Source organism: Strix aluco, chromosome W, assembly GCF_031877795.1.
Source record: "Strix aluco isolate bStrAlu1 chromosome W, bStrAlu1.hap1, whole genome shotgun sequence".
Classification (NCBI taxonomy): domain Eukaryota; kingdom Metazoa; phylum Chordata; class Aves; order Strigiformes; family Strigidae; genus Strix; species Strix aluco.
The window spans coordinates 44726296-44847626 of record NC_133970.1 but is presented as its reverse complement, the minus strand read 5'-3'; the positions used below and the strand labels follow the sequence as shown (position 1 = coordinate 44847626).

The window sequence follows — 121331 nt, the reverse complement described above, 5'->3', positions numbered from 1 at the left end:
GGAAAAGCTTCTGGCCATCCTGTAAAAGTATCAACCCCCACCAGGATGTATCGATACCCATTTTGTCTAGGTAATTCTGAAAAATCTACTTGCCAATAATCTCCAGGTTCCGTACCAGATTTTAACCTACCCATTTGAACTCTTCTCTTGATCACTGGATTATTTTTCAAACATACTTCTCATTTTGCAGTTATTAATTTAGCCATGTCCATCATCTTCACTGATATAACTTGTTTTTGTAAAGATGTTACTAGAGCCTCTGCTCCCCAATGACATTCTTGATGTTTGGTTTGCATTATTTCTCTCATTAATAAAGGTGGAACTACTACTCGTCCATGAGGAGTTATCCACCATCCAGCTAAATTTTTCTTGGCATTCAGAAATTGACCTAGTTTCTCATCTTCCACCGAGTATTTTGGCTTTTCTCTAGGAAGGGTTACTGTCTTGGAGGGAATTAATGCCATTTGGAATGCTCGTTCCTTTGCTATTTTCTTTGCCATTCGGTCAGCCAAATTATTTCCAACAATTTCTTTTGTGTTCCCAATTTGATGTGCTTTACAGTGCATGATTGCTACTTGATCTGGTTTTTGAACTGCTTGTAATAATTGCAAAATTTCATTTTGATGTTTATTATTTGATCCCTGGGAGGACAATAATCCTCTTTCTTTCCACAAAGCTCCATGGACATGTACTACCCCAAAAGCATACTTTGAGTCTGTCCAAATATTTACTTTCTTCCTTTCACTTAGTTCTAAGGCTCGAATTAAAGCAATAAGTTCTGCTTTCTGAGCTGATGTGGTACCCGTCAATGCCTTTGCTTCTCTAACTGTGGTGTCTGTTGTTACCGCATATCCAGCGTATCGGACCCCTTGCTCCATAAAGCTGCTGCCATCTGTATACAGTTCCCAGTCTGGTCGCTCCAATGGTACGTCCTTCAAATCGTCTCGACTGGAATAAACGTACTCAATGGTAGCCAAGCAGTCATGCTCCAGTTGTCCTTCTTCCTGTGTGGAACTTAAAAATACTGCAGGATTTACCAGGTTAGTTGTTTTTAGAATCACATCATCTTGTTCAGTCAGTATTACCTGGTACTTCATCATTCGGCTCGGAGACAGCCAATGTCCCCCCTTTTGTTCTAAAACAGTTATCACCATGTGTGGGACATGGACCGTTATTGTTCTTCCCAAAGTCAATTTCCGAGCTTCTTGTATGAGCATCACTGTTGCAGCCACTGCTCGAAGGCAGTTTGGCCACCCTTTACTCACTGTGTCCAGTTGTTTGGAAAAGTATCCGACCGGTCGTTTCCAGCTTCCTATCCGCTGAGTCAGCACACCCAACGCCAGACGTTGTTTCTCATGGACAAACAACTGAAAATCTTTGGTTAAATCCGGAAGTCCTAAAGCAGGTGCAGACATTAAGGCGCGTTTTAATTCCATAAAAGCCTTTTGCTGTTGTGGGCCCCATACGAAAGGAAAGTTTTCCTGGGCTCATACAACGGCTTAGCTATCAGACCGTAGTTCATGATCCAAAGGCGACACCACCCTGCCATTCCCAAGAACGCTCTGAGTTCATGAATATTTTTCGGCTCAGGTATACTACAAATAGTTTCTTTGCGATCTTTTCCTAATTGTCGCTGCCCTTTTGAAATTTCAAAGCCCAGATAAATCACAGTCTGGCAGGCTATTTGGGCTTTCTTCCGAGATACCTTGTACCCATTCAGTCCCAGAAAATTTAAAAGGTCTGTTGTTACCTGTATGCAGGTAAATCTTTCTTCTGTGGCAATCAGTATGTCATCCACATATTGTAAAAGTAAATGTCCAGGCCTTGGTTTATCCCGTTTCCAGATTTCAAGCTCTTTTGCCAGCTGATTTCCAAAAATCGTTGGGCTATTTTTAAATCCTTGGGGTAGTCTTGTCCATGTCAACTGCATTTTTCGTCCTGTTTGTGGATTTTCCCACTCAAAAGCAAACAATTTTCTGCTTTCCTTTTCCAAAGGTATACCAAAGAAAGCATCTTTTAAATCAAGCACTGTAAACCACTGATGAGTCTCCTTTAACGCTGTTAACAATGTATAAGGATTTGCCACCACAGGATATATGTCCTTGACTATTTGATTTACTGCTCTCAAGTCTCGCACCAATCTATATTCACCTGAGGGTTTTCTAACTGGTAAAATAGGAGTATTATACTCAGATTCACATTCTTCTAAAATTTTGTACTCCAAAAATTTATCAATCAATTTCTTCAGCTCCTGTCTGACTTCTGGTTTGATTGGATATTGCTTAATTTTTACTGTCCCTGCACCTTCTTTTAAATCTATTTTCACAGGCTCTGCCAATTTTGATTTGCCAGGAATACCTGTTTCCCATACTGTAGGAATCACTGCAGAATCCACCTCTGGTGGAATTTCCTGCTCTTTCACTTTTTCCTGTATCATCAGGATTTCTCCTGTTTTTGATTCAGGTATTTTCAAGAAAAGTTCTCCTTCTTCAAAAACAATCTGTGCATTTAATTTGGATAACAAATCCCTTCCTAACAAGGGTATCGGACATTCTGGTACATACAAAAATTCATGTGTAATTATTTTATTTCCAAATTTTAAATCCAGGGGTTGCAGGAATGGCCTATTTTCCTCCTTCCCTGTTGCTCCTATTATGTTTGCTGGTTTTGTTCCAATTTTTCCTTTACAAGTATTCAATACCGAAAATGTTGCTCCCGTATCCACTAAAAATTCAACTTCTTTATCTCCCAGCTTAATTACAACCAGAGGCTCAGCTGGGTTCCCCTCCGGTCCCCTTCAGTCATCTAAAACCATCAATTTGGCTATTTCTTGCTGAGCATTCCCGTTTCTTGGGCAGTCTCTCTTCCAATGTCCTTCTTGTTTACAAAAGGCACACTGATTCACTCCTAAGGGGGTATTAAAGTTTTGATTACCATAATTCATAAATCCTCCCCTTCCACCAATTCCTCATCCTCTTCCTCTGCCCCTTCCTCTGCCTGCTGTCTCTGTCATTACAGTTAACAATCTACTTTCTCTGGTCTTCCTTTTCCTCTTTTTCCCTGTTGTTATATACTTTCCATGCTGCTTCTAGCATTTTATTCAAACTCCTTGAATCCTCTCCTTCAAGTTTCTGGAGTTTCTTTCTTATATCTGGTGCCGATTGTCCCATAAAAATCAAAGCCGATTGTATCTGAGCCGCCTCCGTTTCTACTCTTAAATCAGTATATTTTCAGGCAGCTTCCTTCAATCTCTCCAGAAACGCTGAGGGAGATTCATTCTTATCTTGTCTCACCTCATATAATTTAGACCAATTCAGAGACTTAGGCATGGCATGTTTAACTCCATGCAAAATCCATTTCTGGTATCGATGCAGTCTTTCTCTGTGCTCTACATTATTTGGATCCCACTGCGGATCCCCAGATGGAAAATTCTGCTCTACTGTTCCACCTGTTGTCCCACTCAATACAGCCACTTCTACCTGTGCTTTGCCAGCCTTTAATACCATCTGCTTTTCTGGATCATCCAGTAAATTATCCAAGATCACCTGTAAATCACTCCAATCCGGATTCTGCGTTCTGATTATAGTATCTACCACTCTGCCTACTCTTTCAGGATCTTCTATCTATATATCCCTGCTGCCTGCTTCTAAGCCATCAAATCCGTAACTGAAAAAGGCACTTTCACATCCACTGGCCCATCATTACCAACGCCCTGCCGAAGAGGAGCCATTGTTTGCACCTGCTGCCGAGTTCTTCGGGAGACAGGAGTATGAATTACAATCTCAGACGGCCCTTCCTCCACATCCTCTCTTCCACTACTCTCTGGTTCCTCTACCTGTTCCCTATATTCTCGCCCCCGATGCCTTTCTCTCCATGGAGGGGATATATCTAATTCTGGCCCTTCATCCTTTTCAATAAAAGCAATTCTTTTCTTTAAACAATCTTTTCCCAACTCACATGTTGAACAACACTTTTCACATTTTTATCGTCAGAAGTCATAGCCATTACTAAATTATCCCTACTAATCAACTTACATTCTTTCTGCCAATCTTTCCTCTGTCTTAAATAGAAAAATAAATCAACATATGGCACTTCACTCCATTTCCCTTCCCTCCTACAGAACAGCATTAACTGCAGAATGGTGTTATAATTCAGTGTCCCATTCACAGGCCATTTTTCCTGATCTTCCAAAATATACAGAGGCCACCACTGATTGCAATATTCAATTATCTGACTCTTTCGCAAATCATCATGCAAATCTCCCCAATGTGCTAACAAACATCCTAACGGAGAAGTTTTCGGAACTTTGTCATTTGCAGTCAGATTACCCATACTTTTACTTTTAAACAAATGAGTCAGCTTAGATGCCATAATAAATCACTTTGCAGTACAATACACAATCAATCACTCAAATCTGTCGCTTTGTTCTTCTCCGGCTGCACCCCTCGCAGAGTAACAGAAACACGGATCCGAGCTCCGCACTCGCTTCGTGCTCAATTGCACGTCTCACACTTACAAGCACACTCACACCTTTCCACAACTGTTACTATATACAAAGGTATATAACACAATATTATACAATTCTTAAATTCTTATACAATACTCTCCAAAACAGTTTTACAACATAACACATGTAAAACTTCTAACTTCTTGTTAGAGACACTTCCTTTGAGAACGCTATAGCATATAGGTTCTCTTGTTTCCCAATCCACAATTGTCCAACCCTGCAATAGCTTTCGCTTATGTCTTACGGGCAGACGCCTAGGCTTCCAATACACGAGGATCCTCTAGCCCAACCCTGCGCAGCTTTCGCCGCGTCTGACAGGCAGGCTTATACAGTGGGACTCTAACCCACTGTGTGGGACTCTAACCCACTTTCCAAGGGTGGGACTCTGACCCACTCCTGAGTGGGACTCTAACCCACTTTCCAAGGGTGGGACTCTAACCCACTCCTAAGTGGGACTCTAACCCACTCTCCAAGGGTGGGACTCTAACCCACTCCTAATACAAAAAGAAGTGTCTTACCAAAATCCAGGGAACGTCGCGAGGAGCCTTACGGATCGGGGATTGATGGGTATCCCCGAGAAATCCTCGGTGCCGGCTGGAACCGATCAGGTCCCCGATTCCTCCGGTCTCTCTCAGCGAGGTCCCACCTGGGTCGCCAGAAACTGTTACCGAAAATCCGGAATAAAGAACTTATCAACACCAATTTGATGCAGATAAGCAGACACTTCTTTATTGACGGCCGGGCGCGCAGGGGAGTGTTCTCACCAACAACGCGCGCCAAGCACTAAAATCACTCATCTTATATAGAACTTTTCATATACAATTCCCAAGGACACAGTTTCATACACAAACACAATTCCCAAGGACACAGCTTCATACACAAACACAGTTTCCTTGGCAAGTACTTGTAAGCTGTTACGGTTGTTTCCCCAAGTTTCTATTAATCCTAGACTTTGACAACTACTTGTAATCTCCTGGTCCTATCTATATATTATAAATCAACTTACAGATCAGTTTGTATTTGGTTACCTAGGTTCCAAACGTTTCTACTAAATGATTATGACCAATCTCTTTGGCCTTGGTATGGGACTGTATAGGTGACTCTAAAGCAGCAATCGGTTGCCAACACAAACCACAACAAACAAAAAATTTTACTAAATATTTCTTATGATTTTATATTTCTATTAAATCAAACACAATTTCTTCTACTTATTGGTAAATCAATAACACAGGAACATCTTTTAACATGCCTCTGATATGCTAGCACAAAATGAGCTTTTTAATATATAATCTAAAGTGGCATTCAAGTTTTCATCTTCATAACCTCAGTAATACAAGCAAACTGCTTTCTGGTTAAATGTTTTCCATATATTATAGTATCATATATAACTTTATACACAATCTAAAATTTGGTTAAAAGGTAAAATGTTTTAAATAAGTTTCTCCAAAGCACTGAAAGTTAAAATTAACTACAAGTCAGGATTTTTCCTCATAATTTTTAATACTTTCCACTTTTAAAATTTGTGATTGTAACATGGAAGAGCAAACTTCTTTTAATTTTTTTAAACTTATCATTAGGATCATAAAGCTATTATAGAACAAACAGTTACACTCTATACACTCAAGGTACTCAAAAATATGATTCATGTTTCGAGTGTAGATGAACAGTGGCAATTCAAATACAGCATTATCTGCACAACTTGATAAAAATACAGGTGGACAATCTGATTAAGTAAAAGGCAATTCCCCCCCCCCCCCCCCCGAAGTGCATCACATTTTTCACAGATAAATTTGTCAAAATAAGATGTTCAAGTTCTCAGACAGGATAACAATGACCATCTCTCATCCTCATTCCTAATACAAGTTCTACCGAGTCATTTCCTTCAGATCTAGTTCAGCAACATCCAAATTCTCCAAATGGACACATATTCAGAGAATGATACCTGATGGAGAAGAGCACTGTGTTCTCAGCCCTTCAAATTGGTTCAGCTTATAAAACCAGCCATTCTAGAGTCATGGGCTGCTTCTGCAAAGATCACAGCTGTATAAATACTACAGATCCATTAACAGGAAGAAGAGAACTCAGAGTGCACAGATGTGTGGCAGTGACTGGAAAGAGGGGTGAGCTCAAGAGGCAGGAAATTTTATAAAACCATAAAAGGAAGATCCCTTCTGGAAGAAAAGACCTAACAGCTACTTGCACGTGGACAGTCTGAGAGGCCAACAGAGAGTTGCCTTTTTTCATTTGTTTTTAAAGAGGTCAATTAATACCTATTTCTCAACCTTGCAACTCCTTCCATATTCTTTAAGAAGCCTCTTACAAGTCTGATTGGGCAGGGCTAGCTGTAGGGAAGTACCAGTACCTTTACCTAAAAGTAAAATATTCTTTACAAATAGTATCTGTAGTTTAATTTCATTTACAGAATAAATTTTGCATTTAGTGCATATGCAACTGATGAGATAAGATTTATATACTGCTTTGTAAACTTTCCATACCTTTGTAAAATAAAGCCTTCAGATTAATAAACAGTTACTTGCCTGTGTTCAACAATTAGAAGAAACAGCAAATAAGGAGTTAAACTCTTTTTTTTTTTTTACATTCCTATCAGTGGCTATGGTGGAATAAACCAGTGCTTGGTTGATTGTAAAATGATGAAGTACATTTGAGATAAGATTTTTTTTATTTAACATCACTATACAAAATGTTCACTAGTGATATAGTAAACATGTACAAATTTTCATCTTATTTGCCTTACTAGCATTAACATATGGGCACTTTTCTACATATTCAAATTAATGGAATAACTCTGTAATAAGGCATATTCCATGCACACCATTAGAAAAAGACAAATAGAGAGGGAAGAGTTATGGAGTGTGAAATCTGTGCGCATGTGTAATCATGTGTTATGTATGATCTAATCTCTATAGAGAACATGAACAGATAAAGTAGTTTTTTCAGTACTGTGCAGATCACATTTAATCATTCACCAAATCTTCATTAAGTTACTATATCTTTTATTTATTTTCAGGCACTATATCAAATAAGATTTTCAGTTTTCTTTTGAAAAAAGATACACAGGTCAGTGAAACACCCAGCAGTCTCTGAAGAGTTTCCAACTACAGGACATGGATAAAAGACCTCAAGGTCAGTACCAGTCTGCCAGAGTCCTCTCTTAATGAGCATCTCCAGAATCAAAGGCAGGCAAATATCTGACATTTAAATTCCCACAGCAACGAGAAGAAATTTTCCAATAAGAACTACACATCCTTATAGTTCTGATGGGTTTTTGATCAAGAGGCAAATATCAGTGCAAGTCTCTTGCTACACAAACCTCATAGCATGGCTTTATTAAGATGAGGAAAACACATGCAGGATCTGAAAATAATGTACTCATCCTCATTCTAGGCAGTGAATGTTGTCCTATGTAGTCCAAATTACTTCAATAAATATTACAGTGTATCTTCTCACAGCTTTGCGAAAGCCCCAGATATCATGCAAGAAAACAGTCCACATATACCATGGACAGATGACTTCTAGCTTTCAGGCACTCTCTTGCCCTCTCATACAGAATCTTCCTAGAAATTTCTGGATCATGTTTAATAACAAAAATTCTGTAGCACATATTACATAACTAAAAAATACAATAGAAATATAAAGATATCTGGAAAAAATAAAGCTTTTCACACTCTTACTCCTTCAGAGCCAAAGATCTTCATAAGAGTAAGAGAATAGAAAAGGCAAAGTCATAAGGATATTGACAGCCCTCAATTATTAAATGACGTTTTATGTAACAAGATGATTCATTATAGAAACAAGCAGCAATGAACTATGATTATACAAAGCGAAACAAAACATGCCAATAAGTGACCTAAGCTTTACTGAACTCCCTCCCTCCCCCCCTAAAATGCCACATAGATTTTTGTCCATATAAAGCACATACAGTATGCTATATGTGCATTTGTCTTTTGTGCTTTTTAGACATGCACAAAAACTGCACGAGTATCTTAGGAATGCTGACAGTTGTTTAAAATTAAAGCAGTAACCCATGTTGGTGATTCAAAGTTGTACATGTTCTTCCTCTTCTAAAGCAAGCAAATAAAATAGCCATATACATGTTATCAATACATCTATTTATAATTACACACTGATTCAGCAAGAAAATTTAGGAGAGCGCTAGTGTTAAATATTCAGCCTCATGGTGTTGCAACACTTCTTCACTTCAGTATACAAAGCCTAGAACTTCAGCCATAAAAAGACTGTAGATCCTTTGTTCCAGCATGGAGTGCTCTATGCATGGTCACTGCAACGTGGAATGCTCACTCAGTCTTGTTCTGATCACTGCAGGTAAGCAAAGACAAAATACAGTACTGAAAATTTTGAACACTAATAGGAAAACAAGAACTTGTTAAACCCCTTAAATAGTATCAGTACTGCTATTATCACGTTTGAACTGTTGGCTCATGACAACCACGTTTTAAATAGTTTGTCTACACTAGTTCTCTAACATACAATTAAAAATGTGAATCATTACAGGGCTACCTGTTACAGAAGGATCAAATTACTAAGACTTTTGGAGTCTGATATAATAGAACCTAAACAGAGATAGCCTATGTCATGCATAGAAAAGTAATAAAAACTCATTTTCAGATCATGCTCTAATAAGTCAAGCTACCAAATGCTACTTTGTAGCTGGAATTTGGTGGTTTGACACTACAGTTATATGTAATGAAGTATATGGCAAGAACCTACACTAACAAAAATTAAGCAAAGCCTTACTTAGCACAAAGGCTTACGTCTGACAGATTCAGACATCCCCAAAAGTGATCAAGAAATTCTTTTGTAATGTCACATCATCATTTAAGCATTAAAGTAATTTTAGATTAGACCAATGACATATACCATTGAAATACATCCATTAACTTCAAAAAAGCATCTGTAAATGCCTTTTCTTTCTTAGGCTCATCAGAGAGACTAAAAATTTATGTCACAGTCTTTTAAATACTCCAGTAATTGACACTGGTTTGTCAGAAAAGTTCCATTAATAAAAATCCTAGATTTAAACTATTCTGTCAATATAAAAGAATACTTTGATCTTCATAATATTCTATCAGATATACAATTATAACTAAAATTTAAGATATCAAAATCTCATGAGGCTCTAGAGAAACTTCAGTATGTATCCTTTTCAGAACAAGTGTAAAATGGCTGTGATAGCTGAGAAAATACTTCATCCTTTTATACTTCTACATAAATTAAACATGCATGCAAAAACTTGCAAGATGAATGAGAAAAAGTTTACAAAATCTAATGCTTAATAACTTGTGCAGCCCTTATTTTTCATGCTAATACACACAAATTGCATACATATATTAAAACTAAGCACTGAATTCATGCTAAGACATTTCTAGATTGCATACTTCTGTTTGGCCTTAAACATTTACAACAGTGAATCAAGAATAAAAAAAATGAATGTATACTTGCTAATACTAGAATAAAATAGTCTTTCCTGCCGTTTTCTCTTGCACGTATGATGTAAAACGCTTTAAGAATTTTGGATATTCTCGTTTTGCCACTGCCCGTAACACTGATGCTGGTGCCCATCCTCCTGGGTTCACTAGAAGTAGACAGTAAGCCAGACATTGAAATACAGCATATCTGCTAAAAGCTAGAAAAGAAAATTTAAGTTTGTATTCCGGCAACTCTTTCTGAAGTAACAGGAAAGAATAATCAGCAGAATTTATGCCCTTACAGCTTGTATTGCAGCACTTTCTACTCTTAATAATCTAATTCAGTCCAGTTCTATGATGTCAGTATTTAGAAAACATTAAACATGATGTGTTGTTTTTGGGGAATGCCCAAATGAAAGATGATATTCTTTAAGTACTTCCAAGAAACAACAGAAAAAGAGACTCAAGTTACTTCTTATTTCAAAGAAAATAGAGGTCAGTCAACTTTTCAATAACTGCTGCATTTGCCTGCAGAATTGCTACATAGCCAATGTCTTACAAAATAATTTTAAAGCACTGTAAACAAAATTTGAACTGATTCTAATATGCTTAAATTCACAGGTCAAGTATTTTGCTGAAAAGGCCGCCAACTTCCCCTGTAATCACAGTTCAGAATTTGTGAATGAAAATGCATTTTTTAAATAATTGGGAAACATCATATAGTATTATTAGTATTATTTGTACAGGATTTAATACAAGCTGCATCATTCCTATATGGCATAGATTTACAGAACCCATTTGTCCTGGTTTCAGCTGGGATAGAGTTAATTTTCTTCCTAGTACAGTGCTGTGTTTTGGATTTAATGCTGATAACACACCGATGTTTTAGTTGTTGCTAAGTAGTGCTTATCCTAAATTAAGGATTTTTCAGTTTCCCATGCTCTGTCAGCAAGCAGGTGCACAAGAAGCTGGGAGGGAGCATGGCCAGGACAGCAGACCCGAACTATATTCCATACCATAGAACATCATGCTCAGTATATAAAGGGGGGGGGGGAGTTGTTCATGAGGGGTAGATTGCTGCTCAGGCATCAGTCAGCAGGTGGTAGGTGATTGCACTGTGCATCACTTGTCTTTTCTTGGGTTTTATTTCTCTCTTTTTGCTATATTCCTTTTCATTACTACTATTATTATTATTATAATATTTTATTATTGTTGTTGTTATTATATTTTAAACTCTTATCTCAACTGGCGAGTTTGTTGGTGGTGGGGTTTTGTTTGTTTGTTGTTTTGTTGGTGGTTTTTTTTTTTTCTGATTCTCCTCCCCATCCCACTGGGAGGGGGGAGGAGTGAGGGAACAGTTGCATGGTGCTTAGCTGCTGGCTGGGGTTAAAACACAACACCATTTTTCAGACTTTGATTCTTTAGTAAGCAATGTAATAGGTGGTCAAAAATAATAAGCAGGTGAGATACTCAAAGTGTTTTGCAGCTGCAGGAGAGGAGCTAATAGGTATGCGGTTCCAATACTATAATACACTGCTAAATACTGGGTACAGTAACAATACAGTTTGTCGGCTTTGCTAACTTTGCAGTCAATACCAAAGATTCTCCAAGTTAAAAAAAAAAATTAAAAAATATATAGACTAGATTATACAGATTGCAAACATCCTCATACAAAATTTATTTGTCCCTTAATACTGAGGGTAAGAACTGTATCTTTAATATCAGCAGCTTTTCAGCCTAACAATATGAATTGAGGAAAAAGAAATTGACAGCAATACATGAATAAAACCCCAGACTATTACTGAAACTAAAAGCTTATGCCAAGCCATCCCAGTTGCAGACATTTCTTCTGCCCATCTCCCTTCACCCCAAGGTTCTGTACTTCGGACTGAGCTACATATTACTTCCATTTATTCCTCCCAGAATGCCACACAATGAAAGATACCATTCACTGATTGACATAGCACATTAATTCAAGTCTTTTTGACCACGAAGACCACAAGTGTGATCCTATATATATAAATTTAACAGAAAACTGCATCAACCTTTTTTTTTGCCAGTATTCAGCTGAAATGCTAAGGCTTGGACAATAGGCCCAAGTCAGAGCTGACCTATAGATGAATCCTGTACGTTTTATAACTGATAAGCATTGTACTAATAGGTATTATACTAAGTTATAGCAAACCACCTATCCTGATGTAAAAGGTGGGAATATTGAAGCCTGAGCAACAGGCCCTGAACCGAAATTGCTAACTCAGTATGTAGTCATTAATGAAATATGTATAGAAAATGTAGCTTAAACATCATAAAACATGTATCCTTCTTTGTGTGTGTAAACAAGATAACAGGGCCACAAAGACAGTTGTCTGGCCCTGTGACCTGGTGTGTGACCTTGCTCATAAATCACCTAGATAAGCTGGGAAAACTCCCTTAGTTTTTTCCCTGAGCCCCGGCCAGGCTCTGGGAAAATCTAACGTGAGACTGACTCCAGATATTTCCGCTTAAAACAAAAGGTGCCAGCTATTCTGGCGTACTGATTTCAGGTGTATAAGGCTGGACCCGCTCACAGCGACTTTGGGTGCCTCACCTACGGGTGGACGCACCGCGTAGGATTTCCCACTTGCCGGGACAGGCTCTCCAAATCCTCGCTGTAACCGGGGCTGCCCAGCGCCTGCGGGTCTGGATGATGGTAACGTATGCAAGTGGTGATGGATCTTTCTTGATCACTCTTCTCTCTCTCATGTAGTAATGATTTGATGCATTACCCTGTATTTTCCTGTTTGTTGCTTTAAGTGCACTATTCTGCCTTTTCTTCCTGCATGTTTTCTGTATTACGCTGTTACGTTATTTGGTTATCACCAGTAAAATACGCCTGCGCTTTTCACTCTGGTGTCTGAGTTTCATTGATATCCCTGATCAGCAAAACATCAGCTCCCCAGAATTAGCATATATCATGAATGTCATATTGAAAAATTTTAGACTTACCATTAGCTACATATGTAATCTTGCATAGGATATTGTCCCTGCTTATTTCCTTGTTCCCCTCTGGTGGGCTTACTAACGTCTGACAAATCATAGCAATATTTATTTTAGCACGGACACAGCGATTGTTCAGCTGCCAAAAAAAGGAAAGAAACATTTGTAAACTCCAAACTAAGTTTATTTCAGCATACTTAACTGCTAACATTTTAATTTACTGTAAAGTCTAAGACACTCCAAAAGTTGTGTTTCTGGGAATTTGTGTTCTAGCACTACATGGATGTAACATGAATGTGAATGAAAGGTACATGGTGAATAGGGAAAGAGTTAAACTGAAATGCCTGAATCTCAGGTTTCTGTTTGCTTAATACAGTGAATTATTTCAATTATTGTGAAAAGTAAGGAAACTTCTAAAGAATAATGCATCAGCATTTACAAGTATCAGTTAGTAACTTTCCCCTTGTAAGCAGGCAATGGCATAGCAATCAGCACAGAAACACTCAAAGAAAACAATCATTGCTACTAGCTGACAGAACCAAGGCAGAACTGGGTAAGCTTGAGGTTTAACAGATTCCATATCTACAGTTATGCAAGCCTATTCCCATGTCTGACAATACTGAAGAGTTATTGATTTGATTCCATACAAAGTAACCTTCTTTAAAATGTTTTCACATCTCCAGAAATTTTGCTTTCATTTTTTCTGCAACACCTTAGATCTGCCAACTCTTGAGATAAGGTAAGAAAGTTTTTGGCTCAGAATGCCTTCATCAGGTCATTGTATCATCTGGTTTAAACAAAACTGTATTTTTGCATACCTCCTCCCCCCCTTACACTAGTATTGCAAGACCATAACCACATAATAGAAAAATGGTATCTTAAAAGCAGAACTTGATAGAATTAAAACAACACTTACAGGAGCACTGTCATGTTCCACAGAGAAATTGCATACAATCCATGTTTCAGGATCATTTTCACTGAATGCTGGTATCTTTCTGATGGCAGACAAATACAGCACATCCCTTTGAGAAGCCGGCCACACCCTCTGCAGAGAAACACCCGAATATAAGCTTTTCCAGTTTTGCAAATTAAGTACTTACTATCCTTGGATAAAGGAAAAAAACAAACAAGGCAAAACAGGTCAGTCACGTTCACGTTATTTAAGTAAAAAAGTTTCTTCAAGTTAGTAATTTCATGCAATTTTCAAAACCAAAACAGAACATAGGTGTTGTACAGATGTGTATCAGATTATATGGCTACACTTCATTTAAAAAAATTAAGGTAAAAGCTTAAGGCCTTTGAAAGGCAAGGAACCAAGCTGCAATGACTTTTTCAGTAGACAACCAGGAAAAGGCACTTCCCCTCCTGTTCTCTCAACCTCAGGTTTACATTTTAGTGAATACTTGTAAGCTACAAATTGAACTAGTGGTTAAGTATAAATAGATGCATCTACAGTTATTTATGTCTCCATAAATATGGAGAGAGAGAAAAAAAAGAGAGCAAGAAATATTTATAACAAATATTATTTCAAGAAGCTACTACTTCAGTGAGACAGATATGGTAAACTGGTATTATCCAAGAGAAAGTTTCAGAAGCAAAGTGTCTGATAAAATAAAGTAAAACTATACAGAAGCTATTTTCCTGACACTCAATAGGGGGAAAAAGTCTAGCTTTCACCACAGTGCTATACAGTTCACACAATTGCCTTATTCAAAAATTGGAGTCTGCTGTTATGGCAGTTTTAAAGCAACCATGTTACTAGTAAAACTGTAAAAAAAAAAAGATTTATTTTAATATTTGAGTACACTAATACTTGGAATCATGCAAGATTAAAAATGAATTTGTACACTTCAGTCCCAATTTTTTTGAACCTGTTAGGTTACAGTCATTGGGTTATAAGTCAAATGAACATTTTAGTAAAGCTACATCAGAACTGGTTGGGGTGAAAAACTATAATAAAGTTAAGAGAACAAATGTTGTACCAGCAATTACACCACCTCATAATGCAAATGTATATGTCAACTAATGGTGGTCAACAATAGCTTGCATTATTTCAGCAGAACATATGATACAGTGGTATGGGTTTCTTCCTTGAAGTCAGTGTCAATTTATTGCTTCAGTTTGCTTTAGATGACCCTTGCTTTGCTGGCAACGATATACTTGAAATTAAAAACAGTCCTTATTTGTTATTAACAAGCTCTATCAGACACATACACAACCAATTATGGTATCAAGCCAAGTTTGAAAAATTTACAGTTACAGTTTAATAGAGAACTTGTTCTGAACTGTTGTTTTGAATAGTATTTTAAGTTGTTAAGACATTAAAATATTTCAGAATAGTTTAGAATACATATGCCCCAGACTGTCTCACTAAGGTGTGTATACAGGTTAAGTGTTATTATTACCTTATGCATCTGGTAAATGATGATTGCATTATCAGCTAAATTTTCCACAACATGGAAATTTTCAATTGTTGCTAAAAGAGGGGGGGGGGGGGGGGAAAAATCCATCAGTAAACAAGCACGGATATTAGGTCAATATTATAAATAACATGCTTGCTGATAAACATGCAAAGAACGGATTCCTTACTTTCCCAGTCATTACGAACGTCAACATTCCAGAAGTAGTGACAAACTTCATGCCCCGTTACCCCTTTAACAGCATGTGTTGCTTTCAAAGGATCTAAAACTATTCCATTCTCTTCCACCTCTCTTCTGTACACCTATGGCCAAATACAACGAAAGAAATGCAGAACAGAAATTATCAAAACGGTTCATGATTTAATTGTTTAAAGCTTCATCAGCTTTGATAAAAACTTACCTAGAAGATTAACACATAAATAATTTGCCACGTCAGTGTTCTCTGGTAACTACCAATGCAGACATTCTTGCATGGCAATTCACATTCATATACCAGTATTTTAAGAATCTCTATTTCAAAAATGATTAAGCTACCTTATTTATCACTATGCACAAGGATGCATACAAGCACAGTGGAGTAGCCGACAGTAACTTGCTACCATATAACATTTTCATACATTAAATTTAAACACCATTTTAACACCAAGTTTTAAGTAGGAGAAAATGTGAAAGGAATCTGCAAAGACTTTGTTTGTTGCTATTGCAAGAGTTGCATAAGGTTTTGCATGAATAAATATATTAGAAGCTGCAGCTCTTGTGGACTCCAGTCCTAACAAACAATGCTATTCTCAGAGAGAAATTTTAACAGCATAACTTGCTGAGTGACAGTATTCAAGAGAATAAAAATACCTGTCTTCACAGCATATCTTATATCAATTAAGCAAAACCCAAAATCCTTACCTTCATTTCTCCTTCTTCTACCACTAGCTGCCAATTGGCATCTCCTCCTACATCTTGCAAGGAATATGTCATATGGTTCTGTACCATTTCTTCCACCTTTAAAGAAAAAAAATACACATTTTTAAATCACTCCTTCCATCATCTTGGGCAGGGGACTGTACAGTATTGGAGGCCACAAGTCAATACTGCAAATCCTGTGCAGGAGTTGAACTTGGACAACAGAGCCTTCTATCACAGGTTAAGAACAAGCAGATACTTCTAGCCTTCAGAAACAAAAGCCAAAATCTTGATTCAGCTTCCAACTTCATTCTTTATGGGTACTTCCCCATCCTTCCTTTGCACCTCTAAACTGTCAAAACTTACTATTTCTACCTAAGACAGTTTTATTTCAGCATGTAGAAAGTTACTTCAGGTCTCTCCAAATACAATTACAATGCATTGTAAGACTTCAAAGCCAATATTCACTGAAGAGCATTTAAAAAGCTGAACAGGGGGAGGGGGGGGAAGAGACAGACAAGCTCTAAAAAAGTGAATGCATATCAAGTCATAATGAAACAGCAGTGAAGGAAACAGTCATGAGCAAAGCATGTCTATTCTGTTTCATTGACATCTTTGCACAGTTGCCAGCTAGAAAAACAGAACAGAAATGCTTATATTCCAAAAAATTATGATGATGCAGAGACTCCACTATTATAAAATACTCAATTAAAAATTACTTAGACAGTTGCATGCTTTTCTTAAAGGCCAAATATTTGATACATTTTTACCAAGCTATGTGAATACCTAATTTTTTTTGGTTCCAAATAACATGCATGAAAATGGGTGGTAGGACAGGAAATGGATTTTTATTTTAAATCTACAGTCTTATTCTACGTTTCTTTTGTGTCTGTCCCCTCTGTTTCCAAATCCCACTCTGCCCCAAATAAAAAGAGAGACAAAAATATAAAGCATCCATTGCTGTGTAATGTTTAAAAGTGCTGGAAACAATTTAATATCTTTTTCCACCTAAAATGTAGGCGACTACTAAAACTCATCACAGCAAATAAGTCCACGTAATTGACACTATTTTCCTGAATTACTAGAAATACCTAGGAAAAGCACTGCAAACAAAGGTTAGTCAATTGACCAGCATACAGATTAGTCTAAGTGTACAATCACAAGATTAATACTGAACCTATAAGTGGTTTTTGCACAACTTACAAAACCAACAATAATAAAGAACCTTAGCATCTAGTATCTTAATGCCACTACAAGTGACAAACAAATTTTAAAGACAAAATTAAGCCTCTGATTTAAAAGCAAGAAAAACTATTTCATTTGAAGCAAAGACCATCTCCAGCCCACACAAAACATTATTTTATTACTTTTATTATAATTAGAAATGTAAAATTTTTAAGCTGTAGGCACTTTTATTAAAGTTACTGAAATCAATCCAACAGTTTCACAAGATTTGGGCCTCTGCACAAGTGATGCATGCAAACAGAATGTAAAAAGACAACCATTTAGTACAGGAATAGAGAATTTTTTTTTTTTTTTTTTTGACCTCAACATACTAGTTTAAAGCAAGCAGTGATTTATGTAACAAAAACCCCAGGTTCTAGAGAAGAGGATGAAATACAAAGATATGCAACCCCCACTCTACACATTAACACAGTACCTGGGTGCTGAATCTGTGAACATCAGAGGCACTGACTAGATCAATGGAAGACATGGAAGAGTGACTACAGGGCTACCAGAGACAGACAAGGAAAAAAAAAAAAAAAAGTAATCAGAACAAAGGCACAACAGAGCATTCAGTACCAACTTGCAAGCACAAGATAATGAAGAAAAGGAAAACAAAAGCACCATAAGCAGCAAGCACAGCAGTGAATACCGATTTCATGCACTTATGTATTATGCTCCCAGTGTAGCCCTAAGAAGAGCACAGTGTTTCCAGGAAGACTAAAAAACAGTCAACTGATCCTAATGCAAGAGACTGGATTTTTAATTTATTTTTTTTTTAAATCAATTAAATGAATTTTGGTGAAGGTATCTTAAAAACAGTGAAGTTAGCAAGTTGGGATATTTTTTCCTTTAGTATAATCTCTAACTGACAAGCTTGAAACAAGTCAGGAGTATTCTAAATGGATACTGAAATCAGCATTTTTTTAGCCAAGACAAAAACCAGTCCTTCTCCAATTCCAGCTACTTCAATGGAAAATGAGTAAATCATTGAAAGTTATACTAGAAACGCCTAAATAAAATTTAAAAAAATAAATCAATCTTACCTATCCATATAAAATATTATAAAGAAATATAAGTTGGCCTATTATTCAGAGGACGTCATGAGAAATATCTTACCTTTTGAACAAATCTATGAGTCCCCACAGCAGAATATGCATCACCAGAAGGTAAGGATGCTGGCCAGTGTAATCTGACCTTTTCACTCTGGGACTGCAACAAAACAGGTTCAATTATTGGTAACTAGCTACTACTGGGTAGACTATGAAACAAGAGTGAGGCATCCTCAATCTATATAGTGGCTACAACAACTAATACTGTCCATGACAGACATGAAGTTGTCATCCTGCTGGAGTTCTCAGTAAGTGAATGGGCCTGGAGACTGAATTGCCCATTCATCTATATTTCAAGATGTATTTCCAGGTTAAGCAAAATAGACTGGCAGCATTACAGATGTTGCATCCATGTAGTAGTACAACCGTCACTTAAAACTTGTACTTTCCGCTAAGAGACCCCAACATAGATAAACTCTGTTGGGTACTATATGTCCACTAGACATTGTATTCACTATATCCATAAGCCTAAAACCTTTTAAGACAAAGGAGGCACCACACTTTGTTATTCCCTCTCATTTTATACACTACTATATGTTCTCATATTCTATATATTTCATCACATGCATCTTATCCCTTTTTGATCCTTGTCACTGAAGTGTATTCAAGAAATGAGTTAGAGAAATAGCCAGAGCCTACACATTTTTTTTTAAATAAAAAACAAACACCAACAGAACTATGTCCTTCCTATTTCACATACTGCTACAGTCAAAAGAAACTTCAGAGCAATGATTAGGTTTTGAAAAATAGCTGCAGTATTTGATATTCTTATTTGCACAAGGCATCGGTTACGTATAAAGATAAGTTTTATACAGGACTAATACACTTATTTAGGAATTAGAAACCAGAGACATTCAATTAGCTTAACACTTATACAATCCTTTTCTATGCAAGCTGTGAAGTCACTCTCTCAAAATTAGTGTTAAGCAATGATATTTAACTTTACAAATATTAAGTAGTGAATTCTACTTATAAGCATCAGTATAAAATATCTAGAGTTTCAGGAGATGCACCGCAGGACTAAGTCACAGAAGTCTTCCACGAAGTGCCCATCATTAACACACTTTTCAAGTAACAATACCTGTTCTTCCATTTTATCCTGTCTGTCAAGAGCAGCTTCAACAGCATCAAAGAATTCTTCTTCATTAATCAGACTATTAGGACCCTCCTAGAGCATAAAAACCAAAAGTAGTTCAAAATTTGAGACACAAGAGCTCCACTTAAGTTTACTATTAGAAATAAATATTTATATATTATGCATATAACTGACAGAAGGAAATTTCTTCCACAGACCTAAAATATTTTCACCAATATTCTTAGATTACAATTCATCTGAAAACCCTGCTTGTTAAAGGAAGCGTTGAGGTTTGAACTCAGCCGGCAGCCAGACACCACGTGGCCAGCTGTTCACCTCCCCCCTCCCTGGTGAAATAGGGGAGGGACAAAAAGAAGAGAACTCGTAGGTTGAATAAAAAGAAAGCATTTACTAAATATACCAAGAGAACAACAGTAACAATAGCAAGTCCAAAAAGAAACGGGTAAAATGCAGCAGTGGCTTACCGAGCGCGGCGACCGCCCCCCCAGCAACACGCGACTGGAAACGGTGCCCACCTGTATCCCTGGGCATGGCATCACATGGTATGAAATACTCCAGTGACTGATAGGGACCGGCCCTCCAGCTGTGCTCCCTCTCAACCCAGGGAACGTTAACTCCATCCTGGTCGAAACCAGGACAGTCTCCAGCCCTTATTCCATACCACTGACGTCATGCTCAGGTTCCAAATCCATCCTAAGGAATCACCACCCCTTTTTCCCAGGTCTCACAGATACCATTCCCTCAGTCTATGGGCCATCCTTCCACAATGTCTGCTGAGTTCATTTAGTCCATAACTTCGGGTTCCATCTGTCATGACAGTCTATAAGGCTGAGGAATGAGGTGGAGTTGGCTCAGTCGGTGGAGCAGGAGGCTTTGGATGTGGCACAGGGATGTTGCAAGGCACTAATTGCAATAACAGGGTTATTTGACAGTCTGGTTCATTGGCTGTTCTCACCTAAAATCAAATCTCCCTGAGGCACACATCGGACCTCTCCATCCTTCTGCACTACCCACCAAGTGCACCCAGGTCCTTGGGCAAAAGTAATCCCACGCATGGGTTTACCTTTGCCCACTGCAGGAGTAACCCAGACGGTCTTCCCCAACATATTCCTAATGCGCACTACGGGGGCTTTATCCCCATCCACGGTATGTAGGAGGTTTGATTGAGCAGGGCCAGCTTGCTTGGCAGATCCTCTGGGATTGACTAACCAGGTGGCTTTTGCTAAATGCACGTCCCAGTGTTTGAAAGTCCCACCCCCCATTGCTCTCAGTGCAGTTTTCAGCAACCCACTGTATCGCTCAATTTTCCCAGAGGCTGGTGCATGGTAGGGAATGTGATATATCCACTCAATGCCATGTTCTTTGGCCCAGGCCTCTATGAGGTTGTTTCGGAAATGTGTCCCATTATCTGACTCAATCCCTTCTGGCGTGCCATGCCGCCGTAAGACTTTCTCCTCAAGGCCTAAAATGGTGTTCCGGGCAGTGGCATGGGGCACGGCCTAAGTTTCCAACCAACCAGTGGCTGCTTCCACCACTGTAAGCACAGAGTGTTTGCCATGCCGAGTTTGTGGGAGCGTGATATAATCAATGTGCCAGGCCTCCCCATATTTACATTTGACCATCGTCCTCCATACCAAATGGGCTTTAACTGTGGGAGGCATTGGCCTGTCAGCCCTGTGCAGCCCCTGAGAAGCAGCCAGGCTTTGATGAAAAACAGGCCTTGGGAGAAAGATAAGAGGCTGTTGAGTTATGCCAAGGTGGCAGGGAAAAACAACGGCCAGCTGCAACACTGAGCTGTGGGAAAGTCCTGAACTGTGAGAAGTTACCGCCGCGTGAACAGCGCGTGAACGAGAGGGTGATTGGTCTGCACAGCGCGTGTTAGAGTGGTCTGATGCTGGTAGGAGAAAAGATATATAGCTGTCTAATTGCTGATTTGTTAACTATGAAGTAAAAGCTTTACTGACAGCATCCGAGAGCATGAGTATGTACCGTTGTAACAATAAACTCTCCTTCTTTCTGGATTTCATCGGGAGTCCGTGCCTCAGTTGCCACAAATGGTGCCCCATGTGTGCGGGAAATAAGCGTGACCAGCTTGGATTACTCCCGTGGCAAACCCCTCAGAATTTAAGTAGCTGCTGAAAGGAAGCAGGAGCCGGCATCAATCACCATTGCAGGGTGAGCAAGGTGAGCTGTGGGGAAGCGATGGGTAGTTTAATATCCTCGGAAGAAAAGTCAGTGCTTGCACTGATGGAAAGACTGTTAGCTAAATATGACACCCATATTAACCCGCACGCCTTGAAGAGACTTTTAAAGTGGGTATCAGAGAAATACTGGGAGTTGACCCGGTTACTATATTCACTGTTCCGATGTGGGATGAAGCAGGAGTAAAATTGTGGGACTATGCAACCCGAGGGAATGAGGTTGCAGCAGAACTCTTGCACGCGTGGAGAACTCTTTTTGAGATAATAAAAAGACACAATAATGAACACGGCCAGGCTGTTAATACAGAGAATGAGGACACAGAGAGCGAGGACGCATATGTTGAACCCCGGCAGCAAGATTTATATGCTGACTCTGTAGACTGTGATAATCTTTTAGACCCTGACACTGTAAATCCTAAAAGAGACCCTGGCCTGTGTCCTCCCTTAGCTGGGGATGATCCGTGGGGAAAAGTGAGGCAAGAAGCCTTGGCGCAAGGGGATATGGACATGGCGAGAAGGATTGTTGCTCCTGGAATTTATGAGCCGGGATGTCACCCACGTTGGGAAGGACTGCAATTTTCTGTTATTAAAGAACTTAGAAAAGCAGCGATTAACTTCGGGATTACATCTCCTTATACTACTAACTTGCTGGGCTCGGTAATGGCTAGTTACACCTTGACTCCTCGAGACTGCAAAACCTTAATGCAATTAATATTGACAGGAACTCAATATGATATGTGGCAGTCAGCGTGGCATAGGTTTGTAGAAGAAAAACATCTACGATATCTAAACTTGCCGCCTGCTGATCCTGCAGCACTTCTCCCTTTCGATGCCTTGGTGGGTAAAGGGCAGTGGCATGATCCTGCTTGACAAGCAAGGGAGACGCTGCGGCATGTGTTGGATGATATAAAAGATCTGGCATATCGAGCATTTTTACAGGTACCTAAAGCTGGCAAACCTATGAAATCATTTACTGACATTAAGCAAGGTGCAAAGGAGCCATATATGCAGTTTATTGATAGACTGGGAGAAAGTTTGAACAAACAGATCCCTAATGAGGACGCTCGTCAAATGTTGTTATTGAAACTAGCAGTTACTAATGCCAATGCTGACTGTCAGAAAGTGTTGTTGCCATTGCACAATCCGAATCTTATTCAAATGATAGAAACATGTAATAGAATTGGCACTGTTGATCATAAATATGAGGCAACAGCTGCTGCTTTTGCTTCTCTTAATAATATGAGACAACAGACCTGTTTTGGGTGTGGACAAGCAGAACATCTCAAAAAACAATGTCTAAATCAGCAAAAGCAGGTCAAAGCTCCTAATGTCTGCCCGCGGTGTAAGAAGGGTAAACATTTTGCAAAGGAGTGTCAGTCCAAATTTGATAAAGATGGGAGGCCGATTTCGGGAAACCAATCAATCAGCGTGGGCCGGAATTGCGCCAAGACACAAATCATTCCGGTAAATCCCCAAATGCATCAGAATTATGTGCAGCCACTCGAGGCAGTGCCGGCGTGGACCTGGCAGCCTCCAAGTCAGTAACATCATTAGATACCACGGTTTCCTTGATACCAACAGGAGTATATGGGCCGTTGAGAAATGGAAAAAGTGCATTATTACAGGGAAGATCAGGGGTTGTTCGTTTTACCAGGGGTCATAGATGCCGATTATGAAGGGGAAATCAGAATTATGGCCTGGACCCCTGGACCCCCGTGTTCAGTAACAAAAGGGTCAAAAATTGCTCAGCTGGTTTATTTGACTGCAGCTCCCCCTAATAGTATGCCGAGAAGCCGGGGTGACTCAGGATTTGGATCAGCAGGTACTCCTCAAATATTTTGGGCTCAGACAGTGACACAAGGTCGACCTCTGGTAAAATGTGCCCTCACCAAAGCAGAAGAATCTGTTGCACTGACAGGCATATTACATACTGGCGCGGATGTGACCGTAATATCTGTGAGCAGGTTGGCTGTTAGCTCGGGTAACGCGAGTGCTTTTCAGGGTTGGTGGTCATGCTGTAACGTTTCAAAGCAAATAACTCATTCATGTAAGGGGCCCAGAAAACCAGGTAGCAAATATTCCTCCATTTATATCGGAAACCCCTCTTACATCATGGGGTCGTGACTGTATGGCTCAATGGGGAACTCAAATTGGATCAAATTTGTCTTAATTGCCACTGCAGCACAGCCCACCCCTAAACCCACCCTGAGATAACCTGGAAAACAGAATCACCTGTGTGGGTGGGTCAGTGGCCCTCACCAATGGAACAGTTGTGCCACCTTAATGATTTAGTTCAGGAACAATTAAGTGCAGGACATCTCGTACCCACCACCAGTCCTTGGAACTCCCCGGTGTTTGTTATTTTAAAGAAAAGTGGTAAATGGTGACTTTTACATGATCTCCGACACATTAATGATGCCATGGAGGGTATGGGTACGTTACAGCCAGGCATGCCCTCCCCAACAGTGATTCCCTGAAACTGGCATCTTGTAATAACTGATCTAAAGGATTGTTTCTTTACCATTCCCTTGCACCCGGATGATGCACCTAAATTTGCCTTCTCTGTTCCCAGTATTAATGTCAGTGAACCTGCAAGATGGTACCACTGGGTTGTTTTGCCACAAGGCATGAAAAACAGCCCCACGATGTGTCAGTGGTTTGTTGCAAAGGCTTTGAGCCCTGTTAGAACGCAGGTCCCCCAGGCTGTTATCTATCATTATATGGATGACATCCTTAGAGCAGCAGAAACACAGGAGATCATGGAAAAGGCTCTTGCTTTACCCAAAGACTCAGTATCTCAAATGGGGTGACAAATAGCACCTGAAAAGGTACAGAGGTCATCACCGTGGCAGTACCTGGGGTGGAGAATTTGTGAACAGACTAATGTCCCACAACAGGTTGAACTTAAAACTGATGTTAAGACTTTAAATGATTGACAGAAACTGTTGGGAGCCATAAATTGGATACGGCCGTTGTTGGGCCTAACTAACGATGATCTGCATAGCTTGTTTGATATTTTGTGAGGAGATCCTTCACTGACATCACCCAGAGTACTTACAGAGACAGTGAAACAAGATCTCCACCGTGTGGCTAACGCCATCTCAGAAAGACAGACATCGCGATGTGTGCCCGGCCATCCGTATCAACTGATATTATTTAACTCTCCAGGGCAGCCCTATGCTCTGCTGTTTCAATGGGATGAAACACTTAGTGACCCTCTTGTTATTGTTAAATGGATTGTTTTGTTTTGTTTTGTTTTTTGTTTTGTCACACCAAATGCACAAGACGGTCACTACTCGTCCAGAAATGTTTGCCAGACTGATCATGAAAGGTAGGCAGCGCCTACTATTACTTGCTGGTCAGGAACCTGTGTGTATCATTGTTCCGGTTACTATGCACATGTTACAGTGGCTAATACAAATGTCTTTAGCATTTCAGACAGTGATCTGTGACTACCCCGGACAGCTTTTAGTACACAGCCCGTCACATAAATTATTGCAGCAAAATTTGTTATTATATGCCATGCCAAAGTGCAGCGATGTACCGTTGCAAGCCTTGACTGTGTTTGCTGATGGATCTGGAAAAACGGGAAAGTCAGTCGTAGTATGGCAAGACCCAATCAGACATTACTCGATCCCCGGGATCGCCACAGATCGTTGAGCTAGCTGCAGTAGTCCGTGTATTTCAACGCTGGGACACCCCAATGAACATTGTTACTGATTCTGCTTATGTTGCCAATCTTGTACAGCGTATAGAGAATTCATGTCCGAAGGACGTTAATAATCCACTGTTATATTCATTAACGCACACCGTTTTACGAGTATTAAATAATTGCAAGACTTCTTATTTTATTGTACATATCCGAGCGCATACTGCACTACCTGGACCTTTGGTTGAAGGCAATCGACGAGCGGATGCGTTGACTCTGGCGGCTCAGGTGGTACCTGATGTCTTTGAGCAAGCTCGGCTTTCACATGCATTTTTCCACCAAAACGCCAGGGCAATACAAAACCAGTTTTCTTTATCAAGGCGTCAGGCTAAAGACGTCATTGCCACTTGCCCTGAATACCAGAGGACTCCCTCTCTTCAACAGCTAGTGGTGTCAACCCTCGGGGACTCACCTCCTCAGAATTATGGCAATCTGACGTCACTCACTTCGCTGCACTTGGAACGTTAAAATGTGTACATGTGTCTGTTGATACCTTTTCTGGAGCAGTGTCTGCATCCTGCCATGGAGTGGGGAGTCAAGCATTGCCCAGCATTCCCCACTCACTGACCGGACAGGCCATTGTGGAGCGTACGCATGGCACGCTAAAGCGTCTGTTACAACAACAAAAAGGGGGAGATGGAGGGGATCAATCTACACCTCACGAAAGGCTAAATAAGGCATTATAGGTCATGAACTTTTTAAACATTTCCCCTGCCTCACAGGTGCCACCAATATTGCGTCACTTCTCATCAGATACCAGATCAAGAAGAAGTCGAGGGCAAGGCTCAAGTGTTAGCAAAAACCTGGAGAGTGGTAACTGGGCAGGACCAGATCCTTTAATAACCTGGGGAAGAGGTTATGCTTGTGTCTCCACAGGTCACGGTCCCCGGTGGTTACCGGCAAGGTGTGTGCGACCATACCTGAGGCGTGAGAGGCAGCTTTTGGTGGACACTCAGGAGCCGGCTGTGGGTGCTGTGGATGCCCCTGTGCCAGCAGTTCGCCATCTCTTCGACTGATCATTTAAGCAGAATGGATGGGCAATGCTTGCTGCTGCAATAGGACAAAATACACTATCTCTGTCCTTAATCACACTACAGTTGCCAACTCTTTTAAGAGAAAATGCTGACAGTAATTGCAACTCCTTGATGACATATATAGGCTTACTAGTCACTAGTGAAAGATGTAACTTAGACAAAATGTAGTTATTAATAAGGATGAAATGCTATAAGATGTGTGTATTCAACTTCCTTTGTTTAGCAATATTAAGAAGCAAGACCTCAAGTGTTTAACCTTATTAGAAACTCCCTTGGTTTTCCCCCTTGAGTGGTGGCCAGGCTCTGGGTGGAACCCAAGGGGAGGATGAAATCAGATGCTTCCGCTCAAAGAAAATTGCCAGTTATTTTGGCCTGCTGAATTAGATGTATGAGGCTGGACCTGCTTGCAACGATGTTGGATGCCTCACCTACGGATGGACGCATCGCGTAGGATTTCCGGTTTGCGAGGAAGGGCACTCTAAATTCTCGCTGCATCCAGGGTTCCCCAGCAATTGCGGATCTGAATGTTAGTACCCCATTAAGTAAGTGTGCTATTCCGTATTTTCCTTACTGTTTATTTTTGTAGTATCTAGTCATATCCCTTAAAGTAGTGAAAATTAATAGTGAAATTAGCCTACTCTTTTTAACTAGTAACTGTAACTGCTGTATTGTTTCTAGCCTTCTGTGGAACTGTTAAGTATGCTGTGTTTATTGAAGTTTGCCTAACCCTTAATTGATAAAGCCTTGAAACAAGTCTTGCAGGCGCAGCTGCAAAACAAAGAAAGGGGAGATGTGGGAGGCATTGGCCTGTCAGCCTTGCACAGCCTCTGAGAAAGTGCCAGGCTTTGATGAAAAACAGGCCTTGGAAGAAAGATAAGAGGCTGTTGAGTTATGCCAAGGTGGCAGGGAAAAACAACGGCCAGCTGCAACACTGAACTGTGGGAAAGTGCTGAACTGCGAGAAGTTGCTACTGCGAGAACAGCGCGTGAACGAGAGGGTGATTGGTCTGCACAGTGCGTGTTAGAGTGGTCTGATGCTGATAGGAGAAAAGGTTGATAGCTGTCTAATTGCTGATTTGCTAATTATGAAGTAAGAGCTTTACCGACAGCATCCGAGAGCATAAGTATGTGCCATTGTAACAATAAACTTTCTTTTCTTTCTGGATTTCATCGGGAGTCCGTGCCTCAGTTGCCACACTTTAACCGTTTGGCTTGCTTGATTATAGCACGTCTCACATTCATGGATAACCTGTGCAATAGCATCCATGGTTAAGTCCACCCCTCGGTCACGAGCTGTCACAGTCCACTCGGTGGACTCGTGATGGTTCATTTACTACGATCTTGAAAGTGCAAAATTAAGGCGACCAACACCAAAGGGGATCGTATCAATCAAACTGTCAAACTTTATTCTGTTGCCCGTGAAGCGGCACGCGATAGTTAGAGATGGGTGAAAGGAAGGAGAAAAGTAAAGTTAAGTTTAGAGAGAGGAGGGAGAGAGGTTATAGCTACCACCGCTGATCTCAAGACGTCTTAACGGTCCCGGGTCCAGCTGATGCTGCGTCGTCAATCGTCGTGATCCTTGGTGGGGAAGCTTCCAATTCTCCTTGTCCAGAAGTCATCTTTTATGCTCAGTAACACACCTTGCTCCTCCTCTGCCTCAGGGGTCTCCGCCCTTCTCACAATTCAATTATCATATCTCCACCCTTGTCGAGCGAGGCTACCACGCATGCACGGGGGGGGGGGGGGGGGGGGGGGGGAAGTCTCCGAGGCGTGGTCAGTCTTAGAGGCGGGTAACCTTCAACCAGGAGGTGTGTTTTAGTATTATAATGAAGCAAAGTTCGTCTAAAGTTTATGATTTCTTCATCGATGTTATGGCAACAGTCGCGATCCATCTTTTTTGACAGTGGCTATGCAATTATCTCTAACAGCTCCGGCTAGGCCCAGGTACCGAACAATAGCACAGCACTCTTTGTGCTACACGGGTCAGTACTCAGGAGAATAGCACAGCACTCTTTGTACCACACAGTTCTGTATTCAGGAGCCTTTGCATCACATTCCACTCTTGGGATCGGCAACTGTGTTCCAAACAGGCCGTTGTCAGGTACCTTCCTGTCCATGTCCCTGAGGACAATGTTGAGACAATGCTGATCTTCTGACCGACTCTTACACGAGCCCATCTATATGTTGCATCTCTTCCCTGATGGCCTGAGGAGTCATGGGCCCAGCGAGCCATAAATTGTTCACCCTTATGTTGCCAGTCCAGATCTACTTGAGCCACCTTGATCTTGGCAGCCTGATCCGCCTGTTGGTTGTTCTGATGTTCTTCAGTGGCCCCGCTCTTGGGTACGTGAGCGTCTACATGGCGTACTTTCACAGCCAGATTCTCTACTCGAGCAGCAATATCTTGCCATAATCCATCAGCCCAGATGGGTTTGCCTCTGCGCTGCCAGTTGCTCCGTTTCCATTGCTGTAACCACCCCCACAGGGCATTGGCCACCATCCATGAGTCAGTGTAGAGACAGAGCACCAGCCACTTTTCATGCTCAGCAATATCCAAGGCCAGCTGGACAGCTTTCACCTCTGCGAACTGACTCGATTCACCTTCTCCTTCAGCAGCTTCAGCAACCCGTCGTGTGGGGCTCCATACAGCTGCTTTCCACCTTCGATGTTTCCCCACAATACGACAGGACCCGTCGGTAAACAGGGCACATCGCTTCTCGTTATCTAGTAGTTTATTATATGGTGGGGCCTCTTCAGCACGTGCTACCTCTTCCTCTGGTGCCATTCCAAAATCTTTGCCTTCTGGCCAGTTTGTGATCACTTCCAATATTCCCGGATGGCTGGGGCTCCCTATTCGAGCCCCTTGTGTGATTAATGCGACCCATTTACTCCACGTGGCATCGGCTGCATGGTGTGTAGAGGGGACCCTCCCTTTGAACATCCAGCCCAGCACTGGCAGTCGGGGAGCCAGGAGGAGCTGTGCTTCAGTCCCGATCACCTCTGAAGCAGCTCGGACCCCTTCATATGCTGCCAGTATCTCCTTTTCGGTTGGAGTATAGCGGTCTTCTGATCCTCTGTATCCCCGACTCCAAAACCCCAGGGGTCGACCCCGAGTCTCCCCTGGTGCTCTCTGCCAGAGACTCCAGGTAGGGCCATTCTTCCCGGCTGCAGTGTAGAGCACATTTTTAACATCTTGTCCTGTCCGAACTGGCCCGAGGGCTACTGCATGAACCATTTCCTGCTTAATTTGCTCAAAAGCCTGTCGCTGCTCCGGGCCCCATATAAAATCATTCTTTTTCCGAGTCACTTGATAGAGAGGGCTGACAATCTGACTGTAATTTGGAATGTGCAGTCTCCAGAAACCCACAACACCCAAGAAAGCTCGTGTTTCCTCTCTGTTAGTCGGTGGGGACATAGCTGTTATTTTATTAATCACCTCCATTGGCATCTGACGACGTCCATCTTGCCATTTTATTCCTAAAAAATGAATCTCCTGTGCAGGTCCCTTGACCTTTCTTTGCTTTATGGCAAACCCAGCTCTCAGAAGGATTTGGATTATTTTCTCCCCTTTCTCAAAAACTTCTTCTGCTGTATTACCCCATATAACGATGTCATCGATGTAGTGTAAATGTTCTGGGGCTTCCCCCTGTTCCAGTGCAGCATGGATCAGTCCATGGCAGATGGTGGGGCTGTGTTTCCACCCCTGGGGCAGCCGATTCCAGGTGTATTGGACACCCCTCCAGGTAAAAGCAAACTGTGGCCTGCATTCTGCTGCCAGAGGGATGGAGAAAAATGCGTTGGCAATATCAATCGTGGCGTACCACTTGGCTGCCTTCGACTCTAGTTCATATTGCAGTTCCAACATGTCTGGCACGGCAGCACTCAGCGGTGGCGTGACTTCATTCAGGCCACGCTAGTCCACTGTCGATCTCCACTCTCCATTAGACTTTCGCACTGGCCATATGGGGCTGTTAAAGGGGGAGTGCCTCTTGCTGATGACTCCTTGGCTCTCTAGCTGACGAATCAGTCTATGGATAGGGATTACAGCGTCTCGATTGATGCGGTATTGCCGTCGGTGCACGGTTGTAGTGGCAGTTGGCACCCGTTGTTCTTTGATGCCCAGCAATCCCACAACAGAAGGATCCTCTGAGAGACCAGGTAACACAGACAGCTGTTTAATTCCTTCTGTTTCCAAGGCAGCTATACCAAAAGCCCACCGATACCCTTTTGGGTCCTTAAAATACCCTCTCCTGAGATAATCTATGCCAAGAATACATGGAGCGTCTGGGCCACTCACAATGGGGTGGTTTTCCCACTCTTCTCCACTTAGGCTCACCTCGGCCTCCAATACAGTCAACTGTTGAGACCCCCCTGTCACTCCTGAAATACAAATGGGTTCTGCCCCTTAAAAATTTGATGGCATTAGGGTGCATTGCGCACCAGTGTCCACTAGAGCCTTATACTGCTGAGGGTCAGATGTGCCAGGCCATCGAATCCACACGGTCCAGTAAACTCGGTTGTCCCTGTCCTCTGCCTGGCTGGAGGCAGGGCCCCTCTAATGTTGGTCATAATACTCGCTAACGACAAATGGGTTAGTGTGGTGTGCACGGGTTTCAGCCTCATCTTGGTCACCCACTTCTTGTGAATACAAGTCAGGAGTTCTTCTCATAGGATCATGAGCAAAGTCGACCTTTGTGCTCCGTTTGGGCACTTGATTACTGGAAACTGGAGCAGCATTTCTCCTAAAAGAACCCCGTTTTGTACTTGTTCTTCCTTCCAGCTCACATACCCGCTCTTCTAGGAGGTAGGTCAGTTTTCCATCCCATTTCTTCATGTCTTCTCCATGGTCACGCAGGCAATGCCACAGCTCCCCCCGTGGTGTGTACCGGTTCTCTCGAGTAGGGAAACGACTGCTCCTAATAGCCGAGATTCTGGTCCGTGCAGGTGGGGAGTAGGACATGTTCTCGTTAAATTGCTGGAATTCATGAAATAATTTCTCCACAGCTGCAACGAGGGGGTAAGAGAGACTTTCTTCATATTGTCGTAGTCGGCGAGCCAGTTCATCCACTGCTGGTCCCTCTTCGTCTCTCCAGTCCGTTACTGCTGATGCACTGGTATATGATGAGGGTGTGCTCCGTACAAACTTCCTCCACACGGGCCGGGTGCATCGGACTTCATCTGGATCTGTGGGTAGCCGTGCATTATCTGGGTCATAGTAAACTGCCTCCCGCACAGCTAGCTCCCTCAGGTATTGAATGCCTCTCTCCATAGTGGTCCGCTTACTTGGTCGACATGCAAAGTCTTCCTTGAAGGGATACCTCTCCCTCACACTTGACAGAAGTCGCTTCCAGAGACTGAGATTTTGTGTCTCCTTTCCAATGGCCTTGTCAATGCCCCCTTCCCTACACAGGGATCCCAGCTGCCTCACCTCCCTGCCCTCTAGTTCCATGCCACTGGCCTCGCTATCCCAGCACCGCAGCAGCCAGGTAACGAGTTGCTCACCTGGATGGCGGCTGGAATCTTTTCTTATGTCTCACAACTCACTCAGGGATAAGGATCGGGTGACTATCACTGGCTCTGCCTCCTCCTGTTCTCGTGATGGGCCTGGTTCATCCTCACCCTGTACACTGCGAGGGGATTTTCTTGTGTATTTCTTCTTCTGTCTGGGAGCAACTGACACTGTCGTGGGTTGGTTCTCTGGTTCAGCTGCAGCGCCTGTCCTCGGGCTTGTAGTGGCTGCAGCTTCTGTTACTTGGTTACCAGGTGCAGAGCCCTTCTCTTCCTCTTGAGGGTGCTGAACAGTGTTTAATAGCACTCGGTAGGGGATGGGCCAGGCCCCAGCATGTTGCAGTGAGCTGTGCCTCCCTGGAATTACCCGGGTGACAACATACTTTTCCCAAATATTTCACTAGTTCTTCAGGATTCTGCACCTGTGCAGGAGTGAAGTTCCAATACACTGGAGGTGCTCACTGTCCTAGGTACTTGCCCAGGCTACCCCACACCCCCAGCCACTCATAATTCTCCAACCTTGGAGTAGATTTCCTTGTGATACTCTTAAATAGTTGCTTAACCCTGAACAAAACTTGAACCACATGCAGGAACACACTAGCTCCTAGCACGAAGATGACCATGTAAATGTCAACATTCCAAGGATATTTGAAATTCCTCAATTTCTCAAACACAGCTGTAAATAGCCCCAGGGCTGATGACAGCACCCCATCATAGATAAGCATCACATAGTACAACAGAAACAAAACCTTAACCCACCTCTCACGGAAGGTGAGCAACAGCATGGGAAACACGTATTGCAAATGAGGTGGTAAGATCTTAAGGAGCCAAGCAATCCACATTTTACCCGTTTTGTTGTCATCTCAAAAGAAAAATCAAACCTCAGTGCCCCACGTTGGGCGCCAAAACCTGTTGAGGTTTGAGCTCAGCCGGCAGCCAGAGGCCACGTGGCCGGCCATTCACCTCCCCCCTCTGGTGAAATAGGGGAGGGACAAAAAGAAGAGAATTCGTGGGTTGAATAAAAAGAAAGCATTTACTAAATATACCAAGAGAACAACAGTAACAATAGCGAGTCCAAAAAAGGAACGGGTAAGATGCAGCAGTGACTTACCGAGCGTGGCGACCGCCCCCCCCCCCCCCAGCAACACGCGACCGCACCGGAACCTGAAAACGGCGCCCGCCCGAGAGAGCCCGCGCCCACCTGTATCCCTGGGCATGGCATCACATGGTATGAAATACTCCAATGACTGGTCCGGACCGGCCCTCCAGCTGTGCTCCCTCTCAACCCAGGGAAAGTTAACTCCATCCTGGTCGAAACCAGGACAGGAAGTTATTTCCTTTAACTACAATTTAGGGGTAGTTCTATAAACAAGCAAAACACCAGGAAACCGAAGACTGAGTAACAGTGTCAATATGCTTTGACATCAGATTTAGGTTTTAATTAACATATATCTTCTCTTAAAAATGTTTACAGCATGTCAGTAAATTAAACATATTAACATAATTGTGTAGTTAAGACTCCTTCCAAGTATTCCAGTGCCTTAGGGTGGATTGCGGATATGTGCTCAAAGCACAAGACAAAATTCTGGAGATCACTATTGAAAACTCTTGTAAAGAACAGTTTATCAATAAACAGCAGGTAGAGTTGAGTCAACTATTAAAAACTTGTGTCTGCTTGGTAAAATGGTAATTTAAGAAAACAAGGTTTACTGCTTTTATTGTATTGTAAAACAAACTGTTCCAGCAAATTTTAAAAACCCACTTTACAACAGGGATATCTGGGTTTGTAACCAGGTAGACAAAGTCCAACTTCCTATCAACCTTTTTCTTTTACAATGCCTCAGTCACAATGGAGAAACTCAGTGTACTGGGTGTGGTTGAGCCGGAATTGGTTTTCCCCTCTAGCAGCCCCCATGGTGCTGTGTTTGATGCTGGGAGCTGGCAGGGTGTTGATAGCACCCTGGTGGTGTGGCTACTGCTGAGTGGTGCTTACACAGCACCAAGGCTCTTTCCGACATTTCCCCCCCTCCCACAGTGGGACGGGGTGGGCAAGATCTTGGGAGGGGACACAACCAGGACAGCTGACCCCAACTGACCAAAGGGATATTCCAGACCATCTGACGGCTGCTCAGTATAAAGCTGGGAGAAAGGAGGAAGGGGGTGGGGTCACCCTTGGTCCTCCGAGGCAACCCCTCCGCGTATGGGAGCCCTGCTTCCTGAGAAGGCCCGACATCGCCTGTTCATGGGAAGGAGAGAATAAATCTGTTTGCTTTTTTTTTGCTTCCGCGCGCGGACCTTTGCTTCGCTTTGCTTATATTAAAACTGCTGTTGTTTTACCCACAAGGGTTGGTTGGTTTTTTTTTCCTATCTTATTTTCTTTCCCCTCTTTGCCCTGTTGAGAAAAAAAAAGGGGAAGGGGGGGGGAAGTGATAGAGCGACTTGGTGGGTACCTGGCATTTAGCCAAGGTCAAACCACCACAGTATCTTTTAAATATCCCAACATATTAGTACTATTTCTCAGGCTATGATTTGTAAGTAGAAACTTGCTTGATTAACGTAAATGAAAGGCTCAAGCTTTTAAAAATTATTCAAACTGCATTATAGGTGCATTAGCTGACATTATTCTTCAGAAGGCAGTTTAAGAGACTTAGAACTTGACTAAATAACCAAACTGAGGAGGAAGCTGCTAAAACATGCAATTTAACAGATGAAACGGAACCTAAAATCATTGAATTTATCAACACATTTCAAGTGGTGGTGACAAGTTAAAAATCAATTCAGATTAAACTTCAGATTCTAGGACTGCCTCTGAAGTCAGGGCTTTCATATTTGCATGACGTATCTATACAAGCGAGTCATTAAAAAGTACAAAACTTGCATATGTACAGTAGCAAACGTACAATAAAAAAAGTCAAATATCTGTAAGCAAAATGCTTTAGACAAAAGCAGAATAAGTAAACCTGAGGTGAAGACAGACTTCTATTCTCAAAAAATTAAGGATTTAGATTCTTCATTCAGTTTCAGTTTCCAAGGCAGAAAAGGGAAAGTGGCATGAATACGCTTGCACAGCCAAAGACCTTGATTTGCACACACACACTCCTTTGAGAAACAAACCAATTTTTAAAATCTTGTACCTCATAGTCTGGCCCTCCAAAGTGGGACTTTTTCTTCAGTTCTGTCACAGCATTTTTGTATGCTTCTTCAATTCTTCTCCTTTTCTCTATCTCCTGCAAAATTACATGATCATTTGATGCAGCAAGAATGAACTGGCTGATAATAGTCAGCATGCCAGTAAATGGAATGACCAGTATAGGGGTTTTTCCCAAGTAACAATTGCAAAGCTGCTGATTTTCTGATTTTAATTGAATGCATGCATTTAACGGTTGGACTAGATGATCTTCAAGGTCCTTTCCAACCTAGAAGATTCTGTGATTCTATGTGTGCCCATACACATGCATATATAATACAAAGCTTGGGGAGCTAGCTACCTTGAGCATACCTTCTTTAAGTCATGTGGAAGAAACTAGATCAGCAAGCAAAATCTGGTATCTAGTTTAAGCACAGCTATTATTCATGGTTTGTTGAGGGTCAGACTTGGTATCTGACAGTTTATATAAACTCCTTGACACAGATGCATGAGCAGCAATAACAAAGGGTGAAAAGTAAGACTGGTAGAAAGCTAACTTCTTGAACAGGGTGATATACTAGTGAATCACAGCACGTAGGCTTGTATCTATAACTCGCTGGCATAGGATCCACATGAATCATTTTGTAAACTCCATGCAGAGACTAACAACTCAACATCATTCTCCCATAATAGGTGTGTGACTGTACTAGAGCCACTAATGATGTCTATGTCATAGTATATTTTGAATAAAGTGGTAGTAGTGACGGAATCAGATTAAGCCTTGTATTTCCTCTGCAAGTTCTATATACTGCCAGATATTCCCAGAGAAACGTATAAACGTTTCTGAAATTCTTGCAGAACTCAGCTTTAGTACATAAGATGTTTCTTTGTTCCCTTTTGGCAACTGGACACCACACACTACTACTTGCAGATATAATTATTCAGCAACCCAATCTGAACGTTAATGATTCAGTGCAAAACCCTTAAAATTACTGAAAGGCTGAGTTTACCAACTGGGAATTTGGTGGCAAATGTTCACTGTGGAACACATACTTTCCAATTTCTAAAGAAAAGTTTGAAAAAATAAACCAACAGTTTTCATGCAAAACAAAGTAGTAGTTTTCCACAGAAAAATTCTGAGTAAAAAAGCAGCACTTACAGAATCACAAAATCATCAAGGTTGGAAAAGACCTTGAAGATCACCTAGTCCAACCGTGAACCTCACACTGAACGTTCTCAACCCCACCAGATCCCTCAGCACTATGTCAACGCGACTCTTCAACACCTCCCGGGATGGGGACTCCCCCCCTGCCCTGGGCAGCCCATTCCAACGCCCAACAACCCTTTCTGGAAAGAAATACTTCCTAAGAGCCAGTCTGACCCTGCCCTGGCGCAACTTGAGGCCATTCCCTCTGTCCTATCGCTTGTTCCTTGGTTCAAGAGACTCATCCCCCCTCTCTGCACCCTCCTTTCAGGGAGTTGTAGAGGGCCATGAGGTCTCCCCTCAGCCTCCTCTTCTCCAGACTAAACCCCCCCAGTTCCCTCAGCCGCTCCCCATCAGACCTGTGCTCCAGACCCTGCACCAGCTTCGTTGCCCTTCTCTGGACACGCTCGAGTCATTCAATGGCCTTTTTGGAGTGAGGGGCCCAAAACTGAACCCACTCATCGAGGTGCGGCCTCACCAGTGCCAAGTACAGGGGTCAGATCCCTTCCCTGTCCCTGCTGGCCATGCTATTGCTGATACAAGCCAGGATACCATTGGCCTTCTTGGCCACCTGGGCACACTGCTTGGCTCATGTTCAGCCGGCTGTCAATCAACACCCCCAGGTCCCTCTCTGACTGGCAGCTCTCCAGCCACTCCTCCCCAAGCCTGTAGCGCTGCTGGGGGTTGTTGTGGCCCAAGGGCAGCACCCGGCATTTGGCCTTATTGAAACTCCTCCAGTTGGCCTCAGCCCATGGCTCCAGCCTGGCCAGGTCTCTCTGCAGAGCCTCCCTACCCTCGAGCAGATCAACACTCCCACCCAACTTGGTGTCGTCTGCAAACTTACTGAGGGTGCACTCGATCCCCTCGTCTAGGTCATCAATAAAGATGTTAAACAGGAGTGGCCCCAAAACCGAGCCCTGGGGGACACCACTCGTGACCGGCCGCCAACCGGATTTAACTCCATTCACCACAACTCTTTGGGCCCGGCCATCCAGCCAGTTTTTTACCCAGCAAAGCGTGTGCCCATCCAAGCCTCGAGCAGCCAGTTTCGCCAGGAGAATGCTGTGGGAAACGGTGTCAAAGGCCTTACTGAAGTCGAGGTAAACTACCTCCACAGCCTTTCCCTCATCCAATAAGCAGGTCGCCCTGTCATAGAAGGAGATCAGGTTTGTCAAGCAGGACCTGCCTTTCATAAACCCATGCTGACTGGGCCTGATCCCCTGGTTGTCCCGCCTGTGTTGTGTGATGGTACTCAGGATGAGCTGCTCCATCAGCTTCCCGGGCACCGACGTCAAGCTGACAGGCCTGTAATTTCCCAGATCATCCTTCCGACCCTTCTTATAGATGGGCGTCACATTGGCCAGTTTCCAATCTGTCGGGACCTCCCCGGTCAGCCAGGACTGCTGGGAAATGATGGAAAGCGGCTTGGCGAGCACCCCAGCCAGCTCCTTCAGCACCCTCGGGTGTATCCCATCCGGTCCCATAGACTTGTGTGTGTCCATGTGATGCAGTAGGTCACTGACACTGTGGGGGGATCGTTCTCCCAGTCTCTGTCTTCTGGCTGAGGAGGCTGGATTCCCTCAGTACAACTGGTCTTGTTATTAAAGACTGAGGCAAAGAAGGCATTAAGCACCTCAGCCTTCTCCTCATCACTTGTTACCCTGTTTCCTCCTGCATCTAGCAGGGGATGGAGGCTCTCCCTGGTCTTTCTTTTGCTGTTGATGTACTTATAGAAACATTTCTTGTTATCCTTGACTACTGAAGCCAGATTAATTTCCAGCTGGGCTTTAGACCTCCTGATTTCCACCCTGCATAGCCTCACAGCCTCTTTGTAATCACTGTGAGTGGCTAGCCCCTTCTTCCAAAAGCGGTAAACTCTCCTTTTCTCCCTGAGTTCCAGCCAAAGCTCCCTGTTCAGCCAGGGTGGCCCTCTCTGGCGCCGGCTTCTCTTACAGCACCTGGGCACCGCCTGCTCCTGAGCCATTAACACTTCCTTCTTAAAGAGTGCCCAGCCTTCCTGGACCCCTATACCCTTCAGGACTGTCTCCCAAGGGATCCTGTCAAGCAGTTGCCTAGACAAGTCAAAGTCAGCCCTTGGGAAGTCCAAGATGTCAGTTCTGCTGCCCCCTCTCCTGGCCTCTCTAAGAATAGAGAACTCTATTATTTCATGATCACTGTGTCCTAGTCGGCCTCCAACCACCACATCCTCCACCAGTCCTTCTCTGTTTACTTAGATGAAGACAGTGTTGTCTTTATCTGTGAATGTAGGCTTTTCCCTTCCTGAAACTATCACAAACAGGTGATAACTGCTAACACTTACGTTTCAGAAAATTTTGCAAGTTTACCTATTTTGAAAGCAACCAGAGAGTCCTGAAGATGCATAAAGCATGACTTGAGTATAAGTCACTGAGAGAAAGCAGTTTTACCAGAACACTTGGAATGAAAAACAAAACAAAAAACCCCCCAAAACCGAATTTTCCCCCTCCCCAATCCCTATGCTTTCTGCACTTCAATCTGCAAATTAGTGGTAATTCACGTGTCAGAAGACAACTCTCCAACATTAAATACGGCAACAACATTAAATAAGGCAGAAATTGGGAAATTGTATGACTGCACAGCAGAAAAATTACTGGTGTATTAAAACTCTAAAATTTAATGAAACATTTAAGTTACAGTTGTGAAAGGTGAACAAAATAAACTACCCAAACACGTTAAAGTAAAATTTAACATTCAGAAGATAAGTTTGCACATTAATACCAATTAAGACCAAAGGAAACAAGGATGGAAAAATGTTGCTGTAGTCAAGACAACAAGAAAAGCATCACCACAAGGATTTTGTTGCAAATGAAACAATGGACCAAATACTAGAGATTAAATCCTTTCCCTGTTTATTTAAAAAAGTCTGTTTTAAAAATACATTCAAGAGGCTCATACTGAAAAATATACTGCACTGGAAAAATAGAGTCAAGCTCAAGATCTTAACAGCTAAGAATAAAAGGTCAAAAGCAAAGTTGTAACTACAGTTACCTTTAGATAACACTACATGCTTTTGTATTAATTTTATTCTGGCCATCTGACTGTTTTGGTAACAGAAAGAAAACTAAGTATAGAATTCTAAAATTGCAGTCACCGAGTGCACTATTTTAGCAGTCTCCTTCAAAATTAAAAGATGTTTTTATAATGATTTCTTGCTTTCAAAGGTTTAAAAATAAAGGTTTCCAACCTTCAGAATGTAACTTAAAAACCTTTCATTTATTTAAAAAACAGGGTTTCTAGAGGAAAATACTCACTCCATAACACTGTACTCATCTCAAGTCAAATTGTAGTCAGCTCTGGATTCAACAATTTCTAATCAGCTTGAGCTTTTTAGCATTAGAAATATTTTAGGACAGCTATATTTTTGAAATATATTTGCTTCAAGCTCAGCAGACATAAATCTCTCTTGCATCTTTAGGCTAAACTGGCCCTCTACAAGATGGAGGCTGTATAGTTTTGTGAAGTAGCAGAACTGTCACTAATCATATTTGTGTTTTGCTGTCAAGTAAAATGTGATTCTCAAGCTAGTGGAGTGAGGAGGCTGGAGAGGGAAGAGCAGCAAGCTGGATTACAACAGTACTTAAACTACTTGTAAAACACTCATTGCTTTTAGCCACTGACAGAGATCCTGTTCTTATGACAAACCTGCACAGCACAGAGCCTGCAGAGTGAATCTGCTGATATACAAAGGACAAACTTGATGCTGCACCTTTCAATTCTTCTAGCTTTAAAACCCTCCCAGCTAGAACACACACAAACAGCTGCCCAATTTCACATAACTTTCCCCTCTAATCTCTTAAAGAAGATATTCTGAACTTTATCATCTCCCAATATTTACTTCCTTTTCAGAGCAGCATAAGCATCTATCCAAGAAAACCAAGAGTACAGAGATCAACATTATTCTCCTCCTACAACAATTTATCAGAGAACAGTGTTTTTTTTGCTCAGGCCCATAGTTATAGAAGAGACTTTTACAGAGCCACGTTTAGCCACTAAAACAAGGTAAACCCCAAACAACACAAAAGAAGCCCTACAACTGAAGTGGAATAAATAGTGTTAGCAAAGGTCTGAATACAGTGGACTGCTGTCTTTAAATTCTTGTGCAGGGTGTAGGCGTCAAGGTGTTGGTTGTGGGGGGCTGCAGGAGTGGGCTCTGTGGGAGGAGGCCAGGGGCTGCCCATGTCAGACACAGCTGGTTCCAGACAGCTCCGGAACAGACCCACCACAGGACACAGCTAAGCCCATCTGTCACATGTGTGGCACCTCTGTGAAAATGTATTTAAGAGCAAAAAAAACCACCCAGGGAGAGAGGAGGGGGAACAGAAAGTGAGAAACAGAGGGAATACCAAGGAGGAGTTCTAGAGCAGAGAACATATCCACACTACAGTCCATGGAGGACCCCCACACTGGAGCAGAGGGACATTTCCTGAAGGAACCATGTTCCATGGAGGACCCCCCACTGGAGCAGATTTTTCCCAGAGGACTGCAGCCCTGGAAAGGACCCATGCTGGAGCAGGGGAAAAGTGTGAGGGGGAAGGAGTGGCAGAGACTAAATCTTTTGGACTGACCTCCAACCACCCATTCCCTGCCCCACACTGCTTGGGGCTAGACAAGCAGGGGGTAGAGAGGCTTGCAGTGAAAGAGTGAAGTTGAGACTGGGAAATGGGGGAAGAAAGCCATTTCAGTGTTTGTCTTTTTGTTTCCCACTAACTGTACCTATTCTAATCATCAACAAATTGATTTTCCCCAAGTCGAGACTGTTCTGCCATGACAAGAACTGGTAAGCAATCTCCCTGGCTTTCTCTTGACCCATGAGCTTTCTCATCCTATTTTTTCCCCCTGGTCCTGCTGGATGGGGTGGTAAGTGAGCAGCTGGGTGGGCATTTGGCTATTAGCCAAGACTAACCCACTATGATTCCATATTATTTAATTCAATCGAAATCTCCTCTTCTAAAAGGCTAGCAATTAGAGGAATCCAAATAAAAAAGGTTATTTTATATTAGAATTACAGTACTTCACCATGAGTGTGCTGTAAAGTCCAGAAAATTTCACTGACAAGCGTGACAAAGTTGCAGGTCTACCAAAGCAGAGAAACTTAAAATCTCCAAGTTTTTAGAAGCTTTTGCTATTTTAATTTCTGGGAAACCAAGTCCAAATAAGCTTGTGACCCCCTTTAAAATGTATTTACTCATGCTGTATGAGGTGATATGTTGCTGTATGAGGTATCAGTCACAGGAGACTCAAAGTGAAATTTAGGTTTGAATTTGTTAACTGCTTGCAGCTAAAATCAAGTGCTTTAAAGTTAGTCCACAGAAGAAAAACATGACGAATAACTAATCTAAACCAATTCAAATTCTATATTAACATATTATTCTGTAAATAGCATATACTAACATACTGACAAGAAAAAATTCACTTCATCCATGCTTTAAGCAAAGTCTGATCAGCAAGAGTGAACTGCATTTGCTCAGCCCAGAGAAGAGAAGGCTTTTGTGGGGGGACTTAATAATAGCCTTCCAATACCTCCGAGCAGGTCATCAAGAAATTGAGCCAGGCTCTTCGCAGCAGTCTATAGTAGGAAGATGAAAAACAATAGGCAGATACTGGAATAAGAGCTACTCCAACTGGATATAATAAAAAACTTTTTCACTATAACAGTTGAGCAGCAGAACAGGCTGCCCAGAAAGGCTGTGCCATCTCCAGCCTTGGAGACTTAAAACCAGACTTGATAAAGCCTTGAGCGACCTGGTCTGATCTCAAACTGTACTTCCTTTAAGCAGGTTGGACTAGAGACCTCTTGAGGTCTCTTCCAACCTGAATTACCCTATGATCCTATGAACAAGCTTCAAGTCTTGGGTCTACTATAATTCCTCCAACCACCTAGATGAAGCAATAATAAATTAAGTGTTGACAGAAGTCACAATATAGTTAGATAGGACCAGGCCTCTGACATACAGACAAAGAAGAGCCAGGAGACAGGGGCAAGAATTCAAACGTGGATGTATTCTGTCTGAATGACTTAATTCTTTGAATTGTGTACCACTAACACATATGGAGTAAGATTTGAAGTGTGATATACACCATATGGAAACACATTAAAAATGAGACTGTACAGGACACCAGCCAGTGATAGCAGGATTCTAGAAATCAAAGCCTGAAGTACAACCCTAGCCATGCTTCTATAGTACATCTCATCTGAAGAGAGAAGATACTGCTCCTTTCGAGTTGCTATACTGGTTGAGCAGGCTTATCATGAACTATCATTGCCATAATAACAACAGATATTATGACAACACAGACCCCTAAAAAATTAACCAATTGGTATACAGCATGACTTAAATTAATCTCTTCAATCTCCTAAAGTGAAATAATTGTATCTTAGACCTTTAATGTTAGAACTGGTTGTTATCCTCAGTACTGTCACTATCTCTTATCACAATTAAAACATTTCAGAGATTTGCACATCATTTTGCAAGCATGGATAATTAGGTGTCTTTTAGAGGGCTGCAAGCAATACACTTAGTACTACAGAATACTATCAGATTCTTTATAGATATTAAAAAAAATATAGGAATACTACCTGAACAAGGGCTGGGAAAAGAAAAAATATGATGAATAATATTACTGCATCACCAACAGTCAGGATGAGTTTTTAACATTTTATAGGAGTAATAAATAATGAAAGCACCTAAAATTAATAAATGCTGTACATAAAATTAAAAGCAATACCTGGAATAAAAAAAAGTTAAAACCAGCTAATTTGAAATTTCAGTTTAAAGCTAGAGAAACATTTTTTTCAACAAAAGTAAAAAGGAAAGTGATCTTACCTTATCTAGTCTTTTTTGCCAGCTTTCTTCACGTTTTACCATGAGTTCAATACAATGGGAGAGTGTAGCAAGGATTCCAGCAGTAGTTGCCTTGAAAGTTATAGCTTCTCCTTTAAAGTCTATGCCATTAATTCCTTTGGGTGTCACATGTGGAAACACTAAGAACAAACATGAATCATTCACTGATAGCTGCCTTTAACTCAAACAAGTTTTTTACATGTATGCTTTATATTACAGCTGTTTGAAGAAAACAGACTGGCTAGAAAGTTAATTTAAAAATAAAAATCAGAAGTGCTAATAATTTTCAGCTATCCACAGGATAAGGAAAGAGATTCAAAAGGAGGAATGCATCCCTTAAGCTTCATCTTGCTATACTGTATTTCAAGTCTGCTTGTAATGCTGTATTACTCTGCACTCTACAAATCATGTGGGTGGAAGGAGTGGGAATACTTTGCAACAATAGCAGTTTGACAGCTTGAAGTGGGGCCTAATTAACACAAAGCAACCATAAAACATATCCAATACAGCACTAAGAAAGGAACAATTTCAAAATGCAATCAAACTCAAAAGGTAACATTTCAAGGTTGCTTTAAGCAGGTAACTATAGATTTAAAAACCTCAACATAAAAAGGTATCAAATGTGTTGAATTATCCAAGTACTGTGGGATTTTGCAGTTCCAACAACTACTTCATGCTGTCAACCAGGCCATCTGTTGCTAAGGCTATTTAAACAAGTCACTTAATGTGTGACAAAAAAGTACCTATTCTATGTCAAACTTGTATGTAGGTTGACAGAATAACAAATCAAACACTACACACTGATGTCAGAAAATATTAGAAAGCAGAAGTAACACCCATGTTGAAGCTGACTGAGCCCAGCAAGTTAAAGTAACTCCTGCTATGCCATGGGGCAAGCTAATGACTTATCACCCAGTTGGATATTGCTTTCTTTTCCCTGTCTGTCAGTTTGTCAATGTGCCACTGTTATGGTTTAAAGAACACAAATAAATATTTGTGTAAGTTTATCCAATATCTGTCTGCAAGGGTGTCCTGGTTTAGCCAGGATAGGGTTAAGTTTCCCCAGCAGTGGGGGGAAGCTCTAGCCGGGTTATTCAGATACCATGCGGACGTCACATCCTGGCACGGGAGCGCGGGGCGCGTGGTTTTGTACATCTGCTCCTCTCACTCCTGTATTGGTAGATATACTTTGCTCTGTTCATTGTTATCACTGCTATTCTTATTGTTGCTGTTTGTTGTGTTGCTGTTGCTCTGTTGTATTAAACCTCTCCTTATCTCAGCCCCGGGGCTTTGTATTTCACTCCCTTTGTGGGGGAGGGGCAGCGGCCGCGTGGTCTCAGACCCCGGCAGGGGCTAAACCATTACAAAGGGTAAAGCATAGCTTTCTAGCAGCTCAGTTCTTGTAGGGAAAAGACATGCAATTGCTGTTCTCTAATGGTAGAGCACAATATCTACACTTAAGGAACAGAAAGCAAGCACCACATGGTCTTAAGCAGTGGTTTAAGTCTCCAGAGGTTTTATATGCCCTCCTTTCAGAAGGAATCAAACTTTTTCAAACAGATGTTTACACACCGCAGACTACTTCAAATACCTTAATAAGCATACATACTATGGTAGAACACAGCTTATTTTTTTGTTTCATGTTAATCAAGAATGCTCCCTAAAAGGTAAAGATGATGGGAGCAAAAGAAAGAAAGATCAATCTGTTTCAGAAGCAATAATGAACTCTCCCTCCCCCTACCAGCTGCAGAGGGAACACAGAAGAGGCTAAGACTGAAAGTGGTATAATCTGGCAAGGAGGCGATGCAGTGGATTCACTGAACAATGAAAATTAGACAACAAGAGCTTTTACCAATAACACACTTCACTAATGAAAAAAATACAGTTTATACTAATAGTATGTCCTGCTAGCATAGACCATGTTCATGTGCAGGTTTACCAGGCACAGCTATGCTGCTTATAGATGTGATTTTTCTCTGAAATATGCAACATGCTAGACACACTGAAGAAATTACCACTGGCTGCAACAGTATAAAATAATTTCAGAAATCTATGGTAGATTGTAAGGGAGATGCAGCAATGTAGCCTCGTTTCCTGGAAAAAAGCCAGCTTTTGTTCCTGGATATCTTTAGGTCTCAGCTACAACTCATTAATACTTCCATAACATTTCAGTCATCATATATTTTAAGTCATTCTTTAATGATTAGTCTCAAAGCAGCAGTGATACATACAGAGCTTGCAGTTTCAAAGTCAGTGTCCATAGTTCCTTTCAGCCATAATTCTGGACAAAACCAAACTTGTTTCAGAAAGGTACAAGGCCTATTTCTTTGAAGAGAAGATGACTCAAGATATTCCTTACTGTGGATGGGAGTATTTTGATTCACTCCTAATCAGAGGAGATATTTGTCTTCACAGAACATATCAGAAGACAGCCTCAAGCCCCATCTCTGCAACAGCTGAACTTCAGCTCATTAGAAGTACTTGTCAGGATATTTTTTTTTCTATTTGGAGAGCCTGAACATCTTTCCTATTCCTTTTTTACACGTGTTTTTCATGTCAGCTACAAGACTGAGTGTTTCAAAATGAAATCTTGCATCAGGAGATCTGCAGGTTCAAGTTAAAGGCTAATAGGAAAGTGTTCTTTATCATTTCAACTGCTCTTCTAGCCTGGTAATCAAACTGTATGTAGCCAATTGAAAGAAGCAGCAGTATGATTTTTCTTCTACTTTAACTTCAATTTCAAGATCTTCCAAGTGGTTCCTTTTTAATTATCCCGTCTTTTAAGCATTTTGCTTTATTTGTGAACTGCTTTCTCTTGCCTTTCTTATAATGCGTTTTTCATACCATGCTTTAGCCTTCTTCAATAGCTCTTCATCCCTTCTCTCCTATATACCTCTGTGTCTGTTAGGATAGATCAGTTTTCCCTTCTTGTTCCTAAGATGCTGTGGGAATATAACAGAAGATTGGTGAGGAGGATTGTAAACACGCTCAAGTGACTTGCAGCTGGGGTGTTGAAAACCACATATATCATACTAATTGTTGTTTAGTCTTGTGTACTTGATAAGTACAACATCTGTGTTTAGATAACACAGGCCTGTGAGACTCAAGAGGCACCTTATTGAACATCCTTGAGATTCCTGCCCTGCTGTGGGAAAGATCAAAGCACAGTGGAAAAGTACGCCTGCGAAAATCCCTGATATACAGGGAAAAGCAGCAAGTTCAAAATCTCTCTCTCTCTAGCAAGGACTGAGATCCACAGTGCCTGCATTCCCACTTGTGTGCCTCTGCCTGGGTCTTCAGAGACCCCCCCTAGTTCGTGAGGTAACAAGAATAAATTTCCTCTTTGCATTTCATCTGTGGTTTTGTGGTTGTTCTTGCATCCTGCCTGTGTCAGCCCACACATTTTGGTGTAGTTGGCAGGATCCAGGAACAGCCATGCTATGGCTAAAAAAGAAGTCAGGGACTGGGGAGGCCACGATGGTGACTCCCCTTATTCTGGGATGGCCCAGTACTGAGGACCGGACCCCCGTGGCTGCTTTCCTGGCTAAACTGGCTCCGCCAGAAGCATGGCCTGAAATAGATGATGCGGCAGTGGTTACCCCCCCAGACAACTGAGACGGCTACGCGCGGGTTGCCATGGAAAGTGGCATCGGATTCTTCTCACAAATTAGTGGGGAGATTGGGATGGTTGTTAGCTACCGGTCTTAGAGCTCTTCACCATGAAGTTGTTGCATTATGGAGTAAAATAAGAGAATTGGAAATGGAAGTCAGGACTTCATGAGATGCAAAGGCAATCATGCAAGAAGTAATTACTGTTCAAGCAGAGCTGTGCTATGGGCTGCAAGATAACGTAGAGCAGTTGGTAGCATGCATCACTAATAAACAAAGGGACAAATATGGAAAAATTAAGGTTTTGATTTCCCAAGTTCATGCTCTCACCACAAAATGGTCATGGGATCCCAAGGAATGGAATGGAAATATTTAAGATTGAATCCTCGGACTCTGATGTGGGAGAGAGGCAAGTCGACATCGGCCTGTCAGCCCTGTGCAGCCCCTGAGAAGCAGCAAGGCTTTGATGAGAAACAGGCCTTGGGAAAAAGATCAGAAACTGCCGAGTTGTGCCAAGGTGGCAGGGAAAAACAACGGCCAGCTGCAACACTGAGCTGTGGGAAAGCGCTGAGCTGTGAGAAATTACCGCTGCGTGAACAGCAGCATTTAACCAACAGAATGTAACCTTTAGGGGTGTGATAAGGCATGAAGAGTATATAAACCGCTTAGGGTGAGATTAATAAACGGCTTTGCTTGATAACTCTCATAGAGTTGTGCAAGTCCATTATTCTCCCGCACTCTGAGACTGAGTTTGAATTTGGTCCGGACTTAAAAGACAGGGAGGTGGTGGAAGCACGACCCCTCATACAAATGATGGGGCAGCAGGAACAAGAGGATGAGGGAGTGCAGATCACGCATACTTACACTCCAAAAGAGTTAAAGGAATTTTTAGACAACTATCAGCAAAAAGAGCAAGGAAGGCATACTGGCATGGATTTTGTGAGCTTGGGACAGGGAAGCTGCATCTATTAATTTATTAGCAGGTGAAAAAGATTTATTAAGCCCTATAGCCAATGCTGATCAGATACAACGAGGATATGCTCAGTTGCAAAATATCAGAGGTCCTGATGGGCGAGACATTATTACACCTACATTATATATCAATGGTTTTGTGCAGCAGTTTTAACAGCATATGCAGAACCTGCCAAATTAGTGTCATCCCTTGGGAACTGGTGTACAATGGAAGAAGGTATTAATTTGGTGTGGCAGATGGGGATGGCTCATGCATTGGTTGCAGGATCCAATCCGGACAGGGTAGCAGTAACAAGAAGTATTGACATGCAGCTTTTGAGAGAAGTGCCTACCCCACTAAAACCATTAACTATACCAGCAGTGACAAATGCTATAGGTAATGTAGGTGCCCTAGCAGATACCTTGAGGGAAACCGGGGCTGTGATTTCAGGGCCATCTGTTCGGGTGATGAATAAAGGAAAGTCGGTAAAACTGAAAGGAGCCACGGCATGGGTGACGAGGAAACAAATGTGGAATGATCTTGTACGAGCCAGTATCCCACGATCAGAAATAGATGGGATCATGACATCGGAAATGTTTCACCGATGGCAAAAGGTAGCGCCTACACAAAGAAGCTGACCACCCCTAGCCCCACCACTAACTCCACACCCACCCTTCACCCCACCTGCCACCTCAAGGCAAGACACTACCTGGCAAATGCCAAAACAGCAGAAATTAAGGTTTGGCAGGTCCCCCAAAATTGCCACCACTGTAGCCTCTTACCGTGAGGAGGACCGATGCCCTTATGCTCCTTTAACTATACAGTGGTTGTCCGCAGGGATTTTACATGTATTAGCTCTGGTGAATACGGGAGCTGAGATTACTGTATTACATAGTAATATTGGTAATAAAGAAGCCACATCACAGATCTGGGGATTGGGGAGGAATCCGACCCCTGCCCTCCAAGCCAAGGTTACCTTAACAGTAGGAAATGCCATGCCATTTACCGCGACAGTGTTAATTGCCCCAATTAAAGAATATATCTTGGGTTTTGCTGTGTTGGCAGGACAAACAGTTGAAACTTTAAATAGTCACTCCTGCTTCGGAACTTCTCAAGCAGGATTTGCTATTTGATTTATAAGTCTTGCATGGATTCCCAAAGTGGGATCCTGTTGTGCTGCCCGTGCCTGACAAAGTACTGTTTACCATTATATAGTGATGATCTATTGATTATGTCAGAGTCACAACAAGAAATTGAAGGAGCTGCCGAATCACTGAAAGCACAATTACAGGACTGAGGCTAGGCAATTAATCCAAAGAAAATACAGGGACCTAGTACTGCTGTACACACACCCATACCTATTCATGTGTGGGTTACTGATGATTCCGTTAGGGCCCATGCAGGGGTAGCTCAGGCAGCCACACACTGGAAATGGAAACATTTACAGCAACAATTTCTACCAGGAAAACCACATGTAACCACTCCACACACACCACTCTTCTAGGAACTATCATTTAAACATATGCCCACACTAGGGAAAACTCCTCCCCTTGGAGATATCCCTATATCTCCTGTGGAGTTGGATCCCCCTTATGACGAGTTAATAGAAGAGCACAAGAAAGATGCCTGGTTTACCGATGGAACACCAGAAGAACGTAGATATGAAGAAATGTTCTAAAGGTAAATTAAGCTGAAACTCCTACATCATTCTACAAAAATTAAGTTTGACAAAGACATCTTTTTCAAAATGAATCATGAAGTGAAATTAAATTCTCACTTAACATTTTTTAAAGAAGGCTTTTACAGTTTTCTGAAGTTTGTTCTGACTTAACAGTCCTCAAAAATGTAGACTTTTATATATAAAAATAGGGTTATTGGAACTGTGGACTTGCTTACAGGTGAGTGTTGCAAGCTTGCTTATCTTTGCTCATAAGAGGCAAGAAAGATTTATTCAAAACTTCAGAGTTACACACTCCTTAACCTCTGAAATCAGCACTACAATTAATCCTTAGCAGAGCAAGCACTTTATATAATTGAAAAAAATCTACTCATATGATCAATTCTCTGGAAGTATAGTGTGAAAGCTCCTTCCATTTCCTTTCCTCATAACAGTTCTGGCAATAATCTAGAAAGAGTACTTAAATACAGCAAGGAAACATGCAACACAGGGAACTAGAGCCAGTTAAAAAGAAAACAGAAGAGGCTTATTTTGCCCATATATTTTCCAGGTTCTTGAAGAAAGTGTCTACGTTTTTAAAAATGTTTTTGGCAAGTACTACCTTCTGGAGATTCCATCAGATTTAAAAATGTACCGACCGCTTCAAAGTTGTGTGAACTAAAGTCTAACAAATACTGAATTGTCAACAACTAGAGAATGTAAATACTGAAGTAATTTCAGTCAGGAAACAAGTATAAGAATGCAAACAGATTTTTAAATGCATACACAACTTCTGGCAGGCCAGAAGTATGAGATTTCTAAAACAGTAAGACTTGCACGAGTTCTTCATATTTACTGCATGGATGCAGTGAGCACAATGACTATAACCAGATCATTTAAGGTAAGACAAAAAAAAAAATCAGAATTCTGTTCATCATAATATTGGAATATACAGTTTAAAAAGTGCTAAAATGACAGTGAGTGAGAATCAGTAACAATGTTGACTTAACCATTACATAGCCAGAGAACTTAGAAAAAACAGAATGGGGCACACCTAACTGGAAAAGCGTTGTGCTTCATCAGACTGCTAAAGTACATAACACTTGCAAGAAAAACGGCAATCGCCTGTTACAAATCCCAGTTCCCAATATCCGAATGATGCAGCTGTTTCAACAGAATTTTGTAGTGGAAATGGCTTTGGACACAGAATAGGAAATTCCAATTTGACAGGCTTGCATTAATATTTGTGTGAATTAAGAATAACTCAGATAATCATGAAAAGCAGCTAAGGAATGATAATCTTAACACAAATAAGAACTTCCTGTCACATACATTCAAATAACTATTCTTGTAGTTTTCTACTCAGAAAAGAGCATAAATACCCATCTTGTATCAGGCTTATCATATCATTCATGAAATTTTTCAGTGAAAAAGTTGACACACTTACATTTTTCTTTACTGCTGTTACTGTTATGTAAAAAATCCCCATCAGAACGCATTGTAGGAAAATCATCTTCATCATCTTCTACCACTAAATGAAAGACAGAGAGAGAGAGAGAGAGAGGAGGGAGAATGGAAGGGGAGCAGGGAGAGCGTGGAGGGAGCAGGAAGAGGTTAATATTTAATATTAAAGTTAAGCAGATTTTTATGGGAACCCAACTTCTGAAATGAAAATAGCTAACACTGTTTATGCAGAAATATCTATGATTGATCCCATTACTAAAGAGCAAATTTAAGATACATATTTATTTATATGGTATCAAATGCTAGTAACTATTTCAAGAGAGATAAGAGTTTTCAATTACAGTTTTACCTTTATCCCTCTGGAGTTCATCTTTGGAAACTGCATCTGCACAGGCATCAAAGTATTTCTGTAAAGTATCAACTTGTCTACACAAGATGTCTCTAAAGGTTTCCATTTCTGCAAGCTTCTCACGTAAGCTATGGCCCTTCTGAAAATACAAGAGAAAAAAGGCTCAAATGCTTCTACGCACTCAGCAATAGTTCAATGCCAAACAAAAGAAAAAGAAAAAAAATTTCTGCAATTATGAAGAACAAATTCTTCAAGTACACTAAAGACATTTCAGATATCAGCAGCTATGAAATACTGTTAATGTTTAAACAACATAAGAATCTGTATAAAAGTGTTTCTTACTCATTTTGTCCACTAGTCTCAGTTTTTCCTCTTGACTGCATCTGCTACTTTAGAGCATTCAATAAAAGCTTATTAAAAACATGATCTCACATACTACCAGGTTTATTCCTATTTGCCTGAAAACAGTCAGTTCTAGGTTAAGATCTTTGTTCTAATCTTTACTCCCCCCTTTTTTGTGCTGCTCCTCTTCTGCTCTCCCAGAAGTACAGCCCACCAAAGTTCAAATGTTAAATATTTATATACATGAAACAAGGAAAGACATCATTTGTCAGTCAGTATTAATCAAATTTATTAACTCACAGAGTCAGTATTTCCTTTCATTTAGAAGCCCTGATATTCTCAGAAGGTTAGGAAAGGTTAACAAATTCTCCCACAGGTTTGATTTTCTTGCCGTTCGAAAATGACACCATAGTTTAAGAGGAACAACTGCATAGGGGCATGAAAAAGCTTCCTATACTATCTGTTCATCACATGTTGAATTACTAACACAATAAACCAGATTTAGGTTTTTTCCTATAATTGTGTGATTAAGTCTTCACACAGCTTATTTCATTTCCAGTTGTGTCATTTACACACCAATACTAAGAAAATGTTATTCACTAACCTTGAATGAAGAGGTGGATGTTGCAGAGTATCCACTTGCTCCAGAAACAAGAGACACCATGGAGCCATGGCGTCGTAAACTAGACTCTGATCCATAGCCAGATTCAGTCTAAAAACCAAACCACACACAAAACTAGAGTGCTGAGGCTTTTAACAAAAGAAGAAATCATAAAAGCAAGTTTAATGTCACTCCTCTAAAACCAGCCTATTCGTTTCTTGTCAGGAAGCAGTAGGAGCTTAGTAACTCAGATTGTGTCTACAAGTTTAAGATGTTGATGCAGCATCTGTAAAGTTACTATGAATCTATTTTTTGTTATCATAATGATCTGGGAAAAAGTAGTTACCTGCAACTTATTATGTGCCCCCAAGAGAGCAAGACAACATATATTTAAGGGTTCAAAAAAGGGGCAATGTTTCCATTATTTTGGTATATGTAATCCCTACCAAGCAATTTTCACACAGCATTCAAAAAACCTACCGAACTCTACAATTAATCAAGGGATTAACATGGTTCAGTTTGAAGACAATCAACAGCCTCAGTTAATTATTCCAATCATTCAAATACTGCCATTTCAGTTTTACAAAGCAACAAAATAAGTAGAGATCAGAAAAACCAGATAATTAGCGCTATCTTTTTTTTTTGCTTGCTCCAGACTTCTTTAGCAATATTCTTTATACTAGACTGAAATTAGTTTTTACAAAGAACAAACGTCTACATAAAACAAAGTAAGATACTGAAAGCAAGAGGGAAAATATGATAATAGTAACTAATTAAATAATGCAAAAAGTGATAAACATCTCTTGATTAAAATAATATTTTTAGATCTTTTTCGTGTTAAGTTCAACAAACGTCCTCAACAAGTGAAACTGATACTGAGGAACTGGAAGAAAAACATTTCCCTAAAGGTTAATGTAAAATAGCCTGTACATGGCAAAGGAGAAGAAAAACCCTGAAAGAGAACGTAAGATACTGTTGAAAAGTCTTATTCCCTAACTACTGTAACAATTAGTCTTTATATTATGAAATTGTATGAACTTTCTTAGGATATATAGTTTACATTGTATACTGTATAGTCATGGTTAAGTAAGCATGACTAAAGGACCCCAGCTCATTACAAGGAGGACAGTCCTCACCCTGAAGAATAAAGGATACCCCTGGACTATCAAGATAACACTGGCATCCCAGCCCCTCTAACACCTGTGTGAAACCCTCCCATTAACTGGGATCATAGACAAGTAACTGTAGCAGGACTGACTCCAGGGACATCTAGATCAAGAAAAAAAAAAGCATATGGATGATGATGCCATAGAATTACAGTTGCTTTGCAAAACAGTAGTATGCATCTGTTCAGTAGTGATTGGTCAAATCATGTTGTATCTGAACGCTTGAAAGATATAAGAACCATGCGTAAAAATCGCATTTGGGGTGCCCCAATTTGAATGGGACACCTCATGAGCATGAATAAAGAATTACGCTTGTAATTCTACTTTGCATCTTAGCCTCTCTGTCAGCACGGGCCAGTTGCAAAATTTTTGTAACAAAAGAAACGGATAGTTCAGAGTAATATCTGAAATACTATTAATAGATTAATTTGATCACGTAGACAGAGAATATTGTGAAGGATCTTTGATAGAAATAAGAAATTCTGCTGTGGCAGAGAAATTCAGATGGGGCAGGGAGAAGGGGAGACAGAACAAATGATATGGAACAAGCAAGAAGCAATGATGAAATTCTAGCTGTTGTACTTTTGTGGAAAAAATGAAAATGGCATAGGCTTTGGGAAGGCAGGAAAGTGCTGATAAATTAAGATGCTGTGGTGGTTTGACCTTGGCTAAATGCCAGGTACCCACCAAGTCGCTCTATCACTTCCCCCCCCCTTCCCCTTTTTTTTTCTCAACAGGGCAAAGAGGGGAAAGAAAATAAGATAGGAAAAAAAAACCAACCAACCCTTGTGGGTAAAACAAAAGCAGTTTTAATATAAGCAAAGCGAAGCAAAGGTCCGCGCGCGGAAGCAAAAAAAAGCAAACAGATTTATTCTCTCCTTCCCATGAACAGGCGATGTCGGGCCTTCTCAGGAAGCAGGGCTCCCATACGCGGAGGGGTTGCCTCGGAGGACCAAGGGTGACCCCACCCCCCCCCTTCCTCCTTTCTCCCAGCTTTATACTGAGCAGCCGTCAGATGGTCTGGAATATCCCTTTGGTCAGTTGGGGTCAGCTGTCCTGGTTGTGTCCCCTCCCAAGATCTTGCCCACCCCGTCCCACTGTGGGGGGGAAATGTCGGAAAGAGCCTTGGTGCTGTGTAAGCACCACTCAGCAGTAGCCACACCACCAGGGTGCTATCAACACCCTGCCAGCTCCCAGCATCAAACACAGCACCATGGGGGCTGCTACAGGGGAAAACCAATTCCGGCTCAGCCAGACCCGGTACAGATGCAAATGAACTTGGACTATTAAAAGCAAGGAGAAAGGACAAGAAGTTGAAGTTGGTTGAAACAATAGAATTTGGACAATACTGCAAGTGTGCAGGACAAAGTATGTATGTTTGGGCTACAAAGGAACAGTGGCAGAGAAACACAGTTTTGGAGAAATGAAGGTATGACTGAAAAGAAAAATGTGAGTTCCAGAGTTGTTAACATAATTCCTGAATGAGATTACCCAGCAAAAACAAGTAAGAAGGAACCAAGAGTCAGTTTGTATCTGGCTCATTTAAAGAATAAGGTAGAAGAAAACAAAGCATTGAGGAAACAGGAGAAACAGGATGAGTATCAAAAGTAGAAGCAAAATAGAAAAATGAATATGACCAAAAAAAAAATAAATGCAAGTGTAGTTAGAAAAAGGTACTCTAAGTCTTGGTGGAAGATGGTAAGTGATCACGAACTTAAAATCAATAAAAAAAGGCACTCATAAGTTCAAAAGATAAGACACATCTTAAAGTTCATTGCTTAAATTAGCAAAAAAGTAGAAATATTGTAACTTATCTGAAATAGCAAAAATTTCTAGATGTGTCTTGCCTTCTATCATTTCACTCTAACCTGGCATTAAAACTTCTATTTCTGCTATAAATCATGCATTTAAAGCTATTTTATATAGAGCAAGAGTCCTAGAAAAATAGCTACATAGGTGTAGCAACAGAAGCGCTAAAAGCTCAATTTTTAAAGAATTAGTTCTACTATTTGTTTTAAAGCATAGCTTTACAATATCTATTGGAATAGGCTTTTTATTAAAAACATTCACATTGGATACACAGGGCTCTCCTAGAATACTAGTTCAAGTGTTAAGCAGCATACCTGGCTTTGGTAACATATTTGGTATACTAGACCATGTTTTGAATTGCATTGCACTTGTGTTACAGTGCAAAGATTATACCTTAATTCACTGGATTTTAAGTATAACAAATCAAATAATGAAGCTTTGATTATTTTTTTTTTGCAAATACTCAAGTGCTTTTGGCTCTTTATATGGACTTTAAGACCTCCAAAGGCTTGACAGGTAAGAACAAAGCAGGTAAGGAAATAATTGTTCTTTTAAAAATCCTTTTAAAAATTTTAAGCATACAAATACTATAATTTAATTTTAGAAGTGTTTAATAAACATAAACCTCAAGAGAGCATTTTATGAGTCACACAACACCTCGCAGCATCCTAAAAAACATTTCTGTTTAGATTTCCTCTAAATGCAAATCTAAACCAAGCTTCACTGTTTTCCTGGTAACTTCAATGTTTACTTAATCATGCACTACAAATATTAAGATGACTTTGAATGTGCTTTTACTACAGTCAGTTTGACAGTGAGGACTCATTCTATTTTCTAAATTGTACACACTAGAAAGAAGGTAAAATTACATTTCAGTGGGATATGAATTAATGAACAGATCAGTTTTAAAATGTAGCCAAAATATCCATTGCATTGAAGTCAAAGCATTTTAACTAAGGACATCAAATGTTTTCCGATTTTCTCCTTTAAACGAGCAAGACATATCTATGCAAAACCTGGATTAAAGCTTAGAAAGTGACATTTCTGATTAAATCTTCAAATAGAGACATTCAATGTCACATCTTAATAGCACTACTCTAATACTTACAAGAATAGATGTAATCTTCAAAGTAGAAAAATCTCGTTACTTATATTCTGCATTTGAATTAAATTTTCTTCCGACATTACCCTTACAGTCAATGCTCAGTTAATTTAGTTCACAAAATAAAAGCTGAGGGGTGAAAGAAGAAAAAAGCTTTCTGTCCATATCAATATGTAAAGCTTGATTTTTAAAGGTACCTTTTCAGCAGTATGTTTATTTGACTGTCATTTATGCTTGTGATTAATAGTTCCACTAAACAGTTTATCCATGCTTCTGATTGTATACAAGACAGCTATATACAACTATCAGCTTGCAAACCCTACCAATAAAAATGTGCTACCTAAAAAGCATTTAGGCAGTTTTAGCTATTTGCAACCAAGGAGCAAATACAGCAGATTAAACAGCAGACCAAACAGCACACAACACGAATCCAAAGTGTGTGCATTTACAGATCACGTTCACAAAACTGTCTCAGACAATTATGGTTTAGTAGCCAAAGGGAAAAAAATTAAAATCACATCAAGAACACTTATTCGTCAGAAGAATCAGAAAACAAGTACTGCTTTATAACTGATGCAGGGACAAGTCATCCAGGTCACAGCAGGTACATGCAAGCAGCTTAACACAAACAATGAAAGCATGCATCATGCAAAGCCCCACCATTCTACCACCACAGAGAGCAGGTCACAACCGCATTTGTCTTGCAAAGCAGATTATCGTTAATTATTCACTGCAGAAATACTCAAGTATATTGAGAAGAGGAATGTTGACAAAAACTTCTGTTTACGCAATTCTTAATTTCCCAAGATAAAAATTGGAAAAACAGGTACAGTCCACGTGATAGAAGTCAACAGTCCCTGTTTGAAAAAAAAATAACTTGGAGAGGTTGTATCAATTCATAGCATCAAACACTAATGCTAAATTACCATGCTCAGTATATAGATGCAGTTCTTTGAAATTCCATTTACATATCTGTACTGGGTGTGGCTGAGCCGGAATTGGTTTTCCCCTGTAGCAGCCCCCATGGTGCTGTGTTTGATGCTGGGAGCTGGCAGGGTGTTGATAGCACCCTGGTGGTGTGGCTACTGCTGAGTGGTGCTTACACAGCACCAAGGCTCTTTCCGACATTTCCCCCCCACAGTGGGACGGGGTGGGCAAGATCTTGGGAGGGGACACAACCAGGACAGCTGACCCCAACTGACCAAAGGGATATTCCAGACCATCTGACGGCTGCTCAGTATAAAGCTGGGAGAAAGGAGGAAGGGGGTGGGGTCACCCTTGGTCCTCCGAGGCAACCCCTCCGCGTATGGGAGCCCTGCTTCCTGAGAAGGCCCGACATCGCCTGTTCATGGGAAGGAGAGAATAAATCTGTTTGCTTTTTTTTGCTTCCGCGCGCGGACCTTTGCTTCGCTTTGCTTATATTAAAACTGCTGTTGTTTTACCCACAAGGGTTGGTTGGTTTTTTTTTCCTATCTTATTTTCTTTCCCCTCTTTGCCCTGTTGAGAAAAAAAAAGGGGAAGGGGGGGGAAGTGATAGAGCGACTTGGTGGGTACCTGGCATTTAGCCAAGGTCAAACCACCACAGTCTATTTTGGCGCCCAACGTGGGGCGGGACAACGGCAGTTTTATATTAATTGTGCTATAGCTATAGCAGTTAGTAAGCGACAAGCTCTTGTGCTGGTCACGGGTTTGTTGATTGCTCTGCTTATCTTGATTTTGCTAAGCTCGGGAACATGCTGGAAGAAATTGGGAACATCATGAGTGGTTTTATTCTGCAGGCTCCCGAGGTACTTATTCACCCTTATGTTAGCTCTTTGATACTGTTCATTAATGCTGTTCGCCTGTTGTGGGCTGTGTGGAGCTCGGTAGGTTTTTGGTGTAAGAGAAGGCAAATTTTGGGTGAGCCAATACCAAAATGTGCCCTGAGGCGGCCTGTCCCTGGGTGGCAGGGGGAGTGGAAGGATTTGGGCAGATTCCTAGGACGGTTATCACCTCCTGTAGCCTGGGATCTTACCCCTGAACAGGCAAGCAACCCCGCAAAATTGACACAACACCTGATAGAAGGGTGCCTTGCCTATCCCAGTGAAAATCAGCAACTCCCAGCGCTGTACTGGGGCCTGGCCTGTGCTTATCGAGCTGCAGTTCAGTGCTCTCAAAGGACAAAGAGTAATTGAGATTCTTCTGAAAGCTGGGTTTGCCATAAAGAAAAGCAAGGTCAAGGGACCAGCACAGGAGATTCAGTTCTTGGGAATAAAATGGCAAGATGGACGCCGCCATGTGCCTATGGATGTCGTCAACAAGATAGCAACTATGTCTCCACCGACCAACAAGAAGGAAACACAAGCTTTCTTAGGACTTGTGGGATTTTGGAGGATGCACATTCCAGGTTACAGTCAGCTGGTGAGCCCTCTCTATCAAGTAACCCGAAAGAAGAACCATTTTGAGTGGGGTCTTGAGCAACAACAAGCCTTTGAGCACATCAAACAGGAGATAGCTCGGGCGGTAGCTCTTGGGCCTGTTCGGCCAGGACCAGCTGTGCAAAATGTACTTTACACATCAACTGGGGAGCATGGCCTCACATGGAGCCTCTGGCAGAAGATACCAGGTGAAACTCGGGGTCGACCATTAGGATTTTGGAGCCGGGGATATCGAGGATCAGAAGCCCACTACACTCCGACTGAAAAGGAGATTCTGGCAGCATATGAGGGGATTCGAGCCGCTTCCGAAGTTGTTGGTACAGAAGCACAGCTCCTCTTGGCACCGCGAGTGCCTGTGTTACATTGGATGTTCAAAGGAAACATCCCTTCTACGCACCATGCAGCCAGTGCTACCTGGAGTAAATGGGTGGCGTTAATCACGCAACGAGCTCGACTGGGAAAACCCAACCGTCCAGGGATCCTGGAAGAGATCCTGGACTGGCCAGAAGGTAGAGATTTTGGAGCACTGCCTGAGGAGGTGGCTCGTGCCCAAGAGGCACCGCCATATAACGAGTTACCAGAAGATGAAAGGCGGTATGCTCTGTTTACTGATGGATCCTGTCGTGTGGTAGGAAACCATCGGAAGTGGAAAGCTGCTGTGTGGCGTCCCACAAGACAAGTCATTGAGGCCACTGAAGGAGAGGGCGAGTCAAGTCAGTTTGCAGAAGTAAAAGCGATCCAACTAGCCCTAAAGATTGCTGAACGAGAAAAGTGGCCAGTACTGTATCTCTACACTGACTCCTGGATGGTGGCTAACGCCCTGTGGGGGTGGCTACAGGAGTGGAAGAAGACCAATTGGCAGCGCAGAGGTAAACCCATCTGGGCTGCTGCACTGTGGCAGGACATCGCTGCCCGAGTGGAAAACGTGGCTCTAAAGGTACGTCATGTAGATGCCCACGTGCCCAAAAGCCGTGCCACCAAAGAACATCAGAACAACGAGCAAGTAGACAAGGCTGCCAAAATGGAAGTAGCTCGGCTGGACCTGGACTGGGAGCGCAAGGGTGAGCTATTTGTAGCTCGATGGGCCCATGAAACATCCGGGCATCTCGGGAGAGATGCAACGTACAGATGGGCTCGTGATCGAGGGGTGGACCTGACCATGGAGGCCATCTCACAGGTCACTCGTGAATGCGAAACATGTGCTGCAATCAAGCGAGCCACACGAGTAAAGTCTCCCTGGAACAGAGGGCGATGGCTGAGTTTTCGATATGGCGAGGCCTGGCAAATTGACTATATTGGACCATTGCCACGAACACGCCAAGGCAAGCGCTACATACTCACCATGGTGGAAGCAACTACTGGTTGGCTCGAGACGTACCCTGTAAATCATGCCACTGCCCGAAATACCATCTTAGGTCTTGAAAGGCAAATTTTATGGCGACATGGTACTCCTGAAAGAATCGAATCAGACAATGGGACCCATTTTCGAAATAATCTCATAAACTCCTGGGCAAAGAAACACGGCATTGAGTGGGTGTATCACATCCCTTATTACCCACACGTGTCTGGAAAGATTGAAAGATACAATGGACTGTTGAAGACTATGTTGAGAGCATTGGACAATGGGGGATGGAAGCACTGGGATATAAATTTAGCAGAAGCCACTTGGCTAATTAACACCAGAGGATCTGTTAACCGTCCTGGTCCTGCCCAAACCAAACCCCTTCATACGGTGGGAGGAGATAAGGTCCCTGTAGTACCCACAGGGCAATGGCTGGGGAAGGCAGTGTGGATTGCTCCTCCCTTGGGAAAAGGCAAGCCCACTCGTGGGATTGTTTTTGCTCAGGGACCTGGATGTACTTGGTGGGTAATGCGGGAGGATGGGGCTACTCAGTGTGTGCCTCCAGGAGATTTAACCTTGGGGGGAAAATAACCTGTGGGCTGAGTTGTATGTTGCAGGAAGTGATGGAGGAAGTAGGAACGACGAAGAGTGAACCAGATACGTGCGATGATGACCCAAACCTAGCCGGTGCTGGAGTCCAACAGTCAAACATACTGCTCCTGTCCTGAACATCCATCTTGACAGATGGGAGCCAAGTCACTGAACATCTGGAGGAGTGAAGAAAGCTTACGGAATGGATAAATGAGTGTTATGTGGGACCTGGGTGTGACGTAAATGGTATGGAATAAGGGGTGGAGACTGTACCGGGTCTGGCTGAGCCGGAATTGGTTTTCCCCTGTAGCAGCCCCCATGGTGCTGTGTTTGATGTTGGGAGCTGGCAGGGTGTTGATAGCACCCTGGTGGTGTGGCTACTGCTGAGTGGTGCTTACACAGCACCAAGGCTCTTTCCGACATTTCCCCCCCCCACAGTGGGACGGGGTGGGCAAGATCTTGGGAGGGGACACAACCAGGACAGCTGACCCCAACTGACCAAAGGGATATTCCAGACCATCTGACGGCTGCTCAGTATAAAGCTGGGAGAAAGGAGGAAGGGGGTGGGGTCACCCTTGGTCCTCCGAGGCAACCCCTCCGCGTATGGGAGCCCTGCTTCCTGAGAAGGCCCGCCATCGCCTGTTCATGGGAAGGAGAGAATAAATCTGTTTGCGCTTTTTTGCTTCTGCGCGCGGACCTTTGCTTCGCTTTGCTTATATTAAAACTGCTTTTGTTTTACCCACAAGGGTTGTTTTTTTTTTTCCTATCTTATTTTCTTTCCCCTCTTTGCCCTGTTGAGAAAAAAAAGGGGAAGGGGGGGGAAGTGATAGAGCGACTTGGTGGGTACCTGGCATTTAGCCAAGGTCAAACCACCACATGAGTGTAAGAGACCTCTTTGTCTGATTGTTCTGCGGGTGTGAGATGCAGCCCAGCTGCAGCTGCGGCGTGTGGAGCTCTCTGACAGAGCGCCCAAGTGCCCGCTGGGTCATCGGTGCAGCCTGTTTGTTTGGGCTAAGTGTTTCAAGTGTCATAAGGCTCAAGTGTTAGCAAAAACCCTGGAAAGTGGTAACCGGGAAGGACCATATCCTTGATTAGCCTGGGGAAGAGGTTATGCTTGTGTCTTCACAGGTCACAGTCCCCACAGGTGGTTACCAGCAAGCTGTGTGCAACTACACCCGAGGCGTGAGAGGCAGCTTTTGGTGGACACTCAGGAGCCGGCTGTGGGTGCTGTGGATGCCCCTGTGCCAGCAGTTCGCCATCTCTTCGACTGATCATTTAAGCAGAATGGATGGGCAATGCTTGCTGCTGCAATAGGACAAAATACACTATCTCAGTCCTTAATCACACTGCAGTTGCCAACTCTTTTAAGAGAAAATGCTGACAGTAATTGCAACTCCTTGATGACATATAGAAGCTTATTAGTCACCAGTGAAAGATGTAGCTTAGATAAAATGTAGTTCTTAATAAGGATGAAATGCTATAAGATGTGTGTATTCAACTTTCTTTCTTTAGCAATATTAAGAAGCAAGACCTCAAGTGTTTAACCTTATTAGAAACTCCCTTGGTTTTCCCCCTTGAGTGGTGGCCAGGCTCTGGGTGGAACCCAACAGGAGGATGAAATCAGATGTTTCCGCTCAAAGAAAGTTGCCAGTTATTTTGGCCTGCTGATTTAGATATATGAGGCTGGACCTGCTTGCAGCGATGTTGGATGCCTCACCTACGGATGGACGCATCGCGTAGGATTTCCGGTTTGCGAGGAAGGGCACTCTAAATTCTCGCTGCATCCAGGGTTCCCCAGCAATTGCGGATCTGAATGTTAGTACCCCATTAAGTAAGTGTGCTATTCCGTATTTTCCTTACTGTTTATTTTTGTAGTATTTAGTCATATCCCCTAATTACGGGTACTGAAATTAGCCTACTCTTTTTTACCTAGTAACTGTAACTGCTGTATTGTTTCTAGCCTTCTGTGAAACTATTTTAAGTATGCTGTGTTTTTTGAAGCTTGCCTAACCCTTAATTGATGAAGTCTCAAAATAAGTCTTGCAGGTGTAGCTTTACACAGCCTCTGAGCAATAGCTAGGAAGAACAGGGCTTGGAAGATAGATCAGAAACTGCTGAGTTGTGCCAAGGTAGCGGGCAAAAACAGCGGCCAGCTGCAACACTGAACTGCGAAAAAGCACTAAGCTGTGAGAAGTTACCATCGCGGTAGGGCGGAATGCGCCTGAGAATATGGGAAATTAGTTCAATTGACCCGTGAAACTGATAATGGACCAGCCTATACCTCTCAAAAATTTGGGTGGTTTTTTTGTCAACTCTGGGGTATACGTCACATCACAGCTATACCACATTCCCCCACGGGGCAAGCCGTCGTGGAGAGAGCGCATCAAAACTTTAAAGGCGCTTTTGCAAAAACAAAAAGGGGGAGAGGTCTGGGCTGCTGCAGAACCACTTGCAAAAGCGGTGTATGTGTTAAATTACTTACAGCTCACAGGTGACAGGGAGGAACCACCAGTAGTAATACATAAGTATGGGTCTGAAATCCGGTATAAGCCGGTGTGGAGATGGTGCTTTTGCTCAGTACAAAGATGTTGCTATAGGAGAGTGGAAAGGACCTGTGGAACTAAAAATGACGGGTCGAGGCTATGCCTGCGTTATTACAGATACCGGCACTAGATGGGCTCCATCTCGCTGGGTGCGGCCTTGGAAAGGAGATCAAGTTTGTGATTCTAAGCCTTGTGATGGTTCTGACAGCGATTAATGCTCATCCAGCAAAAGTAGCGTTTCCCCGACCAAACATATGGGTAACTATAGCTAAAGGGACAGGTCAAGAATCCTTCTGCCTTTCGATGGCTACTCCGTCGGACCCATTCACAACATGTTTATTGAGAATCACTTACTCTGACCCACAAGAATTCATTGGGTTTGTGTCAGACGATAGTTGGGCAAAAATGAAATTTTCACAGGCCAATGCCATTGCTCAAATTACCCAGCCCGGCACCAACACCACAGCCTTTTGGCAAGGTCAACTTATCATGAGCAAAGAATTGTTAAAAGGAGGAATCATTGTAATTATTGTGACTGTTGTGCTTGCTATTATTTTGCCATGCTTAATTTCTTGTGTTAGACAATCGTTGCAAAAAGGCTTGCAAGGAGTTTGGATTGCTCAAAAACAAAAAGAGGGATCTGTGGGGATTCTAAAGGATTTCCTGCGAGGAAATCGGCATGTGAGCAATCCTGCATATGAGCAAGACTGGCAAAGCCTCAGCTTCGGCGAGGATGTGACGAGGAGATGACCCTGGAAGAATGAGGAAGAACCCAGGAAGTTAAACAACTTCAGGGTGTGGGTCTGGGCAGAGAAGAAGTTTGTACAATGTCGAGGTGGCAGTTCTCAGCCAATCAGAAGAGAGCTTAAGGAGCATGTGCAAAGCTAACTGTCCAATCAGAAAGAATTATACCATGTGATTGTATCTTGTGATTTTCACCTGCATTATAAAAGGCTTGTCCACCATAATAAAGTAGGCATTGCATAATCACTGTGTGATCATCCGCATGTGTGTATCTCCCACATAGAGAGGCCTTACAGAGAGATCTGGATAGACTAGAATGCTGGGCATATGAAATTTAACAAGACCAAGTGCCAGATTCTTCACCTGGGATGGGGTAAGCCTGATTATATGTGCAAATTGGGGGACGAGAGGCTGGAGAGCAGCCCCGTGGAAAGAGATCTGGGGATTTGGGTTGATGGCAAGTTGAATATGAGTCAACAGGGTGCCCTGGCAGCCAGAAGGGCCAACCGTGTTCTGGGGTGCATCAGGCACAGCATAGCTAGCTGGTTGAGGGAAGGGATTGTCCCACTCTACACTGCACTAGTGCCAGTGATAGGACACGAGGAAATGGTGTGAAGCTGCATCAGGGGAAGTTCAGATTGGACATTAGGAAAAAGGTTCTTCACCAAGAGGGTCACTGGAACAGGCTCCCCAGGAAAGTGGTGATGGCACCAAGCCTGTCAGAGTTCAAGGAGCATCTGGACTACTCTTAGTCTCATGGTTTAATGTTAGGTATTCCCGGGAGGAACAGGGAGTTGGACTCGATGATCCTTATGGGTCCCTTCCAAGCTGTGATATTCTATGATTCTACTTGTATAACCCAGATGCAGAAGTTGCATTGTGCTAGGTATTGTAGTTAAGCTCAACACCTTGGAGCAGTGCCTATCTTGTATCTAAAAATATAACATGTTTTGTGTACTATATACTTTAAAAATACCTGACCTTCAAGCCCTTTAGGTAAAATGGAAGTAACAGTTCATTGGAACAGATAAGACGTAGATCAGGAAAGCTGAACCAAAATGCTGATGAACAGTAGGGCCTTAAAAGACAAGGAGACAAAAGCCAGTAATCAAATACAGTAAAAGCAGCCAAGTGATTAAAGAAATGAGCCTAAAAACCAGAATGATAACCTAGGAGAATGGACTCTAAGACTAACAAGTTTAACATCTAGGACATCTAGATAAGAGCCAATTAAATAATCAGTGAGAGAGGATGGTGTGGTGGTGCAATTCTTACCCCTCCCTGCCCCTCCTTGTTGGGCTGCTTGGTGCTACATGTGATTCCACCCACCTCCCCCGAGCTATACACCAATCTGTGGAGATAAGGACTGCTAACGTTAAGGTGCCCCCTTAACGAGCCTGGCTCCTGCCCCTCCCAATTGCTCAGAAGCAGTTATAACAGCCCATCATCTCCTAAGGGCCTGGCACACCTGTGCCTGGGATGGGGTCAAATGGGAACAATAACAGAGTTGCACATTCATCAAGTTCTTGTGCAACTGCTGGAAGGCACCAGAATACTTTGTTGTTCGAGCTGGGCGTGAGCAAAAGGTATCTGACAAAAGTCAATTATCTTGGACCCTATAAATGGCAACCACCAGGGAGACCCTTTGAGCTCTCCTGGATCGCAGCGGGCCTGTGACCAGCACCTCCCCTGAGCTGGGACGCCTCTCAGGTACCAAACCCTTAAGGTATCATCTGCTCCAGACGGAAGGCCAGGGCGAAGTCCCCCGCTCGAGTCTCGATTATCGCCCGTTGAGGAATGCCAAGGCATTGGGAGGATTTGCTCTAAACTCGAGAGGAGAGAAATTTTCCTTTCTCTTTCACCCGCTCTTTCTCCGTTTATTAGTGTGTGGGTACGTACTTCATTCTACTGGATACGAATACTTTTATCTCTGTGTTTGTACGTTTTGTGTTCATTCTACTGGATCCAGATACTTTTGTTTCTGTATGTGTGTTTGTACATTTTGTGTTTGTGTATGCGCATGTACATAGGTATAAATTAGGATACCACGAAGTAAGTAAGTGTGAATCTTGTCATCCTAGAATCTGTAAATAAGTCGCTATTTTTATAACATCTTCTAAATTATTTTGGAAATGATCAATTGCTGTTATTTATTAATAAATCTAAAATTCCTGTTAAATCGTTACCGTGTTAATACTTTCATCTGCGACAGATGGACAAAAACATTAAGAAGTCAAACATAATGCAAGCTTTTCCCCCCCCCCCCCCCCCCCCCCCCCAAAGATTCACAGTTGTTAGCTCCCAGTTCTCTAAACTCTTATATATGAAGGATAAGCAAATCGATTCCTCTGGAACATTTAGCACACTGCTTCAATCTCGTAACTTTTTTCTGTCATAAATACCTTGAGTACTGTGATAGACAGTAAACTGTTTGTTCATCAAATTCCATTAAAGATACTGGGAGCTCGTGACATGTTATTCCATAAACTATGTAGGCCTAAGCTTAATCTTAACTATTACACTGTGTAACGACTAACTGACTGCAAGTGCTTATCTAAGTTGAAATGCTGAAGCAAGGACTCCTACTATGCAAAAGACTGAAAAGAGGGAGAAAGGGAAGAAGGACAAAGGGGAGAAAGACAAAGGGGAGAAGAAGAAGAAAAAAGGGGGTAGTGTCTATATTCTGTAAGATATAAACAAAAGCTTTGTGAGCCACTCTCAGGAAAGCAGGAAATACATGGAGTTGGTGACGCGAGGAAGACCCGGATGGAGCGACCCCCTAGCTGCAAAGTGCGCAGACGCAGAGTACACCTCTCAGAGAGACCCGATACCGGAAGGCGGAGGATATAAAAAAGACGGACCCTCGGGAAGTGGGTGCGCGCCGTTGGTGGAGCAAGGACTCCCCGGCCGCCCAGCGCTGTTTTGCTTGTTGCCGCTTGCTAAGTAAACAATTGGAATTTTGATTGGCTCTGACTCACATCAATTTGAGAAATCTACTTATAACAAGTACTTTAATGGCTGTACAGTGAAGCTTACAACTCTCCACAAGCACCACTAGATCTAATGAGGGAGTGAGAAAGGAAATCAGAAAAACCCCATACCTTGTGTTGTTCTATTGCATCTACCCACTGTTGTCTGTGGTCTGGGTCCTGAGCTCGAAGGTACCAAACACTATCGTTTACACTAATATCAAATCTGCATTCGTCAAAGTCATGGGGCTGTGAAAGAAAAGAGTGTAAGAATAGCTAGAATTATCAACATGATCAACAGTATCTCACACTCTAAAATACTGTAATTAGAAAAACTGATCAATATTGCCTTGAATTCATCCTAGATTCTAAGCTCCTTTTTATGTAGCTGTCTCAAATAATGAGCTAACATACACATCCATAATGAAAAATTCCAGTCTTCTGAAACAGAAAAGACCATTTAGTACATTCTTAAACAAAATTGTCACAAAAAGAGTTCCACACAAACATTGACAAAGCCTTCATACTTCCAAAGAAATCCTTTAACAAAATAACCAGCGGACACAGCCAGGAAAATACACCTTTTTAAAAAAAAATTCAAAGCAGGAAAGCAAAATTAAGGGTATTGCTACCAATATTGATTTTAGATGAAAATACATATATCGTAACAAAAAGCACCAGGATAGAACCATAAAAGCAGACTATAGCAAAATGACAAGGCAGGCAGGCAACTAAAGGAAGCTGTGGCACCCTCTGCCTCAACTATCTTCACTAAAACAGGATTGTCAGATAACTGGGAGCGACATGCAATCCCTTCCCATATCACCACTCAAATGCATCTAACTTTCAGTTCACATGCCTCAAATACTAAAAATCTTTTACTAGCATTACAGCGAAGCTGGTAAGGAAAGTACAAGGGAACAAAACTGAAGGGAAGCTGCTACAAGTATACTTGAAATTGCTAGTGTACAGGGACCTGTAAAATAAGACATTTAGTTTTAACGTTAGACATCACTTGTATTTTACTAGCTTTTATTTTTCCTGTATTTTGCTGTAATGTATATAATTTCATTTATACTTTTTTCTAACTACCCTCTGTAGTTGTTACCCAGTTACCCACTTGTAAGATGTTTTGAAACCTGTAACTCCTTGCCTAGTGGAGATAAGGCAGGCCTTGGACAGTCTGAAAAACTCCCTGAGTACATCCCTAATAGCAGGAACCTAAAGAAAACAAGTGTCTAAGACGACGCCAGTGTCAAGATAAGCGACTGGAAGCTGGTCTAAACTAACCTCCTTGGAACAAACAGGAGCTGAAGGACGGATGAGGTAACTCCATGACCATGTGTGACACGGGAAACCTAAAGTTCAACTAACGACAGTGTGAGGAAGGCTATGTGGACCCCTAAGGTGGGGAGAAGACCCTCACTCTCTTTTTACTACGCATGCTCAGACTATGTAAATGAATTCTGAGAACCCATTAGCATAAGACTGCCTTTTCTAAGCAATCTGATGCATATGTATGCTTTTTGTGTATATTAGTCAGAGAGTTTTGTTAGTAAGTGCAGCACTTGTGGTGGAGCGATCCCCAGCGCTGCCAATAAAGAATCCCTGCTGAACAGTTATACTCAATTCTGGCTGTTGAGTGAAGCTCTTTGTTTCAACACAATGATCTAAATCTGCCCTGTGACACTGTCAGTTCAAAGTTACTCCTTCGCAAACATCCAACACAAACCACAACTTTTTTTTTTCCCCTTCATTGAAAACTATTCTTAACAGAACTTAACACAGGTATAGCCGAACACCTTTTTGAATTTGAATACAAAGAAAAGTTATACATACAAGTAACCACAGGAAGATAACAGGCTCTAAGCTTAAGGTGAATGACACTATCTGAAAGACCATAAATATTGATTCCTGATGCCAAAGACAAGACTACATACGTTAACATCCTTTACAATGCAAGAACTGCTCTGTGGATACATTCATCTTGCAGACAACTAAAGCACTGCTGTGAAAGACAAGAAACCAGGCCTGCGAGAAACTAAGAAAAACAGCCTGAGAAAGCAAAAGTTGAGGCTGAGCGAAGAAATGCCTCAAACACTCGCAAGACAAAACTATGAGTCACAGGGTGCATTCTGTGGAGGTCGGAGCTGATAAGGCTGCCCCAATAACACAAGATGGGGCTGGAGGAGGGAGCCCTGTGAAGACAGGACGGCTCTGCTCTGGGGCACCTGGCCAAAACTTCAAGGGCCATCTGTCCGGTGAGTGACCTTTGCTTCATTATCCACAAAATGCATATTAAAGTTAACACCCCTCAATATGCTAACGAGGGCTGACATGATCATGCTAATTACATCATCCCATGAAACACCTCACCCCTCCCCGTAACATGGGATACGTAGGTATGTGGGTCGACCTAGGGGACGGACCCAAGGAAAGGGTGTATAAATCAAGAAGGGCGGGGGGGGGGGCCCGGAGAGAGCAGTGAAGTGAAGAAGACGGATGCAAGTGAAACAGACGGCTGCCTCCTGTGCCTACTGGAACCCTCGCTGGCAGGATCAGCGCAGAAACCCAGACCGGTGATCTGTATTTCCCCATCCCCTCTATCTCCCTCTTTTCCCTTTCCCATTAAGAAATGCAAGGCATATTGTATTGCTTGCCACAACTTGCTATATACTTAGCCAACTATCGTGTGTTCAATTAGTACATTGTGGGCAGTTAATAAACGTTTGGACTTGGAGACTTGTTGTCTGCTCCATTGGGGATTTGCGAATCTGAGTCACTTGTCTCCCTCGTCTGAGCGGGACGTGACAACTGTGGATCACTCATGAAGCACTCCACAAAAGAAAACCTAAAAGCAAGTCTCATTTGTGGCATCATGCACAACAGTTCAATGTCAGTGAGAATTATTTTCTAAGGATCTGGAAGTCAGGAGCTACTTAAACAATACACAATCTTTCTTGTTTAAATATACTAAGGAGGAAGAAAAGGACAACAGAAGCCAACTAGCAAATAAGAAATGAGCTAGGAAGAGTTTAACACAAGTACTTGAAGCTTCACTTTTTTAATAGCTTCACATATTTGGTCAAGCATCTTAACCTAAATTCAATTTAAAGAAATTTAAGCTTCCCACAGAAAAAAAACATCCAGCAAGTGACAAAGCTGACAATCAAGTGAATCAGCTGCAGCTACCAATTCCCTTAATACCTGACCATCTCAACTTAATTCAATTCAAACAACTTCCAAAACTGATTATGCATGCTACTTTGCCTTCACTGAGCCACAGAACATAGGGATGTAAGGGACATCAAGTCTAAGTTCAGGCCCCTCTTTTTCAAACTGCATTTGCTACATTATTATTACTATATACGAGGAAGATGTTTATCTGCTTTAGGGTAGCAAGCCTGCCTGTACTGGGTCTGGCTGAGCCGGAATTGGTTTTCCCCTGTAGCAGCCCTCACGGTGCTGTGTTTGATGTTGGGAGCTGGCAGGGTGTTGATAGCACCCTGGTGGTGTGGCTACTGCTGAGTGGTGCTTACACAGCACCAAGGCTCTTTCTGACATTTCCCCCCCCCACAGTGGGACGGGGTGGGCAAGGTCTTGGGAGGGGACACAGCCAGGACAGCTGACCCCAACTGACCAAAGGGATATTCCAGACCATCTGACGGCTGCTCAGTATAAAGCTGGGAGAAAGGAGGAAGGGGGTGGGGTCACCCTTGGTCCTCCGAGGCAACCCCTCCGCGTATGGGAGCCCTGCTTCCTGAGAAGGCCCGACATCGCCTGTTCATGGGAAGTAGAGAATAAATCTGTTTGCTTTTTTTGCTTCCGTGCATGGACCTTTGCTTTGCTTATATTAAAACTGCTGTTGTTTTACCCACAAGGGTTATTTTCTTTTCCTATCTTATTTTCTTTCTCCTCTTTGCCCTGTTGAGAAAAAAGGGGGAAGCGGGGGGGAAGTGATAGAGCGACTTGGTGGGTACCTGGCATTTAGCCAAGGTCAAACCACCACACTGCCACATCAATATAAGCCTGTTCCCAGCCATCCCTCTGCCAGGACCTCCTTTAGCCACGTGGTGGGGGATATGCACCTACAACTATGGAAGATTCTCCCAGAAATCACCCAAAAAAATCAAGTGTACAAGAATTGGCTATCAAAGTTTTTCCTGCCATGACAGTATTCCTCTGCTCAATCTCTCTCTCTGAAGCCCTTTTTTGGGAGGAGTTAAAAGCAATTACATGCTATGCAGTTAGAAAGACTTACCAAAACTAATCTTAAAAGCTTGCAGTACTACTGATTCCACACTTCCATATACAACTTATTCCAGTGCACAACCATCCTTGCTGTCAGTTTTTTCCCTCCATCTCTAACCTAAACATCTTTTATTGTGATTTAAGAACATTACTCTCTGCCCTTTTCAAAGGCAGGTTGATGTATTCCCTTTCTTTGCATAACAACTTTTAATATATTTGAAAAACTATGCCCTGTTGCTATGACAAGGAAGGGAAATGTTTTGCTTGAGGTCTAGCTAAAAATGTCAAAACACCTTTCTGGGCCATTCACTGCATGCACACTTCTGCATTACCTATAGTTAAGAGACTAGGCCACATAAAAATCAGGTCTAGGGTTATCCTCAGTTCAGTGTGCAATTTCATATTACAAAAAAGCCAGCTGAACAGGTGGTCCTGTTAGACAAGTTGCTTAAAGATAAGAAAACTCCACTAGCAATGCTAAATACTGCTTGAAAAGAAAGTTAGGAGATACATGATTTACTCAACAAATGCATGTTACCTATTTACCATTTTATAGTACTTAATTGCCTGTTTTCCATATTTTTCTGGCAACTGAAGTCAGACCTATTATTTCCCTCCTTTTCCTCCACATTTTTTATAGACAGGCTCTACCATAAGAACCCTGAATTCACTGAACGTGAAAGTCAAGTTCTCTAACATGCATTTTACCTAGAGCAAATAAAACATCTGAATCACGTGACCTGTTCTTTTCTTAACCCAGAACAAGTCAAGTTGTTGCTGATTAACCCTTTTCTCAACCAAGAATGAGTTCATATTTCATTTTCATTGACAACTTGGCAGACAAATACGTAATTTATTGGTATCATATCTCTTACATTCTCCTCCCCGCTGAGCTCTGGACAAACTTCCTTGGTTTCCCTCTCGATATAAATGCTTTTATTGTTTTCTGTATCTGCATCTGGCAGAGACCACAAAGCATCTCAGGTCTGTCCTTTATTCTTCTAACCTCCTCAGACTAGTTCGAGCCTCTCCTTATACTTCATGTTTTCCCATTTCTCTTCCCTTTACTTTCTCCCTGTAGATCTCACTTCATTTCATTTAGATCTCCTTTTATCTGAAGTTCAGTTTCTAGCCTAGTGTTCACTTTCCTTCATGTGCTCAGAAGGGATTATAAAATGGTATAGGTTCTTAGCCTGACAAGACGTTGCAGGAAAAACAGCGATTTTCAAGTGTAACAAGCTAAGGACCTGTGTTGAGTCCTACTGCCCTTTCACAAGCAAGACAAGGCAAGAAAAAGGGGAATGTTTTAGCCGCACAGAGAAGCCAAAAGCAAGGAGTCACTATCTACCCTCAGGACCTAAAGCAGGTTGGAGAACTTCAGCTGCTTTTTCCTAACACCCCTACCCTTCGGCAGCCTCAAGCAGCATATACAAATTGAGAGGACACCAGGGAACAAAACCCAGACCGACATGACACTGTGAATGAGAGCACCTGAAAACCTTTATAGTTTTCAAAGGTGAGTTTGGCAGACACTAAGAGTCTGTGGCTGAGGCAGCCTGTGTATGTGCCAAGGGCTTCTTCTAGAGCCAGCGTTTCAAAGAAAAACGGCTAAGTCATAATTCCATGCAAGAATACGCTACAAGAAATAGGCCTCCAGCATCACCAAGCATCCTTTCTATATGCCTCCCAAAGCTTTCTTTCAAGGCACCTGCAGAGAATTCTGCTGAAATAAAGGCAACTGCAAGTGTCCCAGATTTCTCTGTATAGAACAAACTGATACTAGCTCTTAAATTCTAAACAAGCACTTTACACAAACATTTAGTTGGCTACACAGTTACTGAGGAAGTCTGTATCCAGCTCAGGTCTCATGAGTCATAGCTGACTGCACTGCCACAAAAATCCTTCCTGCTATACAGCTCTCAAGCCTGAGGTATTCATGAAACAAGCTTCAGAGGGGGTATCTGCTTGAAAAATACTGGTTCAAGTGCTTAAGGCAAATCACACAGGGAGGCTTAAGTGTTTTTATATGCTTCATAACCTTCAAGAGTACTCCATAGGGGGAAAAAACAATACTTGAAGAAACTTTTGCTTGCTAAACCACTCTCTCACTACTCTAAATGGTATTTCTTCTTTTCTCTACAGAGGAAAGCCAGGGGAGTTCATAGCAGATCCAATTCAAGTCTGTACATCACAACTATTAAGTGTGCTTGTGCTGCTATTCCCATTGCAGAACTAAAAAAACCCCACCACCTACCTACAGTGAAGTCACTTTAAAATTTTGAAGGGTTTTTTTTGTATTAAGAAAATACTGAGCAGGGCACTAAGACACAAGACAAACGATACTGGCCTACAGAAAACAAGAATCACCATTCTTTAGTTCTCTTGGGCAGGAACAGCACTAGCATAAACGTGACAGAGGTTGTTACCTATCCTAGCTCCACTGGTTCACAGTTATTAAAACAATACCATATGCTGCTATGAAGATAACTGCAGCTTACAATACACTAGGTGTTATACAATATAATAACATATACAAATCAAGTGAAGACATTGTGCTCGCCTAATTCAGCAGTACAAAACTATTTATCACTGAAGCTTTGACATACCAGCTTTTATTGCTTTTCTTTTGTGATGCCAAGTCGTCATTTTTTTAATACAAGATTAAGAAAAATTTAGTATAGCTGCACACTGATTTTGCCCACAGCTAAATGTGCAAACCTGTTCAGCCGCTGAATGTAGTTCTTGATATTTCACTATATTCTTGAATTTCTAAATTCCAGTCAGTGATATTTAAGCCATATTCCATGAAACTTCCAATGCTAATTTTCACATTCATCCTGCTAGAACATCATATAACTCAGTCCACAGAAAAGTAACTAATCACAGCCATAAGATCTCCCAAGAGAACTACATTCATAAAAGTAATTTTACAATGAAAGCAAATATTAAGTACTACCTGTTTTATTTCCTCTAATAGAGCTATTGCAAAATTGTGATAAATCATTGCTTTAGAAAAGGCATTTTGTAAAGTAATGCATTTTGGTTTACTTAGGTTTTACAAAATTCTCTTAAGGGGAAAAAGCTATCTGTGTTTTACCAGTTAATAACTATGCTTGGTAAGAATTTTACCAGACAAGATAGGTCTAAAAATATGGTCTCTCATGCCCTATTAAATACTAAAAAGTATTTAGTCAAGTTAGTGTATTTCTTTCTGGAGTCACTGCTCATTTTCAGAATACAGCCTGAACACTGCTCATTCAAAATGGTCTACTCCTTGTTGTATCCTCCCTTAACATTATTTCCTCTGAACGAGCATCAACACTGTATTTTCCTTTAGAGATCTCTTCCTTCCCCAAAGTTGGAATACATGCAGCAAAATCCTGCCTCTGCTTAGGAACAATCCTTGTCCCTTCTTATTCTTTCAAACAAGTACATTAATCACAAGCTAGATCTATGACAACTCTAGATTATTGTGGTGGGTATACTCTAGCTGGCTGCCAGACCCCCAACCAGCTGCTCTCTCACTCCCCCTCCTCAACTGTACAGGGGAAGAAGATAAGATGAAAAACTGTGGGTGAAGATAAAGACAGGGAGATCACTTACCAATTGCCATCATGGACAAACCAGACTCGGTGAAAATTCATTTAATTTATTGCCAACTAAAAATAGAGCTGGATGGTGAGAAACATAAGACAAAACTAAAAACACAGGTGCAAGGGGACAGAGGGTTGCAGTCAGTTCATAACACTTCAAATCTGCCACTCTTTCCTCACATTTTTCCTCTGCTCCAGCATAGTTTCTCCCTGGCTGCAGTCCTTCAGAATAAACCTCCTCCAGCATTGGCTCTCCACAGGCTGCAGCCTCCTTCAATGCATATACAGCTGCTGCGGTGTGGGGTCCTCCCACAGGCAGCAGTGCGGATATCCGCTCCAGTGTGGTCCTCTCCCCAGGCTGCAGGGAAATTCCTGCTGCGCAGTGCTCTCCTCGGCACATGGAGCACCTCCTCCTGCTCTCACTGCAGGGCTGTTTCTCACACTTTTTTCCTCACTCTCTCTCGCACTGCTGCACAGCGTTTTTGCCCTTTCTTAACTGTTTACACCGAGGCACCACCGCAGTGGCTGAGGGGCTCAGCTGTGCCCTGCAGTGAGTCCACTACAGCCAGCTGGAACCGGCTGTGTCCAGTGCACAGCAGCCCCAGCCTCTCCTCACAGAGGCTGCTCTGCAGTTCCCACCCTTACCACATGCATCAAATGCAATTATAAAAGCGCATAAAGATCCTTTTTTCTCTACGAGTTGTTTTTGAAGACATTTGGCTTTAGAAGTATAAACGTTAAAGTCACTAAATAAAATCATTACTCTAATTTTCCAAGGTTTTTTGGTGGGGTTTTTTTGGTGGGTTTTTTTGGGGTTTGTTTTTTTTTTTTTTAAATATCATTAACTGTCCTAGATCTAACTGTCAGGGTAGAACAACTTAGAGAAAGCATTATACTTCATTGTTTATCATACATTTTATTCAAAATGTACTGAAAACCCAAGAGATGTGGCAAGTTCTAACTCACTTAATTTGCAATAATTTTTTTTTTCCCCTGAAACAAAATCCAAGTAGATCCACAAACCTGGGGAATTAGGGTCAGCCAAAATTCACAATACAAAATTTTGGTTTCCCTTTTTGAATTCCAAAGTCTAGTAGAAACCTAGTAAAAAACCTAGTAGAAACATTAGACTAGGATGTCTTGTCTTTCCTTGATGTTATGAAGTGAGAAACCTTAACAAAATAGATGCAGGCCTCTCAGCAGGGTGGGCTCTCAGCAGGATGGGCTCTTGAGATAAGGGAGGAGATGCAACTACTGAGTCCCAAGATAAGGAACGGGGATTCAAAGAATGCTAAATTGACATGCTGAAGAGACCTAATTGGGTGAAAAGTCACGAGAGGAAGAGGAGGCATCTTCAATCTTCATCCTGAAGACCCCCACCCAAGACCACCAGGAGCCACTGCGCAGGCGCAATGGGGAGGGACTTGGGGCGGGATTTATGATAATGATTTCTCAAAACTAATTGTAATATCTCTCCCTATTCTCGGGATTATCATGAATATGTAAACACTTACGCTATAGGAAGGAGCTGCTTTTCGCTCCAAAATGTGCACGTTTGTGGAGGAGCGATCCCCCGTGCACCCAGCGCTGAATAAACATACCTTCTTTATAACCTTACTGGTTGTAAAGTTGTGACTCCGCATGTCAGTTACTCTTAAGCAATAAGAAACCACTTTTTAGTTACATCAGCTAGCTGTATTTTTTACAGGATATAAGAAAACATTATTTGCAAACAAGTAAACAAGACTACTTTATGTCTACCAAAACAGTGATGATCCTTTTAGGCGGCTGTGGCAGTGTGCTTTCCTCCCTTCCCTCCCCCCCCAACCTGAACAGTATTTCCCATAACCCTGCTCAAGTGATAACCACCAGTGGTGGTCGTAATGGATGCATCTGGTCACGATGGCTACATCCAGCTTAAAGTGGATTCAGGGGAGACAGATAACACAATAGCCAAGGGCCAATTTGAACAATGTGCCCACCTAACCACAGTGCTGGTCAATGTCTGAGTCAAGTCAAATTTAGAAGTTAACAGCTGTAGTCAGTATGTAAATATGACTGAGTCAATTATCTTACTCTATAAATAGTGGACAGCCCAGGGCCCGTTGAGCTCTTCTGCACAGCAGTAGGCTGCACACCAGGATCTCCCCTTGAGCAGGAACACCTCGAAGGGCGTCCTCAAGGTAGAGAGATTCCTTGCCACAACAGATTCTCGGTAAGTGATTAATAGCATGATAAACTTTGAAATCTTAGCTAAGGGATAGAAAGGATTGATTGTGCACATATATAATCCTTTAGACATAAACCACTGACCAAGTCTGGGACTAAATCTGGATCCAGCCACAACTAAACTCCCCTCTGAGAAGTAGTTTAGAACGCAAGGAGGTCCTTTCTGAACCCTCATGACTCAATGGGAGCGTCTCACCGACAGTTTTGTCTGACCCTGTCCTCTATGCAGTAAATATCAAGTGAACCTTGCCAGTGACTCTTGTTAAACCACTGTCACATTTATTATCAAACTTTGTTAAATTGCTGTTTTATATCAATAAGCATATTGCTACTTCCCTCTTACAAGTCAAGTGCATCACTCCTTCCACAACAGTGGCAAAACATGGGACATGTAATCATTCTATGATTTATTCATTACTACATTAAAAACTCCCTCATAATGGCACATTTACATGTATAGAAAAAACTTATCAAGAAGACAGACTTAAAAATATAAAAGCCTGTTAAGCATTTTTACATTCTTTACTACTACCCAAATATTTCACTTCAGATCTTATGTTAGGATATTTGCCTTTCAAAATGCAATGAATACTGCTTTTTCTTTTAAACAATACTTATCTTGTCTTTTCAAACCTTGGCTGAAGTAGAGGTCAACTGCACCCATGAAAGCAGAAGCACACTAAGCAGTATTTAATATTAGCTTGCTAGCATGTCATGCAAACTTTAAAATTAGCTAGGTTTAATCCGTTGCAAAGAAGCCCTCTCGTCTGAGAATCACCTTAAGTCTGGAACAAGCATATATTGTATGTGTTACTTTTGCAATTAAACCACATTTTAAACTTGAAACCTATGGTTCTCAAAAATGAACCTCGTGAATCTGCACACTCAGCAGAGATGTTCAAATGCAGGAGTGATCATATAAAAATGCTTCTCGTTAATTTTTGTGTGGAATCAACTATACTAATCTTACAGTACCCAATTTGTTAATGAATATTTTATCCAGTTATTTTCCCATTAATAACGTGGAATTACTCTGTAGTATCAAGCCATGCTGTATTGGTTTATATGCGAACACACCTCTGACACATGCTATGCCCAACTGCTGTGAGAGACGACTTGTAACTCCCTGAAACAAGGCCTGAGAGAAACAGGCCTGCGAGAAAAAACGGCCCAAGAGAGATAAGGAATGGGGGGGAGCAGAGGCCCTCCAAGCCAAGGAATGTCTCAAAGACTCACAAGTAATGAAACTATAGTCACAGGGTGGACAGTGTGGAGTTTGGAGCTGATAAGGCTGCCTAGATAACACAGGATGCAGCTGGAGGGGGGAGCCCTGTGGAGACAGGACAGTTCTGCTCTGGGGCATCCTGTAAAGTTTCAAGGGCCATCTGTCTGGTGAATGACCTTTGCTTCATTATCCACAAAATGCATATTAAAGTCAGTCTTCATTAGCATATGCAGGGGTGTTAACATGATCATGCTAATTACATCATCCCATGAAGCACCTTACCCCTCCCCATACATGGGATACGTAGGTATGTGGGTCGACCTAGGGGACGGACCCAAGGAAAGGGTGTATAAATTGAGGGAGGGTGAGGAGTGAAATATAGAAAGAAAAGAGAAGACATGAAGAAGTGAAGAAGACGGATGCATCCCTGACAAACTCGGACAGGACAAACGCAGGAACCCAGACCGGTGATCTCTATTTCTCTATACCTCCCTCTTTCTTTTTCCCCTTTTCCCTTATTACCATTAAGTAACACAAGGCATACTATATCACTTGCCATCACTCATTATATACTTAGCCAATTATCATGTATCCAGTTAGTACATTGTGGGAAGTTAATAAATGTTTATGTCTGGACTTTGAGACTTGTCTTACCATTGTCCACTCTGTTGGGGATTTACAAATCTAAGTCACTTGTCTCCCTCATCCGAGCAGGACATGACAACTGCCCACTGAAAAACCAATGACTTGCAATAGCAAAATATAGAATGTAACAAATGTGCACTGGAAATATCAGCTAAACTTTGATCAAAGACATGGAATTGCACTGTGTTATTAGAAGAAATGAGGGCAAGACTGAAATAGTTGTAAAACAGCATCTGCACGTAGCCACTGCCTGAAGTGATCTACCACTGACTGTGAATACCCTATGTAAAAGCTCCATGGATTAGTGAAAGGGTGTTAAGAGATTTAGATACACACTGTGAGAAATGAGGACAAAACCAACAGGCCTGTCCTGTTTGAACAGAGTCTGAAGAACCCTAAGCTTTAATGAAGTCATAACTTGTGTTTAGTGGTAACTATCATTTAATGACTCCAGGATATGAGATACTGTAAATAGAAGCATGCATGATGTCACCTTGGTGGGAATTAAACCAGAGAACTGAGTCCCATGCAGAAAAATGCAAGTGATGGTTCTCAGGTATCCATTAGGAACAAAACATCCACTAACATCATACATTAACCATGGGGGGAAAAAAAAAAAAAAAAAAAATCAGAATTATACCACCTGGAAAAACATCAGCTTAGAACTGATATGAAATCGCTGAGTTAAACTCATTAGGAATCCCATCATATACAGGAAGAAGTTAGTTATTAATCAGGCAGGAAACAAGGCAACTTCACATCACCTTTAGAGAATGCAGAAACCCTATGTATCACTTCTTTTAGCTTTAATAGGACGGTCAAATACAGGAACAGAAATCACATACATCACTGCACCCCTAAGAATCGCTATTTATGTATTGATTAGCTGTCTTTTTGTCATATCTCATACCATGTACTGCAGTATGCCATGGAAGATCCAAAAGCTGTACATACACCAACAGTCCAATATGAATTTCATAAGAAAACCATGAGGCAACGCCCAGGCAGGATACTCTACCCTAACAGGATCTAAACATCTCTACCCTAAGAGGATCTAAACAAGGATCTAAATTAAAGAGTTTCTGCAATTTCTGTGAAACTCATAAAAGCCTCCAACACCATTTAATGTCAAAATCTGACACCTCATTTACTATAGTATCAGCCCAAAATAAACTTTCTATTTTTCCTCAATGAAAAGGTTTTAGACATTCCTTTATTTAAACTATTTTATTCTTATTTTAGCAAGAACAAAACAAAATTATAACAGCTACCTTCACATACAAATGTTGAGAATGAGTGAAGGGATAACTTCAGGAATCCTGTCATTATGTAGGCTGCATCAGAAGAAAATAAATATTACCCTTAATTTCAATTACAAGGTCAAGATGTTAATGGGAGTTGTGTAAAAGCACTGAAAGCACAGTAAGCAACAAAGTTAGCTGAAGGACTTGCTTCGTCCATTTTTGACCGCAAAGGATCACTTCTCAGGCTTTTGGCTAAAATCAAATGTGGTATAGTACAGATCACTCTGTGTTCAAAAGATAAATGCCTCTGAAGTTAGTACTATACTAAAACCATCAAAGATAAGAAAAAGACAGAAAACCCCCTTTCTTTCAAATATCAATATATGGACATGAGATCCCTGGTCTTTTATTTTTTCTTATGAAAACTTTACAAGTGACCCATTATCAAATACTACTAAAGTTCAGAGCACTCGGTGCAAGTGTGGGATGGAAAAATTTCTTCCATAAAACAATTATTAAAATAATCACATCCATGTAGAAGATGGCTGTGAAGAACATGAAACTCCTAGAACACTTCATAAGTGTTCATAAGATCCTAAGTCAAATATCCAGCTTTAACACATCTTCAGTAAAAGTGTAATTCAGCATTTTAAGACTCTAAAAGAAGCAATTTCAGTTACTTCAGTCACTTGTCATAAAACTTTGCTGGGCCACCACCTGAAGCGCTAAGGCTTGGACAACAGGCCCAAGCCAGAGTTGACCTATAGATGAATCCTGTATATTTTATAACTGATAACCATTGTGCTAGTGGGCACTGTACTAAGTTATAACAACCCACCTATGCGGATGTAAAAAGTGCTAAAGCATTGAAATACTGCAGCCTGAACAACAGGCCCCGAGACGAAGCTGCTAACTTAGCATGTAGTCATTAACAAAGTACGGAAGCTCACTAGGGAAAGATACAGCTTAGACAGAATGTAATCAGTAATGAGGATGAAAGGCTGAGAGAATGTATCCAACTTGCCTTTCTCAGCCTTGTTCAAGCCGAGACCTGGCCAGGCTTTGGGTGGAATCCAACAGGAGGATGAAACCAGAAACTTTCCGCTCAAAACAAAGGTGCCAGCTATTCTGGCTTGTCGATCTCTGGTATATAAGGCTGGGCCCGCTCACAGCGACTTTGGAAGCCTCACCTACGGGTGGACGCACCGCGTAGGATTTCCCACTTGCCGGGACAGGCTCTCCAAATCCTCGCTGTAACCGGGGCTGCCCAGCGCCTGCGGGTCTGGATGATGGTAACGTATGCAAGTGGTGATGGATCTTTCTTAATCACTCTTCTCTCTCTCATGTAGTAATGATTTGATGCATTACCCTGTATTTTCCTGTTTGTTGCTTTAAGTGCACTATTCTGCCTTTTCTTCCTGCATGTTTTCTGTATTACGCTGTTACGCTATTTGGTTATCACCAGTAAGATACGCCTGCTCTTTTCACTCTGGTGTCTGAGTTTAATTGGTATCCTTAATCAGCAAAACACCACCTCACCATAATACACACTTAAGCCAACCAAAAACCTCATAAGCCAAGACAAGCAACATGAATGAAAACAAGCAAGCTAGGTGTGTCTCCCTAGTGAGAATGCTACTAAAAAAAAAGTCACTGATAACCATCCTTTGCAGTCACTTTCTTTTGTATTGAGATGGAATTAAGCTTAGTGTTGTAAGCAGATTCCTCTACCAAAACCCATAAACTAACAAGCAGTTACTGTTCTAGATCTCAGACAAGACAACTCGTATTCACCTATTTGCAAAAACTTCCAGTTTATATAAATGGAAAATATAAAATATACTCCAAAGAAGTCATGTAGAAAGTTATATACATACTGAATCAAAGTATAAGGAATTCTTTTTTGTTTTGGTTTGGGGTTTTTTTTGTTTTTTTAAGAATTGAAGAGCAAACACAGAACAAACAAGCCAAGCGGACTGATTCAAGAGTAACTCTCAATCCCAACCTTTCAAATGTCTCCCTTGCACTGGAAGTTATTCCAGCTGGAAACAACATCACAGGACACCTCAAAACAAAGCCTCTGGGTACTGCTGAAGCAATACTATAAGTAATAAATAAAACAGACTATATGCAGCTACACTTCTTATTCCACTCACTGCACAGAAGTATCTTCTTCTAGGATGTGCGTGAAACTGAGTTACCATCATTAAAAGAACTAAAATCCAGCTAACACACCTTGGTATAGAAATTAATGTATCAATGTAGCCAGGCCATTTGAACAATGGGTTTCCCACAAATGCATTGCTTTATTTCTTGAATTTCTAAGAGAAGAACATACATTCAAGAAACTAGGAAAATTCAACCCTTCTAGAATATTAACATCTCTGATATTTAAAAGGTTACACTATGAAGTCCAGTAGCACATTTGATTTCATACTGATTTATCTATTACTTGCATGAGTTAAGGATTTTATCCCCAAACAGTAACATTACATTACATATTTTCTGACAAGAAGGGCACCTGTCTTTTCCAACTATTCATTTGGCAAGGAAACATGCTGGCTGACAGGATCAAATTTAACAAACTCCTGAACTCTCATTTCCTTGTAAAAACATGTTCCCCAGATAGTGTTTTAAGTATCAGCTGCCCTAAAGTCTCTGCTTCTCAGCAGGATAAACCACCAACAGACATGTGCAAGCAAGCACATCAGACTGTTCTGAACTATCTGCTCAATTCTTCTCAGCCACTGGGGAGGTGATATTTACTAGAGCCCTGGTTTCCAAATAGCCCCAGGAAGAGGACTCCTGTCAGTTTTAATCCTGTAGTAATTTACAGGAACAGAGCTGGCAGGAGGAACTGTACAACAGTGTTAGTTATTAGCATGTAAATATACACAGTGTTAGCCACCTAGGTTCCCTACTAGCGTATTCAAAACTGCTACTGTTTCACTATTCTCTCTCTCACTATATAATAAAACCTAGTTCCCTAGAATACAGACTCTCCTAAGAAAGATTTAAGTATTTTTATAAATGTACTAAGCCAAGGTACACGATAAATTAATACTGAACAGAAAACTGGGCCAGGATTCACAGAAGTGAAGATTCCAAGTGCCCAAGCAGACACAGCTGAATGGGACTATTTTTAAAGTAGCAGCTGACCCAGCATTTTACAAGAACTTAGACCCCAAGCAAGTACCTAGAATTAGCCTTAAAAAAGCAAAGCCCTAGAATTGTCTTTCCTGAAATAATTGGCTTTAAGATATAACAAATTACAGACAATTCAAGTCTTTTAAAAAGTAAATAATTCACACTGCAAAGTAAACAGATAATAGAGACTGCTTCTGACAATGCCCAAAATGAAACATCAAAATATATATTTTATGCCATTCATCAAACTGTTTAAATAATTCTTTGCTTATGTGAAGAGCAAAGTAAGTGAAACAAGTGGAGTACCCATTCCCTATTAATCTTCTGCAGGCAATATGTGGTACAATTCTGTTGTAAATCCTGCTTTCAGCTCCTCTGTAGCTCCATCTAGAAAAACTCATGACTTTAAAACTTCAAAGTTTATTCCAGGGGAAAGAACCATGGTATCTTCTCCTATCTCTATTCATAGTTTTATAAGACCTTCTAAAACTGAAAGATTTATCAAGTTTCTCACCAATAACATATTTAAGAAGAGGAACCCGGGAGGAGGAGGAGTTGGAGTTGTGAGGAAGATATCTATGTGAACACTGAGGTCAGTGGAAGAAAGGAGGAAGAAGGGGGAGAGGTGTGCCAGTGCACCTCCCCTGCAGCCCATAGTGAGATGGCAGGGCTGCCCCCCCTGCCACCCATGGAGGTCCACGGTGGAGCAGATGCCCATCTGCAGCCTGTGGAGGACCCCATGCCAGAGCAGGTGGCTGAGGCCAAAGAAGGCCAGGACTCTGTGGGAAGCCCCCACTGTTGTAGTTCAGCGTTGGGAGGATTGCAACACACGGGAGCGACCCATGCTGGAGCAGCTCTGGAAGGGCTGCAGCCTGTGGGAAGGACTCACATTGGAGAAAGTTCATAGAGGACTGTCTCCCGTGAGAGTGGAACCATGCTGGAGTAGGGAAAGAATACAAGGATTTCTCCCCCCACCTTGAGGAAGAAGTGGCAGAACTGACTGCACCCCCACATTCCCTGCCCCCTGTGCTGCTGCGAGAGAGGAGGTAGAGAAATCAGGAGCAAAGCTGAGCCCTGGAAGAAGGGAGAGGTGGGGGGGAAGGTGTTTTTAAGATGTGGTAATGCTTCTCACTGTCCTACTCTGTCTGTTAAGTGGTGTTGTTAGTGTCTGAATTAAATTGATGTTCTTTTTCTTCCCCTATGGAGTCTGTCTTTTGCCTGTGACTGTAACGGGTGAGCCACCCCTCTCTGTCCTTATCTCAATTCCTGAGCCTTTTTGCTTCATTTTCTCCTTTCCAGTCCTAAGGGGGAAGGGGCGAGTGAGTGGCTGCATGGTGCTCAGTTGCCCTCTGGGCTTAAACCACGACAACATCATTCCAAACCATCAAGCTTTGAGTTAATAAACCCCAATCCTTTCAAATTTATTCCCACTTCCACCAATTTCTCTTGGTCTTTGATGGTACTAGTGACCACAATCTCTCTCAAGTCCATAGGACTTGTTTGTGTACCAACCAACACAAATGTAACTTGCATCAGTCAACCCATTTTGCTAATCCAGTTATAAGGGCTCACACAAGCAAGACGGCACAACCCTTAAAGGCTGTCAAACTGAGTACAACTTTACCTGTAGGCACAGGCTCTGAGGAAATGATTGATAGTTGATGCCAGAAATTTTTTTCACCTGTTTAGATACTATCAAGTGGTCAGTGAAGCCACTCAATAGGGAGGAAGTAACTAAAACTCTATCACACTAGGGCAGAGATCAACTTAGTTACCCTGAAGGGCATCCAGTAAGCTGTGTGACCTCTGCAGCTCTGCCCAGTTAGTAACTATGATTCCATCTTAAGAGAATCATAGTTACTCCTGTCACTCACCCCCCACGTCCTGCCGACTTGGGGCAGGGAAGGTAATACTACTTCTCACCCTAGAAAGCAAGCAGGAAGGCAATACCACTTCTCTCATGCTAGAAAGTAAGCAAGGCCAGAGAAACACTTTACCTTGCACACACACAAGCAAACGCTGCCCTAAGAAGCACTGCTGCCCTCACCCAGCAGCAGAGAGAACAGAGTTCCCCACCTTGTTGCGTTATGGAGGCAAAACCCACCACTAGTACCACGAAACGAACATAGCAACCACCTGCTGACAGAAAGAAGTCAGCTGCTGCAGAAGACTACCTCTCCGAGAACCCACTGTGGCCACTTACTACTGCACGGAAGACCACAACTCCCGGCAGGCACCACGGAGCCTAGCTAGGGGAGCTGGGAGGGAAAGTGAGGGGCTGAGCTGATAAATAGTGGCACAGAGTACCCGCCTTACGTAAGATGGCGGCGGCGGCGGCCATGCTTTAAGTGGAGTGCGTGGTAGACAGCGGTGTACTCGTTCCTACTCGCTCTTTGTATGTTGTGGTTGTCGCCGTAGGTAGGGCTCGTGGAGCTACGGTGAGGGGGAAGCTCGAGCTTGCGTGCCTCGGTGCCGGCCGGTCGTTGGCAGGGACGGGCGGTGCTGCGGGTGCGGAGCAGTACTGCTCAGGTAGAGTCTATCCCTTCAGCAGGAGGAGGCAGAGGTTACTGTTGTGGGGGTCGTTTGGATCTTCCCTGCTCAGCTATGTCGGATAATCAGAGTTGGAATTCCTCTGGCTCCGAAGAGGACCCCGAGACGGAGCTCGGGCTGCCTGTTGAGCTCTGTGGGGTGCTCAGCAAGGTAAGCTGCCTTTTCTCCTCCCTGCAGCCTGTGCTTGGTGGCCTTTCTCTTTCCCTCTCCGCGCTGCCCTACGGCCCCTCTCTCCTGTAGCTGACCGAGGGCTGTCGGCCCCGTCCGCTTGTCTTCTCCCCACCGCTCCGGACCATTAGGCCGAGGCTCCCGCCTCTCTCGGCGCCGGTGGAGGGATCTGGTAGGGGCGCGGGAAGCGCTGGTGTGGCTACCTGATGGTGGGGAGCCTGTTAGGCAGCTGCTCCGGCGTTTGGCGCGAACCTCCCTCAGTTGGGACACCAGCACATCCCCGTCAGGCGGTGGGGGGGGGGGGGGGGGGCGCACGTACTTGCCCCCGCATCTGCGCAGCGCTCGCCCGCCTCTCCCCACTCCTGAGAGACGGCGTGAGGAAGTACTTTCTCGGGGAAGAGCCGCGGGTGCGGCTTCAGCCCCGGTCGGGCGGCTAGGGAAGGTGTCGGCGTCCGGCCCGGGAGTCCCTGCCGCTCTCTGCCCCCGTACCGAGCCCGATGACTGCCTGGCGTGAGCTTCCAGAGAGTGAGGCCCGCGAGGGGGCAGTTGGGTGCGCGCGGGGAGGGAGTCTTCCCCACTCTTTAGGCTTCTGGCCGAAGCTAGCGGCGGGCCCGGCTGCGGGCTGGGGCTGTGGCGTCCCATTCCCCTATCGGAGAGCTCGTGAAGGTAGGCGCAGCCCGTGGTTCACTTCCCAGGAGCAGGCCCCAGCACAGGGGCGGCCCAGCCTTTAATCCACGTATCAAAACAGGGCAATAAAATACCCCTGTAGCAAGAGGTACGGGAGGTGGGGAGGAGCAGAAGGAAAATGGCACTAAAGCTTGTTTTCTCCTTTTAAAAATAAGCATCACTTTTTGCTCTTTTATCGCTGAGGATAAGGTGACTTGCAAGTATGCGTTGGATGATATTGGGAAGTGTTAAAGTTTTAGTGCTTTAAGGTTGAATATTGAATTACTAAGTTTGAAATAGTTTTTTAGATAGAAAGTGCGTTCAGAATAATGTTGAAATATCTTTAGAATTAAAGCACTATGTTTTGAATTTCTTTACTTTTCTACACGATAAGGCCAGGCACAGGTCAGTGTAGAAGGCACAGGTCATGGAATACTGAGATCATAAACAGGCCCTGGATGCTGAGAAAACAGCCATAATGGGGCCAGTACTCTGCTTTTTGTGAGGGACTTTGTAAACTCATTCCAGTCTTGAAAAGGTTTCTAAGCCCAGAGATAGGAGGAACGGTTATGAAAAAGAAGGGCCTTGGCTCTCATCTGTAAGATCTTATCATCTAATAAATCTCAGTGCTGTTGTTTACTGGTGTAGCGGGTGAAGCCATGACTGCTTTCTGACGTTCTGTAGCTTAGGTATGTGCAAACTTTTCTGGATGATTGTGCTGAGTGTAGCTGATGCTGTCTTTCCTGTGAGAACACAGAATGTAACCTGAATAGTCAAGTATGGTGAAACCTTGTTGCAGTGAATGTGCTTGAGGGATAAGTTTACTTTTTGCTAGTTGATGCCTCTGATACTTGAGACAAACTAATTGAAATGGTAGCAGACCAAGCTTTCTACTAAAGAGATATTTATTTTAATAACTTAATGTGTATAATTGTATTTTAAATCAATAAAAGTAGCTGCAGTTCTCTGTGCTTAGTAGTGTTTCAGTTGTTCTGCCCTTTGGTAAAAAGAGAAGCTTTGAAGGAAACAGAGTAATTTGGTAAGAGAATCTTATTAGAAGCATGTCCTGCTGGTCTCTTTAAATGTTTCAGAACTTCAGTTTTTTTCCATTGTATTTCCTGTTTACCATTTTAAGGTGGATACAAGGAAAGAGCTTCGTGTCTGTCTTGAAGCACAAGAATCTAGATGCTTGAACCAATGGTCTTTTCTTTGCCAAAACCTTGTTTCTACCCTGTATACTTTAAGGAGTCTTTTAATTCATAGCACCCTTTGATTGCAACAGCAAATGCAAGATTGACTGCTATATTTACCTCACTTAACCGTGTCAAAGAAGGAGAGGTGCTTTCCTCTTTGTCCCTTGCTCTTTTGCCCAAGATAACTTTGGACTCTGCCTTTTGCATCTGGGAGGAATTGGGAATATGAGAGATGGGGAAAAGGAGGAAGGCAGGAAATAATATACCTCCATGACAGCTTGTGCTACCAGTTCATATACTAAGCACAGCTGAGGCTTTCTTTAAGAAATACTAAATTTAGTCATTTGATGTATTAAGAGATCATGAAGGGCTTTATCTTTGGAGAGCAAATCTAGGTCTTACTAGGCTTGAAAGTTGTTATGAATTTCTCAGCCATAGAATTTGTTTTCAGTGAACCTCCTCTTGTTATTAATAGTTAACATGATGTTATGGGTAATGTATTAACTAATATGTGTAGTATAATGTAGAAACAAGCCCGTTAGTCCAATTTCTTCCCCTTATTTATATGTTATAAAAGTGGTGAATAATGGTTGGAATTAAATATTAAAAAGAGACATCTTAAACTTATTTCTTGGAACTTTTTGTCAAAGAATGGTTGTCATGATCAAAGAAGTATTTGCATGATAAAATTTTCAGTGCCTTTGTTTCCATTTTTATCTAACTTGTAATTTTTGCACTGATTGAAGACCAAGCACCAGTGTGTAGCCAGAGTTATAGAATACTCCTGACCTTATAATTCTACGAAGTGCAGTTCAGTGTTGTTGAGAAGATGTTGCAAATAATAAGATCAATAGTCAGAACTTTTAGTCACTTGTAAATAGATCTTTGTAGGATGAATCCAGGACTTGTTCCTAGAATATCACTTTCATTCAATGTGTGGATGTGGAGTCCCTAGAAAAATCTGAATAACAAAAGGTTGATTGGATGTCTGCTGATAAGCAAGTATCATCTTAATGAGAAAATTGATTTGCGGAAAAAGACTCTACAACTCGAATAGAGTTCTAAAACAGGTATGTTTACTCCGGCCAGAGTGCAAGGGGATTTCTCCACAAAGCTTGCACACCCACAGCACACTTTACCAAAACTTATCGAGTGTGGCTATACATATTCATTGATTACATAACACAAACATACATATGCATGAGTAAGGCTGGGTTAGTTCTAGAGGCTGATGTCAGCAGTTTATGTTCTCTTTGCACCTGCGCATTGCCTCCTGGGGGGCGTCTTCGGGGGGGGGGGCTTTGGGAGGAAGGCTCACAGTCCTCCTCACCTTGTTTTTCCCCGGAGCATGCGCAGATTCTCTTAGCCAGTTTCTTGAACAACAAAAATGTTTTTCAGCCGGTTTACTCATCCTATCTTATTTAAGGGAACCAATGAAACTTCTACAACCTGTACATGGCTATCTTTACTCATTACCGAGGCCCAACTAGTTAGAGCACACCTGTTCCTCAAGGACAAAAGCATGATATTTTGCTGAACACTGCAGTTCTTGGTAGGTTTCCACAGTAAACTGCTTTGTTTTGATGGACACAGTAGTCCTTGGTAAAATTCCACAGAACAGTCTGGGCAAGCAGGATTCTTAGCAATATTCAAAAATACTATAAGTAATACTATAAGTTGCTAGAAGTAAGGAAATAAGTTGCTAAGCGGTTTTCTATAAGTAAATAAGTCTTAAAACAAGTAATCATTTCTCTGTATTAAAATGGTTAGGTGTCGCGAGAGGATATTGGACCTGCACAACTTTGAGAGTTATAACAAGCAAAGCCGTTTATTCTTCCAATAGTACATACTTCTGCTCTCGCCAAAGCTCTTACTTCATAATTAGCAAATCAGCAATCAGACAGCTATCAACCTTTTCTCCTATCAGCATCAGACCACTCTAACACGCGCTGTGCAGACCAATCACCCTCTCGTTCATGCGCTGTTCACGCGGCGGTAACTTCTCACAGTTCAGTACTCTTCCACAGCTCAGTGTTGCAGCTGGCCGTTGTTTTCCTCTGCCACCTTGGCACAGCTCAGCAGTCTCTTATCTTTCTCCCAAGGCCTGTTTTTCATCAAAGCCTAGCTGTTTCTCGGAGGCTGTGCAAGGCTGACAGGCCGATGCCTCCCACAGTTAGGAATTAAAACCTAAAGCAATATCTATGGGCACTATTAAATTGATAAAGAACTGATTGATCTAGGTACCATAGTAGTTATATACTGTTCTGGTAGGATAATGGCATGTTTCTATTTATATTAAGAGTACTAAATACTTCAGTAAATTTTGTAGAAATTAACTTCTGTATAAAATAAATTATTTCATGTTCTGCTTAAGCTTGGCTTTTGGTCTAACTCCAGATTTTAAATCAAATGACTAAACTCACCTTTAGTGATTAATGTTTTATTCCCCCTCAATTTGTCATCAGTATGTTTATTACCATTATTTTAACTGGACTTGGCAATGCAGTTGCAGTTAAGACATCTGTTATCTTATTGTTCATTTGAAACAACTGGTTTTTAGTACCTTCAGGAGTCTGTAAAATTATTTTAGGGAGCTCTGGGCAGAAGAGGAATAGAAGTTCTCAATTGGGAAGAACTTTTATAGAAGTTGCCTCTTTTCTCCTGGTTCTTGAAAGCCTGAAGAGTATCAGCCAAACTGTTTTTATTGTTATTTTTCTATTAGCTGATCTTGGAATTTTTTTTTTTTTGCAGTGGACCAACTACATTCATGGATGGCAGGATCGATGGGTAGTTCTGAAAAGCAACACACTCAGTTATTACAAGTCTGAAGATGAAACAGAGTATGGCTGCAGAGGCTCTATCTGTCTGAGCAAGGCAGTGATTACAGTAAGTGCTATTTCAGTATTGCCATCTTTTCATGTTTTGGGGTATTAAATATTTTTAGGCTGATGTCTGGTGAAGGCAAATATGTGTACAGCAAATAAATTCTGTTAGGTTATTTAATATTGAAGTTAGTGATATTAGTGCAACACTGGAGCAGGGCAAGGAGCTACTAATAAGAAAACAAGCTGTTCTCATTTGAGACTGCAGTAAGCAGCTTTTCATATCTGTTATCTTAGAGGTTTCTGTGAATAGGGATACAGTTTGCTTCTGGAGGAGGCAGTTTTCCCAGGGGTCAGCCTAAGACCCTGGACCAACTTCCCAAAGGAGGCAGCGTCCATCACAGTCATTACACTATGCACTAGAAAGAGAGGGTAGTATTTGACTGTACTTTCTGAACATGACTCTGTACAACATTTCCAAAAGAAAATGTTGTACAATGTTTCCTCTAAAGTGTGGTGCTGTTCATGCCTAATGCTAAAAGATCCAGTATTATGCTGGTAAGAATAAAGAGCCTACGTATAAGTGAAATCCCATCAAGGTGAATTGGCCTTAGAAGATAAATAAAAAAATCTTTTTGTAGCTTTCAGAATTATGATATGTATTAATTATGAATAATGTTTGCCAAAAAGCATGCTGTAGCTTTTCTGTGTTACTGTTAAATAGTCCAGTTATTTGTCTTGGGGGGTGGAAAATCCTGGACTTGTGTAGCACATAACTTCCTAGAGCAGTAGTGTTAAATCTTACTATTTATGTTCTTATTCCACCAAATGTTTTGCTTTCAATCTGAATTGAGGATAACAAATAAGTTTCCTTTTCTTACTAATATTCAGCTTACAAATAGAATTTTTTTTTTAAACACGCTTTGGTTTGAAAAAAAAGACTGGATTGATTACATCAACTGTACGTATTTTGGAAAAAAGATTGTGAAGAAAAAGCAGATTTTTACATTTAGATGTCTGACAGGTATTGCAGTCATCTAAAAATTAAACCAGATTACCTCATTTCTTTTACAGCTCTTATTAAAACTGCTTAAACTGTTAAAACTTGCTCAAGGTTTGACTTATTCAGGAATATATGGTGCACAGCAACAGCAGCTAAAAGTGCTCATTTAAGTGTACTTCTGGTGGTCTGTAGAGGTACCAGCCTCTGATCAGGACTTCCAAAAAGGTGTCTCGTTCACTAGTAAGAGGCTTAACATGCCAACCAGGCAGACACGGGAAGGTGGTGGCAAGGAAGTAGGCCAAGGGATGTCTGAAAGTACACTGTAGAGCACATAGCAGAAGCTTGAATTCCAGTTGTGGTGGCAGAGAGATTATAGTGATGCTGATATTGCTTCTGGAATGTTTTGGTATATTGCACTTTGTGAAGGGAAGTTGGTGAGCTGCTTATCTTTTGACTAGTGTGTAACACTGAAATTTGCAGATAGCTTTTTTTTTTCTGTCTGGCACTTGTTACATTTGGTAACTTGGAGTTGAATTATTGCTTTTTTTTTTCACTTGAGCTTCTTGAGTGCATTGAGAAAGAATTAAAAGCAGATATAGTTCTAAAAAATAATGTGATATTTTAGTTGTTCCATTTTCATTCAGGATCATGCATTGAGTGGTATTTGACAGTTTAATTGCTTGATTGTAGTTTGAAATGGCATCTCTGAAATCTAGTAAACTCCTGTTAATTATTTCTAGCTGCAGTTAGTGATTGCTGTGTAAGTATTAGAGGTTCAGGAATACTATTAGATCATTTCATGTGTCTCCAGGATATAGAAACTTCTAAAACTGCCATGTGATTATTTTCTATTATTTTTCAGAAGTTATTCTTCTAGGCCAGAGAATTAGAATGAATACTTCTGGTTTGATAGTTGCTTGGTAGCAAATTGAATAGTTTTTAAAAAAACCTATGTTTTCAATAGTAGAAAATGAATTATGCTCCAAGATAATTGTTTAAAATATTCTTCCTGAGGTACATAGGTAATATTTATTTTCATGTCCTTGTAATACCTTACCAACTCTAATCTTACTAGCATGTATTTAAATGCATAGGAGAATACCAATAGTTGATAAAATAAATGTTGAGATGATAATGGTAAGCTACTTTTGCTATCAGTGGAACTTATTTGTTACTGTATGTCTTGCAATTACTTTGGTAGAGAAGGGAAGGTGGGTTTCTTACTGATTTAATGTTCAGTAGCACTGATCTGATGTAGTTGGGGTCTTAATCTTGAATGCTTTTTCAATAGTCTTTCACTATATTGTAAGTTTAGTTTTCCTTGATCTTGCTAATCCAGAGTCAGGCTTAGTAACTACCTCCTAACCCAATGTGTTGCAGGAAGTTTTCCTTAAGTACAAAGTGGGGCATGAGTGGTACGAGATGGTGTTGATGGCTGTAATGTTTCCTCGTAGGAAAGGGGGGATTGGATTCTCATTAAGCTTTCTTTTAGGTGCTCAGATTAGGTATGCACATTTGTCTTGGTTGGGGGATGTAATGATTTTCTGTGTGTAGTTAATGCTACTAGTAGTATAGAATGTCCATGTTTCATTGACGTATAAGCATAAAAGCTGCTCTCACTGAATAGTCTTACTGTACTTCCAACAATGGAAGAATAAACGTAATGATAGGTCATAGTATGAATTAAGAGATGTAAATACTGCATTTGGAAAGCTGCAGTTCTTTTTGATCTTGTTTTATCATTCTTGTCACATTGGGCAGAGATTGATAGATAATTCTACAGGGTTCTCTTATAAAATGACACCTGTCTCTCCCCTCTTTAATGAAAGGAAGACTTGTTAAATTAGCTCATTAAAGTAGCTTCTTTAGGTATTTTAAGTGTAGAATTAATGTTATATCTCCGAAACAGGTAGGTTCCTGTGACAATAGTCTTTAATTGAGTGGAAAACATGGGGTCTGGTTGAGCTACTTGCTATTTAACCACTGGGACTGAGAAAAGCTGGTTTCTCTGGAATAGAGGACTAAAGGGTGAATATTTATTGTATACTCACTGGATTACATCAAGTAATGAACTGTCAAGAACTAGCCATGTGAATTAAATTATGAAGGAGGACAGACAATGGAAGTCAATACATGATGCTGAGTTGCTTTTAGCCAGATAATGAAAAAAGGTGTTCAACCAGTTTATAACAGAGTGGAGGCTTGAACTCAAGTTAAAAGTTCTGCTATGTGGTCAAGGGATGAGAGGAAATTATGGATATTATAAAAAGTTGATATATGCACAGATTTAAGCTTTGTTCTATTACTCCAGCTTGGACATCCTAAATTACTGCTGCAGTTGAATCAGACAGATAATGTTTAAAGATATCCTTCATTACCATAAAACTCTAGTTTTTTAATTTCTAAAGTCAAGCTTTCAACGGGGATTTCCATGTACATGGTTAGGAATGGGTCTGTGGATTCAGCTTTGGAGTTAAGGTCTAGTGTCTGTTGTTAAAAACAAACAGAAATGCTTTGTAGAGCTTGAAGTCCAACTTACAGGGAAACTTGCCTTTCAGCTTGTACTGTCTTTGCCTTGATTACTGTCTATTCTGGTAGTGCCATTGCTGCTTTTGTACAGAGGGACTTGTATTATCTCATGTAGTGACAGTGTGATATATCAAGAAGTAACATGATATGCATAGAATAACTTAACCTCAAGAGGTCCTTTTCAGTTTATCTGCTGTGCTGTGCCCTGCGACACACATTTCCCCCCCCCCCCCCCCCCCCCCCCCCACTGCCCCCAGCTTCAGGCAGTCTCATAGAAAGGCCAGTACTAATTTAATCCTGGTGGTAATTTATATTAATATATTTTTCAAACCTGTTTACAAATTCTTGAGGGAGTTGAGGGAGACACCTATGCAAACACTGAGGTCTGTGGAAGAAAGGAGGGGGAAGTGGGCTGGAGCAGAGACTCCCCTGCAGCCCATGGAGGTCATGGGTGGAGCAGATGCCCACCTGTAGCCTGTGGAGGACCCCATGCTGGAACAGGGGGCTGCACCCAAAGAAGGCTGGGACTCTGAGGGAAGCCTGTGCTGGAGCAGTCTGCTGGGAGGACTGAAGCCCTCAGAAGGGACCCACATTGGAGAAGTTCATGAAGAGCTGCAGCCCTGTGGGAAGGACTCATGTTGGAAAAGTTCATGGGGGACTGTCTCCCATGAGAGGGACCCCATGCTGGAGCAGGGGAAGAATGTGAGGAGTCCTCCCCCTGAGGAGGAAGGAGCAGCAGAGACAAGGGGTGATGAACTGACCAGAACTCCCATCCCCTGCACTGCTGTGGGGGGAGGAGGTAGAGAAATTGGGAGCAAGGCTGAGCCCAGGAAGAAGAGGGATGGGTGAAGGTGGTGTTAAGATGTGGTTGTACTCTGGTAAATTAAGTGCTGGTGGTGTTCAAATTAAATTTATGTTCTTTTTCTTCCCCAATTGAGTCTGTCTTTCGCCTGTGACCATAATTGGTGAGTCATCCCTCCCTGTCCTTGTATTGATTGCTGAGCCTTTTGTTGTATTTGTCTCCTCCCCATCCCTGAGGGGGAAGGAGTGAGGGAGTGGGCTGCTTGGTGTTCAGTTGATCTCTGGGCTTAAACCAGACAAAAACTTAATATTCATGTTATAAATTAGGGCTGGAATAAACATGTTTTAGCTCAGGTTTACTAAAAGAACAAGAATATTATACATGAAAGAGTATCATGGTTTGAGCTCAGAGGGCAACCGAGCACCATGCAGCTGCTCACTCCCCCCTTCTACCCCAGCGCTAGGAAGGAGGAAAGCAAAAGACCCAGGAAATTGAGATAAGGACAAGGAGGGATGGCCTCATCCATTAAGGCACAGGCAAAAGACGGGCTCATTAGGGGAAGGAAAAAAACACCCATAAAATTGATGCAGACACTAACAACAACAACACTTAACAGACAGAGTAGGGCTGTGAGAAGCATTACCAAATCCTGAAAACACCTTCCCCCATCCCTCCCTTCTTCCCTGGCTCAGTTCTGCTCCTGATATCTCTACCTCCTCCCCTCCAGTGGTGCAGGGGGCAGGGAATGGGGGGTGGTCAGTCCTGCTGTTTCTTCCACCTTAGGGGGGGAATAACATGAATGACATGACTTGATAACTTCTGGCATTCCTTCCCTGTTCCAGCGCAGTCCCCCTTCACAGGAGGCAATCCTCCACAAACTCTCTCTGACATGAGTCACTCCCACAGGCTGCAGGGGTGTCTCTGCTCTGGCACACCTCCCCCCCTTCCTCTTCCTTTCTTCCACTGACCTCGGTGTTCACACAGATCAGATGTTCTCCTTGCAACTTCTCCTCACAACTCCTCCCAGGTTCCCCTTCTTAAATACGTTATCATAGAGGTGCAGCTAATTGGTCTGGCTGTGGTGCAAAGGTGTGTCCAACTTGGAGCCAGGGGAGCTTTTGAGAAGCTTTTCACAGGGGGCCACCACTGTAGCCCCCTCCCCTGCTACCAAAAACCCCTGCCACTCACTCAAACCAGGACAAAGAGCTAACTAAACCAACAGTTTTCAATTTTAACCTTCTCTTTTTCTCACACAGTCTGAAGAAAGAGTGAGACTGTTCTTTCCAGTGATCAGCTGCTAATAATAAAAAACTTGCCCTGCTTTTTTAAAGATACTGTTAGTTGAACAACCCTCCCTCCTATGTCTAGCAGTATTTCTGGTTTATTTATAGTATGATGTTGGCTGTCATTAATTGGGCACTTGTGAGAGGAAGTATAGATATAGATTGACAAGTTAACATGCTTCATACATTTGTCAATTTAAACAGATAGAGAAGCTTCCTGTGAGAGCTTTTTTCACAGAAACTTTAAACTCTACAAATATTTAAGTTTCCAAGTAAAGATGTGTATTTTTAATTGAAGGGAATGTCAGTGCTAAACAAATAGTCTTACTAGTATTGTTTAAAGCACATTTAGTATGGAGAATCATGTCTTGCAAAAGAGACTTTCAAAAAGTCACCATGACGTTGGTAGTACATTGGTGTCTTACTGTTAGATTTCATGTTTCATACAATTCTAAAGAATGTCAGAAGCAGTTGGAGTGGTAGTGTATAGAAGTGGACCCCCTTGGAGGATTAATGTGGGTAAACTTTGGATTACCTTTTTCTAGCTACTGCTCTGAACTTTGATCGTGCTAACAGACCTGCTTATGGTAAAAGAATGATGTCATTGTGACCTTTATCTACTGATAGGTTTGCTTCTGTCAGCTGCTACTTAAGTTGAATGGGAACTGATAGCCTTTAGTTGGTGAAAGCTTTTCTTAAAAACTCTAAGCTGTAAATCCATGCCCTGGGCAGAAATACCATAGCAGTAAATCTGTAATAATTGCTAATTACATGGGGAAATATTGTTTCCAACTAAGGTTGGAAAACAATCTGTTTTAGTATGAAGTGATGAGCATTTAATTAAATAATTCATTTTCTGTAACTTGATAAAGTGCTTACTCAGCCTTAATTGCTACTAAAAAGATGATTTGAGTAAATGAAAACATAGAACACAAGCCCTAATTAGATAGGGGTTTATTTAGGACACAAGGCAATTATTACGTTTAGGTTTTGGTGTGTGCCTTATATAATCAAATAGTTACATCCAGATTGGAGGAAAATCTTGGCTAAATAAGAGAGAAATGTGAATGGAGATTCTAGATAGCTGTCCTGGTTTAGCTAGGATAGGGTTAAGTTTCCCCAGCAGTGGGGGGAAGCTCTAGCCGGGTTATTCAATACCATGCTGACGTGACCTCCTGGTGCCCAAGCGTGGGAGAATCAGTGATTGCGTGGGTTTGTGCAGCCGTTCCTCTCACTGCTGTGTCGGTACATACCTTGCTCTGTTTATTGTTATTACTGTTACTGTTATTGTTGTTTGTTGTGTTGCTGTTGCTCTGTTGTATTAAACCTCTCCTTATCTCAGCCCCGGGGCTTTGTATTTCACTCCCTTTGTGGGGGAGGGGCAGCGGCCGCGTGGTCTCAGACCCCAGCAAGGCCTAAACCACCACAACTTTTAGCACCCAAGGTGGGGCACGAGAGGGCTGAGATAAGGACAAAAGGAGAAGGTGTGTTAGGTACAATTTTTTCTGTTCTTATTTCTCTTGTTTGATAAGGAGCGTTTGGAATGCTGGGCAATTTGCTTGTGTGGTGGGGCTGGATTAATCCTCATCTCCACTGTGTGCTCCTAGTACTGGTGTTTGTTGTCAGTGGAAAATGTGTCAAGGGTCTTGTTCTGCTGTACTGGTTACTGTCTGCTTATAATGGCCTCGTTTCGCTGCTTGTAGGGGTGAACCGGTAGCTGTTTGCTGCCTGGGCTTTTGTTAGGGGTCTCACCCCCTCTGTGGGTGAGCCAGGGGAAGAGATCCTCTCGGTTTTTGAGAGTTTCAGCTATCCCTGGAGCACCCAGGCCAGTGTGCTTGCGGCTCTGTGCTTTCTGAATGTCTGCCAGATCTTGTTTTGGGCCATGCGGTACTTCTCCAACAACAGCACCACCCGGAAACCTGCCCCGAGGGCAGATAGTTATAAATGGCTAGGTATGTGGGAGAAGATGGGCAAGTACCTGAGTCAGTGGTCACCCCCAACGTTCTGGGATTTCACTCCCGAACAAGTGCAGAGTCCTGATAAACTGGTGGAGTGTTTGGAAAAGGTGTGCTGCCAATCTGACAAACCCCGGGAGATGCAACTTGCTGCGATGTGCTGGGGCCTTGCCCATGCTTACCGCATCGCCCTTAACACTGTTCACTTCCCTCAAGGGGGAGAAAGGGCTGCAGGATCTGAAAGTGAACCTACTGGTACAGCAGCTGGGCCAGGGGGACAGGCAGTACCAGTACCAGTCGCCTCCACCAGCACAGCAGCTGAGCCACAGGGACAAGCAGTACCAATATCAGTCGCCCCGATACGGAAAACGAAATATACCAAAAAATCCCCTCGCAGTGTACAGGGTGGTGATGAACCAGGCCCATCACGAGAGCAGGAGGAAGAGCCGGAGGTAACCATCCGATCTCTATCCCTGAGTGAGTTGCGAGATATGCGGAAGGATTTCGGCCGCCTTCCAGGTGAGCAAATTTGCACCTGGCTGCTCCGATACTGGGATAGTGGAGCTGCTGGTTTGGAATTGGAGGGGAGAGAGGCCAAGCAGCTGGGACCTTTAGCCAAGCAGGCTGGTATTGACAAGGCAATAGGGAAACAGGCTCAAACCCTCAGCCTTTGGAGGTGACTCCTGCTCGCTGTGAGGGAGAGGTACCCCTACAAGGATGATGCTCTATGTCGGTTAGGCAAGTGGACCGACATGGAGAAAGGCATTCAGAACCTCAGGGAATTGGCTGTGTTTGACATGGTTTATGGTGATCTGAATGATGAGCAGTCACCAATGGATCCAGATCAGGCCCCTTGCACACAGCTGATGTGGCAGAAGTTCCTGCAAAGTGGACCAGAGGCACATTCCAAAGCATTAGCAGTAGCGTCCTGGTGGCGAGACACTCAGACAGTGGACGAAGTGATTGGCCAGCTCTGGCAATATGAGGGAAATCTCCCTTCCTCCCAACATGCTTTGGTTTCAGCTGTAGAGGAACTGTCTCAGAGGCTCCAGAAAGTGGAAGAGGACATGTCCTACATTCCACCTGCACGGGCCGATGTCTCAGCCATTAGAAGCAGGCGTTTCCCCACCCAAGAGAAGGGCGGTAGAAGGTACACACCACGGGGCACCCTGTGGTTCTTCCTCCGCGACAATGGGGAGAACATGAGAAGGTGGCATGGACAGCCCACTTCCGCCCTAGCTGCACGAGTACAGCAGCTGAAAGGGAAGACCACCATGAAAGGGGAGTCTTCCAAGAGAGACGCAGCTCCAGTGTCTAGTCAGAAATCCCCCAGACAGAATAGAATGGCCAACAGTATGCTTGACCCTCTTGAGGGGACCAGGAAGTCATTCCTGCAGGAGTCACTCTTAGATCAAGTGAGTGATGGTGAGCAGGATTAGAGGGGCCCTGCCTCCAGCCAGGTGGAGGAAAGGGATAATCGGATTTACTGGAAGGTGTGGATCCGATGGCCTGGCACATCAGACCCACAAGAATATAAGGCCTTGGTAGACACTGGCGCACAGTGCACCCTGATGCCATCAAGCCACAGTGGGGTCGAACCCATCTGCATCTCCGGAGTGACAGGGGGGTCCCAACAGCTGACCCTATTAGAAGCTGAAGTAAGCTTAACTGGGAAGGACTGGCATAAGCACCCCATTGTGACTGGCCCAGGTGCCCCGTGCATCCTAGGTATAGACTACCTCAGGAGAGGGTACTTTAAAGACCCCAAAGGGTACCGGTGGGCCTTTGGTATAGCTGCCCTGGAGGAGGTGGAGCAATTGTCCACCTTACCCGGCCTCTCAGAGGACCCCTCGGTGGTGGGGTTGCTTAAGGTTGAAGAGCAGCGAGTGCCAATTGCCACCAAGAAGGTGCACCGGCGGCAGTACCGCACTAACCGAGATTCCCTGGTCCCCATCCATCAGCTGATCCGTTGACTAGAAAGCCAGAAGGTGATCAGCAAGACTCACTCACCTTTCAACAGCCCTATATGGCCAGTGAGAAAACCTAACGGCGAATGGAGACTGACCGTGGACTACCGTGGCCTGAATGAAGTTACGCCAGCGATGAGTGCTGCGGTGCCGGACATGCTAGAGCTCCAGTATGAGCTGGAGTCGAAGGCAGCCAAGTGGTACGCCACGACTGACATCGCTAATGCGTTCTTCTCCATCCCAATAGCACCAGAGTGCAGGCCACAGTTTGCATTCACTTGGAGGGGTATCCAGTACACCTGGAATCGATTGCCCTGGGGGTGGAAACACAGCTCCAGCATTTGCCATAGACTGGTCCATACTGCACTGGAGAAAGGTGGGGCTCCAGAACACCTGCAGTTCATTGATGATATCATTGTATGGGGGGACACAGCTGAGGAAGTCTTTGAGAAAGGAAAGAAGATAATTGAAATCCTCCTGAAGGCTGGTTTTGCCATCAAGCAACAGAAAGTTAAGGGGCCTGGAAGGGACATTCAGTTCCTAGGAATAAAATGGCAAGATGGGCGTCGCCACATCCCAATGGAGGTGATAAACAAGATAACAGCCATGGCCCCACCAACCGCTAAAAAGGAGACTCAGTCCTTCCTGGGCGCTGTGGGGTTCTGGAGGATGCACATCCCAAACTACAGCCTGATTGTGAGCCCTCTCTACCACGTGACCCGCAAGAAGAACGATTTTAAATGGGGCCCTGAGCAGCAACAAGCCTTTGAACAAATTAAGCAGGAGATTACCCAGGCAGTGGCCCTCGGGCCAGTCCGGACAGGGCAGGAGATTAAGAATGTGCTCTACACCGCGGCCGGGGAGAATGGCCCTTCCTGGAGCCTTTGGCAGAGAGCAGATGGGGAATCCCGAGGCCGACCTCTAGGCTTTTGGAGCCGGGGATACAAAGGCTCTGAAGCTAACTATACCCTGACTGAGAAGGAGATACTGGCAGCGTACGAAGGAATTCGAGCTGCCTCAGAAGTGGTCGGCACTGAGACAGCTCCTCCTGGCACCCCGACTGCCGGTGCTGGGATGGATGTTCAAAGGAAAGGCTCCCTCCACACATCATGCAACAGATGCCACGTGGAGTAAATGGGTTGCGTTGATAACACAACGGGCTCGAATAGGGAACCTTGACCCCCCAGGATTAGTGGAAGTGATCATGAACTGGCCAGAGAGCAAAGATGCTGGGATGTCACCAGAACAAGAGGTGAAACGTGCTGAGGAGGCCCCACCATATAACGAGCTGCCAGAGGAAGAAAAACAATATGCCCTGTTCACTGATGGGTCTTGCCGCATTGTGGGAAAACATTGACGATGGAAGGCTGCAGTGTGGCATCCCACACGAGAAACCACTGAAGCTGTTGAGGGACAAGGTGAATCGAGCCAGTTCGCAGAGGTGAAAGCCACCCAACTGGCTTTGGAGATTGCTGAGCGAGAAAAGTGGCCGAGGCTCTGTCTGTACGCTGACTCGTGGGTGGTGGCAAGTGCCCTGTGGATGTGGTTGCACCAATGGAAACAGAACAACTGGCAACGCAAGGGCAGACCCATCTGGGCCGCTGAAGTATGGCAGGATATTGCAGCCCGGGTGGAGAACCTCGTTGTGAAGGTGCGCCATGTGGACGCCCATATACCCAAGAGTCGAGCCACTGATGAACATCAACACAACCAGCAGGTGGACCAGGCTGCTAAGATCGAGGTGGCTCAGGTGGACTTGGACTGGCAGCGTAAAGGTGAACTGTTCATAGCCCGGTGGGCCCATGAGACCTCGGGCCGCCAAGGCAGAGATGCAACATACAGGTGGGCTCGAGATCGAGGGGTGGACCTCACCATTGACACCATCGCAGAGATCATCCACGGATGTGAGACGTGTGCTGCAATCAAACAAGCCAAACGGGTGAAGTCCCAGCGGAATGGAGATCGATGGATGAAATATAAATATGGAGAGGCCTGGCAGATCGACTACATCACACTGCCACAGACCCGCCGAGGCAAGCGCCACGTGCTCACAATGGTGGAAGCAACCACTGGGTGGCTCGAAACTTATCCAGTGTCCCACGCCACCGCCCGGAACACCATCCTGGGCCTTGAAGAGCAAGTCCTGTGGCGACACGGCACCCCAGAGAGGATTGAGTCGGACAATGGGACTCACTTCCGAAACAACCTCATAGATGCCTGGGCAGAAGAACACGGCATCGAGTGGGTCTACCACATCCCCTACCACGCACCAGCCTCCGGGAAGATCGAGCGCTACAATGGACTGTTAAAAACTACCTTGAGAGCAATGGGGGGTGGAACCTTCAAACACTGGGACACACATCTTGCTTACGCCGAAGTCCTGGACACAACTTATACGACCAATGTGATCAAGTTGATGCCACTTTATTAAAGGTTACACAGCAATTTATACAGTATCACAAGCTTCACGCGCCGCTATCTTATTGCTAATAGGCTAAAGCTACTTGTTCACGCGTCCTTCTGCCCTCTATGATTGGTCCTTTTGTGGTGTCCACGCGCTGCTCTCCTACTAGGTAGGCATCCTGTTTTTGACAGTCCAACTTCTTTATCTTTTGCCCAGGAATGTAGTTTCTCAATCTATCTCGGCCTTGCTTATGTCCTTGAACACAGCTGCAGCCTGTTGTTACAGTGAGGCCCCTTGGTCTGGTTTGTCCATTGTTTTCCAGCCATTCCACAACATCTGACAAAGGCCACTTGGTTAGTGAAGAGGATCTGCCAATCGAGCTGGCCCGGCTCAGTCAAAACTTCCATGTGTTTTAGACGGGGATAATGTCCCTGTGGTGCGCATGAGGGACCTGCTGGGAAAAATGGTCTGGGTTAGTCCTGCGCCGGGCAAAGGCAAACCCATCCACGGCATTGTCTTTGCTCAAGGACCTGGGTGCACCTGGTGGGTGATGCAGAAGGATGGAGAGGTCCGATGCGTACCACAAGGGGACTTGATTGTGGGGGAAAACACACCATGAGTTATACTGTGCTTTTGTTAATTTTTCTTTGTTAATGCTAATTGCTAAGTGGCAGCTGGATGTGACGCACATGGTATGGAATAAAGGGGTGGATTATGTCCTGGTTTAGCCAGGATAGGGTTAAGTTTCCCCAGCAGTGGGGGGAAGCTCTAGCCGGGTTATTCAGTACCATGCTGATGTCATGTCCGGGCGCCCAAGTGCAGGAAAATCAGTGAGCGTGTGCGTTTGTGCAGCTGGTCCTGTCACTGCTGTATCGGTACATACCTTGCTCTGTTCATTGTTATTACTGTTACTGTTACTGTTGTTGTTTGTTGTGTTGCTGTTGCACTGCTGTATTAAACCTCTCCTTATCTCAGCCCTGGGGCTTTGTATTTCACTCCCTTTGTGGGGGAGGGGCAGAGGCCGTGTGGTCTCAGACCCCGGCAGGGACTAAACCACCACAATAGTGCATCCAAAAAATCCTACAGAGGCAAGTGTGATCAGGAATGCTCACTCGTATGTGGAAGGCCTGAGGTGATTGTATTCTGGGGAGGAAAATGCCAAAGAGCAACGGAAGAGGGAGAAAGAGTTGATGACTAGGAGATGATGAGATGGGGCTGGTGTTGGTGAGGCAGGCAGAAGTTGCTTGGAACATAGGGTTCTCCTGGACAATTATTTTTAGCATTCACAGCCTCTGTACAAACTTGTATATGAATCTTACAGTCTTTGAGCTATCTGAGCTAGTAATGGATGGGTTGATGCTCAGAGTGAAAATAACGGAATGTTGTCCTGTATTTATCACCTAGAGTGCTAATATCATTGGTAAGCAAAAAGCGATTATTTGTCTGGGTGGAGAAATGGTAGATTTCCTCTTTAGTATGTATTGAGGAAATGAAATCAGAAGTGGAAAAATACACATTCAGTTTGGCTTAAATGAGATTGTTAATTATTATGGAATTGTTTGTCATAATATGCACAAGATGTGGAAAAAAAAAATCAGAAATGTATTTTGCATAACCAGATATTTCAGGATTACTTAATATTGCTGAAGAACTCAGCTTTAGTACTTGAACATAATCATGTTACCACACTGTTACAGAGGCTCTCAAACAACCAACCACTGAAAATTAAAAATTTATTTTAACTCAATTAACTAGCCTTCTGCAACTATTCAGTTACAGGTAATCAGGAGCTGCCACACTTCAGCAGCCAAGAAGCCCTGTTTTCATTGGGCGGGTGCACCTGCCACACACACGCTTGAAATCAGAGCTGTAATCCAACGGTATTTCCGTCAAAGTTGTACTCAGTTTGACAGCCTTTAAGGGTTGTGCCGTCTTGCTTGTGTGAGCCCTTATAACTGGATTAGCAAAATGGGTTGACTGATGCAAGTTACATTTGTGTTGGTTGGTACACAAACAAGTCCTATGGACTTGAGAGAGATTGTGGTCACTAGTACCATCAAAGACCAAGAGAAATTGGTGGAAGTGGGAATAAATTTGAAAGGATTGGGGTTTATTAACTCAAAGCTTGATGGTTTGGAATGATGTTGTCGTGGTTTAAGCCCAGAGGGCAACTGAGCACCATGCAGCCACTCACTCGCCCCTTCCCCCTTAGGACTGGAAAGGAGAAAATGAAGCAAAAAGGCTCAGGAATTGAGATAAGGACAGAGAGGGGTGGCTCACCCGTTACAGTCACAGGCAAAAGACAGACTCCATAGGGGAAGAAAAAGAACATCAATTTAATTCAGACACTAACAACACCACTTAACAGACAGAGTAGGACAGTGAGAAGCATTACCACATCTTAAAAACACCTTCCCCCCCACCTCTCCCTTCTTCCAGGGCTCAGCTTTGCTCCTGATTTCTCTACCTCCTCTCTCGCAGCAGCACAGGGGGCAGGGAATGTGGGGGTGCAGTCAGTTCTGCCACTTCTTCCTCAAGGTGGGGGGAGAAATCCTTGTATTCTTTCCCTACTCCAGCATGGTTCCACTCTCACGGGAGACAGTCCTCTATGAACTTTCTCCAATGTGAGTCCTTCCCACAGGCTGCAGCCCTTCCAGAGCTGCTCCAGCATGGGTCGCTCCCGTGTGTTGCAATCCTCCCAACGCTGAACTACAACAGTGGGGGCTTCCCACAGAGTCCTGGCCTTCTTTGGCCTCAGCCACCTGCTCTGGCATGGGGTCCTCCACAGGCTGCAGATGGGCATCTGCTCCACCGTGGACCTCCATGGGTGGCAGGGGGGGCAGCCCTGCCATCTCACTATGGGCTGCAGGGGAGGTGCACTGGCACACCTCTCCCCCTTCTTCCTCCTTTCTTCCACTGACCTCAGTGTTCACATAGATATCTTCCTCACAACTCCAACTCCTCCTCCTCCCGGGTTCCTCTTCTTAAATATGTTATTGGTGAGAAACTTGATAAATCTTTCAGTTTTAGAAGGTCTTATAAAACTATGAATAGAGATAGGAGAAGATACCATGGTTCTTTCCCCTGGAATAAACTTTGAAGTTTTAAAGTCATGAGTTTTTCTAGATGGAGCTACAGAGGAGCTGAAAGCAGGATTTACAACAGAATTGTACCACATATTGCCTGCAGAAGATTAATAGGGAATGGGTACTCCACTTGTTTCACTTACTTTGCTCTTCACATAAGCAAAGAATTATTTAAACAGTTTGATGAATGGCATAAAATATATATTTTGATGTTTCATTTTGGGCATTGTCAGAAGCAGTCTCTATTATCTGTTTACTTTGCAGTGTGAATTATTTACTTTTTAAAAGACTTGAATTGTCTGTAATTTGTTATATCTTAAAGCCAATTATTTCAGGAAAGACAATTCTAGGGCTTTGCTTTTTTAAGGCTAATTCTAGGTACTTGCTTGGGGTCTAAGTTCTTGTAAAATGCTGGGTCAGCTGCTACTTTAAAAATAGTCCCATTCAGCTGTGTCTGCTTGGGCACTTGGAATCTTCACTTCTGTGAATCCTGGCCCAGTTTTCTGTTCAGTATTAATTTATCGTGTACCTTGGCTTAGTACATTTATAAAAATACTTAAATCTTTCTTAGGAGAGTCTGTATTCTAGGGAACTAGGTTTTATTATATAGTGAGAGAGAGAATAGTGAAACAGTAGCAGTTTTGAATACGCTAGTAGGGAACCTAGGTGGCTAACACTGTGTATATTTACATGCTAATAACTAACACTGTTGTACAGTTCCTCCTGCCAGCTCTGTTCCTGTAAATTACTACAGGATTAAAACTGACAGGAGTCCTCTTCCTGGGGCTATTTGGAAACCAGGGCTCTAGTAAATATCACCTCCCCAGTGGCTGAGAAGAATTGAGCAGATAGTTCAGAACAGTCTGATGTGCTTGCTTGCACATGTCTGTTGGTGGTTTATCCTGCTGAGAAGCAGAGACTTTAGGGCAGCTGATACTTAAAACACTATCTGGGGAACATGTTTTTACAAGGAAATGAGAGTTCAGGAGTTTGTTAAATTTGATCCTGTCAGCCAGCATGTTTCCTTGCCAAATGAATAGTTGGAAAAGACAGGTGCCCTTCTTGTCAGAAAATATGTAATGTAATGTTACTGTTTGGGGATAAAATCCTTAACTCATGCAAGTAATAGATAAATCAGTATGAAATCAAATGTGCTACTGGACTTCATAGTGTAACCTTTTAAATATCAGAGATGTTAATATTCTAGAAGGGTTGAATTTTCCTAGTTTCTTGAATGTATGTTCTTCTCTTAGAAATTCAAGAAATAAAGCAATGCATTTGTGGGAAACCCATTGTTCAAATGGCCTGGCTACATTGATACATTAATTTCTATACCAAGGTGTGTTAGCTGGATTTTAGTTCTTTTAATGATGGTAACTCAGTTTCACGCACATCCTAGAAGAAGATACTTCTGTGCAGTGAGTGGAATAAGAAGTGTAGCTGCATATAGTCTGTTTTATTTATTACTTATAGTATTGCTTCAGCAGTACCCAGAGGCTTTGTTTTGAGGTGTCCTGTGATGTTGTTTCCAGCTGGAATAACTTCCAGTGCAAGGGAGACATTTGAAAGGTTGGGATTGAGAGTTACTCTTGAATCAGTCCGCTTGGCTTGTTTGTTCTGTGTTTGCTCTTCAATTCTTAAAAAAACAAAAAAAACCCCAAACCAAAACAAAAAAGAATTCCTTATACTTTGATTCAGTATGTATATAACTTTCTACATGACTTCTTTGGAGTATATTTTATATTTTCCATTTATATAAACTGGAAGTTTTTGCAAATAGGTGAATACGAGTTGTCTTGTCTGAGATCTAGAACAGTAACTGCTTGTTAGTTTATGGGTTTTGGTAGAGGAATCTGCTTACAACACTAAGCTTAATTCCATCTCAATACAAAAGAAAGTGACTGCAAAGGATGGTTATCAGTGACTTTTTTTTTAGTAGCATTCTCACTAGGGAGACACACCTAGCTTGCTTGTTTTCATTCATGTTGCTTGTCTTGGCTTATGAGGTTTTTGGTTGGCTTAAGTGTGTATTATGGTGAGGTGGTGTTTTGCTGATTAAGGATACCAATTAAACTCAGACACCAGAGTGAAAAGAGCAGGCGTATCTTACTGGTGATAACCAAATAGCGTAACAGCGTAATACAGAAAACATGCAGGAAGAAAAGGCAGAATAGTGCACTTAAAGCAACAAACAGGAAAATACAGGGTAATGCATCAAATCATTACTACATGAGAGAGAGAAGAGTGATTAAGAAAGATCCATCACCACTTGCATACGTTACCATCATCCAGACCCGCAGGCGCTGGGCAGCCCCGGTTACAGCGAGGATTTGGAGAGCCTGTCCCGGCAAGTGGGAAATCCTACGCGGTGCGTCCACCCGTAGGTGAGGCTTCCAAAGTCGCTGTGAGCGGGCCCAGCCTTATATACCAGAGATCGACAAGCCAGAATAGCTGGCACCTTTGTTTTGAGCGGAAAGTTTCTGGTTTCATCCTCCTGTTGGATTCCACCCAAAGCCTGGCCAGGTCTCGGCTTGAACAAGGCTGAGAAAGGCAAGTTGGATACATTCTCTCAGCCTTTCATCCTCATTACTGATTACATTCTGTCTAAGCTGTATCTTTCCCTAGTGAGCTTCCGTACTTTGTTAATGACTACATGCTAAGTTAGCAGCTTCGTCTCGGGGCCTGTTGTTCAGGCTGCAGTATTTCAATGCTTTAGCACTTTTTACATCCGCATAGGTGGGTTGTTATAACTTAGTACAGTGCCCACTAGCACAATGGTTATCAGTTATAAAATATACAGGATTCATCTATAGGTCAACTCTGGCTTGGGCCTGTTGTCCAAGCCTTAGCGCTTCAGGTGGTGGCCCAGCAAAGTTTTATGACAAGTGACTGAAGTAACTGAAATTGCTTCTTTTAGAGTCTTAAAATGCTGAATTACACTTTTACTGAAGATGTGTTAAAGCTGGATATTTGACTTAGGATCTTATGAACACTTATGAAGTGTTCTAGGAGTTTCATGTTCTTCACAGCCATCTTCTACATGGATGTGATTATTTTAATAATTGTTTTATGGAAGAAATTTTTCCATCCCACACTTGCACCGAGTGCTCTGAACTTTAGTAGTATTTGATAATGGGTCACTTGTAAAGTTTTCATAAGAAAAAATAAAAGACCAGGGATCTCATGTCCATATATTGATATTTGAAAGAAAGGGGGTTTTCTGTCTTTTTCTTATCTTTGATGGTTTTAGTATAGTACTAACTTCAGAGGCATTTATCTTTTGAACACAGAGTGATCTGTACTATACCACATTTGATTTTAGCCAAAAGCCTGAGAAGTGATCCTTTGCGGTCAAAAATGGACGAAGCAAGTCCTTCAGCTAACTTTGTTGCTTACTGTGCTTTCAGTGCTTTTACACAACTCCCATTAACATCTTGACCTTGTAATTGAAATTAAGGGTAATATTTATTTTCTTCTGATGCAGCCTACATAATGACAGGATTCCTGAAGTTATCCCTTCACTCATTCTCAACATTTGTATGTGAAGGTAGCTGTTATAATTTTGTTTTGTTCTTGCTAAAATAAGAATAAAATAGTTTAAATAAAGGAATGTCTAAAACCTTTTCATTGAGGAAAAATAGAAAGTTTATTTTGGGCTGATACTATAGTAAATGAGGTGTCAGATTTTGACATTAAATGGTGTTGGAGGCTTTTATGAGTTTCACAGAAATTGCAGAAACTCTTTAATTTAGATCCTTGTTTAGATCCTCTTAGGGTAGAGATGTTTAGATCCTGTTAGGGTAGAGTATCCTGCCTGGGCGTTGCCTCATGGTTTTCTTATGAAATTCATATTGGACTGTTGGTGTATGTACAGCTTTTGGATCTTCCATGGCATACTGCAGTACATGGTATGAGATATGACAAAAAGACAGCTAATCAATACATAAATAGCGATTCTTAGGGGTGCAGTGATGTATGTGATTTCTGTTCCTGTATTTGACCGTCCTATTAAAGCTAAAAGAAGTGATACATAGGGTTTCTGCATTCTCTAAAGGTGATGTGAAGTTGCCTTGTTTCCTGCCTGATTAATAACTAACTTCTTCCTGTATATGATGGGATTCCTAATGAGTTTAACTCAGCGATTTCATATCAGTTCTAAGCTGATGTTTTTCCAGGTGGTATAATTCTGATTTTTTTTTTTTTTTTTTTTCCCCCCATGGTTAATGTATGATGTTAGTGGATGTTTTGTTCCTAATGGATACCTGAGAACCATCACTTGCATTTTTCTGCATGGGACTCAGTTCTCTGGTTTAATTCCCACCAAGGTGACATCATGCATGCTTCTATTTACAGTATCTCATATCCTGGAGTCATTAAATGATAGTTACCACTAAACACAAGTTATGACTTCATTAAAGCTTAGGGTTCTTCAGACTCTGTTCAAACAGGACAGGCCTGTTGGTTTTGTCCTCATTTCTCACAGTGTGTATCTAAATCTCTTAACACCCTTTCACTAATCCATGGAGCTTTTACATAGGGTATTCACAGTCAGTGGTAGATCACTTCAGGCAGTGGCTACGTGCAGATGCTGTTTTACAACTATTTCAGTCTTGCCCTCATTTCTTCTAATAACACAGTGCAATTCCATGTCTTTGATCAAAGTTTAGCTGATATTTCCAGTGCACATTTGTTACATTCTATATTTTGCTATTGCAAGTCATTGGTTTTTCAGTGGGCAGTTGTCATGTCCTGCTCGGATGAGGGAGACAAGTGACTTAGATTTGTAAATCCCCAACAGAGTGGACAATGGTAAGACAAGTCTCAAAGTCCAGACATAAACATTTATTAACTTCCCACAATGTACTAACTGGATACATGATAATTGGCTAAGTATATAATGAGTGATGGCAAGTGATATAGTATGCCTTGTGTTACTTAATGGTAATAAGGGAAAAGGGGAAAAAGAAAGAGGGAGGTATAGAGAAATAGAGATCACCGGTCTGGGTTCCTGCGTTTGTCCTGTCCGAGTTTGTCAGGGATGCATCCGTCTTCTTCACTTCTTCATGTCTTCTCTTTTCTTTCTATATTTCACTCCTCACCCTCCCTCAATTTATACACCCTTTCCTTGGGTCCGTCCCCTAGGTCGACCCACATACCTACGTATCCCATGTATGGGGAGGGGTAAGGTGCTTCATGGGATGATGTAATTAGCATGATCATGTTAACACCCCTGCATATGCTAATGAAGACTGACTTTAATATGCATTTTGTGGATAATGAAGCAAAGGTCATTCACCAGACAGATGGCCCTTGAAACTTTACAGGATGCCCCAGAGCAGAACTGTCCTGTCTCCACAGGGCTCCCCCCTCCAGCTGCATCCTGTGTTATCTAGGCAGCCTTATCAGCTCCAAACTCCACACTGTCCACCCTGTGACTATAGTTTCATTACTTGTGAGTCTTTGAGACATTCCTTGGCTTGGAGGGCCTCTGCTCCCCCCCATTCCTTATCTCTCTTGGGCCGTTTTTTCTCGCAGGCCTGTTTCTCTCAGGCCTTGTTTCAGGGAGTTACAAGTCGTCTCTCACAGCAGTTGGGCATAGCATGTGTCAGAGGTGTGTTCGCATATAAACCAATACAGCATGGCTTGATACTACAGAGTAATTCCACGTTATTAATGGGAAAATAACTGGATAAAATATTCATTAACAAATTGGGTACTGTAAGATTAGTATAGTTGATTCCACACAAAAATTAACGAGAAGCATTTTTATATGATCACTCCTGCATTTGAACATCTCTGCTGAGTGTGCAGATTCACGAGGTTCATTTTTGAGAACCATAGGTTTCAAGTTTAAAATGTGGTTTAATTGCAAAAGTAACACATACAATATATGCTTGTTCCAGACTTAAGGTGATTCTCAGACGAGAGGGCTTCTTTGCAACGGATTAAACCTAGCTAATTTTAAAGTTTGCATGACATGCTAGCAAGCTAATATTAAATACTGCTTAGTGTGCTTCTGCTTTCATGGGTGCAGTTGACCTCTACTTCAGCCAAGGTTTGAAAAGACAAGATAAGTATTGTTTAAAAGAAAAAGCAGTATTCATTGCATTTTGAAAGGCAAATATCCTAACATAAGATCTGAAGTGAAATATTTGGGTAGTAGTAAAGAATGTAAAAATGCTTAACAGGCTTTTATATTTTTAAGTCTGTCTTCTTGATAAGTTTTTTCTATACATGTAAATGTGCCATTATGAGGGAGTTTTTAATGTAGTAATGAATAAATCATAGAATGATTACATGTCCCATGTTTTGCCACTGTTGTGGAAGGAGTGATGCACTTGACTTGTAAGAGGGAAGTAGCAATATGCTTATTGATATAAAACAGCAATTTAACAAAGTTTGATAATAAATGTGACAGTGGTTTAACAAGAGTCACTGGCAAGGTTCACTTGATATTTACTGCATAGAGGACAGGGTCAGACAAAACTGTCGGTGAGACGCTCCCATTGAGTCATGAGGGTTCAGAAAGGACCTCCTTGCGTTCTAAACTACTTCTCAGAGGGGAGTTTAGTTGTGGCTGGATCCAGATTTAGTCCCAGACTTGGTCAGTGGTTTATGTCTAAAGGATTATATATGTGCACAATCAATCCTTTCTATCCCTTAGCTAAGATTTCAAAGTTTATCATGCTATTAATCACTTACCGAGAATCTGTTGTGGCAAGGAATCTCTCTACCTTGAGGACGCCCTTCGAGGTGTTCCTGCTCAAGGGGAGATCCTGGTGTGCAGCCTACTGCTGTGCAGAAGAGCTCAACGGGCCCTGGGCTGTCCACTATTTATAGAGTAAGATAATTGACTCAGTCATATTTACATACTGACTACAGCTGTTAACTTCTAAATTTGACTTGACTCAGACATTGACCAGCACTGTGGTTAGGTGGGCACATTGTTCAAATTGGCCCTTGGCTATTGTGTTATCTGTCTCCCCTGAATCCACTTTAAGCTGGATGTAGCCATCGTGACCAGATGCATCCATTACGACCACCACTGGTGGTTATCACTTGAGCAGGGTTATGGGAAATACTGTTCAGGTTGGGGGGGGAGGGAAGGGAGGAAAGCACACTGCCACAGCCGCCTAAAAGGATCATCACTGTTTTGGTAGACATAAAGTAGTCTTGTTTACTTGTTTGCAAATAATGTTTTCTTATATCCTGTAAAAAATACAGCTAGCTGATGTAACTAAAAAGTGGTTTCTTATTGCTTAAGAGTAACTGACATGCGGAGTCACAACTTTACAACCAGTAAGGTTATAAAGAAGGTATGTTTATTCAGCGCTGGGTGCACGGGGGATCGCTCCTCCACAAACGTGCACATTTTGGAGCGAAAAGCAGCTCCTTCCTATAGCGTAAGTGTTTACATATTCATGATAATCCCGAGAATAGGGAGAGATATTACAATTAGTTTTGAGAAATCATTATCATAAATCCCGCCCCAAGTCCCTCCCCATTGCGCCTGCGCAGTGGCTCCTGGTGGTCTTGGGTGGGGGTCTTCAGGATGAAGATTGAAGATGCCTCCTCTTCCTCTCGTGACTTTTCACCCAATTAGGTCTCTTCAGCATGTCAATTTAGCATTCTTTGAATCCCCGTTCCTTATCTTGGGACTCAGTAGTTGCATCTCCTCCCTTATCTCAAGAGCCCATCCTGCTGAGAGCCCACCCTGCTGAGAGGCCTGCATCTATTTTGTTAAGGTTTCTCACTTCATAACATCAAGGAAAGACAAGACATCCTAGTCTAATGTTTCTACTAGGTTTTTTACTAGGTTTCTACTAGACTTTGGAATTCAAAAAGGGAAACCAAAATTTTGTATTGTGAATTTTGGCTGACCCTAATTCCCCAGGTTTGTGGATCTACTTGGATTTTGTTTCAGGGGAAAAAAAAAATTATTGCAAATTAAGTGAGTTAGAACTTGCCACATCTCTTGGGTTTTCAGTACATTTTGAATAAAATGTATGATAAACAATGAAGTATAATGCTTTCTCTAAGTTGTTCTACCCTGACAGTTAGATCTAGGACAGTTAATGATATTTAAAAAAAAAAAAAACAAACCCCAAAAAAACCCACCAAAAAAACCCCACCAAAAAACCTTGGAAAATTAGAGTAATGATTTTATTTAGTGACTTTAACGTTTATACTTCTAAAGCCAAATGTCTTCAAAAACAACTCGTAGAGAAAAAAGGATCTTTATGCGCTTTTATAATTGCATTTGATGCATGTGGTAAGGGTGGGAACTGCAGAGCAGCCTCTGTGAGGAGAGGCTGGGGCTGCTGTGCACTGGACACAGCCGGTTCCAGCTGGCTGTAGTGGACTCACTGCAGGGCACAGCTGAGCCCCTCAGCCACTGCGGTGGTGCCTCGGTGTAAACAGTTAAGAAAGGGCAAAAACGCTGTGCAGCAGTGCGAGAGAGAGTGAGGAAAAAAGTGTGAGAAACAGCCCTGCAGTGAGAGCAGGAGGAGGTGCTCCATGTGCCGAGGAGAGCACTGCGCAGCAGGAATTTCCCTGCAGCCTGGGGAGAGGACCACACTGGAGCGGATATCCGCACTGCTGCCTGTGGGAGGACCCCACACCGCAGCAGCTGTATATGCATTGAAGGAGGCTGCAGCCTGTGGAGAGCCAATGCTGGAGGAGGTTTATTCTGAAGGACTGCAGCCAGGGAGAAACTATGCTGGAGCAGAGGAAAAATGTGAGGAAAGAGTGGCAGATTTGAAGTGTTATGAACTGACTGCAACCCTCTGTCCCCTTGCACCTGTGTTTTTAGTTTTGTCTTATGTTTCTCACCATCCAGCTCTATTTTTAGTTGGCAATAAATTAAATGAATTTTCACCGAGTCTGGTTTGTCCATGATGGCAATTGGTAAGTGATCTCCCTGTCTTTATCTTCACCCACAGTTTTTCATCTTATCTTCTTCCCCTGTACAGTTGAGGAGGGGGAGTGAGAGAGCAGCTGGTTGGGGGTCTGGCAGCCAGCTAGAGTATACCCACCACAATAATCTAGAGTTGTCATAGATCTAGCTTGTGATTAATGTACTTGTTTGAAAGAATAAGAAGGGACAAGGATTGTTCCTAAGCAGAGGCAGGATTTTGCTGCATGTATTCCAACTTTGGGGAAGGAAGAGATCTCTAAAGGAAAATACAGTGTTGATGCTCGTTCAGAGGAAATAATGTTAAGGGAGGATACAACAAGGAGTAGACCATTTTGAATGAGCAGTGTTCAGGCTGTATTCTGAAAATGAGCAGTGACTCCAGAAAGAAATACACTAACTTGACTAAATACTTTTTAGTATTTAATAGGGCATGAGAGACCATATTTTTAGACCTATCTTGTCTGGTAAAATTCTTACCAAGCATAGTTATTAACTGGTAAAACACAGATAGCTTTTTCCCCTTAAGAGAATTTTGTAAAACCTAAGTAAACCAAAATGCATTACTTTACAAAATGCCTTTTCTAAAGCAATGATTTATCACAATTTTGCAATAGCTCTATTAGAGGAAATAAAACAGGTAGTACTTAATATTTGCTTTCATTGTAAAATTACTTTTATGAATGTAGTTCTCTTGGGAGATCTTATGGCTGTGATTAGTTACTTTTCTGTGGACTGAGTTATATGATGTTCTAGCAGGATGAATGTGAAAATTAGCATTGGAAGTTTCATGGAATATGGCTTAAATATCACTGACTGGAATTTAGAAATTCAAGAATATAGTGAAATATCAAGAACTACATTCAGCGGCTGAACAGGTTTGCACATTTAGCTGTGGGCAAAATCAGTGTGCAGCTATACTAAATTTTTCTTAATCTTGTATTAAAAAAATGACGACTTGGCATCACAAAAGAAAAGCAATAAAAGCTGGTATGTCAAAGCTTCAGTGATAAATAGTTTTGTACTGCTGAATTAGGCGAGCACAATGTCTTCACTTGATTTGTATATGTTATTATATTGTATAACACCTAGTGTATTGTAAGCTGCAGTTATCTTCATAGCAGCATATGGTATTGTTTTAATAACTGTGAACCAGTGGAGCTAGGATAGGTAACAACCTCTGTCACGTTTATGCTAGTGCTGTTCCTGCCCAAGAGAACTAAAGAATGGTGATTCTTGTTTTCTGTAGGCCAGTATCGTTTGTCTTGTGTCTTAGTGCCCTGCTCAGTATTTTCTTAATACAAAAAAAACCCTTCAAAATTTTAAAGTGACTTCACTGTAGGTAGGTGGTGGGGTTTTTTTAGTTCTGCAATGGGAATAGCAGCACAAGCACACTTAATAGTTGTGATGTACAGACTTGAATTGGATCTGCTATGAACTCCCCTGGCTTTCCTCTGTAGAGAAAAGAAGAAATACCATTTAGAGTAGTGAGAGAGTGGTTTAGCAAGCAAAAGTTTCTTCAAGTATTGTTTTTTCCCCCTATGGAGTACTCTTGAAGGTTATGAAGCATATAAAAACACTTAAGCCTCCCTGTGTGATTTGCCTTAAGCACTTGAACCAGTATTTTTCAAGCAGATACCCCCTCTGAAGCTTGTTTCATGAATACCTCAGGCTTGAGAGCTGTATAGCAGGAAGGATTTTTGTGGCAGTGCAGTCAGCTATGACTCATGAGACCTGAGCTGGATACAGACTTCCTCAGTAACTGTGTAGCCAACTAAATGTTTGTGTAAAGTGCTTGTTTAGAATTTAAGAGCTAGTATCAGTTTGTTCTATACAGAGAAATCTGGGACACTTGCAGTTGCCTTTATTTCAGCAGAATTCTCTGCAGGTGCCTTGAAAGAAAGCTTTGGGAGGCATATAGAAAGGATGCTTGGTGATGCTGGAGGCCTATTTCTTGTAGCGTATTCTTGCATGGAATTATGACTTAGCCGTTTTTCTTTGAAACGCTGGCTCTAGAAGAAGCCCTTGGCACATACACAGGCTGCCTCAGCCACAGACTCTTAGTGTCTGCCAAACTCACCTTTGAAAACTATAAAGGTTTTCAGGTGCTCTCATTCACAGTGTCATGTCGGTCTGGGTTTTGTTCCCTGGTGTCCTCTCAATTTGTATATGCTGCTTGAGGCTGCCGAAGGGTAGGGGTGTTAGGAAAAAGCAGCTGAAGTTCTCCAACCTGCTTTAGGTCCTGAGGGTAGATAGTGACTCCTTGCTTTTGGCTTCTCTGTGCGGCTAAAACATTCCCCTTTTTCTTGCCTTGTCTTGCTTGTGAAAGGGCAGTAGGACTCAACACAGGTCCTTAGCTTGTTACACTTGAAAATCGCTGTTTTTCCTGCAACGTCTTGTCAGGCTAAGAACCTATACCATTTTATAATCCCTTCTGAGCACATGAAGGAAAGTGAACACTAGGCTAGAAACTGAACTTCAGATAAAAGGAGATCTAAATGAAATGAAGTGAGATCTACAGGGAGAAAGTAAAGGGAAGAGAAATGGGAAAACATGAAGTATAAGGAGAGGCTCGAACTAGTCTGAGGAGGTTAGAAGAATAAAGGACAGACCTGAGATGCTTTGTGGTCTCTGCCAGATGCAGATACAGAAAACAATAAAAGCATTTATATCGAGAGGGAAACCAAGGAAGTTTGTCCAGAGCTCAGCGGGGAGGAGAATGTAAGAGATATGATACCAATAAATTACGTATTTGTCTGCCAAGTTGTCAATGAAAATGAAATATGAACTCATTCTTGGTTGAGAAAAGGGTTAATCAGCAACAACTTGACTTGTTCTGGGTTAAGAAAAGAACAGGTCACGTGATTCAGATGTTTTATTTGCTCTAGGTAAAATGCATGTTAGAGAACTTGACTTTCACGTTCAGTGAATTCAGGGTTCTTATGGTAGAGCCTGTCTATAAAAAATGTGGAGGAAAAGGAGGGAAATAATAGGTCTGACTTCAGTTGCCAGAAAAATATGGAAAACAGGCAATTAAGTACTATAAAATGGTAAATAGGTAACATGCATTTGTTGAGTAAATCATGTATCTCCTAACTTTCTTTTCAAGCAGTATTTAGCATTGCTAGTGGAGTTTTCTTATCTTTAAGCAACTTGTCTAACAGGACCACCTGTTCAGCTGGCTTTTTTGTAATATGAAATTGCACACTGAACTGAGGATAACCCTAGACCTGATTTTTATGTGGCCTAGTCTCTTAACTATAGGTAATGCAGAAGTGTGCATGCAGTGAATGGCCCAGAAAGGTGTTTTGACATTTTTAGCTAGACCTCAAGCAAAACATTTCCCTTCCTTGTCATAGCAACAGGGCATAGTTTTTCAAATATATTAAAAGTTGTTATGCAAAGAAAGGGAATACATCAACCTGCCTTTGAAAAGGGCAGAGAGTAATGTTCTTAAATCACAATAAAAGATGTTTAGGTTAGAGATGGAGGGAAAAAACTGACAGCAAGGATGGTTGTGCACTGGAATAAGTTGTATATGGAAGTGTGGAATCAGTAGTACTGCAAGCTTTTAAGATTAGTTTTGGTAAGTCTTTCTAACTGCATAGCATGTAATTGCTTTTAACTCCTCCCAAAAAAGGGCTTCAGAGAGAGAGATTGAGCAGAGGAATACTGTCATGGCAGGAAAAACTTTGATAGCCAATTCTTGTACACTTGATTTTTTTGGGTGATTTCTGGGAGAATCTTCCATAGTTGTAGGTGCATATCCCCCACCACGTGGCTAAAGGAGGTCCTGGCAGAGGGATGGCTGGGAACAGGCTTATATTGATGTGGCAGTGTGGTGGTTTGACCTTGGCTAAATGCCAGGTACCCACCAAGTCGCTCTATCACTTCCCCCCCGCTTCCCCCTTTTTTCTCAACAGGGCAAAGAGGAGAAAGAAAATAAGATAGGAAAAGAAAATAACCCTTGTGGGTAAAACAACAGCAGTTTTAATATAAGCAAAGCAAAGGTCCATGCACGGAAGCAAAAAAAGCAAACAGATTTATTCTCTACTTCCCATGAACAGGCGATGTCGGGCCTTCTCAGGAAGCAGGGCTCCCATACGCGGAGGGGTTGCCTCGGAGGACCAAGGGTGACCCCACCCCCTTCCTCCTTTCTCCCAGCTTTATACTGAGCAGCCGTCAGATGGTCTGGAATATCCCTTTGGTCAGTTGGGGTCAGCTGTCCTGGCTGTGTCCCCTCCCAAGACCTTGCCCACCCCGTCCCACTGTGGGGGGGGGAAATGTCAGAAAGAGCCTTGGTGCTGTGTAAGCACCACTCAGCAGTAGCCACACCACCAGGGTGCTATCAACACCCTGCCAGCTCCCAACATCAAACACAGCACCGTGAGGGCTGCTACAGGGGAAAACCAATTCCGGCTCAGCCAGACCCAGTACAGGCAGGCTTGCTACCCTAAAGCAGATAAACATCTTCCTCGTATATAGTAATAATAATGTAGCAAATGCAGTTTGAAAAAGAGGGGCCTGAACTTAGACTTGATGTCCCTTACATCCCTATGTTCTGTGGCTCAGTGAAGGCAAAGTAGCATGCATAATCAGTTTTGGAAGTTGTTTGAATTGAATTAAGTTGAGATGGTCAGGTATTAAGGGAATTGGTAGCTGCAGCTGATTCACTTGATTGTCAGCTTTGTCACTTGCTGGATGTTTTTTTTCTGTGGGAAGCTTAAATTTCTTTAAATTGAATTTAGGTTAAGATGCTTGACCAAATATGTGAAGCTATTAAAAAAGTGAAGCTTCAAGTACTTGTGTTAAACTCTTCCTAGCTCATTTCTTATTTGCTAGTTGGCTTCTGTTGTCCTTTTCTTCCTCCTTAGTATATTTAAACAAGAAAGATTGTGTATTGTTTAAGTAGCTCCTGACTTCCAGATCCTTAGAAAATAATTCTCACTGACATTGAACTGTTGTGCATGATGCCACAAATGAGACTTGCTTTTAGGTTTTCTTTTGTGGAGTGCTTCATGAGTGATCCACAGTTGTCACGTCCCGCTCAGACGAGGGAGACAAGTGACTCAGATTCGCAAATCCCCAATGGAGCAGACAACAAGTCTCCAAGTCCAAACGTTTATTAACTGCCCACAATGTACTAATTGAACACACGATAGTTGGCTAAGTATATAGCAAGTTGTGGCAAGCAATACAATATGCCTTGCATTTCTTAATGGGAAAGGGAAAAGAGGGAGATAGAGGGGATGGGGAAATACAGATCACCGGTCTGGGTTTCTGCGCTGATCCTGCCAGCGAGGGTTCCAGTAGGCACAGGAGGCAGCCGTCTGTTTCACTTGCATCCGTCTTCTTCACTTCACTGCTCTCTCCGGGCCCCCCCCCCCGCCCTTCTTGATTTATACACCCTTTCCTTGGGTCCGTCCCCTAGGTCGACCCACATACCTACGTATCCCATGTTACGGGGAGGGGTGAGGTGTTTCATGGGATGATGTAATTAGCATGATCATGTCAGCCCTCGTTAGCATATTGAGGGGTGTTAACTTTAATATGCATTTTGTGGATAATGAAGCAAAGGTCACTCACCGGACAGATGGCCCTTGAAGTTTTGGCCAGGTGCCCCAGAGCAGAGCCGTCCTGTCTTCACAGGGCTCCCTCCTCCAGCCCCATCTTGTGTTATTGGGGCAGCCTTATCAGCTCCGACCTCCACAGAATGCACCCTGTGACTCATAGTTTTGTCTTGCGAGTGTTTGAGGCATTTCTTCGCTCAGCCTCAACTTTTGCTTTCTCAGGCTGTTTTTCTTAGTTTCTCGCAGGCCTGGTTTCTTGTCTTTCACAGCAGTGCTTTAGTTGTCTGCAAGATGAATGTATCCACAGAGCAGTTCTTGCATTGTAAAGGATGTTAACGTATGTAGTCTTGTCTTTGGCATCAGGAATCAATATTTATGGTCTTTCAGATAGTGTCATTCACCTTAAGCTTAGAGCCTGTTATCTTCCTGTGGTTACTTGTATGTATAACTTTTCTTTGTATTCAAATTCAAAAAGGTGTTCGGCTATACCTGTGTTAAGTTCTGTTAAGAATAGTTTTCAATGAAGGGGAAAAAAAAAAGTTGTGGTTTGTGTTGGATGTTTGCGAAGGAGTAACTTTGAACTGACAGTGTCACAGGGCAGATTTAGATCATTGTGTTGAAACAAAGAGCTTCACTCAACAGCCAGAATTGAGTATAACTGTTCAGCAGGGATTCTTTATTGGCAGCGCTGGGGATCGCTCCACCACAAGTGCTGCACTTACTAACAAAACTCTCTGACTAATATACACAAAAAGCATACATATGCATCAGATTGCTTAGAAAAGGCAGTCTTATGCTAATGGGTTCTCAGAATTCATTTACATAGTCTGAGCATGCGTAGTAAAAAGAGAGTGAGGGTCTTCTCCCCACCTTAGGGGTCCACATAGCCTTCCTCACACTGTCGTTAGTTGAACTTTAGGTTTCCCGTGTCACACATGGTCATGGAGTTACCTCATCCGTCCTTCAGCTCCTGTTTGTTCCAAGGAGGTTAGTTTAGACCAGCTTCCAGTCGCTTATCTTGACACTGGCGTCGTCTTAGACACTTGTTTTCTTTAGGTTCCTGCTATTAGGGATGTACTCAGGGAG

General features: G+C 42.4%; 1 protein-coding gene across 15 annotated transcripts; it reads right to left on the bottom strand.

Annotated features, from left to right (window-relative positions):
• Window positions 1–7504: 7504 nt before the first annotated feature.
• Window positions 7505–85592, bottom strand: LOC141917771 (ceramide transfer protein-like). 15 transcript variants are annotated; one of them, XM_074811258.1, is made up of 18 exons: window positions 85470–85592; window positions 67132–67248; window positions 60152–60261; window positions 52320–52427; window positions 51374–51512; window positions 51008–51091; window positions 43325–43482; window positions 35265–35357; window positions 19665–19751; window positions 18591–18683; window positions 17908–17979; window positions 16251–16346; window positions 15520–15652; window positions 15336–15406; window positions 13847–13975; window positions 12940–13069; window positions 10018–10172; window positions 7505–8849 (listed from the first exon to the last, which is right to left on the bottom strand). In XM_074811258.1, the coding sequence occupies exons 3-18, from the start codon at window positions 60152–60154 to the stop codon at window positions 8805–8807; spliced, it is 1596 nt and encodes a 531-aa protein (XP_074667359.1). In that variant the 5' UTR covers window positions 60155–60261; window positions 67132–67248; window positions 85470–85592; the 3' UTR covers window positions 7505–8804. The 15 variants fall into 15 exon arrangements, 14 of the variants coding, with proteins under 14 accessions (XP_074667359.1, XP_074667363.1, XP_074667358.1 ...); XM_074811262.1 differs by lacking the exons at window positions 60152–60261; window positions 85470–85592 and adding exons at window positions 65012–65108; window positions 74854–75454; XM_074811257.1 differs by lacking the exon at window positions 85470–85592 and adding an exon at window positions 74854–75454.
• Between the last annotated feature and the right edge of the window lie 35739 nt (window positions 85593–121331).

What these genes read in the sequence shown, in the direction of transcription:
- LOC141917771 (XM_074811249.1), bottom strand. Translation starts at nt 75,044, where the DNA reads ATGCTGGAGCAGAGGAAAAAT. An exon ending in TAACAGCAGTAAAGAAAAAT is followed by an intron (nt 43,483 to 51,007) that starts GTAAGTGTGTCA and finishes GTTTGTTCTTAG; the next exon opens with TGTTTCCACATGTGACACCC. An exon ending in TGGAACATGACAGTGCTCCT is followed by an intron (nt 13,070 to 13,846) that starts GTAAGTGTTGTT and finishes TTTTTTTGGCAG; the next exon opens with CTGAACAATCGCTGTGTCCG.